At 47.8% G+C, this 144,179-nt stretch overlaps 2 protein-coding genes and 1 long non-coding RNA gene across 3 annotated transcripts; 1 reads left to right on the forward strand and 2 right to left on the reverse strand.

The window, feature by feature from the left end:
• Positions 1-25,500: 25,500 nt before the first annotated feature.
• On the forward strand, positions 25,501-26,307 carry LOC309551397. The gene is made up of 2 exons (XR_014225075.1): positions 25,501-26,051; positions 26,218-26,307. It is a non-coding gene; the product is annotated as an uncharacterized lncRNA (long non-coding RNA).
• A 1,322-nt stretch (positions 26,308-27,629) lies between these two features.
• TRIM54 (tripartite motif containing 54) lies at positions 27,630-75,726 on the reverse strand. Its single transcript, XM_082251768.1, has 9 exons — positions 75,340-75,726; positions 65,117-65,289; positions 60,423-60,597; positions 47,583-47,678; positions 45,105-45,338; positions 41,845-41,867; positions 39,389-39,513; positions 27,988-28,074; positions 27,630-27,838 (listed from the first exon to the last, which is right to left on the reverse strand). Exons 1-9 carry the CDS (start codon positions 75,505-75,507, stop codon positions 27,804-27,806), a joined length of 1,116 nt encoding a protein of 371 aa, XP_082107894.1. The 5' UTR covers positions 75,508-75,726; the 3' UTR covers positions 27,630-27,803.
• A 9,451-nt stretch (positions 75,727-85,177) lies between these two features.
• On the reverse strand, positions 85,178-111,108 carry DNAJC5G (DnaJ heat shock protein family (Hsp40) member C5 gamma). The gene is made up of 5 exons (XM_082249390.1): positions 110,995-111,108; positions 110,592-110,805; positions 90,057-90,207; positions 89,898-89,975; positions 85,178-85,765 (listed from the first exon to the last, which is right to left on the reverse strand). The coding sequence occupies exons 1-4, from the start codon at positions 111,105-111,107 to the stop codon at positions 89,902-89,904; spliced, it is 552 nt and encodes a 183-aa protein (XP_082105516.1). The 5' UTR covers position 111,108; the 3' UTR covers positions 85,178-85,765; positions 89,898-89,901.
• Between the last annotated feature and the right edge of the window lie 33,071 nt (positions 111,109-144,179).

Genomic DNA, 144,179 nt, shown 5'->3' on the forward strand with positions numbered 1-144,179 from the left:
TCCTATAGGAGAGATCAGTGTCTGTAGAAGAGGTCCTTTCCTATATGAGGAGATGGTTCCTGTAGAAGAGGTCCTTTCCTATAGGAGGAGATCGGTCCTGTAGAAGAGGTCCTTTCCTATAGGAGGAGATCGGTCCTGTAGAAGAGGTCCTTTCCTATAGAAGGAGATCGGTCTGTAGAAGAGGTCCTTTCCTATAGGAGGAGATCGGTCCTGTAGAAGAGGTCTTTCCTATAGGAGGAGATCGGTTCCTGTAGAGGAGGTCCTTTCCTATAGAAGGAGATCGGTCCTGTAGAAGAGGTCCTTTCCTATAGGAGGAGATTGGTCCTGTAGAAGAGGTCCTTTCCTATAGGAGGAGATCGGTCCTGTAGAAGAGGTCCTTTCCTATAGGAGGAGATCGGTCCTGTAGAAGAGGTCCCTTTCCTATAGCAGGAGATCGGTCCTGTAGAAGAGGTCCTTTCCTATAGAAGGAGATCGGTCCTGTAGAAGAGGTCCTTTCCTATAGAGGAGATTGGTCCTGTAGAAGAGGTCCTTTCCTATAGAAGGAGATCGGTCCTGTAGAAGAGGTCCTTTCCTATAGGGAGGAGATCGGTGCTGTAGAAGAGGTCCTTTCCTATAGGGAGGAGATCTGTCCTGTAGAAGAGGTCCTTTCCTATAGAAGGAGATCGGTCCTGTAGAAGAGGTCCTTTCCTATAGGAGGAGATCGGTGCCTGTAGAAGAGGTCCTTTCCTATAGGAGGAGATCGGTCCTGTAGAAGAGGTCCTTTCCTATAGGAGGAGATTGGTCCTGTAGAAGAGGTCCTTTCCTATAGGAGGAGATCAGTGTTGTAGAAGAGGTCCTTTCCTATAGGAGGAGATCGGTCCTGTAGAAGAGGTCCTTTCCTATAGGAGGAGATCGGTCCTGTAGAAGAGGTCCTTTCCTATAGGAGGAGATCGGTCCTGTAGAAGAGGTCCTTTCCTATAGAAGGAGATCGGTCCTGTAGAAGAGGTCCTTTCCTATAGGAGGAGATCGGTCCTGTAGAAGAGGTCTTTTCCTATAGGAGGAGATCGGTCCTGTAGAGGAGGTCCTTTCCTATAGAAGGAGATCGGTCCTGTAGAAGAGGTCCTTTCCTATAGGAGGAGATTGGTCCTGTAGAAGAGGTCCTTTCCTATAGGAGGAGATCGGTCCTGTAGAAGAGGTCCTTTCCTATAGGAGGAGATCGGTCCTGTAGAAGAGGTCCTTTCCTATAGGGGAGATCGGTCCTGTAGAAGAGGTCCTTTCCTATAGAAGGAGATCGGTCCTGTAGAAGAGGTCCTTTCCTATAGGAGGAGATTGGTCCTGTAGAAGAGGTCCTTTCCTATAGAAGGAGATCGGTCCTGTAGAAGAGGTCCTTTCCTATAGGAGGAGATCGGTGCTGTAGAAGAGGTCCTTTCCTATAGGAGGAGATCTGTCCTGTAGAAGAGGTCCTTTCCTATAGAAGGAGATCGGTCCTGTAGAAGAGGTCCTTTCCTATAGGAAGGAGATCGGTGCTGTAGAAGAGGTCCTTTCCTATAGGAGGAGATCGGTCCTGTAGAAGAGGTCCTTTCCTATAGGAGGAGATTGGTCCTGTAGAAGAGGTCCTTTCCTATAGGAGGAGATCAGTGTTGTAGAAGAGGTCCTTTCCTATAGGAGGAGATCGGTCCTGTAGAAGAGGTCCTTTCCTATAGGAGGAGATCGGTCCTGTAGAAGAGGTCCTTTCCTATAGGAGGAGATCGGTCCTGTAGAAGAGGTCCTTTCCTATAGAAGGAGATCGGTCCTGTAGAAGAGGTCCTTTCCTATAGGAGGAGATCGGTCCTGTAGAAGAGGTCTTTCCTATAGGAGGAGATCGGTCCTGTAGAGGAGGTCCTTTCCTATAGAGGAGATCGGTCCTGTAGAAGAGGTCCTTTCCTATAGGAGGAGATTGGTCCTGTAGAAGAGGTCCTTTCCTATAGGAGGAGATCGGTCCTGTAGAAGAGGTTCCTTTCCTATAGGAGGAGATCGGTCCTGTAGAAGAGGTCCTTTCCTATAGGAGGAGATCGGTCCTGTAGAAGAGGTCTTTTCCTATAGGAGGAGATCGGTCCTGTAGAGGAGGTCCTTTCCTATAGAAGGAGATCGGTCCTGTAGAAGAGGTCCTTTCCTATAGGAGGAGATTGGTCCTGTAGAAGAGGTCCTTTCCTATAGGAGGAGATCGGTCTGTAGAAGAGGTCCTTTCCTATAGGAGGAGATCGGTCCTGTAGAAGAGGTCCCTTTCCTATAGGAGGAGATCGGTCCTGTAGAAGAGGTCCTTTCCTATAGAAGGAGATCGGTCCTGTAGAAGAGGTCCTTTCCTATAGGAGGAGATCGGTCCTGTAGAAGAGGTCCTTCCTATAGGAGGAGATTGGTCCTGTAGAAGAGGTCCTTTCCTATAGGAGGAGATCGGTCCCTGTAGAAGAGGTCCTTTCCTATAGGAGGAGATCGGTCCTGTAGAAGAGGTCCTTTCCTATAGGAGGAGATTGGTCCTGTAGAAGAGGTCCTTTCCTATAGGAGGAGATCAGTGTTGTAGAAGAGGTCCTTTCCTATAGGAGGAGATCGGTCCTGTAGAAGAGGTCCTTTCCTATAGGAGGAGATCGGTCCTGTAGAAGAGGTCCTTTCCTATAGGAGGAGATCGGTCCTGTAGAAGAGGTCCTTTCCTATAGGAAGGAGATCGGTCCTGTAGAAGAGGTCCCTTTCCTATAGGAGGAGATCGGTCCTGTAGAAGAGGTCTTTTCCTATAGGAGGAGATCGGTCCTGTAGAGGGAGGTCCTTTCCTATAGAAGGAGATCGGTCCTGTAGAAGAGGTCCTTTCCTATAGGAGGAGATTGGTCCTGTAGAAGAGGTCCTTTCCTATAGGAGGAGATCGGTCCTGTAGAAGAGGTCCTTTCCTATAGGAGGAGATCGGTCCTGTAGAAGAGGTCCTTTCCTATAGGAGGAGATCGGTCCTGTAGAAGAGGTCCTTTCCTATAGGAGGAGATCGGTCCTGTAGAAGAGGTCCTTTCCTATAGGAGGAGATTGGTCCTGTAGAAGAGGTCCTTTCCTATAGGAAGGAGATCGGTCCTGTAGAAGAGGTCCTTTCCTATAGGAGGAGATCGGTGCTGTAGAAGAGGTCCCTTTCCTATAGGAGGAGATCTGTCCTGTAGAAGAGGTCCTTTCCTATAGAAGGAGATCGGTCCTGTAGAAGAGGTCCTTTCCTATAGGAGGAGATCGGTGCTGTAGAAGAGGTCCTTTCCTATAGGAGGAGATCGGTCCTGTAGAAGAGGTCCTTTCCTATAGGGAGGAGATTGGTCCTGTAGAAGAGGTCCTTTCCTATAGGAGGAGATCAGTGTTGTAGAAGAGGTCCTTTCCTATAGGAGGAGATCGGTCCTGTAGAAGAGGTCCTTTCCTATAGGAGGAGATCGGTCCTGTAGAAGAGGTCCTTTCCTATAGGAGGAGATCGGTCCTGTAGAAGAGGTCCTTTCCTATAGAAGGAGATCGGTCCTGTAGAAGAGGTCCTTTCCTATAGGAGGAGATCGGTCCTGTAGAAGAGGTCTTTTCCTATAGGAGGAGATCGGTCCTGTAGAGGAGGTCCTTCCTATAGAAGGAGATCGGTCCTGTAGAAGAGGTCCTTTCCTATAGGAGGAGATTGGTCCTGTAGAAGAGGTCCTTTCCTATAGGAGGAGATCGGTCCTGTAGAAGAGGTCCTTTCCTATAGGAGGAGATCGGTCCTGTAGAAGAGGTCCTTTCCTATAGGAGGAGATCGGTCCTGTAGAAGAGGTCCTTTCCTATAGAAGGAGATCGGTCCTGTAGAAGAGGGTCCTTTCCTATAGGAGGAGATTGGTCCTGTAGAAGAGGTCCTTTCCTATAGAAGGAGATCGGTCCTGTAGAAGAGGTCCTTTCCTATAGGAGGAGATCGGTGCTGTAGAAGAGGTCCTTTCCTATAGGAGGAGATCTGTCCTGTAGAAGAGGTCCTTTCCTATAGAAGGAGATCGGTCCTGTAGAAGAGGTCCTTTCCTATAGGAGGAGATCGGTGCTGTAGAAGAGGTCCTTTCCTATAGGAGGAGATCGGTCCTGTAGAAGAGGTCCTTTCCTATAGGAGGAGATTGGTCCTGTAGAAGAGGTCCTTTCCTATAGGAGGAGATCAGTGTTGTAGAAGAGGTCCTTTCCTATAGGAGGAGATCGGTCCTGTAGAAGAGGTCCTTTCCTATAGGAGGAGATCGGTCCTGTAGAAGAGGTCCTTTCCTATAGGAGGAGATCGGTCCTGTAGAAGAGGTCCTTTCCTATAGAAGGAGATCGGTCCTGTAGAAGAGGTCCTTTCCTATAGGAGGAGATCGGTCCTGTAGAAGAGGTCTTTTCCTATAGGAGGAGATCGGTCCTGTAGAGGAGGTCCTTTCCTATAGAAGGAGATCGGTCCTGTAGAAGAGGTCCCTTTCCTATAGGAGGAGATTGGTCCCTGTAGAAGAGGTCCTTTCCTATAGGAGGAGATCGGTCCTGTAGAAGAGGTCCTTTCCTATAGGAGGAGATCGGTCCTGTAGAAGAGGTCCTTTCCTATAGGAGGAGATCGGTCCTGTAGAAGAGGTCTTTCCTATAGGAGGAGATCGGTCCTGTAGAGGAGGTCCTTTCCTATAGAAGGAGATCGGTCCTGTAGAAGAGGTCCTTTCCTATAGGAGGAGATTGGTCCTGTAGAAGAGGTCCTTTCCTATAGGAGGAGATCGGTCCTGTAGAAGAGGTCCTTTCCTATAGGAGGAGATCGGTCCTGTAGAAGAGGTCCTTTCCTATAGGAGGAGATCGGTCCTGTAGAAGAGGTCCTTTCCTATAGAAGGAGATCGGTCCTGTAGAAGAGGTCCTTTCCTATAGGAGGAGATCGGTCCTGTAGAAGAGGTCCTTTCCTATAGGAGGAGATCTGTCCTGTAGAAGAGGTCTTTTCCTATAGGAGGAGATCGGTCCTGTAGAAGAGGTCCTTTCCTATAGAAGGAGATCGGTCCTGTAGAAGAGGTCCTTTCCTATAGGAGGAGATCGGTCCTGTAGAAGAGGTCCTTTCCTATAGGGGAAGATCTGTCCTGTAGAAGAGGTCCTTTCCTATAGGAGGAGATCGGTCCTGTAGAAGAGGTCCTTTCCTATAGGAGGAGATCGGTCCTGTAAAAGAGGTCTTTTCCTATAGGAGGAGATCGGTCCTGTAGAAGAGGTCCTTTCCTATAGGAGGAGATCGGTCCTGTAGAAGAGGTCCTTTCCTATAGGAGGAGATCGGTCCTGTAGAAGAGGTCCTTTCCTATAGGAGGAGATCGGTCCTGTAGAAGAGGTCCTTTCCTATAGGAGGAGATCGGTCCTGTAGAAGAGGTCCTTTCCTATAGGAGGAGATCGGTCCTGTAGAAGAGGTCCTTTCCTATAGGAGGAGATCGGTCCTGTAGAAGAGGTCCTTTCCTATAGGAGGAGATTGGTCCTGTAGAAGAGGTCCTTTCCTATAGGAGGAGATCAGTGTTGTAGAAGAGGTCCTTTCCTATAGGAGGAGATCGGTCCTGTAGAAGAGGTCCTTTCCTATAGGAGGAGATCGGTCCTGTAGAAGAGGTCCTTTCCTATAGGAGGAGATCGGTCCTGTAGAAGAGGTCCTTTCCTATAGAAGGAGATCGGTCCTGTAGAAGAGGTCCTTTCCTATAGGAGGAGATCGGTCCTGTAGAAGAGGTCTTTTCCTATAGGAGGAGATTGGTCCTGTAGAGGAGGTCCTTTCCTATAGAAGGAGATCGGTCCTGTAGAAGAGGTCCTTTCCTATAGGAGGAGATTGGTCCTGTAGAAGAGGTCCTTTCCTATAGGAGGAGATCGGTCCTGTAGAAGAGGTCCTTTCCTATAGGAGGAGATCAGTGTTGTAGAAGAGGTCCTTTCCTATAGGAGGAGATCGGTCCTGTAGAAGAGGTCCTTTCCTATAGGAGGAGATCAGTGTTGTAGAAGAGGTCCTTTCCTATAGGAGGAGATCGGTCCTGTAGAAGAGGTCCTTTCCTATAGGAGGAGATCGGTCCTGTAGAAGAGGTCCTTTCCTATAGAAGGAGATCGGTCCTGTAGAAGAGGTCCTTTCCTATAGGAGGAGATCGGTCCTGTAGAAGAGGTCCTTTCCTATAGGAGGAGATCTGTCCTGTAGAAGAGGTCTTTTCCTATAGGAGGAGATCGGTCCTGTAGAAGAGGTCCTTTCCTATAGAAGGAGATCGGTCCTGTAGAAGAGCTCCTTTCCTATAGGAGGAGATCGGTCCTGTAGAAGAGGTCCTTTCCTATAGGGGAAGATCTGTGCTGTAGAAGAGGTCCTTTCCTATAGGAGGAGATCGGTCCTGTAGAAGAGGTCCTTTCCTATAGGAGGAGATCGGTCCTGTAGAAGAGGTCTTTTCCTATAGGAGGAGATCGGTCCTGTAGAAGAGGTCCTTTCCTATAGGAGGAGATCGGTCCTGTAGAAGAGGTCCTTTCCTATAGGAGGAGATCGGTCCTGTAGAAGAGGTCCTTTCCTATAGGAGGAGATCGGTCCTGTAGAAGAGGTCCTTTCCTATAGGAGGAGATTGGTCCTGTAGAAGAGGTCCTTTCCTATAGGAGGAGATCGGTCCTGTAGAAGAGGTCCTTTCCTATAGGAGGAGATCGGTCCTGTAGAAGAGGTCCTTTCCTATAGGAGGAGATTGGTCCTGTAGAAGAGGTCCTTTCCTATAGGAGGAGATCAGTGTTGTAGAAGAGGTCCTTTCCTATAGGAGGAGATCGGTCCTGTAGAAGAGGTCCTTTCCTATAGGAGGAGATCGGTCCTGTAGAAGAGGTCCTTTCCTATAGGAGGAGATCGGTCCTGTAGAAGAGGTCCTTTCCTATAGAAGGAGATCGGTCCTGTAGAAGAGGTCCTTTCCTATAGGAGGAGATCGGTCCTGTAGAAGAGGTCCTTTCCTATAGGAGGAGATCGGTCCTGTAGAAGAGGTCCTTTCCTATAGGAGGAGATCGGTCCTGTAGAAGAGGTCCTTTCCTATAGAAGGAGATCGGTCCTGTAGAAGAGGTCCTTTCCTATAGGAGGAGATCGGTCCTGTAGAAGAGGTCTTTTCCTATAGGAGGAGATCGGTCCTGTAGAGGAGGTCCTTTCCTATAGAAGGAGATCGGTCCTGTAGAAGAGGTCCTTTCCTATAGGAGGAGATTGGTCCTGTAGAAGAGGTCCTTTCCTATAGGAGGAGATCGGTCCTGTAGAAGAGGTCCTTTCCTATAGGAGGAGATCAGTGTTGTAGAAGAGGTCCTTTCCTATAGGAGGAGATCGGTCCTGTAGAAGAGGTCCTTTCCTATAGGAGGAGATCGGTCCTGTAGAAGAGGTCCTTTCCTATAGAAGGAGATCGGTCCTGTAGAAGAGGTCCTTTCCTATAGGAGGAGATCGGTCCTGTAGAAGAGGTCCTTTCCTATAGGAGGAGATCTGTCCTGTAGAAGAGGTCTTTTCCTATAGGAGGAGATCGGTCCTGTAGAAGAGGTCCTTTCCTATAGAAGGAGATCGGTCCTGTAGAAGAGGTCCTTTCCTATAGGAGGAGATCGGTCCTGTAGAAGAGGTCTTTTCCTATAGGAGGAGATCGGTCCTGTAGAAGAGGTCCTTTCCTATAGGAGGAGATCGGTCCTGTAGAGGAGGTCCTTTCCTATAGAAGGAGATCGGTCCTGTAGAAGAGGTCCTTTCCTATAGGAGGAGATTGGTCCTGTAGAAGAGGTCCTTTCCTATAGGAGGAGATCGGTCCTGTAGAAGAGGTCCTTTCCTATAGGAGGAGATCAGTGTTGTAGAAGAGGTCCTTTCCTATAGGAGGAGATCGGTCCTGTAGAAGAGGTCCTTTCCTATAGGAGGAGATCGGTCCTGTAGAAGAGGTCCTTTCCTATAGGAGGAGATCTGTCCTGTAGAAGAGGTCTTTTCCTATAGGAGGAGATTGGTCCTGTAGAAGAGGTCCTTTCCTATAGGAGGAGATCGGTCCTGTAGAAGAGGTCCTTTCCTATAGAAGGAGATCGGTCCTGTAGAAGAGGTCCTTTCCTATAGGAGGAGATTGGTCCTGTAGAAGAGGTCCTTTCCTATAGGAGGAGATCGGTCCTGTAGAAGAGGTCCTTTCCTATTGGAAGGAGTTCGGTCCTGTAGAAGAGGTCCTTTCCTATAGAAGGAGATCGGTCCTGTAGAAGAGGTCCTTTCCTATAGGAGGAGATCGGTCCTGTTGAAGAGGTCCTTTCCTATAGGAGGAGATCAGTGTTGTAGAAGAGGTCCTTTCCTATAGGAGGAGATCGGTCCTGTAGAAGAGGTCCTTTCCTATAGGAGGAGATCTGTCCTGTAGAAGAGGTCCTTTCCTATAGGAGGAGATCGGTCCTGTAGAAGAGGTCCTTTCCTATAGAAGGAGATCGGTCCTGTAGAAGAGGTCCTTTCCTATAGGAGGAGATCGGTCCTGTAGAAGAGGTCCTTTCCTATAGGAGGAGATCAGTGTTGTAGAAGAGGTCCTTTCCTATAGGAGGAGATCGGTCCTGTAGAAGAGGTCCTTTCCTATAGGAGGAGATCGGTCCTGTAGAAGAGGTCCTTTCCTATAGAAGGAGATCGGTCCTGTAGAAGAGGTCCTTTCCTATAGGAGGAGATCGGTCCTGTAGAAGAGGTCCTTTCCTATAGGAGGAGATCTGTCCTGTAGAAGAGGTCTTTTCCTATAGGAGGAGATCGGTCCTGTAGAAGAGGTCCTTTCCTATAGAAGGAGATCGGTCCTGTAGAAGAGGTCCTTTCCTATAGGAGGAGATTGGTCCTGTAGAAGAGGTCCTTTCCTATAGGAGGAGATCGGTCCTGTAGAAGAGGTCCTTTCCTATAGGAGGAGATCTGTCCTGTAGAAGAGGTCCTTTCCTATAGAAGGAGATCGGTCCTGTAGAAGAGGTCCTTTCCTATAGGAGGAGATCGGTCCTGTAGAAGAGGTCCTTTCCTATAGGAGGAGATCGGTCCTGTAGAAGAGGTCCTTTCCTATAGGAGGAGATCGGTCCTGTAGAAGAGGTCCTTTCCTATAGGAGGAGATCTGTCCTGTAGAAGAGGTCTTTTCCTATAGGAGGAGATTGGTCCTGTAGAAGAGGTCCTTTCCTATAGAAGGAGATCGGTCCTGTAGAAGAGGTCCTTTCCTATAGGAGGAGATTGGTCCTGTAGAAGAGGTCCTTTCCTATAGGAGGAGATCGGTCCTGTAGAAGAGGTCCTTTCCTATAGGAGGAGATCGGTCCTGTAGAAGAGGTCCTTTCCTATAGGAGGAGATCTGTCCTGTAGAAGAGGATCTTTCCTATAGGAGGAAAAGTTTGATTCATGTGGGGTGATCCCCTGAGTGCCACATCCCAAATTGAAATTCAAGAACAATAGGGTTCCCCTTGGGGCGGGACTTTTAAGGCACTATGTAATTCAAGATACACAATTTATTTAGAAGCTTTATTGAAAAAATATAAATACAAAGAAAATAGTTAAAATGATTGGCAAGTTATACAAACATTACATACACAGTGAAAATGCACCACATGTAACCCACGGGTATTCACCCGACGCGTTTCGGAGAGGAACCCCGAACTCCTTCTTCAGGGGTGCCCGCAGGGGGTGGTCTAAAGATAATTAGTGTGTAAATAATATGTCATCCAACAAAATGTCAAAAACATGTACATTATAATAATTTAACAAAATTACAACAGAGCACTTACATGTTCACTGTAATGAATGGAGGAACTTGCCTGCCTGTGAAGGCTAAAAACAGGAGATCAGTGTGCCGATAGGCACCAAACTGGAATGCCGTGTAAAAATGCTAGATGTTGGGCCCAAAAGAGAAAGTTCTCTGGATGTCACAGATGGTTGAAACTGCTTGCAACCCGAATTCCCAAAGGGAAAAAGGGGTAGGAATAGCTGGAACCCCCAGAAGGCAGTCCTGCTGAGCAAAGGCCAAATAATTAAAGTTGAAAATCCCAGAATTAGCCAAAAAAAAAAAATTAACAATAGTAACAATTATTTGTCTAGAAGAGATCCAGACAAGAGTATTGTTTTGATTTCTTTTGCCTGGAAAGAAAAAACTGTCCATTGACAAAACAATATGAAGAAGCAGGTTATTTGGCTTGGGGACTTATAAGTCCCAAAATCAATGGTTAAAAATACAAGAGGAAAACATAATAGATATCCTCTTAGAAAAAATGCCAAATTCAAAAGAGAGAGGAAAAAAAAAAATCAAAACTTGCTATTGTAATTGGATGAACAGGCTATTCGACAGAATTTCTCAAAAAATAGTAAAATTAAATACCTTAAAATCACTTGTTTCGGGCAGACAGATCCAGCTTAGCAGGGTAGGTGTTATCTCATGCTCGGCAAAGGAACATATGAGTCCGATGCCGGGCATGTAGGATATAAAGGAGCTTTGTCAATCAGCTGGGACTAGTCTCAGCTGAAAGGCAATTGCAGTCAGCTGGTTGCCAATAGGGTTCCCCGGGTCACGTACGCTGGGCCCGCCCCCCGCCGGAAGTATCCAGCGGAAGCTGGACCGGCCTATGCGTCCCACCGACATGGTAATGGACTTCCGACTGCGTGGAACGCAAGGCGGAGTCCACTGGGCATGCGCCTGAAAGCTCGAGTCATGAGCTAGATGGAATAGGCTATTGCCGATATTGCGGGCGCCATCTAGTGGCGTCCGCTTTACCGTGCCGGGCTATTCCAGAGCCGAGATGGAGATGTGTATCTCCCCATCACACAGATTCGATCCATCGCGACATCAGAGACAGTTTGGGTCCTATAGAAAAAAGCAAAGCAGTAAAGACCATAAGCCTAAATATTAATAATTATTATCATTACAATATCAAAAAATGATTTTGAAAAAAAAAAAAAAAAGTAATTTTTAACATACAGTTGGCACCATAGGCAAACTGACATACCTGTGTACAAAAGTTTTATTCATACATATGCATAGTTACAAAGTATTGTACATTCACTCAATACTGATAGTTGCATGGGATAGAATTCAGAAATTAAGAGAAAACTGTGCAACCTTTTTATTGAACTCATATCATCATTTGATGCGTTTGACAACAGTAAAGGTTATAAAGGAAAAAGACAAAAAATATGAAAAAAACAAAAAGAAAAAGAAAAGAAGCTGCTACATGACAGTAGACTAGGTTGCTAAATTTCCATGCCACCAGATGTGAAGCCCTCCAGGAAGGGTTTGTATGAAACCATCTCATTAAGTCCTGGTGGTTCTGTCGCTCTAAGGCGATAGATCCAACGCAGCTCAAGTTGGAGGAGGGTCTTGTTCCAATCCCCTCCTCTTGAGCTGGGGTGGACTCTATCTAGAATCAAAAACTTTATTTTAGGAAACCTACCTGCGTGGACCAAACTGGTATGGCGACCGAGAGGAAGGTCTGGGTCGCAGGTTCTCATACTTTTTATGTGCCTGCAGGCACGTTTTGTGAAATCCAGTTTGGTTTTGCCAACATAAAAACAGCCGCACCCACAGAGGAGTAAATATACTACCCCGTGGGTGCGGCAGTTGGCAAAGTGCATGGGCCTAAAGATCTGTCCATTCGGAAGAATGGGATTCTTAGTGGTATGCATGAACTTGCAATACTTGCATGCCCCACACATGTAGGTTCCCCTGACTTAACAACAGTAACAATTATTTGTGTAGAAGAGATCCAGACAAGAATCCCATTCTTCCGAATGGACAAATCTTTAGGCCCATGCACTTTGCCAACTGCCGCACCCACGGGGTAGTATATTTACTCCTCTGTGGGTGCGGCTGTTTTTATGTTGGCAAAACCAAACTGGATTTCACAAAACGTGCCTGCAGGCACATAAAAAGTATGAGAACCTGCGACCCAGACCTTCCTCTCGGTCGCCATACCAGTTTGGTCCACGCAGGTAGGTTTCCTAAAATAAAGTTTTTGATTCTAGATAGAGTCCACCCCAGCTCAAGAGGAGGGGATTGGAACAAGACCCTCCTCCAACTTGAGCTGCGTTGGATCTATCGCCTTAGAGCGACAGAACCACCAGGACTTAATGAGATGGTTTCATACAAACCCTTCCTGGAGGGCTTCACATCTGGTGGCATGGAAATTTAGCAACCTAGTCTACTGTCATGTAGCAGCTTCTTTTCTTTTTCTTTTTGTTTTTTTCATATTTTTTGTCTTTTTCCTTTATAACCTTTACTGTTGTCAAACGCATCAAATGATGATATGAGTTCAATAAAAAGGTTGCACAGTTTTCTCTTAATTTCTGAATTCTATCCCATGCAACTATCAGTATTGAGTGAATGTACAATACTTTGTAACTATGCATATGTATGAATAAAACTTTTGTACACAGGTATGTCAGTTTGCCTATGGTGCCAACTGTATGTTAAAAATTACTTTTTTTTTTTTTTTTCAAAATCATTTTTTGATATTGTAATGATAATAATTATTAATATTTAGGCTTATGGTCTTTACTGCTTTGCTTTTTTCTATAGGACCCAAACTGTCTCTGATGTCGCGATGGATCGAATCTGTGTGATGGGGAGATACACATCTCCATCTCGGCTCTGGAATAGCCCGGCACGGTAAAGCGGACGCCACTAGATGGCGCCCGCAATATCGGCAATAGCCTATTCCATCTAGCTCATGACTCGAGCTTTCAGGCGCATGCCCAGTGGACTCCGCCTTGCGTTCCACGCAGTCGGAAGTCCATTACCGTGTCGGTGGGACGCATAGGCCGGTCCAGCTTCCGCTGGATACTTCCGGCGGGGGGCGGGCCCGGCGTACGTGACCCGGGGAACCCTATTGGCAACCAGCTGACTGCAATTGCCTTTCAGCTGAGACTAGTCCCAGCTGATTGACAAAGCTCCTTTATATCCTACATGCCCGGCATCGGACTCATATGTTCCTTTGCCGAGCATGAGATAACACCTACCCTGCTAAGCTGGATCTGTCTGCCCGAAACAAGTGATTTTAAGGTATTTAATTTTACTATTTTTTGAGAAATTCTGTCGAATAGCCTGTTCATCCAATTACAATAGCAAGTTTTGATTTTTTTTTTCCTCTCTCTTTTGAATTTGGCATTTTTTCTAAGAGGATATCTATTATGTTTTCCTCTTGTATTTTTAACCATTGATTTTGGGACTTATAAGTCCCCAAGCCAAATAACCTGCTTCTTCATATTGTTTTGTCAATGGACAGTTTTTTCTTTCCAGGCAAAAGAAATCAAAACAATACTCTTGTCTGGATCTCTTCTAGACAAATAATTGTTACTATTGTTAATTTTTTTTTTTTGGCTAATTCTGGGATTTTCAACTTTAATTATTTGGCCTTTGCTCAGCAGGACTGCCTTCTGGGGGTTCCAGCTATTCCTACCCCTTTTTCCCTTTGGGAATTCGGGTTGCAAGCAGTTTCAACCATCTGTGACATCCAGAGAACTTTCTCTTTTGGGCCCAACATCTAGCATTTTTACACGGCATTCCAGTTTGGTGCCTATCGGCACACTGATCTCCTGTTTTTAGCCTTCACAGGCAGGCAAGTTCCTCCATTCATTACAGTGAACATGTAAGTGCTCTGTTGTAATTTTGTTAAATTATTATAATGTACATGTTTTTGACATTTTGTTGGATGACATATTATTTACACACTAATTATCTTTAGACCACCCCCTGCGGGCACCCCTGAAGAAGGAGTTCGGGGTTCCTCTCCGAAACGCGTCGGGTGAATACCCGTGGGTTACATGTGGTGCATTTTCACTGTGTATGTAATGTTTGTATAACTTGCCAATCATTTTAACTATTTTCTTTGTATTTATATTTTTCAATAAAGCTTCTAAATAAATTGTGTATCTTGAATTACATAGTGCCTTAAAAGTCCCGCCCCAAGGGGAACCCTATTGTTCTTGAATTTCCTATAGGAGGAGATCGGTCCTGTAGAGGAGGTCCTTTCCTATAGGAGGAGATCGATCCTGTAGAAGAGGTCCTTTCCTATAGGAGGAGATCGGTCCTGTAGAAGAGGTCCTTTCTTATAGGAGGAGATCGGTCCTGTAGAAGAGGTCCTTTCCTATAGGAGGAGATCAGTCCTGTAGAAGAGGTCCTTTCCTATAGGAGGAGATCGGTCCTGTAGAAGAGGTCCTTTCCTATAGGAGGAGATCGGTCCTGTAGAAGAGGTCCTTTCTTATAGGAGGAGATTGGTCCTGTAGAAGAGTTCCTTTCCTATAGGAGGAGATCGGTCCTGTAGAAGAGGTCCTTTCCTATAGGAGGAGATCCGTCCTGTAGAAGAGGTCCTTTCCTATAGGAGGAGATCTGTCCTGTAGAAGAGGTCCTTTCCTATAGGAGGAGATCCGTCCTGTAGAAGAGGTCCTTTCTTATAGGAGGAGATCGGTCCTGTAGAGTAGGTCCTTTCCTATAGGAGGAGATCCGTCCTGTAGAAGAGGTCCTTTCTTATAGGAGGAGATCGGTCCTGTAGAAGAGGTCCTTTCCTATAGGAGGAGATTGGTCCTGTAGAAGAGGTCCTTTCCTATAGGAGGAGATCGGTCCTGTAGAAGAGGTCCTTTCCTATAGGGGAAGATCTGTGCTGTAGAAGAGGTCCTTTCCTATAGGGGAAGATCATCCTGTAGAAGAGGTCCTTTCCTATAGGAGGAGATTGGTCCTGTAGAAGAGGTCCTTTCCTATAGGAGGAGATCGGTCCTGTAGAAGAGGTCTTTTCCTATAGGAGGAGATTGGTCCTGTAGAAGAGGTCCTTTCCTATAGGAGGAGATCGGTCCTGTAGAAGAGGTCTTTTCCTATAGGAGGAGATCGGTCCTGTAGAAGAGGTCCTTTCCTATAGGGGAAGATCTGTGCTGTAGAAGAGTTCCTTTCCTATAGGGGAAGATCATCCTGTAGAAGAAACCGTAGAGGAGGATCTGTCCTATAAAATAGGTCCTGTCCTGTAGTAGAGGATCTGTCCCATAAAAGAGGTCCTATCCCGTAAAAGATGATCTGTTGCGTAAAAGAGATCCTGTCCTGTAGGAGAGGTCATGTCCTATAGAAGAGGTAATTTACCATAGAAAAGGGCCTGTACCGTAGAGGAGGTCCTGCCCCATAGAAGAGGTCATGTCCCGTAGAAGAGGTCCTGTCCCATAGAAGAGGTCATGTCCCGTAGAAGAGGTCCTGTCCCATAGAAGAGGTCATGTCCCGTAGAAGAGGTCCTGTCCCATAGAAGAGGTCATGTCCCGTAGAAGAGGTCCTGTCCCACAGAAGAGGATCTGTCTCACAGAAGACGACCTGTCCCATAGAAGAGGATCTGTCCCGTAGAAGAGCTCTTGTCCTGTAGAAGAGATCCTGTCCCATAGAAGAAGTCCTGTTCCGTACAATAGGTTCTGTCCCATAGAAGAGGTCCCTGTTGTGGAAATTTTATTAGGATTATTGTGGACATTTTTCTGCATTTGTTTTATTTAGATTAGCATTATGGCTCCTGTTGTCGGTTTGCTCTTTTGAGCGTATTTGGGTGAACTGGCATTATGGAAAGACTATTGGCGGTGAAAACCTTCCCTTAGATGTGTAGACTCGTTTGCTCTACATAGACATCTCCGCCGGCGAACACTCCATGCGCAGGTCTGTTTTGCCGGTATAGATCTATGTGTATTGCGGTGCAGAGTCAATATTGTTTTGATATCTACCTATCTTTATGAAGGGATTCACGCTCATGTCTTTCTACTATGCCTGATCACCATAGAGGAAACAGCATCATGGCTCTTTCTCTGCAGATAGCCTCACTTCCAGAGCTTTTTTTCAGCCTGGAACTTGGTTCCACCACCTCTGGCTCAGGTCTCACTTGTAAAGACAGAGGCTTCTGTGTTTACAAGAGACAGCTTGTCTCTTAACAGCTCCCACAGATCTGATCTCCTCATCGTCTCCCCTGGGTTCAGGATGGGGACAAGGGAGATGCAGGTGCCCAGGGTGGAGTGTGAATGCCAACACTCCCATTGAATGATCCCCCTGCAAGTGAAAGAGGCAAAACCACCTATATTGTGTGGGGAGGTAATACTGTAGCCAGCTGGAAGCTTAATCTTAATACAGCAACAAAAGTAAGACATGTGGTAGATGGTGGAGTTTTTAAGGAGTGGGGAGATGGGGGCAGTGGAGGAGGGGGTTGCATGCAGAGGTCTGAGCTGAAGAGGGGTGAACGCGAGATGCAGGTGGGGGAATGCAGAAGTAGGCAGCTGTGAAAGAGCACCCTGAACTCTGCACTTTGTATGCAGCACACCCCTAAACTCTGTACTCTGTGTGTAACACACACCAACCCACACAATCTCTGCACATTATGCACTCCTATCATTTAATGCCCCTGTATGACCATCTCACTGTTATTAAAATGTGACCACACCCACTATTTGACACAGTTTGGAGGGTGTATATGTATTGGGGCAGGGGGGTCATGGTTGAGTTTGTGCACCTATTTTCTGAGAAAGAAAGCCCTGCTCACATCTATGGGAACAGTAATATAATTGTAGCACTCTCCTAGGTAGGTGCTAGGCAAAGCATAATTTGGCCCTGTTCTGCTTATCAGAAGGGCCTGATCTATTAATTACCCTGCCACATGCTTCCAGGTGTGACCTGTTAAGTCTGGGGAGTCCCCCCACTGTATCCAATGAGGGACCTTGTTGGACAGTGGAGGAAACCTAGCCAATAGCACACCAGGGTTTATGACTGTCCCAGTGGGTGGGCATTGCTGCAATGCATCCTGGGATTAGGAATAAATCCTGAGGGAGCATGTGACAGGGTGTCTTTTGGCGGGAGCAAAGTCCCAGGAGGGGGTGACGGCTGTCTCTCCTCCTGCTGAAGTGAGCAAGGTGGTCCAGGCAGTCGGCCTAGGGACCAGGGGTTGAGCTGTGTTGCAGAAGATCCAGTGTGTGCTGACCGAGTGGAGCTGCTGGGCAGAGTTCTTCTGGAAAAAACAGTGTCGTGAATACTCAAGATCTGCCCAGGGGTCTGCCTAAGAGAGGGGACCACTCCAGAGAGGTCAAAGGGATCAGAGAGCCAGCTAACCCAGAGTGTTGCAGTAAAGGGGGTGCCAAGTTGTGAAGCCCTGAATATTAGGGAGTAAAGGGGGCGCCAGGAAAGGCCCTGAAGTGTCTCAGCAGTACAGTCTGCACTACAAGTCAGCTACCTTAGGGAGGAGTACCTTAGGGAGCTTAAAGGAATTTTCACAGTCAAAGGTGAAGCTAAAGTAAGCGGCCTAGCTGTGACCATCGTCAGTCAGCATTAACCAGCGTCAGTCAGCGTTAACCAGCGTCATTTAGCAGTTCTATATAGTCCCTGCCTATTTTGTGCATAGTTCAGTTGTTGGAGTTCTCAATAAACCCTAAAAACCGAAGAAACTGGACGGGTTCTTGTCTGAGGCAACCACACTTGGAAACATGCTTAAATGTCCTACTGTTGCTAATGGTAACCCAGGGGAACCCACACTCAGCAGCTCCCATGGGAGTAGTGCTACATAATCCTATTACGCATTGTTCGCTGAAGCTTTGCTAAATGGGATTCACACCAGTAGTAACGGAGGAAGTCCATGCATGGGTTTTATTGGAGCAGCAATGGAGCTCGCTCCATTACCTTATAAAAAAGCTGAGAACTGTGATTTTTATCACAACAGGATTGATTGCGCTTGGCGTAAATTAATATCCAAAAGTGCACTTGTTAGCGCAACAGAGTTATTTGTGCATCAAGCGTATATTCATTTCAACGACACCCTGAAGAAGAGGTCCTGTCCTCTAGAAGAGGATCTGTCCCATAGAAGAGGTCCTGTCCCGTAGAAGAGGATCTGTCCCGTAGATGATCTGTCCCGTAGAAGAGGTCCTGTCCCATAGAAAAGGATCTGTCCTGCAGAAAAGGTCCTGTCCCATAAAAGAGGGTCTGTCCCGTAGAAGAAAGCCTCTCCAGCAGACGAGGATATGTCCCATAAAATAGGTCCTGCCCTGAAGAATTGGATATGTCCTATAGAAGAGGATCTGTCCCATAGAAAAGGATCTGTCCCGTAGAAGTGGTCCATTCCCATAGAAGAGGATCTGTCCCATAGAAGCGGTCCAATCCCGTAGAAGAGGATCTGTCCCATAGAAGAGTTCAAGTCCTTTAGAAGTGGATTTATCCCATAAATGAGGGTCTGTCCAGTTGAAGAGGCCCTCTGGAGTAGAGGAGGATCTGTCCCATAAAAGAGGTTATGTTCTGTAGAAGAGGATCTGTCCCATAATAGAGGTCCTGTCCTATAGAAGAGGTCATGTCCCGAAGAAGAGGTCATGTCCCATAAAAGAGGTCCTGTACCGTAGAAGAGGTCATGTGCCGTACAGAAGGTCTTGCCCAGTAAAAGAGGTCCTGTCTCGTAAAAGAAGTCCTGTCCCGTAGAAGATATCCTGTTTAGACTGTACATCTGGAACTGATTGGCTGATGTGGTGTAGCCATCACTTCCTGTCTTTGTTCTTTTGTTGCCCTATAAATAAACAAAGCCCATTGTTCAAAACAGGACAAACTTGGAAGCATCCAAACTGAAACAGCCTGTGTGTGTCTGTATCTGTGGGGATGGTGAGCGCACTCCATTGCCTTATAAAATAGAGCTGAGAACTGTGCTTTTTAGCACAATTATTATACACTTGTTGCTTTCAAGGTCTTACCTTGCTTTCCTGTTGGCAGCCATCTTGGACACGTGCAGACTGCTGGTTCATATAAACTCTGTTTGCATCATCACTTGTCTGTTGCCTGGGCATCGCTCAGTGATGATGTTGCACACCTGACTATATATATTACCTAATGGCTTTCAGACCTTGCCCTTGCATTTGTGCTCAAAGGTGCATTACATTACTGCTAGCAGTCCCCTGTTTTCTCCATGCATGACTTGGCTTGGCTGACGACCTTCCTGGCTCTGGATTCCGCATCGGCAGACGACCCCGCATCAGACAACGACCCAGCTTCAGCAGACTACCCACTTCTGGGCTCTATCTCGGCTTGGATGACTACCTGTTCCTGGACTCTATCCCGGCTTGGATGACTACCTGCCTCCGAACTTGACCACGGCTGTTCTTGATTTTGCTCCTCTCTCTTGCTGTGCTATTATTATTGTTACATAAAGAAAATCGCTTTATTTTACTTGCATCTTTGTGTGGTCTGGTTTCCTGGCACCCTGACAGTACGTAAAGGCCATGAATCCTGACGATCTGGGTGCTCCTATGCTTCCCATGCTGCTTACCAGGATCAATCAATAAGATCACCTTTTGGGTCAGTTCGCTCAGATGTTGCAGACATTGCTTGCACACACAGCACACCTTGCTCCTGGTGCTGCTAGGCCGGTGGTCCCTCCTGTTGCACCTGCTGCTGCTCCTGTTGCCGCTCCTGCAGCTGAAGTCGCTGTTACCAGAGGGATGACTGGTTCCGTCCCCTCCCGCAGCGCTATGGGGGTGAACCGAGTCAGTGTCGTGGCTTCCTGAACCAAGTGGGCATTTATATTGAGATGGTTCCTCAGGCGTTTCCCTCTGACAGGTCCAAGGTGGGCTTCCTAATCTCATTGCTCTCGGGCAACGCCTTGGCCTGGGCGAATTCTTTATGCGAGAACGATAATTCTGTGATTCTCGAGTACCCGAGTTTTGATGCCTCGTAGGGTATTCGATGTGCCTGCTCGCTCTGCTTCTGCTGCTAAGCTGCTCCTGTCCATTCAACAGGGTATTTGAACCGTTGCCGAGTATGCCATCGAATTTCGTACCCTAGCAGCAGAGGTGGGCTGGACTAATGAGGCTCTGGTGGCAGTCTTCTCTCATGGTCTCTCTGATGCATTGAAGGATGAGATTGCGGCCAAGGTTCTCCCTGATGAGCTCGAGGCTCTCATTTCCTTCCTGATTTTGATTGATACCAGGCTCAGGGAGAGACCATCATTTAAGGAGCGCCTGCGGAGGCCTCCTACCAGATTGGCTCCTACGTTTTCTTTCCCACCCATTCCTCCCTCACCTCCTGGGGATGGTGCGTCTGGCTGTAAACCCATGCAGCTTGGGTTCACTCGCCTTTCTGAGGCTGAGCAGGCCTTAAAATCTTGTCCTACACGTCCGGGAAACGCTCGCACCTAAGATTCTGTCGGGGGAGATCTTAGGTGGAATTTCCTCGTCCCTGGTTTCCCGTAAAGATAAACCGCTAATCACAGTTATCCTCTCCTTGGCAGCAGGCTCAGTGGTTACCCAGGTGTTGGTAGACTCAGGTGCTGGCAGTTACTTTATTGACAGTACGTTTGCTGCTGCGAATTCCATACCCTTGCAGCCCTGTGTTGCTTCACTGGTCATAGAGGCGATTGATGGCAGACCCCTGCAACCGGCACAGGTTACCTACGAGACTGTTACAGTTGACGTGGCGATAGGGGCTGTTCACAGGCAGTCATCCTGTTTCTAGGTTATATCATCCCCACTACTCTGTTGTTTTAGGGTACCCTTGGCTTCAGAAGCATAATCGGACCTTTGATTGGCAGTCGGCTGAGATCTTCTCTTGGTCTCCACAGTGTGGCTCTGTTTGTATCTATGGGCCTGTAAAGGTACTCTGTACCTCCTCAGATTCAGTATTGCCTACTGAATATCATGAGTATCAAGATGTATTTGACAAGATGCATGCTGGTATTCTTCCTCCTCATCGTCCGTACGATTGTGCCATAGACTTGCAACCTGGTGCCATTCCCCCTCGTGGCGGGGTTTATCCTCTCTCGGTTGCTGAGAATAAGACCACGGAGAAGTACGTGGTGGATAACTTCCTTTGATCTCTGCCTGTACAGGGCAGCGCAATGGAGATGAGTAGATGGGGAAGAGTTGTGGAGATGAGGATCAGCTATGGAGACGAGGAGGGGGAGGAGCTGGGGACGGGTTGTGGAGATAAGGAGGGGGTAGGGAGATGGGAAGGAGTTATGTAGATGAAGAAGGGTTACTGTATAGAGATAAGTAAGTAGAGGCGATGAATAGAGGGGTTATGGAAATTAGGAAAAAGAGTAAGGAGATCAGGAGGAGGTATTGAAATGAAGAGAGAGTAGGGAGATGAGAACGGTTATGGAAATGAGAGGAGGCTATGGAAAAATGAAGGAAAGGAAATGAAGAACAGTCATGGAGATCATGAGGGGGATGGGTTTTGGAGATTAGGATTTGGAGGAGATGAAGGGGGGTTATGGAGATTAGGAAGAGTTATGGAAATGAGGGGTAGGGAGATGAGGATGGTTATAGAAATAAGAGGGGGGCTATGGAAATATAGAGGAGGGGAGATAAAGAGGTGTCATGGAGATCATGAGGGGGATGGGTTATGGAGATCGAGACAGGTTATGGAGATGAGGAGTTGGAGGAGATGAAGAGGGATTTTGGAGATGATGAGGGGCTATGAAGCTTGGCAGTGGCGGCCGGTGTGTTGGGGGCACAGGGGCGCCGCTCCCCCTATCAATGCGTCCGGCCCCCTAATCTACATGTGGGGCGCCGGACGCATGGAGTTCAATGGGGCTTTTTTTTTTGCTTCACCTGATTAGAGCCAGAGGCTCTAATAGGCTTCAGCAAAGGATAGACCCAGGGCGTAAAGCCGTGCGCCCCGAGCCCACCCATTGTGTGACAATAGCGAATGAAAATTCGCTATTGTCACACGGATCCTCCTCCTGGCCAATCAGGAAGCGGGTCCGATACGCGCTTCCTGATTGGCCAAAAGGCAAACCCCATGCCATTGTCTGGGGAGGAGGTGGGAGCCGGGAGGACTGAGGAGGACTCGGGAAGGCGCCGCCGCGCCGGGGAACTGAAGCCGTGAGCCGCCGCTGAAACTGGGTACGGTTATGGAAATGAGGAGGGGTTATGGAAATGTGAGGGAGCTATAGAAATATGGAGGAGGAGAGATGAAGAGGGTTTATGGAGATGAGGATTGGTTATGGAGACGAGGAGTTGCAGGAGATGAAGAGGGGTTATGGAGATCAGGAGGAGTTATGGAAATAAAGAGTGGGTAGCGAGATGAGGATGGTTATGGAAATGAGAGGAGGCTATGGGAAAATGGAGGAGGGGAGATGAAGAGGGGTCATGGAGATGATGAGGGGGGATGGGTTATGGAGAAGAGGATGGGCTATGGAATTGAGAGGGGGACTATGGAAATATAGAGATGATGAGGGGGGAAGAGTTATGGAGGTGAGGAAGGGCTCTGGTGATGAGGAGTTGGGGGAAGATGAACAGGGGTTATGTAAATGAGGAGGAGTTGTGGAGATGAGGATGGGTTATAAAAATAAGGAGGGATTTTAGAGATGAGGAGATGGGAAGGGGTTATAGAAAGAGGGAGAGGGATTATGGAGATAAAAAGGGGAGAGGAGATAAGGAGGAAAAGAGAATAAGAGAATAAGGAGAAGCTATGGAGATAAAAAGGAGGGGAGTTGGGGAGGGCTTATTGAGATGAGTAGGGGGTTGGGACTGGTTATGGAAATGAGGAGGAGCTATGGAGATTGGTAGACATTGTAAAGATTAGGAGGGGTTAAGGAGCTAAAGGAGGATGAGGTTTAGAAAGAAGTGAGGAGATAAGTAGAAGTTATGGAGATGAGGGAGATGAGAAAGAGGGGGAGGAGATGAGGAGAGGTCTGTGTAAACCATCAGAAATTAAATAGGCAGGGCTGACACCACATACTTTTGAATTCAGAACATTGTCATCACAAATGGGAAGTTAGGAGCTCACTATATTTCTGACACATCAACAGTTATTTTTCTGTACCTAAAAGGATAAACATAGGAAAATGTGCATATATTCCAGAAATGTTTAGTATGACATTTGTGTTCACTTTAACCACTTAAGCCCCGGAAGACTTCACCCCCATTCCGACCAGGGGTTTTTTTGCGATTTGGCACTGCGTGAATTTAACGGACAATTGCGCGGTTGTGCGACGCTGTACCTAAACTAATTTGACGTCCTTTTTTTTCCCACAAACAGAGCTTTCTTTTGGTTGTATTTGATCACCTGTGCGATTTTTACTTTTTGTGGTATAAACAAAAAAAGAGCGTGAATTTTGCAAAAATAACAATATTTTTCAAATTTATTTATATGAAATTCCCCAAAAAAAAATTTAAAAATCAAAATTTTTTTAACATTTTAGGCCAATTTGTTTTATGCTACATATGTTTGGTAAAAAAAAAAATCGCAAAAAGTGTATTTTGATTGGTTTGCGCAAAAGTTATTGCGTTTACTAACAAAGGGAAAGATTTTTGTCATTTTTGTTGTTTTTTTTTTAACGAGTAATGGCAGCGATCTGCGATTTTTTTGCGGTACTGCGACATTGCGGAGGACAGATCGGACCCTTGACTGAAATTTTTGACACTTTTGGGGTTACCAGTGACATTACTACAGTAATCAGTGCTATATATATGCACTGTTACTGCAAAATGACACTGGCAGGGAAGGGGTTAACTTTATTGGGGAAGGAGGGGTTAAGTGTGTCCCTAGGGGCATGCTTCTAACTGTGATTGGACATGGCTACTGGTGTAAGAACAGTGATCAACGGTGTGATCACTATTCCTACACAGGGGAGAATGACAGGCGGCTTTGTTTACATTAGCCGTCTGCCTTTCTCCCTTCACGGCGGACGATCGCGAGTGACCGGCGGACATCGGGTCCGCCGGTCACACGCACGGACTTCCCCGCGAACGAGCCGGGGAGCGGGCGAGCGCCACGGCGGGCGCGCACTCACCCGCTATTGGCTCACATACAAGTGACAGGCGAGTGACGTACCCATACGTCACTTTGCCGGGCCGAGGCTGACCGCCGCAGTATATGTACTTGTGGCGGTCGGCAACCGGTTAAAAGGCAAACATTAAAGGAGGAAAACCCTGCAAAAAAAAAATAAAATCAGTGTCCAGCTTCCCTCTGCTTCCATCTGGTGTAGCCTAACAACACACAGTCATTGTTGGCATCTGATGAAGGGGGAGTGTTGATCCCCTGAAACGCGTTGTTATTCTCTGCTGACCTCTTGTCAAAATAAACCTTCACTGAACTGTGGATTTGTGGCTTCAGACTGCTCCAAGGACCCCCCCAGGCACCCCCTGTTTAAAGTTTGAGTCTGAGCAAGACTTGATCTCCTTTTTGGTCCTTCAGCCCAGCGATCCAGCTTTTATCAGAAATGGTGGGTTGTCAGTTGTGAACAATCAGCCCCACGGACTCTGCTAAGTCACAGACATAAAGAAGGACGTAGTATTGCACAAACCAGATTTATTTATTTACATTTTTATTACAGAAAATTTCCAACATCTACGTCATCAGACATTCCATCTACACAGCACAACGCACCAACTACAGCAGAGACAGTATTCCCCCCGACACCCCGCCTTGGGCCTCGGGACATGCTGAGCTAATAATAAAGCAGACAACAAAATCCCATATTATATTATATCCCCGGATGTAAAAAAAAAAAAAGATGAACAAGTGAATGGGTTTTGAGAATGAAAATGAAAAGTAGGGACAGAGCACGGGAAATGATAGGTGTCTATTTATTAAATAAAATGCATAGTCTTTCATCCAGGTGCTCTGTATGTACATTTGTTCTAAGTGAATGTGGCAAAAACGAATGTTCTTTAGGCTATTTTCTATTCTGAACAAATGTTCTTTTAGTACAAGCAGCTGTACTATACCATGTCACGTGGCTGCCATTCAGAGCTCCCAGCTGCTGTCACTCAAACTATGTGCGGGGGAGGAGCTCCCAGCTGCTGTCACTCAAACTGTGTGCGGGGGAGGAGCTCCCAGCTGCTGTCACTCAAACTGTGTGCGGGGGGCGTGTCAGCAATACTGTGACCATAGGAGTAACGGCAGGGCTGTGCGGGGGAGCAGCATGTCAGCAGTAGTCTGACTACAGGGCTACAGGCAGGACTGGTTAGAGGAGGGGAATGTCAGCCGTATTCTGACCATAGGAGTAATGACAGGGCTAAGTGTGGGGAGCGGCATGTCAGCAGTAGTCTGAGTAAAGGGGTACAGGCAGGACTAGGAAGAGGAGAAGCGTTTTAGCAGTAGTCTAAACACAGGGGTACAGGCAGGACTGGGCAGAGGAGAAGCGTGTTAGCAGTAGTCTAAACACAGGGGTACAGGCAGGACTGGGCAGAGGAGGGGTATGTTAGCAGTAGTCTGAACACAGGGGTACAGGCAGGACTAGGAAGAGGAGAAGCGTGTTAGCAGTAGTCTGATCACAGGGGTACAGGCAGGACTGGGCAGAGGAGGAGTATGTTAGCAGTAGTCTGAACACAGGGGTACAGGCAGGACTAGGAAGAGGAGAAGCGTGTTAGCAGTAGTCTGAACACAGGGGTACAAGCAGGACTGGGCAGAAGAGGAGCATGTAAGTAGTAGTCTGGCTACAGGGGTACAGGCAGGACTAGGCAGAGGAGGTGTATGTCAGCAGTAGTCTGATCACAGGGGTACAGGCAGGACTGGGCAGAAGAGGAGCATGTAATTAGTAGTCTGACTACAGGGGAACAGGCAGGACTGGGCAGAGGCAGAGTGTGTCAGCAGAAGTCTGATTACAAGGGTAAAGGCAGAACTGGGCACAAGGGGTGTGTGTCAGCATAAGTCTGACTACAAGGGTAAAGGCAGAACTGGGCACAGGGGGTGTGTGTCAGCATAAGTCTGACTACAAGGGTACAGGCAGGACTGGGCAGAGGAGGGGTATGTCAGCAGTAGTCTGATCATGGAGGTACAGGTAGGACTGGGCAGAGGAGGGGTATGTCAGCAGAAGTCTGATCACAGGGGTACAGGCAGGACTGGGCAGAGGAGGGGTATGTCAGCAGTAGTCTGATCATGGAGGTACAGGTAGGACTGGGCAGAGGAGGGGTATGTCAGCAGAAGTCTGATCACAGGGGTACAGGTAGGACTGGGCAGAGGAGGGGTATGTCAGCAGTAGTCTGGTCACAGGGGTACAGGCAGGACTGGGCAGAAGAGGAACATGTAAATAGTAGTCTGACAACAGGGGAACAGGCAGGACTGGGCAGAGGGGGTGTGTGTCAGCAGAAGTCTGACTACAGGGGTAAAGGCAGGACTGGGCAGAGGAGAGGTATGTCAGCAGTAGTCTGGTCACAGGGGTACAGGCAGGACTGGGCAAAAGAGGAGCACGTAAGTAGTAGTCTGACTACAGGGGTAAAGGCAGGACTGGGAGGAGAGGGGTGTGTGTCAGCAGAAGTCTAACCACAAGGGTACAGGCAGGACTGGGCAGAGGAGGGGTATGTCAGCAGTAGTCTGATCACAGGTGTACAGGCAGGATTGGGCAGAGGAGGGGTATGTCAGCAGTAGTCTGATCACAGGGGTAAAGGCAGGACTGGGCACAGGGGGTGTGTGTCAGCAGAAGTCTGACTACAGGGGTACAGGCAGGACTGGGCAGAGGAGGGGTATGTAAGCAGTAGTCTGATAACAGGGGTACAGGCAGGACTAGGCAGAGGAGGGGTATGTCAGCAGTAGTCTGATCACAGGGGTACAGGCAGGACTGGGCAGAGGAGGGGGTATGTCAGCAGTAGTCTGATCACAGGGGTACAGGCAGGACTGGGCAGAGGGAGAGTGTGTCAGCAGAAGTCTGATTACAAGGGTAAAGGCAGGACTGGGCACAGGGGGTGTGTGTCAGCAGAAGTCTGACTACAAGGGTACAGGCAGGACTGGGCAGAGGAGGGGTATGTCAGCAGTAGTCTGATCACAGGGGTACAGGCAGGACTGGGCAGAGGAGAGGTATGTCAGCAGTAGTCTGATCACAGGGGTACAGGCAGGATAGGGCGGAGGAGGGGTATGTCAGCAGTAGCCTGATCACAGGGGTACAGGCAGGATTGGGCAGAGGAGGGGTATGTCAGCTGTAGTCTGATCACAGGGGTACAGGCAGGATTGGGCAGGGGAGGGGTATGTCAGCAGTAGTCTGATCACAGGGGTACAGGCAGGACTGGGCAGAGGAGGGGAATGTCAGCAGTAGCCTGATCACAGGGGTACAGGCAGGATTGGGCAGAGGAGGGGTATGTCAGCTGTAGTCTGATCACAGGGGTACAGGCAGGATTGGGCAGGGGAGGGGTATGTCAGCAGTAGTCTGATCACAGGGGTACAGGCAGGACTGGGCAGAGGAGTAGTGTGTCAGCAGCAGTCTGACCATAGGTTGGGTGGGGGGGACATGTCAACGATACTCTGACTACTAGGGTCCACAGGAGTATGACCAGGGATTGGCACGGGGGTATAGGCACACCATGTGTAGGTACAACATCCTTTACCTCTAAAGTAGAAGGCTGAAATGCAAATAAACCAGCGAGCTAGTATGTTTACCTGGTCTTTTTCAGCATAAGTATAAATGAAAAGCGAACAGGCTACATTTAGATACGCCTACATGGAACATCAGACACATACTGTATATGAAATATTCAATTTAGGGGTAACATACACTATTGGGGTATACAGACATCTGTAGGCAAATATCCTCCAGCATAAAATACCCGGCATTTTCCCACACTCAGGGGAGCAACAAGTGGATGTACGTGTCACCTGCCACTCCCTGGGCATTGGAAGGGTCTTTGGGGTTGATTTACTAAAAGCGGAGAGTGCAAAATCTGGTGCAGTTCTGCGTAGAAACCAATCAGCTTTCAGGTTTTATTGTCAAAGCTTAATTGAACAAGCTGAAGTTAGAAGCTGAATAACTACTATGCACAGCTACACCGGATTTTGCACTCTCCAGTTTTAGTAAATCTACCCCTTTATGTCTGCAAACATCCCCGTGCATGTACCCTAAATTAGCTTTGGCTTTTTATAAATAGTAGAAAGCAGTGAAATAAAAAAAGGGACTAAAAAGGAACTTCTCATTTTCTCCCCTTTATAAATAGATCCTTGGGGGTCCCCACAAAAACCCCCATAGACTGCATCAAAGTCACCATGTTAAGGGGTGGCCGTTCTCTGCCTGGCAGCAGAATCTGGAAGAGAAAGAAAATGCAAGAATTATCTGTGTGTGTGAGAGACAACTGGGAGAAGAAATTTGCAATATCTGGTTATAAAGATATAGGTTTATATACTGTAGTCAGAGAGACAGACAGACAGATTGTAGGATAGTTTTAGTTCTCACCATCTGTAGGTTCAGCTCTCTCCTCTTCTGCTGGTGCCTCTGACTCTTCTACCTCAAGTGTGTCATCCTCCTCCTCGCCCTGCGTACCTGATATCATGGTAAAGGGTCATGGTTTTAATGCACACTTTTACAGGTTTAATATTGGGGTTAATAATGACTCCCCAAGATTTTCACAGAAAGGCACAAATGTTCACCAGAGCAGTGCCCCTGGAGTGGCATATCCAACCAATAACCCCCATGGGTGCAGACCAGATCCCTTTCAGATCCCAAGGATCAGCACATCCAACCAATAACACCCATAAGTGCAGACTAGAACCCTCTTAGACCCCAGGGAGGGCTGTATACCACCAATAAAACCCATGGGTACAGGCCAGAACCCTCTCAGACCCTGGGGGGACCGTATGCCACCAATACCACCCATAAGTGAAGACCAGAACCCTCTCAGACCCCAGGAAAGACCGTATACTAGCAATGAAACCCATGGGTACAGGCCAGAACCCTCTCAGTCCCTGGGGAGGACTATATACCACCAATAACACCCATAAGTGCAGACTAGAACCCTCTCAGACCCCAGGGAGGGATGTATACCACCAATAAAACCCATCGGTACAGGCCAGAACCCTCTCAGACCCTGTGGGGACCGTATGCCACCAATACCACCCATAAGTGAAGACCAGAACCCTCTCAGACCCCAGAAAAGACCGTATACTAGCAATGAAACCCATGGGTACAGGCCAGAACCCTCTCAGGCCCAAGGAAGAAACACATCCCACCAAAAAAAGCTTTGGGTACAGACCAGCACTATCCTAAATCCCAAGGCTTAGCACATCCCACGAAAAAAAAAAAAAACCCTGGGTACAAGCCAGAACCCTTGAAGGCTCCAGACAGGAGCGCATCCCATCAATAACACCCATGGGTGCAGACTACAAATCTTTTAGACCCTGGGGAAGAGCACATCCACCGAACACCCATGGGTGCAGACCACAACACTCTCAGACCCCAGGGAGGAGCATATTCCACCAGCAAAGATTAATAATATTAATGCACACTATTACAAGTGTAATAATGACCCCCTGAGATCTTCCCTGCTATGCATCCCAGGATATTCTCCATCCCACCCTCAGGGATGTACATATGACCCCTTCTCGATATATTCTCAATCACACCATCACAGATATACATATGACCCCTTCCAAACATCACAGATTATTTCAATATGTTCTCCATTGCACCTTCATGGGTGTACATATGGCCCCATCCCAAGATATTCTCCATCCCTCCCTCATGAATGTAAATATCACCTTATAACAAAATATTCTCCATCCCACCTCACGGATATACTTTTGTAAGATTCTGGTACCTTTGGTACCCTTATTGCCCATTTTCCTTTTCATATTGCGTCCCACCTTTTTAGTTAGGTGGAACGCATATACCTTTAAGCCGGATGACATCATCGCTGAGCGCCGCTCTGAGCGGCTATTTCAATCGCCGAATTTCTCTCTCACATTGTTCGTTCAATGTTACCGCATGCTCACAAGCCTTGTCTTATGCTGCCGGAGCCTCCAGCTATTCTCTTTACCTGGAACAGACCGGAACCTCTCTACTGATCCCGTATCTCGCTACCGGATCACTCCCTCACTACCGGACCCCTCTACTTACTAACCTTACTAGTGATAAGTACCCCACAGGGGATTCCTCCATAACTAACTTACACTATCTACCTCTGCACATTAAGGACTGTTACTATCTATGCATACTAATTCTATCATCTGCGCTGTTACATAGATTGCTAGCTCTTGAGTCTACTACCATCTATCCTTGCACTGGGTTAGTCTATCCTGTATATGTCATCTGCTGTCCTCACCACCTGTTACCATACATGATTACTAACCTATCTGCATTCTACCTATTACCATCTACTACTCTCCTGAACATTACTATCAAGTGCTTATCATTGCTGTCACTGCTCACACCTGTCCCTTCAGCACATCACCTCCATACTGTCATATACATCCCATCACTCCAGGAACATCTTATTGAGTGTGTGTATATCTGTATGCTGAAGCAGACAGGCCCACAGTGATGAGTCTGGAGAGTTGGATCTGGTATTTCAACACATCTCTACATGACTACTGAGTGGAGATTCTGCAGCTGCAAATCCAGCTTACTATAAAAACGCAGGAGCGTTACAGATTGAACGAACCCAAAAAATGGATTCAGCAGAATTACCCACTCAAGTGACACAATTAACACAACAAGTAAATGCATTAATACTTGCTCTTACTGAAGTAAAAGATGAAAATCAGACTCTGAGACAGCAGGTAACCCGTCTTTCACAGCTTACTGCTGCTCAGCCCCCTGAACCTAAAATAAACCCTCCTTTAGTGTTTACAGGTGATCGGAAAAAATTTCGTGAATTCAAAAACGCATGTCAATTGCTTTTTTTGCTAAAACCTCGTACTTACCCTACTGATCAAATTAAAGTTTGTACCGTCATTTCATACTTAACGGTGATCCACGGGCCTGGGCAGACTCTCTCTTTGAGAAAGATGATCAGCTTCTCAACTCCTATCCTTTATTCCTAGCGGAACTCGCTAGCTTATATGAAGACCCCAATAGGCAGAGTACTGCTGATATCCAATTGAGGGCTTTAAAACAAGGAAGGAGACCTGTTGAAGACTTTGTAGCAGAGTTCAAAAGATGGACCCTTGATTCAGGGTGGAATGATACATCTCTGCGAACTCAGTTCAGACTCGGGTTGTCAGAAGCCGTTAAAGACGAGCTCGCCCGAGCGGATTTACCTGGCACTTTGGATGCCTTAATACAACTCAGTATCAACATTGACAGGCGACTGCGAGAAAGAAAGGCTGAGAAAATGGGAATGCCATTGTCTAGTCCTTCTCGGATTTCGGCCGTTGACCCTACTCCTATGGAGGTAGGAACCATACGCCCACCTTTATTAACTACTGAACGAGCCAGGAGAAGATCCAGTAATCTCTGCATGTACTGCGCATCCCCGGATCATTTGATAAGCGTCTGTCCCCTTGTCCGCAAAAAAGAGGGTGAGTGTTCACATTTCTTGCTAGGGGGATTAACGACTTCCTTTCCTAATCCCTATCTCTTTATTCATTTAACATTACAGTGGGACCAGACTAGGATTACCACCAAGGCTATGATCGACACAGGATCTTGTGGGAACTGTATCGATACACGTTTTGTTACTTTAAATAAAATACCTATTATTTCAAAACCTAAACCTGTCTCTGTTAGTTTCATTAACGGTATTCCGTTATCTTCTGGTCCAATCACCAATCAGACACAAGCACTCCTTGTCACTGCTAACGAGTCTCATATGGAGACCACCACTTTTGATGTACTATCTTCACCCCATTTTCCCATTATTTTGGGACTTCCCTGGTTACACACACATCAACCAACCATAGATTGGAAAACACGGACTCTAACTTTCCCTTCTCACTATTGTGAGATTACGTGTAACCTCCCATCTTATGGAAAGATCCTGTCTGTGGTGTCAGATGAGATTGCACCACTATGCTATCAGGATCTGTCCGAAGTTTTCCTTGAGAAAAATGCTCAAGTGTTGCCTCCCCATAGGGATTATGATTGCACTATCGATCTACTCCCTAACAGCAAATTGCCTTTCGGTCATGTTTATCCTCTTTCACAGGATGAACTCTCTCATCTCAAGGAATACTTGGATGAGAATTTGGCGAAAGGGTTCATCAGACCCTCTACTTCTTCCACAGCTGCAGGACTTTTCTTTGTCCGCAATAAGGATTCAAGTCTTAGGCCTATTATCGATTATAGGCAATTAAATACCATTACGATAAAGGTTCGCTATCCTTTACCGCTCATCCCTGAACTCATTGAACAAGTGCGTGGGGCTACCTACTTCTCTAAATTGGACCTAAAAGGGGCATACAACCTAATCCGAATCCGTGACGGAGATGAGTGGAAGACAGCATTCAGAACCAGATACAGATTATTCGAATATCTTGTGATGCCATTCGGGTTGTGTAATGCTCCCGCAGCTTTCCAACGGTTCATAAACGACATCTTTAGAGACTTACTTGATGTCTGTGTTGTGGTATATCTGGACGATATACTTATCTATTCTCGATCTTTGTCTGAACATATAAAACATGTAAGACTTGTGTTATCCAGATTACTCGCACACAATCTATACGTGAAATTAAAAAAATGCCTATTTCATAAAGAAGAAATATTATTCCTAGGATACATCATATCCAAAACCGGAATCAAGATGGATATGAGCAAGATATCCTGTATTCTGGATTGGCCTATACCAACAACTCGTAAGGCATTACAGCGATTCCTTGGATTTTCAAACTTCTATAGGAAGTTCATCAAGAACTTCTCTGCTATTGTGAGACCTCTCACACAACTTACAAGTATAAAGAAACCATTCAAATGGTCAGAAGAAGCAAATGGAGCTTTCCGCTTGTTAAAATCAAGCTTTACTTCTGCTCCCATACTACGCCATCCAGACCCATCCCTCCAATATATTCTGGAGGTAGATGCGTCAAACATGGCAGTAGGAGCAGTTCTCTCCCAACGACCAACAAATACTTCACCACTCCACCCAGTTGCTTTCTTCTCTAAATCACTAAGCAGCCCAGAGGTGAATTACCCAGTGGGTGAAAAGGAGTTGCTTGCCATAAAACTGGCACTGGAGAATTGGCGACATCTACTTGAAGGTACCCGATTACCAATACTCATATATACAGATCATAAAAACCTTCAATACCTCCAGACTAACAAAACTCTTTCCCACCGGCAGGTACGATGGTCATTATTCTTCCTAAGATTCAACTTCCTAGTGACCTACACGCCTGCAGACAAAAATAAAAAAGCGAATGCGCTATCACGATTAACCGAAGATAACTGCGCCGAAATCCCTTCTATTCCTATAATACCCTATGAACGTATTATTGGTGTTGTTCGTTCCCTGAAGGAAGAGATTTTGCACAGTATAGGATTGGATTCACCTCCACCACAACTAAGTACTGATGCAGAAGGCTTCCTCTATTACAACGACAAACTCTACATACCCCCTACTATGCGCACCAAGATTTTGGAATTATCACATGATGTGCCTATGGCAGGACATATGGGTATGACGAAAACCCTTAATTTGCTTACCAGGCAGTTTTGGTGGCCTGATATGAAGACGTCTGTACAAAAATTTGTTTCTTCATGTGACATCTGTGCAAGGTCCAAAATTGACACTACAAAACCATCTGGTCTACTCTGCAGTCTATCAATACCCCAGGTTCCATGGGAAGTTGTGTCCTTAGATTTCATAGTAGAACTACCACCTTCCAAAGGATTTAATACCATCCTAGTGTCAGTGGACCATCTGACAAAGATGGCACATTTCATTGCTATTCGCAGACTACCTTCATCTAAACAAACAGCGGAACTACTAATGAAACATGTGTTCAAGTTACATGGAATTCCAAAGACTCTTATATCCGACCGTGGTTCACAGTTTATCTCCAAGTTTTGGCAAGCTCTATGTCAAATACTACGGATTGAGCGAAAGCTCACTTCTCCTTACCACCCTCAGACCAACGGACAGACTGAAAGAGTCAACCAGTGTATAGAACAATATCTGCGTTGCTACACATCATACCTACAGGATGATTGGGTGGACCTCCTCCCTCTGGCGGAATTTGCTTATAACAACGCAACCCACAGTACTACTAAGCAAAGTCCGTTCTACTTGAACTATGGGTTTCATCCCACACTTCTTCCACCACGCATCCTACCATCAAGTAACCCAGTAGCCTCGGATTATCTTACCCAAATAAAAGACTCTCTGGGTTTACTTAATACCACCATCTCACATGCTCATAGTCAACAAAAAAGGTACTACGACCTTCGTAGAAGACCTTCTCCGCAATATGCTATTGGGGACCTCGTTTGGCTATCGACAAAAAATTTAAGGTTAAAGATCCCTAGCAAAAAGCTTGGACCTTTATTTCTGGGACCCTTCCCAATTAAGAAACTCATTGGAAAAGCTGCAGTGCAACTCACCTTACCGGCAGATCTCAGAATACATCCCATCTTTCATGTGTCGCTACTGAAACCACATGTTCCTAACCAAGGAATAAGGCCTACCATCTTGCCTCCACCTCCAGTACAAGTTGAAGGCGGAGAAGAATATGAGATTAAGGAGATTTTGGATTCTCGTATCCACAGAGGAAGACTCCAATATCTCATAAGATGGAAGAACTATGGACCCCAAGACGACACCTGGTTGGATACTTCTGATGTTCACGCACCTAGGCTTATACGAAGATTTCACTCTAAATACCCGGAGAAACCAGTGCTATAGGCCTTCCGGAGCCGGCCTTAAGGGGGGGTACTGTAAGATTCTGGTACCTTTGGTACCCTTATTGCCCATTTTCCTTTTCATATTGCGTCCCACCTTTTTAGTTAGGTGGAACGCATATACCTTTAAGCCGGATGACATCATCGCTGAGCGCCGCTCTGAGCGGCTATTTCAATCGCCAGCTTTCTCTCTCACATTGTTCGTTCAATGTTACCGCATGCTCACAAGCCTTGTCTTATGCTGCCGGAGCCTCCAGCTATTCTCTTTACCTGGAACAGACCGGAACCTCGCTACTGATCCCGTATCTCGCTACCGGATCACTCCCTCACTACCGGACCCCTCTACTTACTAACCTTACTAGTGATAAGTACCCCACAGGGGATTCCTCCATAACTAACTTACACTATCTACCTCTGCACATTAAGGACTGTTACTATCTATGCATACTAATTCTATCATCTGCACTGTTACATAGATTGCTAGCTCTTGAGTCTACTACCATCTATCCTTGCACTGGGTTAGTCTATCCTGTATATGTCATCTGCTGTCCTCACCACCTGTTACCATACATGATTACTAACCTATCTGCATTCTACCTATTACCATCTACTACTCTCCTGAACATTACTATCAAGTGCTTATCATTGCTGTCACTGCTCACACCTGTCCCTTCAGCACATCACCTCCATACTGTCATATACATCCCATCACTCCAGGAACATCTTATTGAGTGTGTGTATATCTGTATGCTGAAGCAGACAGGCCCACAGTGATGAGTCTGGAGAGTTGGATCTGGTATTTCAACACATCTCTACATGACTACTGAGTGGAGATTCTGCAGCTGCAAATCCAGCTTACTATAAAAACGCAGGAGCGTTACAACTTTACATATGATCCCAATCTCACAGATTATCTCAATATGTTCTCCATTGCTCCCTCATGGATGTACATATGACCCCATCCCAAGATATTCTCCATCTCTCCCACCACATGGACATACATACTGTATGACCACATCCCTAAATGTTCCTCATCCCAACCTCAGGGTTGTTTATATGACCCCAACCCAAGATATTCTCAGTCCCACCATCATTGATCTACATATGACCCATCCTAAATTATTCTCCTTCCCAACCTCACAGTACATACAGTATGACCCCATCCCAAGATATTCTTTGTGACAGTATTCACCGTCACTGGAATTTAAAGACAGATAAGTAATGGTTTGGATTGCTTCATATTTGTCAGCAATATCTTCATATAGATATATTAAGATTTATTCCCATTTGCCATGAAATATGTAATTCCTAAATGCTGTGTATATTACATATCTTTCAATGTCAGAAAGGTTTTCCTTTTGTTTGTGTATTGGGAGGGAATGTGGATTGCCCTGTCTTAAGGCTCCAGACGGCTCCATTGTTCTGTGTCTGGCTATTGTGTACATTGATTACCCCCTGGGGCTTCTGTCTCATTACCCATAACAGTCCTTCTAATCAAGCTATCGGACCAATCCCTGCTGACTCATTTTCAAGTCCTCATTTGTATGGCCAGGAAGACCTGAAGGAGGACTATATGTACTTTTCAATTGACCAATAGGAAAGCGGTTGTTGGGGGCGGGATGTTACAAATTCTGTATAAAAGTGTGTTGTGTACTTCCAATAAAGGTCTTCCTGTTTGAACTTACATACAGCCTGCCTGGTGTTTGTTCTAATGGATTCTGAATGGCATATAGCTGTAGTTTGGATCCCGGAGCCTTGGTTGAGCGCACCATCAGACGTTGTGATCTGCAAGCTGACTCACTAGTAGCAGAGGAGTGTCGGAAGCGAGCGAGCAAGGGTCTCATTACATTCTTCATCTCTCCTACCACACAGATATACATACTGTATGACCACATCCCTAAATGTTCCTCATCCCGACCTTTAGGGAAGGGATATTCATGTGACCCCATCCCAAGATATTCTCAGTCCCACCATCATGGATGTACATATGACCCCATCCTAAATTGTTCTCCTTCCCAACCTCATGGATGTACATATGACCCCATCCCTTGATGTTCTTTATCCCATCCTAAGATGACCACATCCTAAGATGTTTTTACCCATCCCACCCTCACAGATGTACATATAGCTCCATCCCAAGATATTCTCCATCTCACACTTACAGACATACGTATAAGCCCAAATATATTCTCAATCACACCCTCACTGGTGATAAACATAAGATCTCATCCCAAGATGTTCTCCATCCTACTCTAATGGATGACATAGCACTTCATCCCAAGTCATTCTCCATCTCACGCTCACAGATGTATATTTCACCTCATCCCAAGATATTTTCCATCCCACCTTCATAAATATATATATGACCCTATCCCAAAATATACTCCTTCTCACTCTCACAGATGTACATGTAATCCCATCCCAATATATTCTCAATCGCACCCTCACTGATATATATATATATATATATATATCACCTCATTCCGAGATATTCTCCATCCCACCCTCACAGATGTATATTTGACCTCATCCTAAGATTTTCTCCATCCCACCTTCACCTTTGTACATATTACCTCATCCCAAGATATTCTCCATCTCACCCTCACAGAAGTACATATGACCTCATTCCAAGGTATTCTCCGTCCCACACTCTCAGATGTACATATGGCTTCTCCCAAGATATTTTCCATTCCACCCTTACAGATGTACATATGACCTCATCCCAAGATATTCTTCATCCCACCCTCACAGATGTACATATGACCCCATCATAGGGTATTCGCTATACAACCCCTACGGATGTACAGTACATATGACCCCATCCCTTTACGTTCTCCATCGCACCCTAATGGATGTACATATGACCCCATCTCAAGATATTCTCCATGCAACTTTCGAGAATGTATATATGACCCCGCCCCTTTATGTTCTCTATCTCACACTCACAGATGTACATATGGCCTCATACCAAGGTATTCTCCATCCCACCCTCACAGATGTACATATGACCTCATACCAAGGTATTCTCCATCCCACCCTCACAGATGTACATATGACCTCATCCCAAGATATTCTCCATTCAACTCACACAGATGTACATACGTCCCCATTCCTTTATGTTCTCCATCACACCTCAATAGATGTACATATGACCCCATCTCAAGATAATCTCCATTCAACTCTCAAGAATGTATATATGACCCCATTCCAAGATGTTCTCCATCTCAACCTCATAGATGTACATATGGCCTCATACCAAGGTATTCTCGATCCCAAACTCACAGATGTACATATGACCTCATCCCAAGATATTCTGCATTCAACCCACACAGATGTACATACGTCCCCATTCCAAGATGTTCTCCATGACACCTCAATAGATGTACATATGACCCCATCTCAAGATATTCTCCATCCAACTCTCAAGAATGTATATATGACCCCATTCCAAGATGTTCTCCATCTCAACCTCACAGATGTACATATGGCCTCATACCAAGGTATTCTCCATCCCACCCTCACAGATGTACATATGACCTCATCCCAAGATATTCTCCATTCAACCCACGCAGATGTACATACGTCCCCATTCCTTTATGTTCTCCATCACACCTCAATAGATGTACATATGACCCCATCTCAAGATATTCTCCATCCAACTCTCAAGAATGTATATATGACCCCATTCCAAGATGTTCTCCATCTCAACCTCACAGATGTACATATGGCCTCATACCAAGGTATTCTCCATCCCACCCTCACAGATGTACATATGACCTCATCCCAAGATATTCTCCATTCAACCCACACAGATGTACATACGTCCCCATTCCAAGATGTTCTCCATGACACCTCAATAGATGTACATATGACCCCATCTCAAGATATTCTCCATCCAACTCTCAAGAATGTATATATGACCCCATTCCAAGATGTTCTCCATCTCAACCTCACAGATGTACATATGGCCTCATACCAAGGTATTCTCCATCCCACCCTCACAGATGTACATATGACCTCATCCCAAGATATTCTCCATTCAACCCACGCAGATGTACATATGTCCCCATTCCAAGATGTTCTCCATGACACCTCAATAGATGTACATATGATCCCATCTCAAGATAATCTCCATTCAACTCTCAAGAATGTATATATGACCCCATTCCAAGATGTTCTCCATCTCAACCTCACAGATGTACATATGGCCTCATACCAAGGTATTCTCCATCCCACCCTCACAGATGTACTTATGGCCTCTCCCAAGATATTTTCCATTCCACCCTTACAGATGTACTTATGGCTTCTCCAATGATATTTTTCATTCCACCCTTACAGATGTACTTATCTACTCATCCCAAGATATTCTTAATCCCACTCTCACAGTACATATGACCCCATCCTAGGATATTCTCTATTCAACCCCTACGGATGTACATATGACTCCATCCCTTTATGTTCTCCATCCTACCTTCATGGATGTACAAATGACCCCATCCCTTTATGTTCTCCATCCTACCTTCATGGATGTACAAATGACCCCATCCCTTTATGTTCTCCATCTCACCCTCATTGATGTACGTATGACCCCATCTCAAGATATTCTCAATCCAACTCTCAAGGATGTAAATATGATCCCATCCTAAAATGTTCTCCATCCCATCCTCATGGATGCACATATGACACAATCCTAAAATATTCTCCATCCAACTCTTAAGGATTTATATATGACCCCATCCCAAGATATTTTCCATCCCCCCCTTAACAGATGTACATATAATCTCATCCTAAAATATTTTCCATCCCCCCCATCAGAGATGTATTTTCCCATCCTGAGATATTCTCTCTTCCACCATTATGGATGTACAGTAAATAAGCCCCCCACCCCCCCACCCCTTGCCTTGGGGTCAAGCCGTGTCTTTTTTTGGGAAGGGGATCCCAGTGTACACAGCAGTATATTAGCCTCTCCCATCCAACCAAGGAATCCTTTCTTTCTTTTTTTAAGACATGCCCCTATAGATACCTGAACAGAAATCGATGGTCCTCAGCATCTCAGACACGCAGTCCACATTGACGCAGAAGTGGTCCATGTTCTCGTATCCGGGGTCCGGTCGGTCTATTGTGGATACTTTGGACATGTCTGTGATCCTACAGATAAAATAAAGTAATATACAGTATATAGAGAGCAGAGCAAGACAGATAACCAGGGCCGCTGATAGGGGGGGACCACCAGCCCTCTTGTAGGGGGCCCGAGCACACAGGGGGGCCCACATAGAGAGGGGGATTAGTGATGGACAACAAATACAGAAATCTTCCTCCAGCACCTGAATCTGATCTGTCCCTCTCCCTGCTATCAGCTTTTATCTGCTGAGAAAGAGACAGTCATCTCTCACTAATCCCCCTCCCTGTGTGGGCCCCCCTCCTAGCACTGGCTCTAATGTTATCTCTGCTCATGAGTTTATTTGTAACTTTGTTTCTCTCTCTCTCTCTCTCTCTGTCTCTCTGATCCCGGAGCTCCAACTACCCAGCCTGTATATTTTTCTCATCTCATCTTCATTTTTATTTAACATCGTTTTTTTTTTTTTTTTTTTTTTAGATTTAGCAGGAATTATGCGAGTTATGTTATATTTGTGTCTGCTAATAGTGATTTTGTTGTAATTTTAGCTAAATATAGCTTTAATATTTTATTGGGGGGGGGGGGCCTGCCAGGTAGTCTGTATGGGGCCCCGCGATTTCTAACAGCAGCTCTGCAGATAACAACCCACCAAAAGCACTCTGGCACACACAATGTGAATCAGGTTTAGTCTACGTGGGTTGCTTAACATTCTATTCAAGTTCCTAAACCCAAACTGCCCCCTAAGCTTGGGCAGGAACCATCTAAGTGCTTACCCAATGCACAGTAAAAAAAACTGATGATGGCCTGTAGCGATCAGGACACATCAGACACCACCAGCCCATTCTCTAACTCAAGGAGCACATCTAGACACTAGGAACCCATGTGGCTGAAGATTTATCAGTCCAGCACCAAGAAAACAAATGCATGGCTACCGATTGTCCTTCATTTTAAGGGACTGTCCATTTTTTGGAATCAAATCCCTCTGTCCCTCTTTCCTTATATGCTGTCCCTCTTTTTATTCTGATGTAAAGACCCTTAGAAACATGCTTTTGAACTTGCAAATGAATCCAGCTAAATACGAATGCAAAATCTTACTGTTAATTTAGAAAGTAGTCATGGGCCGAGTAGAAAAGCCTGTCCCCTGCCAGCATGCTGTAGAGAAGAACCCTTGTTCTATTTGTGGAAGCAGTGGTTTCTCTGTTGAGGTCTCCCACACTCCCTGATGAGTCAGACCTAGAACTCTGATAGCAGTAAAGTGCTTGCTTCCTACTGATTGGAAAAAACGCTATCTCAGCTGGGGGCACGTTGACCAATCATTTTAATGCGTATTCATTTTTCCTTCTCTGAGCTACTTTGTGCCGATAGGTTTCCTTCTTTAATATCTCAGAATTGTGGGTATGCAAATGCAGCTTCCACCAAATGTATCATTAAGTATTATCTATAGTCAGAGCATTTTTTCAGGGGGAACGTGGGGGAACACAGTTCCGGCACCTCCAGCACTGAATGGTTGTAATGGCAAGGGGTTCTGGGGTAGGGTGGGGTGTGATGGAAGGTCCACTGATGCTGGGTGCTGGGGAATCTATTGTTGCTAGAGAGGATTTCGTTTTGTCTGGTGGCCTATTGTTGCTGGTGGGGTCAATTGTTGTTGCATGGGATCCACTGTTGAGGCAGGGGTCTATTGGTCTATAGAGTATAGAGTCTATTGATGCTGGCTGCTGGGAGATCTGTTCGTGCTGCTGGGGGTCAATTGTTGCTGGGGTGATATTTTGTTGCAGGGGTCCAAAGTTGCTGGGGAGGTCTATTATTACTGAGAGAATCGATTGTTGTTTGGGGTGTATATTGTTGCTGGCTGCAGGGGATCTATTTTACTGCTTTTCTTGTTATCATTACCACATTCCATACGAATTAATTAGCATGACATAATGATACTTGGCTTTGTATTCTCTAATGAGGCAGTGCTGGGAGGTTGGTAGGGGGTGGTACTAAGGGACGGTGCTCTGGGGTGGGTAGGGGGTGGTACTAAGGGACGGTGCTCGGGGGTGGGTAGGGGGTGGTACTAAGGGATGGTGATCGGGGGTGGGTAGGGGGTGGAATCAAGGGACAGTGCTCGTAGGTGGGTAGGGGGCAGAGACAAGAAGTGACTCAGAAGGAGGGAGTTCCTGCACCTATTCTCTGAGAAAAAAAGCACTGTCTATAGTTCTAGAGATATTTCTCCTCTGAAATAGGTGCACAGCAGAGGAGTGGTTGGGGTCATGTTTAAAATTTGTAGTACCACTTCTGACCATTAGGGGGGGGGGGTTCTACAGGCTTCCTACCAATGTGTGACTATGAGTGGTCTTTGGGTGAGTTTTGCTCATACTTACTTTTTGATCAGCTCCTTGGCTTGCTGTAGGAAGGAACAAAACAAAAGTGAGATACTCCGCTCAACTCTATGATTTCTCCTTAAAATTAACTTGTTACATACAATGTATACCTTTGCAGCTAAAGTTAGAATAGTTGGTTTTACCGCCCCCCCTGCTGCTAGTGTGACCGAGCCCTGAGGGTTTCCAGTAGTGGGATCTCCCTGCTATAGGTATTTCCCAAATCTTGCTCTTCTCCTGCCTACCACCTAGGAATTCTAAGAGTTTGGATCCACCTTAGAATGTCTCACTCCTCCTGATGCATTATCCATTATATAAGATAAAGGAAAACCCAATAGGAAGAGTGGAAACCCCTCAGAAAGAGCATAGCAAGTGTGCCGACCTGGGAACTCAGGGATGGTGGAAACCCTTCATAAGGGGCACAGCAGGACTTGCTGTGCCCCTTATTAGGGGTTCCTACTATACATATATTGAAAGGTTTCAACTAACCCTGGGCCTGCACACCTGCTGTGCCCATCATGAGGGGTAACTACCATCCCTATGCCCATTCATTGGAGTTCCCACCAACCCTGTTCTGAGTTCCTAGATCTGGTAATGGGGTCCCAATCCATACTTTACACCATTGAAGCCTAATGTGGATTTCAGACACAACTGTTCCCCAGAGTAGCAGCCCAAACATCCAACCAATAACACCCATAGGTGCAGACCAAATCCCTTTCAGATCCCAAGGATGAGCAAATCCAACCAATAAAACCCAAGTGCAGACCAGAACCCTCTCAGACCCCAGGGAAGAGCACATCCACCCAACAGCACCCATTGGTGCAGACCAGAACCCTCTCAGACCCCGGAGAAGAGCACATCCACCCAACAGCACTGGTGTAGACCAGAACCCTCTCAGACCCTGGGGAAGAGCACATCCACCCAACAGCACCCATTGGTGCAGATCAGAACCTTCTCAGACCCTGGAGAAGAGCACATCCACCCAACAACACCCATTGGTGCAGACCAGAACCCTCTCAGACCCCAGGGAAGAGCACATCCACCCAACAACACCCATTGGTGCAGATCAGAACCTTCTCAGACCCTGGAGAAGAGCACATCCACCCAACAACACCCATTGGTGCAGACCAGAACCTTCTCAGACCCCGGGGAAGAGCACATCCACTCAACAGCACCCATTGGTGCAGACCAGAACCCTCTCAGAGCCCGGGAAAGAGCACATCCACCCAACAGCACCCATTGGTGCAGACCAGAACCTTCTCAGACCCCGGGGAAGAGCACATCCACCCAACAGCACCCATGGGTGCAGACCAGAACCATCTCAGACCCTGGAGAAGAGCACATCCACCCAATAGCACCCATTGGTGCAGACCAGAACCCTCTCAGACCCTGGGGAAGAGCACATCCACCCAACAGCACCCATTGGTGCAGACCAGAAACCTCTCAGACCCTGGGGAAGAGCACATCCACCCAACAGCACCCATTGGTGCAGACCAGAACCCTCTCAGACCCTGGGGAAGAGCACATCCACCCAACAGCACCCATTGGTGCAGACCAGAAACCTCTCAGACCCTGGGGAAGAGCACATCCACCCAACAGCACCCATTGGTGCAGACCAGAACCCTCTCAGACCCTGGGGAAGAGCACATCCACCCAACAGCACCCATTGGTGCAGACCAGAACCCTCTCAGACCCCGTGGGAAGAGCACATCCACCCAACAGCACCCATTGGTGCAGACCAGAACTCTCTCAGACCCCGGGGAAGAGCACATCCACCCAACAGCACCCATTGGTGCAGACCAGAACTCTCTTAGACCCTGGGGAAGAGCACATCCACCCAACAGCACCCGTTGGTGCAGACCAGAACCCTCTCAGATCCCGGGGAAGAGCACATCCACCCAACAGCACCCGTTGGTGCAGACCAGAACCTTCTCAGACCCCTGGAGAGGAGCACATCCACCCAACAACACCCATTGGTGCAGACCAGAACCCTCTCAGACCCCGGGGAAGAGCACATCCACACAACAGCACCCATTGGTGCAGACCAGAACCCTCTCAGATCCTAGGGAAAAGCACATCCACTCAACAGCACTCAATGGTGCAGACCAGAACCCTCTCAGATCCCGGCAAGGAGCACATATAACCAATAACTCCCATAGGTGCAGATCAGAACCTTCTCAGACCCTGGAGAAGAGCACATCCACCCAACAACACCCATTGGTGCAGATCAGAACCTTCTCAGACCCTGGAGAAGAGCACATCCACCCAACAACACCCATTGGTGCAGACCAGAACCTTCTCAGACCCCGGGGAAGAGCACATCCACTCAACAGCACCCATTGGTGCAGACCAGAACCCTCTCAGAGCCCGGGAAAGAGCACATCCACCCAACAGCACCCATTGGTGCAGACCAGAACCTTCTCAGACCCCGGGGAAGAGCACATCCACCCAACAGCACCCATGGGTGCAGACCAGAACCATCTCAGACCCTGGAGAAGAGCACATCCACCCAATAGCACCCATTGGTGCAGACCAGAACTCTCTCAGACCCCGGAGAAGAGCACATCCACCCAACAGCACTGGTGTAGACCAGAACCCTCTCAGACCCTGGGGAAGAGCACATCCACCCAACAGCACCCATTGGTGCAGACCAGAACCCTCTCAGACCCTGGGGAAGAGCACATCCACCCAACAGCACCCATTGGTGCAGACCAGAAACCTCTCAGACCCTGGGGAAGAGCACATCCACCCAACAGCACCCATTGGTGCAGACCAGAACCCTCTCAGACCCTGGGGAAGAGCACATCCACCCAACAGCACCCATTGGTGCAGACCAGAACCCTCTCAGACCCCGTGGGAAGAGCACATCCACCCAACAGCACCCATTGGTGCAGACCAGAACTCTCTCAGACCCCGGGGAAGAGCACATCCACCCAACAGCACCCATTGGTGCAGACCAGAACTCTCTTAGACCCTGGGGAAGAGCACATCCACCCAACAGCACCCGTTGGTGCAGACCAGAACCCTCTCAGACCCCGGGGAGGAGCACATCCACCCAACAGCACCCATTGTTATAGACCAGAACCTTCTCAGACCCCGGGGAAGAGCACATCCACCCAACAGCACCCATTGGTGCCGACCAGAACCCTCTCAGACCCCTGTAAGCACCTCATACCCCCTATATAACCTCCCTTAGACAGGGTATACCCACGCTTCCACCACCCTAATGTCTCCATACTCATAGTGGAATTCGAGGTCCGCACCTGCAGAAAAGCAGCCATTTGTGGCTCATCCATGGACTGTATGGAGGTCTCCACCAGTTTGGAAGTGACTTCGAGGTGGTCGCCATGTTTGCGGATCAGCCCACGCACGTACTGCAGCTTCTCATCCTGCTCCCGGCTGATCATTTGTAACAATTCCTTCTTCCTCTCCTCCAGGATGTTATAGAGAGAGTCAAACCTCTGGCTCAGGTGCTGCTTCTGTCTGCGGCTGTTGTCCTGGACAATAGAGAGGGGTGACATGTTACATTATAACGTCCCATCACATTGACTGACTCTTTATAAATACAATGTAACACTACAACATGGCTGTGATATGATATAAACCCACCACCGGGGGGCGCCAAACCGCTCACTTCAAGAGCCACATTGTAGGTTTTACAAATATTCCCAGGCCAAAAAAAGATCTGTTTTATAAATGACATCAGAGTCCTCCTTACATCGTTACATCAGAATCCCCATCAGAGTCCCCCCCTTACATCAGAGTCCTTCTTACATCATTACATCAGGATCCCCATCAGAGACCCCCCCTTACATCAGAGTCCTCTTTACATAATTACTTTAGGATCCTCATCAGAGTCCCCCCCTTACATCAGAGACCTCCTTACATCATTTCATCAGGATCCCCCATCAGAGCCCCCCCCCTTACATCAGAGTCCTCCTTACATCATTACATCAGAATCCCCATAAAAGTCCCCCCTTACACCAGATTCCTCCTTAAGGGTCCCTATTAGAGTCCATCCTACATCAGAGTCCCCCTTACATCAGAGTCCTCCTTACATTGTTACATAAGAGCCTTCGCCTACAACAGAGTCCCCAGCAGAGTCACCCTTAAGGGTCTCCATTAGAGTCCATCTTAAACCAGAGTCCCCCTTGCATCAGGGTCACCATCAGAGTCCCCATTATGGGTCCCCATCATAGTCCATCCTACATCAGAGTCCCCCTTACACTGGGTCCCCATCAGAGTCCCCCTTACATCAGAGTCTTCCCTTACATCAGGGTCCCCATCAGAGTCCCCCTTATGGGTCCCCTTTAGAGTCCCTCCTACAGCAGAGTTCCCCTTACATCAGGGTCCCCCTGTAGGTCCCCATCAGAGTCCATCCTACATCAGAGTCCCCCTTGTATCATTACATAAGAGTCTTCCCTTACAACAGGGTCCCCATCAGAATCCCCCCTATATCAGAGTCTTCCTTACAGGTCCCCATTAGAGTCCATCTTACATCAGAGTCTTCTTTAACAGCTGGGTCCCCATTAGAGTCATCCTTACATTGTTACATCAGAGCCTTTGCTTACAACAGAGTTCCCCCTAAACGGGTCCCTATTAGTCTCCACCCTACATCAGAGTCCCTCTTACATCAGGGTCCCCATCAGAGTCCCCCTTATGGATCCCTATTAGAGTCCATTCTACATCACAGTCCCCCTTACATTAGGGTCACCATCAGAGTCTCTCTTATGGGTCCCCATCAGATTCCATTCCTCATCAGAGTCCCCCTTACTTCTGGGTCCCCATCTGAGTCCCACTTATGGGTCCCCATCAGAGTCCCCCTTACATTAGAGTCTTCCCTTACATCAGGGTCACGATCACAGTTCCTCTTATGGGTCCCTATTAGAGTCCATCCTACATCAGAGTCCCCCTTACATCAGGGTCCCCATCATGGCCCCCCCTTACATCAGAGTCTTCCCTTACATCAGGGTCCTGATCACAGTCCCTCTTATGGGTCCCTATTGGAGTCCATCCTACATCAGAATCCCCCCTTATATCAGAGTCTCCCTTACAGGTCCCCATTAGAGTCCATCTTACATCAGAGTCTTCCTTTATATCTGGGTCCCCATCAGAGTCCTCCTTACATCGTTACATCAGAGCCTTCGCTAACAACAGAGTCCCCATCAGAGTCCCTCTTATGGGTCCCCATTTGAGTGCACCCTATATCAGAGTCCCCCTTACATCAGGGTCCATCCTACATCAGAGGCCCACTTACATCAGGGTCCCCATCAGAGTCCCTTTACATCAGAGTCCCCCTTACATTGGGGTCCCCATCAGAGTCCCCCTTACATCAGGGTCACCATCAGAGTCCCCCTTAAGGGTCCCTATTAGAGTCCATCCTACATCAGAGTTCCCCCTATACCAGAGCCCCCCTCCTTATCAGGGTCCCCAGAAGATTCCCCATTACATTAGGGTCCCCATCAGAGTTCAAGCTTATATCAAAGTTCCCATTTTGAGGATACACCACTGCAGGTCAAATAAAATCTTCTAGTAGGCTGGATGTGACCCGCAAGTTATATTTTTTGGTTAACCTTCAATATATTCCTAAGGAACATCACAACATCGTACACTCAACTAGAGTCCCCCCTTAACTCAGAATATACTGGTCTCTAAAGGGGACAATATACTGCCCCCCCCTTCATAAAGTCATATTGTCTGTTTGTCTGTCTGTCCGTCTGTCTGATCTCAGTGGCACTCACTTCAACACTTTTGCAGATCTCCTCCATCTGTGTGATAATTGCCTGAACCCGATCGTTGCCAGCGACCAGCATTGCGATCCCATCACTGAGGTCACTCTGTGGAGACAAGAACATCGCTCATTACATTTCTAGTTCAGAAGAAAACAGAGCTAGAATTTATGTTGGTAAGGCACTGGACCCAAATGTGAATAAATCCAAGCTACAACTCCACAAAGAGATAGCTAACGCATTTCGTCAGGGCTTGTATTCTGGTAATGATTGATGATTACAGATAATATGGGCAGGAAAATGAAGAATAGGCAATGGCCTAGGTCAGGGGTCTCCAAACTTTCCAAGCAAAGGGTCAGTTTACTGTCCTTCGAACTTCAGGGGAGCCGGACAGTGACCAGTGGTAGAAGATGTAGAAAATGCCCCGGCACAAGTGGAAGTAAACCATGCCATAGGCTTCATGGTCAGTAAGAGTTAGAAAAAATTACATCATTGGTGTTAGTGGGAGGAATAGCGTCCCATCATTGGTGTCAGTGGGAGGAATAGTGCCCCATCATTGGTGTCAGTGGAAGGAATAGTGCCCCATCATTGGTGTCAGTGGGAGGAATAGTGCCCCATCATTGGTATCAGTGGGAGGAACAGTGCCCCATCATTGGTGTTAGTGGGAGGAATAGTGCCCCATCATTGGTATCAGTGGGAGGAATAGTGCCCCATCATTGGTGTTAGTAGGAGGAATAGCGCCCCATCATTGGTGTCAGTGGGAGGAATAGTGCCCCATCATTGGTGTCAGTGGGAGGAATAGTGCCCCATCATTGGTGTTAGTAGGAGGAATAGCGCCCCATCATTGGTGTCAGTGGGAGGAATAGTGCCCCATCATTGGTGTCAGTGGGAGGAATAGTGCCCCATGATTGGTATCAGTGGGAGAAATAGTGCCCCATCATTGGTGTCAGTGGGAGAAATAGTACCCCATCATTGGTGCCTGTGGGAGGATAGTGCCTCATAATTGGTGTCTGTGGGAGAAATAGTGCCCCATCATTGGTGTCAGTGGAAGGAATAGTGCCCCATCATTGGTGTCTGTGGGAGGAATAGTGCCCCATCATTGGTATCAGTGGGAGGAATAGTACCCCATCATTGGTGTCAGTGGGAGGAATAGTGCCCCATCATTGGTATCAGTGGGATGAATAGTGCCCCATCATTGGTGTCTGTGGGAGGAATAGTGCCCCATCATTGGTGTCAGTGGGAGGAATAGTGCCCCATCATTGGTATAAGTGGGAGGAATAGTGCCCCATCATTGGTGTCAGTGGGAGGAATAGTACCCCATCATTGGTATCAGTGGGAGGAATAGTGCCCCATCATTGGTGTCTGTGGGAGGAATATGTTTGATGTGATATATGGAAGGAGACAGCACAAGCCATTACTGTACAGAAGCCATGCTTTACTGAAGTAAACCAACAGGAAAAGGAAACACAACACAGGAAGTAGTACAACAGAGATGCACCATAGAGTTGCATTTAAAGAAACATATCATCCATAACATCTCCCCCTTTTAGTATTAATAAATGAACATGTGAAATTCGATAGAGACACAGTAATAACACATTCTATAGGTTAAGTCTCATAGGTGGTTTTGAACATCTACCACTACGGGTGAAGACTGGCCCTTGTGCAAGGATTCCTTTAGCCCTCTCTGAATTTACTGGGCTTCTCTCATCAGGTACTGGTATGCTCTGCGCTTGACGGTCGTCAGGCATACTTGCTTGCCCAGAACTGTCATTGCCGCTGGTATGAGGCTGTGCCTCTGTACACTCCTCACTGTCAATGGGTGAGTCTGAACTACCAACGGGATACTGAGATTCAGGCTGCTCTGCCACTCTCAAATCCACTCGATTGCGGCGATAACGAGTACCGTCAACGTCCACAAGATAGGAGCGTGGTGCCACCTTTTGCAGACAAGTACCTATTCTCCAACGGCCTGTACGATCGCCAGGCAATGGCTTCATACGGATTCGTTCCCCCAGATTCAATTCTGGCAAATCTCTGGCCGACGTGTCATATCGTGCCTTAGACACTTGTCTCTTAATCCTTAATTTTTCTGGGACACCTTGTATGACAGCGGGTTCAAGCAGCCTATTTGCTACTGGTAAGGAGGTCTTCAATCTCCTTGACATAAGTCTTTGTGCCGGACTACTATCCATGCCTTCAGTTGGAGTGTTTCTCCAATGTAAAATGGCTTTCCATGGGTCTTTACCATCACTTTGTGCTTTCTTGCATAAATTTTTAACAATCTTTACAGCTGATTCTGCTTTGCCATTAGCCTGTGGATGACGGGGTGAGGAGGTAACATGCTCAAACTCCCATTCAGTAGCAAATTTTCTGAATTGTAGGCTTGCAAATTGAGGGCCATTGTCGGAGATCACTGTATCTGGTTGGCCATGACGTGCAAACTGTGCCTTGCACCTCTTAATTGTAGATTCCGTGGATAAGTCGGGAAGAAGGTCTATTTCCCAGAAGTCTGAATAATGATCAACTAATAGCAGGTATTCCTTGCCTGCGTAGTTGAATAAGTCCATACTGATAATCTGCCACGGACGTGTAGGTATCTCATGAGACATCATGGTTTCTTTTTGTTGTAAGTGGGCATATTCATTGCAGGTGGGACAATTACTGACAAAGTCTTTGATCTCACCATGCATGTTGGGCCAGTAAAGGGTATCACGAGCTTGTCGATAGCATGCTTCACCACCAATATGGCTGGAGTGTATGCGCAATAACATTTCTGCTCTCAGTGACTTTGGCACGATGACTCTTGGACCTTTGTACAAGATACCATTTTGTATGCTGATCTCATCTCTAAAGGACCAATATTCCCTTACAATTCCAGGTACTGCCTCTTTTACATCCGGCCACCCACTCAAAACAATAGACTTCAAAGCTTGTAAAGTTGCATCACTGTCAGTGTGCTGTATGAGTTGATGTAATCGCTGATCTGTGACATTAAGATAGTCCGCTTGATTGATATCAGCAAAGAAATTTTGTTCCCGTTGCAGCAGACAAATTGTACGATGCTCATGCTCACCTCCAGGTGCCACATCATCTGACGTAGCTCTGCTCAGGGTATCGCTGATATACATATCACATCCTGGCTTGTAGACAACATTGAGGTTGTAATGCTGCAATGTAAGCATCATGCTCTGCAAACGCTTGGGAGCACACAAAAGGGGCTTTTTGAATATGGTTATCAGAGGTTTGTGATCAGTTTCAGCTGTAATTGAATCCCTTCCATAAAGATAATGATGGAAACGCTGGCAAGCAAATACAATGCTTAAACATTCCTTCTCAATTTGAGCATAATTTTGCTCAGCTGATGAAAGAGCTCTGGATGCATATGCAACTGGTTGACCTTTCTGCAAAAGGCAACAACCTAGACCATTTTTACTGGAGTCACTTTGTATCGTAACAGGCTTTGTGACATCATAGTATTTTAACACTGGGGCAGAGGTGACCAAGCGTTTTATGTCCTCTACTGCCTGGTCATGCTTGGGAAGCCAGTGCCAAACTGCATCTTTGTCCAGAAGTCGTCGTAATGGCTCACACACCTCAGATAAGTGTGGGAGGAATTTTGCCAGGTATGTAACAAAGCCAATAAATCTCTGTACCGCTTTGGCATCAGCAGGCAGTGGCATGTCCACAATGGCTTTAATCTTATCCGGGTCAGCTTTTAAGCCTTGTGAAGACAGGATATGTCCATGGAAACGAACTTCTCCCACCTTGAACTGCAATTTCTTTACACTAAGCCTCAGCATCACCTGCCGACAACGATCCAGTAGCGCTATTAACTTTTCATCATGGTCATGCTCAGCCTCCTTATCAGTATTACCGCAGCCAACTATAAGAATGTCATCAGCTATTGGCTCAATTCCATGAAGACCACCTAATAGTTCATGCTGCTTTCGCTGGTATACCTCAGGTGCTACAGAGACTCCAAATGGTAGTTTGAGCCATCTCTTTCTGCCCCAAGGAGTCCAGAACGTGGTCATGTAGCTACTCCTTTCATCCAGTTTGCACTGCAAAAAGGCATCTCTAGCATCAACAAGTGTGAAGACACGCGCTTTAGGAAGTTTGTGCAAAATATCATCGAGCGTTGGCATTAAGTAGTGTGACCGTTTCAGGGCCATATTCAGAAACTTGGGATCAATGCATATTCTGATCTTCTCAGGCTTTCTGATAACGACCATGTTACTGATCCAATCTGTAGGCTCTGATACTGAAGTTAGATGTCCTTCAGCTTCATATTTATCTAGTTGAGCTTTAACCTGTGGCTTAATGGCGATAGGCACATTGCGAGGGGCACATTGTACAGGTTGAATGGTAGGATCCAGTTCAAAACGAACCTCTCCTGGAACAGAGACTATCGGGCCCTCAAACACATCACTGTAGGCGTGAAGAATTTGCTGTTTTGTCAGTGGCCTAGTCAGAGATTTTGCAGGCTGCTTATCCACATTATGTAGCTCAGCAGGAATGGTGAACAGCATCAGTCCAAGGCGCTCACATGTTGAACCCGATAATAGAGGTTGCTGATCCGCGTCTACAATCTCAAAGTTCAGTTTGTGTATACAATCACGTATGCTGCATTCTGTTTGGAATAGCCCCAATGATTCCATTAGTTCCCCTGAATACAATTTTAGTTTGGTGCTACTAGGCTGAAGGGGTGTTCTGGGTGCCAGTTTCATTTTGTCCTTTATACTCATGACATCACACGTTGCACCCGAGTCCAGCTGGCATGGTTGGATTATATTGTTTAATCTGAGGTTTACAAACCATTTTTTGCCCTTTGTGTTTACAGCACCAATGCATTCTGAGGAGTAAACCATATCAGTGCTAAGCAGGTGTGCGTCCTCCGGATCGGATATTTGCTCAATTATGTGCAGCTTCCTTGCTTCCATTTTACTGGAGAGACACACCCTTGCAAAGTGATTTGGTTTACCACATGCAGTACAAATTTTCCCATATGCAGGACACTTTTCTTTCTTTTGTACATGCACATTGCCGCAATACTTGCATGATGCAGGCTTCCTCCCAGGTGAGTTGTGTAGGTGACCCTTGTGCTGAAACTTATGCTGGTGGTTTCTGAAGTTTTGCTGTTGTTTAGAGGCTGCATGGATATTGTCAACCAGTTTATCCTGCTCCATAGCTTTCATATGTTTGTCAGTAATTTCTGCAGTGCGACATATCTCAATTGCTGTATGTAGATCTAAATCATGTTTCCTCAGCAGGTGGCGACATGTGCTTTCACTGGTGATACCCAAAACTATTTTATCACGAATAAGTTCATCTCTCAGAGAGCCATACTCACAGCTTGCAGCTTTTTCTCTTAGCCGTGTGACAAACCTGTCTATTGATTCACAGTCTTCTTGCTCACAGCAGCCAAATATATATCTTTCATAAATTACATTTCTAGAGGGTCTGAAGAAAGCTTCCAATGCATTCAGAATGGTTTTGGTGTCACTCTTTTCCTCCTCTGTGAGGTTCAGATTATGCTTGTACACATGGAGGCATTCACTGCCCATCACCCTCCTCAGTGTGGCTGCTTGCACTGCTGCAGGCTTCTCATTCATCCCTGTGGCTAGGGAGTAGTCCTCAAATTCAGCCCTGAAATTGTCCCAGTTACTGCTGACATCTCCACTCACCCTCATTGTCTCAGGCAGTGGAATGCTGTTAGCTGCCATGATGCTGTTCTCCTTGCTGCAAATACTCAGTATCCAGGACAGGACTGCAAGTGTTAGAAAGCACAATCAGGTCTAAGAACACTCACATCAAGGCTAGCAGGCTCTCAGCATCAAATGTGTAGAAGGAGTATGGATCCAGAAATCTTCTGACACCATGTTTGATGTGATATATGGAAGGAGACAGCACAAGCCATTACTGTACAGAAGCCATGCTTTACTGAAGTAAACCAACAGGAAAAGGAAACACAACACAGGAAGTAGTACAACAGAGATGCACCATAGAGTTGCATTTAAAGAAACATATCATCCATAACAGAATAGTGCCCCATCATTGGTATCGGTGGGAGGAATAGTGCCCCATCATTGGTGTCAGTGGAAGAAATAGTGCCCCATCATGGGTGCCCCATAATAATTAGCTTCCCATCTCTGGTATCATTGGGAGGCATAGTACCCCCATTGTTGGTGGCAGTGGAAGAAATCGTGCACCAGGAGCCAGATAGAGGCAAGCAAAGGGCAAATTTGGCCCATGGACCCCTGGCCTAGGTAATAAACCGTTCAGGACTAATTCTAGACTTGTGACATGTGCATCTTTTTATATACTCTTCAGATTCCTCCGGGGAGCTCAGGAGCACCTGGCAGAGAACAAATATCCAACTCAATGTGGGACTCCAAACATTTGCAAAAACCTAGTGTTCTCCATGTACTAAACTAAATGTAGGGTGCTAAATTATAATGGGTGATGGGTGGCTGGAAGTCAACCTAAGCTAGGAGACTGAATATCTATTGAAAGTAAGATTTAGATGGCACTGACAGGTCAGGTCAGAAGTCCCATTCACAGACCAAACATTACTTTAGTCCTTTGCCAACAGTCAAAGCAACTTTCAACCTATGTCTTCTAGGAGAGTGTTTCTCAACTAAGGTGCCATGGCACCACATGGTGCTGTTTGGGTTCCCCCCAGGGTGTCACAAGACCAGACCTTAGTTTGCCCTGGTTCAGCGCCATGAGTTACCATGGCGTGGGTGGGTTGGCCACCAGCCTTATAACAACCATTGACGCTCTAGGATATGTACGGTGTCATTCGTTGCTGTGGTGTTGGTGGCTAATCTGCCCACAGAATAGCAACGCATGACTCTGATCCAGGGCAGATAGCATGTGGGGCCAACCCCAGCATTCAGGAGACGATGGAAGTCTGCTTTCTCTAGACCTGCTCCCCCTCCACCCACTGAGTCAAAGGTAGGGCTCTGCTGGTAATAGGGGACTGTGTGATTGGGTGGCTCTGTGATTGGGGGACTGTGTGATTGGGGGTTCTGTGATTGGGGGACTGTGTGATTGGGGGTTCTGTGATTGGGGGACTGTGTGATTGGGGGGACTGTGTGATTGGGGAATCTGTGATGGGGGTGATTGTGTAATTGAGGGATCTGTGATGGGGTGATTGTGTGATTGGGGGATCTGTGATGGGGTGATTGTGTGATTGGGGGATCTGTGATGGGGTGATGTTGTGATTGGGGGATCTGTGATGGGGTGATGGTGGGATTGGGGGATCTGTGATGGGGTGATTGTGGGATTGGGGGATCTGTGATGGGGTGATGTTGTGATTGGGGGATCTGTGATGGGGTGATTGTGTGATTGGGGGATCTGTGATGGGGTGATGTTGTGATTGGGGGATCTGTAATGGGGTGATGTTGCGATTGGGGGATCTGTGATGGGGTGATTGTGGGATTGGGGGATCTGTGATGGGGTGATTGTGGGATTGGGGGATCTGTGATGGGGTGATGTTGTGATTGGGGGATCTGTGATGGGGTGATTGTGGTATCTGTGATGGGGTGATGTTGTGATTGGGGGATCTGTAATGGGGTGATGTTGCGATTGGGGTGTCTGTGATGGGGTGATTGTGTGATTGGGGGATCTGTGATGGGGTGATCTTGTGATTGGGGGATCTGTGATGGGGTGATGTTGTGATTGGGGGATCTGTGATGGGGTGATTGTGTGATTGGGGGATCTGTGATGGGGTGATGTTGTGATTGGGGGATCTGTGATGGGGTGATTGTGGGATCTGTGATGGGGTGATGTTGTGATTGGGGGATCTGTGATGGGGTGATTGTGTGATTGAGGGATCTGTGGTGGTTTGATTGTGTAATTGGGGGATCTGTGATGGGGTGATTGTGTAATTGGGGGATCTGTGATGGGGTGATTGTGTAATTGGGGGACCTGTGATGGGGTGATGTTGTGATTGGGGGATCTGTGATGGGGTGATTGTGTGATTGGGGGATCTGTGATGGGGTGATTGTGGGATTGGGGGATCTGTGATGGGGTGATTGTGTGATTGGGGGATCTGTGATGGGATGATTGTGTGATTGGGGGATCTGTGATGGGGTGATTGTGTGATTGGGGGATCTGTGATGGGGTGATTGTGTAATTGGGGGATCTGTGATGGGGTGATGTTGTGATTGGGGGATCTGTGATGGGGTGATTGTGTGATTGGGGGATCTGTGATGGGGTGATTGTGGGATTGGGGGATCTGTGATGGGGTGATTGTGTGATTGGGGGATCTGTGATGGGATGATTGTGTGATTGGGGGATCTGTGATGGGGTGATTGTGTGATTGGGGGATCTGTGATGGGGTGATTGTGGGATTGGGGGATCTGTGATGGGGTGATTGTGTGATTGGGGGATCTGTGATGGGGTGATTGTGTGATTGAGGGATCTGTGGTGGTTTGATTGTGTAATTGGGGGATCTGTGATGGGGTGATTGTGTAATTGGGGGATCTGTGATGGGGTGATTGTGTAATTGGGGGATCTGTGATGGGGTGATGTTGTGATTGGGGGATCTGTGATGGGGTGATTGTGTGATTGGGGGATCTGTGATGGGGTGATTGTGGGATTGGGGGATCTGTGATGGGGTGATTGTGTGATTGGGGGATCTGTGATGGGATGATTGTGTGATTGGGGGATCTGTGATGGGATGATTGTGTGATTGGGGGATCTGTGGTGGGGTGATTGTGTGATTGGGGGATCTGTGATGGGGTGATTGTGGGATTGGGGGATCTGTGATGGGGTGATTGTGTGATTGGGGGATCTGTGATGGGATGATTGTGTGATTGGGGGATCTGTGATGGGGTGATTGTGTGATTGGGGGATCTGTGATGGGATGATTGTGTGATTGGGGGATCTGTGATGGGGTGATTGTGTGATTGGGGGATCTGTGATGGGGTGATTGTGTGATTGGGGGATCTGTGATGGGGTGATTGTGTAATTGAGGGATCTGTGATGGGGTGATTGTGTGATTGGGGGATCTGTGATGGGGTGATTGTGTGATTGGGGGATCTGTGATGGGGTGATGTTGTGATTGGGGGATCTGTGATGGGGTGATGGTGGGATTGGGGGATCTGTGATGGGGTGATTGTGGGATTGGGGGATCTGTGATGGGGTGATGTTGTGATTGGGGGATCTGTGATGGGGTGATTGTGTGATTGGGGGATCTGTGATGGGGTGATGTTGTGATTGGGGGATCTGTAATGGGGTGATGTTGCGATTGGGGGATCTGTGATGGGGTGATTGTGGGATTGGGGGATCTGTGATGGGGTGATTGTGGGATTGGGGGATCTGTGATGGGGTGATGTTGTGATTGGGGGATCTGTGATGGGGTGATTGTGGTATCTGTGATGGGGTGATGTTGTGATTGGGGGATCTGTAATGGGGTGATGTTGCGATTGGGGTGTCTGTGATGGGGTGATTGTGTGATTGGGGGATCTGTGATGGGGTGATCTTGTGATTGGGGGATCTGTGATGGGGTGATGTTGTGATTGGGGGATCTGTGATGGGGTGATTGTGTGATTGGGGGATCTGTGATGGGGTGATGTTGTGATTGGGGGATCTGTGATGGGGTGATTGTGGGATCTGTGATGGGGTGATGTTGTGATTGGGGGATCTGTGATGGGGTGATTGTGTGATTGAGGGATCTGTGGTGGTTTGATTGTGTAATTGGGGGATCTGTGATGGGGTGATTGTGTAATTGGGGGATCTGTGATGGGGTGATTGTGTAATTGGGGGACCTGTGATGGGGTGATGTTGTGATTGGGGGATCTGTGATGGGGTGATTGTGTGATTGGGGGATCTGTGATGGGGTGATTGTGGGATTGGGGGATCTGTGATGGGGTGATTGTGTGATTGGGGGATCTGTGATGGGATGATTGTGTGATTGGGGGATCTGTGATGGGGTGATTGTGTGATTGGGGGATCTGTGATGGGGTGATTGTGTAATTGGGGGATCTGTGATGGGGTGATGTTGTGATTGGGGGATCTGTGATGGGGTGATTGTGTGATTGGGGGATCTGTGATGGGGTGATTGTGGGATTGGGGGATCTGTGATGGGGTGATTGTGTGATTGGGGGATCTGTGATGGGATGATTGTGTGATTGGGGGATCTGTGATGGGGTGATTGTGTGATTGGGGGATCTGTGATGGGGTGATTGTGGGATTGGGGGATCTGTGATGGGGTGATTGTGTGATTGGGGGATCTGTGATGGGGTGATTGTGTGATTGAGGGATCTGTGGTGGTTTGATTGTGTAATTGGGGGATCTGTGATGGGGTGATTGTGTAATTGGGGGATCTGTGATGGGGTGATTGTGTAATTGGGGGATCTGTGATGGGGTGATGTTGTGATTGGGGGATCTGTGATGGGGTGATTGTGTGATTGGGGGATCTGTGATGGGGTGATTGTGGGATTGGGGGATCTGTGATGGGGTGATTGTGTGATTGGGGGATCTGTGATGGGATGATTGTGTGATTGGGGGATCTGTGATGGGATGATTGTGTGATTGGGGGATCTGTGGTGGGGTGATTGTGTGATTGGGGGATCTGTGATGGGGTGATTGTGGGATTGGGGGATCTGTGATGGGGTGATTGTGTGATTGGGGGATCTGTGATGGGATGATTGTGTGATTGGGGGATCTGTGATGGGGTGATTGTGTGATTGGGGGATCTGTGATGGGATGATTGTGTGATTGGGGGATCTGTGATGGGGTGATTGTGTGATTGGGGGATCTGTGATGGGGTGATTGTGTGATTGGGGGATCTGTGATGGGGTGATTGTGTGATTGGGGGATCTGTGATGGGATGATTGTGTGATTGGGGAATCTGTGATGGGGTGATTGTGGGATTGAGGGAACTGTGATGGGGAGATGTTGTGATTGGGGTATCTGTGATGGGGTGATTGTGTGATTGGGGGATCTGTGATGGGATGATGTTGTGATTGGGGGATCTGTGATGGGGTGATTGTGGGATTGGGGGATCTGTGATGGGATGATTGTGTGATTGGGGAATCTGTGATGGGATGATTGTGGGATTGGGGGATCTGTGATGGGATGATTGTGTGATTGGGGGATCTGTGATGGGGTGATTGTGGGATTGGGGGATCTGTGATGGGGAGATGTTGTGATTGGGGGATCTGTGATGGGATGATTGTGGGATTGGGGAATCTGTGATGGGATGATTGTGGGATTGGGGGATCTGTGATGGGATGATTGTGTGATTGGGGAATCTGTGATGGGGTGATTGTGGGATTGGGGGATCTGTGATGGGGAGATGTTGTGATTGGGGGATCTGTGATGGGATGATTGTGTCATTGAGGGATCTGTGATGGGATGATTGTGTGATTGGGGGATCTGTGATGGGGTGATGTTGTGAATGGGGTATCTGTGATGGGGTGATTGTGTAATTGGGGGATCTCTGATGGGGTGATTGTGCGATTGGGGTTGTCTGTGATAGGGAGGTCTATGTGATTATGGGGCTCTTTGATGGTGGGACTGTGTGATTGGGGAGCTCTGTGATTGGGGGACTGTGTGATTGGGGGGACTGTGAAGGGAGATGTGGGCTCTCATGTATAGGGGGACTCTGGTGTGATGGGGACCTCTAATATGATAAGAACACTCTGTGATGGGGGATCTGTGGTGATGGGAAAGACTCTAAAGTGATGGGTGTACTCTCTCATTACTTTGATGTGTGTGGGGTGGGGGGACTTGTGTGTATAGGGGGAACTCTGATGTGACGGGGGCCTCTCATGTGACAAGAGGACCATGTGAAGGGGTGACACTGAGGTGATGGATCGACCCTGTTGTGAGGTTACTCTGATGTGATGGGGGGCTCTCATATATAGAAGGGACTTTAACACGTGATGGGGAACTTCTGATTTTAAAGTGGAGTTCCAGTCTGGGCAAAAAAATTAAACGTCAGTAGCTACAAATACTGCAGCTGCTAACTTTTAATATAAGGACACTTACCTGTCCAGGGATCCCGCAATGTCGGCACCCCAAGCCAATTTGTCCATCGGCTTCGGGTGCGGGTGTCGGCATTGCAAGTAAGGGAAACCGGCAGTGAAGCCTTCACAGGCTTCACCGTTGGTTTCCTACTGCGCATGCGCGAGTCGCGCTGTGCTTTCTGAATGGTCCCAGAAGGTAGCTGGGGGAAGGAGGAGGGGCTGGACATGACGTAGATCACTTTGCGGCGATCTTACCAGAAAGTGGGGTGGGTAACTGTCAAAACAAGGTACCAGCTCCCCCCAAAAAGTGCCAAATGTGGCAGTGGAGAGGATGAGGGTGCGAAAAAGTGGAAATTCCCCTTTTGGGTGGAGCTCCGCTTTAGAGAGGGACCTCTGACGTGATGGGGGAGGGGGTTGACATAATGGGAGGCTTCTAAGTTGAAGTTATTTTCATCAAGGAGGTTGTGTGCATCGTCAAGAGCTCAGATTTCCCATTGATTAGTACTTTTTATTTTTAGACTGCTGTGCCTTGGAATTTTGCATATTTTTAAAAGGGTTCTGTAACTTAAAAGGGTTTAAAAAATACTGTTTGCTAGGATAATGATTAAAAAAATAATTGCATTTCCAACCTCTACAATCAGGTGAAGAATGTGTGGACAGGTTTTCTCATTACTATACCCAAGCACCTTGTAAACCTAATAGCCACAGAGCATCACTGGTTTAATGACCCAATAGCAATGACTCCACATCTACGTATTTCCAGCCCTGTCCAACCCTTGTAGATGTATGTACTTGTCTGACCTCTTCCACCAACCATAGGTATGATATGGGTCTCCAGCAAATATCCCCATATATCCCCAGGAAGTACCTTCTGTCTTTTGTAGATGCTGGACAAAGGGGCCACTTCACAGTCCTTGTGTGCCCCAAACACCTTACACATGGAACAGGTAGGGACCTCACAGGTTAAGCAATAAATATTGATTTTCTCGTCCTCGTGTTCCTCACACATGAAGTGCTGCTCCGTCGTCTTTGTGTTCAGAGGCCTGGATAAAATTAAAACAAATATGAAGTAGAAAGACAATGATGCCAAACTGTTCTCTTACTCTTCGAAGGTTCTAAATTCTTCAAGCTCATGGTATAGCTGGTAGAACTTGGTCACATTCAGCAAGCTTTGTTCTGTAATGTTGAAGATGTTTTGTAGCTTCTCCAAGCCATTTATTGAGTTCCAATCATTAGAAATGATGAAGAGACTTGGAGAAGCTATGAAAGGTCTTCAACATTACAGAACACGTCCTGTTTCAGTATTGAGTTCCAATCATTAGAACTTGCATGGAGAAGCTACGAAAGGTCTTCAACATTACAGAACAAGTCCTGTTTCAGTATTGAGTTCCAATCATTAGAACTGATGAAGAGACTTGGAGAAGCTATGAAAGGTCTTCAACATTACAGAACACGTCCTGTTTCAGTATTGAGTTCCAATCATTAGAACTTGCTTGGAGAAGCTACGAAAGGTCTTCAACATTTCAGAACACGTCCTGTTTCAGTATTGAGTTCCAATCATTAGAACTTGCTTGGAGAAACTACGAAAGGTCTTCAACATTACAGAACACGTCCTGTTTCAGTATTGAGTTCCAATCATTAGAACTTGCTTGGAGAAACTACGAAAGGTCTTCAACATTACAGAACACGTCCTGTTTCAGTATTGAGTTCCAATAATTAGAACTTGCATGGAGAAGCTACGAAAGGTCTTCAACATTACAGAACACGTCCTGTTTCAGTATTGAGTTCCAATCATTAGAACTTGCTTGGAGAAGCTACGAAAGGTCTTCAACATTACAGAACACGTCCTGTTTCAGTATTGAGTTCCAATCATTAGAACTGATAAAGAGACTTGGAGAAGCTACGAAAGGTCTTCAACATTACAGAACAAGTCCTGTTTCAGTATTGAGTTCCAATCATTAGAACTGATGAAGAGACTTGGAGAAGCTATGAAAGGTCTTCAACATTACAGAACACGTCCTGTTTCAGTATTGAGTTCCAATCATTAGAACTTGCTTGGAGAAACTACGAAAGGTCTTCAACATTACAGAACACGTCCTGTTTCAGTATTGAGTTCCAATAATTAGAACTTGCATGGAGAAGCTACGAAAGGTCTTCAACATTACAGAACACGTCCTGTTTCAGTATTGAGTTCCAATCATTAGAACTTGCTTGGAGAAGCTACGAAAGGTCTTCAACATTACAGAACACGTCCTGTTTCAGTATTGAGTTCCAATCATTAGAACTTGCTTGGAGAAGCTACGAAAGGTCTTCAACATTACAGAACATGTCCTGTTTCAGTATTGAGTTCCAATTATTAGAACTTGCTTGGAGAAGCTACGAAAGGTCTTCAACATTACAGAACACGTCCTGTTTCAGTATTGAGTTCCAATCATTAGAACTTGCTTGGAGAAGCTACGCAAGGTCTTCAACATTACAGAACACGTCCTGTTTCAGTATTGAGTTCCAATCATTAGAACTGATAAAGAGACTTGGAGAAGCTACGAAAGGTCTTCAACATTACAGAACACGTCCTGTTTCAGTATTGAGTTCCAATCATTAGAACTTGCTTGGAGAAGCTACAAAACATCTTCAACATTACAGAACACGTCCAGCTGAATGTGACCAACTGCTACTAACCTTCCCCCTACTCCAATATGTATTATTGTATATAGAACACTGATCAGCTTTAGGTGTTGTTCAAGACCAAGATTTACCTGGATGGATCCCACAGTTTGGGCTACCAAGGGGATTAAGTATCTCAGCCACATCTGCAAAAATAACCCTAAAAACATTTGATACTTTGAAGCAGCAGATCTCTTTTCCTATTTCCCATCTTTTCAGATATTTACAGTTACACCATGTGTTTCAGGCTCAGTTTGGTTCATCCAGGTTGGCTCTTGCCTCATTTGGGCTAAAAACTTTCCTTAGGATTGATTCTCTTCTACCATTTACAAAGCCCTATTTCCTTCTATACATGATGGTTTCGATGGTCTTTTCACCAAATGGCGGGCAGAGGCTCTGGGGCTAGACAGTAAGGATTGGGAAGATACAGTGCCTTGCGAAAGTATTCGGCCCCTTGAACTTTCCGACCTTTTGCCACATTTCAGGCTTCAAACATAAAGATATAAAACTGTAATTTTTTGTGAAGAATCAACAACAAGTGGGACACAATCATGAAGTGGAACGAAATTTATTGGATATTTCAAACTTTTTTAACAAATAAAAAACTGAAAAATTGGGCGTGCAAACTTATTCAGCCCCTTTACATTCAGTGCAGCAAACTCTCTCCAGAAGTTCAGTGAGGATCTCTGAATGATCCAATGTTGACCTAAATGACTAATGATGATAAATAGAATCCACCTCTGTGTAATCAAGTCGCCGTATAAATGCACCTGCACTGTGATAGTCTCAGAGGTCCGTTTAAAGCGCAGAGAGCATCATGAAGAACAAGGAACACACCAGGCAGGTCCGAGATACTGTTGTGGAGAAGTTTAAAGCCGGATTTAGATACAAAAAGATTTCCCAAGCTTTAAACATCCCAAGGAGCACTGTGCAAGCGATAATATTGAAATGGAAGGAGTATCAGACCACTGCAAATCTACGAAGACCTGGCCGTCCCTCTAAACTTTCAGCTCATACAAGGAGAAGACTGATCAGAGATGCAGCCAAGAGGCCCATGATCACTCTGGATGAACTGCAGAGATCTACAGCTGAGGTGGGAGACTCTGTCCATAGGACAACAATCAGTCGTATACTGCGCAAATCTGGCCTTTATGGAAGAGTGGCAAGAAGAAAGCCATTTCTTAAAGATATCCATAAAAAGTGTCGTTTAAAGTTTGCCACAAGCCACCTGGGAGACACCAAACATGTGGAAGAAGGTGCTCTGGTCAGATGAAACCAAAAACAAACTTTTTGGCAACAATGCAAAACGTTATGTTTGGTGTAAAAGCAACACAGCTCATCACCCTGAACACACCATCCCCACTGTCAAACATGGTGGTGGCAGCATCATGGTTTGGGCCTTGCTTTTCTTCAGCAGGGACAGGGAAGATGGTAAAATTGATGGGAAGATGGATGGAGCCAAATACAGGACCATTCTGGAAGAAAACCTGATGGAGTCTGCAAAAGACCTGAGACTGGGATGAGGATTTGTCTTCCAACAAGATAATGATCCAAAACATAAAGCAAAATCTACAATGGAATGGTTCACAAATAAACATATCCAGGTGTTAGAATGGCCAAGTCAAAGTCCAGACCTGAATCCAATCGAGAATCTGTGGAAAGAACTGAAAACTGCTGTTCACAAACGCTCTCCATCCAACCTCACTGAGCTTGAGCTGTTTTGCAAGGAGGAATGGGCAAAAATTTCAGTCTCTCGATGTGCAAAACTGATAGAGACATACCCCAAGTGACTTACAGCTGTAATCACAGCAAAAGAAGGCGCTACAAAGTATTAACTTAAGGGGGCTGAATAAGTTTGTACGCCCAATTTTTCAGTTTTTTATTTATTAAAAAAGTTTGAAATATCCAATAAATTTTGTTCCACTTCATGATTGTGTCCCACTTGTTGTTGATTCTTCACAAAAAATTACAGTTTTATATCTTTATGTTTGAAGCCTGAAATGTGGCAAGAGGTCTAAAAATTCAAGGGGGCCGAATACTTTCGCAAGGCACTGTATTTGGGAGTATCTTATGCAACAGTTAGTGTCCACTAGAGTCAGACTGATACAATGTAAACTTTTGTACGGGATTTATTTTACCCCTCAGCGTTTGCATGGGATCTACCCTCTACCCCCTTGAGGTGCTTGAGATGCACGGCAGATCAGGGAGACTTCTATCATGTTTTTTTGGCCTTGCCCAGCAAAAAGTGCCTTTTGAGGTGAGGTGTCAAGATTTATATGTACATTGACAACCAGTCCCACTGAAAGTAGATATACAGTATGCATTCAGGGTTTAATCCACTCCTTGGTCCCCACTAGGTTACTCCGCACTTTTCTGGGTCTTCTTTTATTTTATGTGAGGAAAGCTGTTATTCTTAAATGGAAGGCCCCTCAAGCTCCCACCCTAGACTACAGGAAATCTCTGGTTAGTTCTGCCATCCAATTGTATAAAATCACATATGAATCTAGGGGCTGCTCCAAAAAATTCTCCAAAGTCTGGGATATTTGAATGAATTCCCCTTTCACTACTTCCTCCCAATAATTCAATCGAGTTGTATGCTCTGTGAATGCTACTACTGAGCCCTTCAATTGCAGATTTTTTTGGTTTTGTGCGTTCTGTTTATTCTGGTGGTCTGGGGCGATGTGGAGGGCTATGCCTTGAGGGATGTAATTGCATATGGGTATGATTGCCTAGGTATTTCTTTTTCCTTAAGGGCTAAGGTTTTTGAGTGCCTTGGTTGTTTTCTTATTGTGTTTTATTTGTACCTTGTTGTATTGAGCCAGGGTATGGCCAATTGGCTCTGTTTTGTACCTCTCTAAGTTTTAAATTGAATAAAAAGTTGCAAAAAAATAAAATTACCTGGATGACTCCTGCTTATAAATGTCGATGATATTTTCCACCAGCAGGTTCCGTTGTAGTCCGTAGACTCCATGTCGGTCAAGGACCACTTCGTGACGACAGGATGGACAGCGGAAACGTCCCCCTGATGACACTGTGCTAGAGCCCCGGGACTGCCACAATGGGTTGGAGGCCTAAAGATAAAGAAAATTTTACCGTATCGTAAAATATGAATCAGTGTGGGGCAAGGTGGACTCTGAAACTCCATGATTTGATATCCAAGAATGTTAAATGTATATGTGTATATGTATGATTAATGTTCTTATTGGTTTTTAAAAATTGAATATGGGTCACTGACGATGATTTTTACAGTTACCATTGTGCTTATGTTACCGCTCAACTGAACTGTCAAGGCATCAAATGGCTGGTGTCATAGCACCATGTCAACTGCAGATCAAACAGAGGCCAAGATAGCACCTTAGATGACTGTAAAGCAGGGGTCCTCAAACTACAGCTCGCGGGCCAGGTACGGGCCGCCAGGGTTATTTACCTGGCCTGCTCGTTTGGGCCCGCCCTACCATGCAAGCCTCCACAAGCCTTCTCCGCCGCTGTCAACAATGAACAGTGGGGAGCAGGAGGCAGCTTAGCTCAGGATGGAGGGCAGGAGGAGGAGCTGCCCAAAATACCTTTTGAAGTTAAACCACAGGGTGGTCCTAAGCAACCAATCAACAGCTTGCTAATATGGAAAGACACTCTGCTGGCTCCTGCTCCCGGCCTCTGTTCAGAACTGTGCCAACTTCTACTCTCAGCTATGAGGTAGGACACTGCTATGGGAGGGAAAGGGGGGCAGAGGTCACTGCTATAAGGGAAAGGGGGGCAGAGGACACCACTGTGTGTGTGTGGGGGGGGGGGGCGGGAGGTGATGTGAAGGGGACAGAAGACACTGTCATGGACAGGGCCACACCCATAGCAGTGTCCTCTACCACCCTTCACATTACCCCCCACCCCCCTGATCCCCTTATTCTGAGCCTAACACAATCCTGATACCTTCGTTCTACGCCTAACTCACTCCTGATCTCTGTGTTCTGAGCCTAACGCACTCCTGGTCCCTGCATTCTAAAGCCTAATGCACTCCTGATCCCTATTTTCTGAGCCTAACGCACTCCTGATCCCTGAGTTCTGAGCCTAACGTACTCCTGATCACTGCGTTCTGAGCCTAACACACTCCTGATCCCTGCATTCTGAGCCTAACGCACTCCTGATCCCTGCATTCTAAAGCCTAATGTACTCCTGATCCCTGCATTCTGAACCTAACACACTCCTGATCCCTGAGTTCTGAGCCTAACGTACTCCTGATCCCTGCATTCTGTGCCTAATGCACTGCTGATCCCTGCATTCTGAGCCTAACACACTCCTGATCCCTGCGTTCTGAGCCTAATGCACTTCTAATCCCTGCTTTATGAGCCTAACGCACTCCTGATCCCTGCGTTCTGAGCCTAACGCACCCCTGATCCCTGCGTTCTGAGCCTAACACACTCCTAATCCCTGCGTTCAGAGCCTAACGTACTCCTGATTCCTGAGTTCTGAGCCTAACGTACTCCTGATCCCTGCATTCTGTGCCTAATGCACTTCTAATCCCTGCGTTTTGAGCCTAATGCACTCCTGATCCCTGCTTTTGAGCCTAACGCACTCCTGATCACTGCGTTCTGAGCCTAACGTACTCCTGATCACTGCGTTCTGAGCCTAACGCACTCCTAATCCCTGCATTCTGAGCCTAACACACTCCTGATCCCTGCATTCTGAGCCTAACGCACTCCTGATCCCTGCATTCTAAAGCCTAATGTACTCCTGATCCCTGCATTCTGAACCTAACACACTCCTGATCCCTGAGTTCTGAGCCTAACGTACTCCTGATCCCTGCATTCTGTGCCTAATGCACTGCTGATCCCTGCATTCTGAGCCTAACACACTCCTGATCCCTGCGTTCTGAGCCTAATGCACTTCTAATCCCTGCTTTATGAGCCTAACGCACTCCTGATCCCTGCGTTCTGAGCCTAACGCACCCCTGATCCCTGCGTTCTGAGCCTAACACACTCCTAATCCCTGCGTTCAGAGCCTAACGTACTCCTGATTCCTGAGTTCTGAGCCTAACGTACTCCTGATCCCTGCATTCTGTGCCTAATGCACTTCTAATCTCTGCGTTTTGAGCCTAATGCACTCCTGATCCCTGCTTTTGAGTCTAACGCACTCCTGATTCCTGAGTTCTGAGTCTAACATACTCCTGATCCCTGCATTCTGTGCCTAATGCACTTCTAATCCCTGCGTTTTGAGCCTAATGCACTCCTGATCCCTGCTTTTGAGTCTAACGCACTCCTGATTCCTGAGTTCTGAGTCTAACATACTCCTGATCCCTGCATTCTGAGCCTAATGCACCGCTGATCCCTGCATGCTGAGCCTATCACACTCCTGATCCCTGCATTCTGAGCCTAACACACTCCCGATCCCTGCGTTCTGAGCCTAATGCACTTCTAATCCCTGCGTTCTGAGCCTAATGCACTTCTAATCCCTGCGTTCTGAGCCTAATGCACTGCTGATCCCTGCATTCTGAGCCTAATGCACTCCTGATCCCTGCATTCTGTGCCTAATGCACTTCTAATCCCTGCGTTTTGAGCCTAATGCACTCCTGATCCCTGCTTTTGAGTCTAACGCACTCCTGATTCCTGAGTTCTGAGTCTAACATACTCCTGATCCCTGCATTCTGAGCCTAATGCACCGCTGATCCCTGCATGCTGAGCCTATCACACTCCTGATCCCTGCATTCTGAGCCTAATGTACTCCTGATTCCTGAGTTCTGAGCCTAATGTACTCCTGATTCCTGAGTTCTGAGCCTAACGTACTCCTGATCCCTGCGTTCTGAGCCTAATGCACTGCTGATCCCTGCATTCTGAGCCTATTACACTCCTAATCCCTGCATTCTGAGCCTAACGCACTCCTGATCCCTGCGTTCTGAGCCTAACGCACTCCTAATCTCTGCATTCTTAGCCTAAAGCATTCCTGATCCCTGCCTTTTTAGCCTAAAACACGCCCGAACCCTGAATTCTGAGCGTAACGCACTCCTGCACCCTGTATTCTGAACCTAATGCACTCCTGACCCCTGCGTTCTGAGCCTAACATACTCCTAATCCCTGAATTCTTAGCCTAAAGCACTCCTGATCCCTGCATTTTTAGCCTAACACACTCCCGAACCCTGAATTCTGAGCGTAACGCACTCCTAATCCCTGCATTCTGTGTTTAACGCACTCCTGATCCCTGTGTTCTGAGCCTAACACACTCCTAATCCCTGCATTCTGTGCCTGAAGCACTCCTGATCCCTGCATTTTTAGCCTAACATACTCCCGAACCCTGAATTCTGAGAGTAAAGCACTCCTGAACCCTGCATTCTGAGCGTAACGCACTCCTGTACCCTGCATTCTGAGTGTAACGCACTCCCGAACCATGCATTCTGTGTGCAACACTCTCCTGAACCCTGCATTCTTAATGTAACGCACTCCTGATCCCTGCATTCTGAGTGCAACGCACTCCTGATCCCTGCATTCTGAGCCTAACGCACTCCTTATCCCTGGGTTCTGAGCCTAATGCACTCCTTATCCCTGCGTTCTGAGCCTAACGCATTCCTAATCCCTGCGTTCTGAACCTAAAGCCCTCCTGATCCCTGCGTTCTGAGCCTAACGCACTCCTGATCCATGTGTTCTGAGCCTAACTCACTCCTGATCCCTACGTTCTGAGCTTAATGCACTCCTGATCCCTACGTTCTGAGCCTAATGCTCTCCTTATACCTGCGTTCTGAGCCTAAAGCACTCCTGATCTATGTGTTCTGAGCCTAATGCACTCCTGATCCCTGCATTCTGAGCCTAACACACTCCTGATCCCTGCGTTCTGAGCCTAATGCACTCCTGATCCCTGCGTTCTGAGCCTAATGCACTCCTGATCCCTGCATTCAGAGCCTGACGCACTCCTGATCCCTGAGTTCTAAGCCTAACCCACTCCTGATCTCTGCGTTCAGAGCCTAACACACTCCTAATCCCTGCATTCTGAGCCTAAAGCACTCCTGATCCCTGTGTTTTTACCCTAACACACTCCTGAACCCTGAATTCTGAACATAGCACACTCCTGAACCCTGCATTCTGAGTGCAACTCGCTCCTGAATCCTGCATTCTGAACACAACGCACTACTGAACCCTGCATTCTGTATAATAAGATACTGTACGTGCAGTGTGCATAGGAATTAGTTCATATTTTTTTCAAACTATATCCTATATCTATTCCGGCCCCCAACAGTCTAAGGGGACAGTGGATTTGGAGGAGCCATTTCTTTTCTGGTGGAATTGGAACCTGGTAGAACCTAGTGGAAGTAGCCAAGACATTTTGCATTATGTCACCACCAGCAGGCATTGAGAGCAGTTGTTCCACAACAGACACAACAGAATAGAGTTGTGTCCTTCAAAAGACACTGCGTAATTAGCTGAAGACTACAGACCATGAATACCAACAAAGACACCCTGTATGATCTTCCATGTTTGCACTGTGGTTGGTCCCTTCCCATAGTCCTCAGATGCCTACGGTCACAAGACGCCATTATACGGCTAATGTTTTTTGCATTTTGAGTCTTTAACTCAAAATCTGTTGGTCTACCCTATAAAATAAGAGGGGTGTGGGCTTTCCAGAGCAGCAAAGGGGTGTCTTTACGGCCTTGTGGCTCGTGGTCCTGTACTTGCAGGTCTCTTGGCCTAGCCCTGTCCTGGTGCTCATGGTGGAGATGTCCCCTGTGGATATCCCCAAGTGATTGACACTGTAGGCACTGGGCAGAGCTTCTTTGAATCCGTTCAATCATGCTCAACTAAGTCACCAAAGTTTGGGAACAGGCAGACATGGAAGTGACCTAGATGGATGATCAGGGACATGGACATATAATATAATAGCAAAGTACAATGACCTATATGGGCTTAGTGACACTACCACTATGGAGGAGGCATTGCCAGGGTGCAAACGCCTTGTTCAGCCCTTTGCCAAACGGCATTGCACTGACCCAACAAATGCCACCCCCATAGGATCCCCTTAAAGTTAAGCTTGTCGAGAGACTGCCATGTTGTTGAATAAGCTGGTCACCTGCTTGTCATGCTCATCCACTGGCTGCAGTATCAGGCAACTAGCATTTTCAGAAAAATACTTCAAAACTGGCAGTCCCCATGTTTCTCTCTAAGGATAGCTCTGCCAAGCCATACGGCACTACCGATCACCATAGACATATTAAGAAGTCATCAACAGAAGAAATGATTTATCACATCAGAAATCCGGCCAATATCTAATCCACTGACACACGTCAACAACTCCACACCTTAGGTGGGCCGATACCGGCCAAGTCACGACTGCCTGGAACAACACAGCACTTCCCAGAGCACTCCTTCCTTCCGAACATCTCCTAAAGTATGCCTGCAGTCTCTGACCATCTCCTAAACTATATATGCATCCTCTGACCATCTCCTATAGTATGTCTGCATCCTTTGACCATCTCCTATAGTATGTCTGCAGTCTCTGACCATCTCCTATAGTGTGTCTGCAGTCTCTGACCATCTCCTATAGTGTGTCTGCAGTCTCTGACCATCTCCTATAGTGTGTCTGCAGTCTCTGAGCATCTCCTGTATCATGTCTGCAGTCTCTGACCATCTCCTAAAGTATGTCTGCAGTCTCTGACCATCTCCTATAAAATATCTGCATCCTCTGACCATCTCCTATAGTATGCCTGCAGTCTCTGACCATCTCCTATAGTATGTCTGCAGTCTCTGACCATCTCCTATAGTGTGTCTGCAGTCTCTGACCATCTCCTATAGTGTGTCTGCAGTCTCTGACCATCTCCTATAGTGTGTCTGCAGTCTCTGAGCATCTCCTGTATCATGTCTGCAGTCTCTGACCATCTCCTAAAGTATGTCTGCAGTCTCTGACCATCTCCTATAAAATATCTGCATCCTCTGACCATCTCCTATAGTATGCCTGCAGTCTCTGACCATCTCCTATAGTATGTCTGCAGTCTCTGACCATCTCCTATAGTATGTCTGCAGTCTCTGACCATCTCCTAAAGTATGTCTGCAGTCTCTGACCATCTCCTATAAAATATCTGCATCCTCTGACCATCTCCTATAGTATGCCTGCAGTCTCTGACCATCTCCTATAGTATGCCTGCAGTCTCTGACCATCTCCTAAAGTATGTCTGCAGTCTCTGACCATCTCCTAAAGTATGTCTGCAGTCTCTGACCATCTCCTATAGTATATCTGCATCCTCTGACCATCTCCTATAGTATGTCTGCATCCTTTGACCATCTCCTATAGTATGTCTGCATCCTTTGACCATCTCCTATAGTATGCCTGCAGTTTCTGAGCATCTCCTGTATCATGTCTGTAGTCTCTGACCATCTCCTGTATCATGTCCAGAGATGTATAGTAACGAAGTAGAACTACTTAAGTACTGTACTTAAGTACCGAAATGCGGTATCTGTACTTTCCTAGAGTAGAATTTTTTTCTCCTACTTCTACTTTTACTTCACTACATTTTTTCGATGATTTCGATACTTCTACTCAAGTATTTTTTTTTTTGTGCTGCATAGTTACTCGTTACTTTTAAAAAAATTACCACTGCCAGAACAGTAGATGGCAGGTTGCATAAAGCTCAAAAAAATGTGTATAATGTCATTTGTAAATCAGCGCATACGAAAATAAAGGCTGTGTATAATAAAAGCTGCTATACCAAATCTTTCCAATAAAAAGAAAATATGAAACAAACAAATAAATGGTGCTACAGCGCTTAAAGTGCATCAAGAAACTACTAACAAACACAGGTTAATCATTTGAATAAATCATTTGAAATAATAAAAACCAATATGATGTTCAAACTTTTGACTTCTTTCTTTAATAACTACATAACACAGTACTTGTACTTTTACTTTCAGTACTTGAGTAGAATTTTTTTTTCAAAACTACTGGTACTTTTTACTTTTAGTACTTAAGTAGCAAATTTTTTGAAAAAACTACTTGCAATACTTAAGTAAAAAAAATGTTGAATACTTTAGTACTTCTACTTAAGTAACTTTTTCTGCGAGCACTTCCACTTCTACTCAAGTCACTTTTTGATCGAGCACTTTTACTTTTACTCAAGTAGAAATTTCGAGTACTTTATACAAGTCTGATCATGTCTGCAGTCTCTGACCATCTACTGTACCATGTCTGCAGTCTCTGACCATCTCTTGTATCATGTCTGTAGTCTCTGACCATCTCCTGTATTATGCCTGCAGTCTCTGATCATCTCCTGTATCATGCCTACAGTCTCTGATCATCTCCTGTATCATGTCTGGAGTCTCTGGCCATCTCCTGTAATATATCTGCAGCCTCTGACCATCTTCTGTCTGCAGCCTCTGATCATCTCCTATAATATATCTCTGCTCTCTAATCATCTCCTGTATTCTGTCTGCATCATTATATTTAATATTATTATATTTTATTAAAATAAAAAATAAAAAAAAAAATTATATCATCTCATATATATATTTTTTATAATATAATTATATTTATTTTTATTATGTTTTCTTCTTCTTCTTCAAAAAAAGTAATAATTGCATCTATATTATTAATATATATACTGTATATAATCCAGTGGTTGCCGTTGCACACATATCAGAAAGAAAACGGGCCTAGGTGCTCTGCAATGCCTGTAGAACATATAGTCCAAAAGAGAAAGCGGCACTCACAGGTCTCGAGAGGTGAAGATTTTATTTTGATGAGTCCTGAGGAAGATAAGCTTGTGCCTCATCATCAACATGTCAAAATAACGCAGTGGACTATAATTTATATATATATATATATATATATATATATATATAACTAATTATTACATTTAATTTTATGAAATGTTATGACATTTTAAATCATACTAAAAATTATGATATTTTAGTTTTTCATATTTTCTTAAAAAAAAGAAAAGAAAAAGTAGTTATTATTTTCTATATAATTGATAATTTTTTTTAAAAATAGAATAATTATATTTAATGGTTTTATATATATATATATATATATATATATATATATATATATATATATATTTAGTAATTATTATATCCCACATAATATTTGTTTAATAATATAAATAATTCTATTTACTTTTTTAAATATTTTCTTTAAAAAAAATTTATATTTTTGGTAATATAATTATTATATTTACTGTTAATATGTTATATTTTTATATTTTTTAAAACAAGGGAATTATTATATCTAAAATAATTTATAATTCATGTTATAATATAATCATTTTATTTGTAAAATATTATATTTTCTTTTAACAAAAGTCATTTTTTATTTAATATAATAAATATTTAATTGATTTCTGTAATATAATTAGTTATTATATACAATTTTAATATTTTTTTTTTTTTTTATGGAATGATTCTAAGTATATTACATATAACGTTAGAAGTACACTGTGTTCACTGTCCTCTCCGTAAATTCTGGGTATACGATGTTGACGAGGAGTCAAGAGTTATTTTAGGAATTAATTACGGAATCGTCCAGGAACGGATGTGGATAAGTTGCAGCTCACCAGTTGTCAGTCCGGCTCCTCCGTCCCAGAACTTAATTGTTGTTTTTTTTTTTTTTTTGGCACTCTTAGGGTCGCCATATGCATTACCATCCGACTGCACAATCTTTATACAGCCAACAATAGATTTACCAAAACTACGAAGACCTACCTAGACCATCCAATGAGCCAGACCCCTGATAATAATCCTGGAAGAGGTTGTATGGTGTATGGTCCAGTCTTAGATGGAGAAGATTTAGGGTTATCATGACCCCTGATGATGACCCTAGAAGAGGTTGTATAGTGTATGCTCCAGCCTTAGATCGAGAATGATATTTAGGGTTATCATGACCCCTGATGATAACCCTAGAAGAGGTTGTATAGTGTATGGTCCAGCCTTAGATGGAGAAGGATATACAGGGATATCATGACCCCTGATGATAACCCTAGAAGAGGTTGTATAGTGTATGATCCAGCCTTAGATGGAGGAGATTTAGGGTTATCATGACCCATGATAATAACCCTAGAAGAGGTTGTATAGTGTATGCTCCAGCCTTAGATCGAGAATGATATTTAGGGTTATCATGACCCCTGATGATAACCCTAGAAGAGGTTGTATAGTGTATGGTCCAGTCTTAGATGGAGAAGATTTAGGGTTATCATGACCCCTGATGATGACCCTAGAAGAGGTTGTATAGTGTATGATCCACCCTTAGATGGAGAAGGAGATTTAGGATTATCATGACCTCTGATGATAACCCTAGAAGAGGTTGTATAGTGTATGATCTAGTCTTAGATGGAGAAGGAGATTTAGGGTTATCATGACCCCTGATGATGACCCTAGAAGAGGTTGTATAGTGTATGGTCCAGCCTTAGATGGAGAAGGAGATTTAGGGTTATCATGACCCCTGATGATAACCCTAGAAGAGGTTGTATAGTGTATGGTCTAGTCTTAGATGGAGAAGGAGATTTACGGTTATTATGACCCCTGATGATAACCCTAGAAGAGGTTGTATAGTGTATGGTCCAGCCTTAGATGGAGAAGGAGATTTAGGGTTATCATGACCCCTGATGATAACCCTAGAAGAGGCTGTATAGTGTATGGTCCAGCCTTAGATGGAGAAGGATATATAGGGATATCATGACCCCTGATGATGACCCTAGAAGAGGTTGTATAGTGTATGGTCCAGCCTTAGATGTAGAAGGAGATTTAGGATTATCATGACCCGGCCCCTGATGATGACCCTAGAAGAGGTTGTATAGTGTATGATCCACCCTTAGATGGAGAAGGAGATTTAGGGTTATCATCAGGGGCCTAGCTGATTGGATGGTCTAGGTAGGTCCTCATAGTTTTGGTAAATCTATGGTTGGCTGTATAAAGATTGTGCGGTCAGATTGTAATACGTATGGTGACCCTAAGAGCGCCGATGTGGGACTTTGCTATAGTCAGTGTTGTCACCCTGCTACAGGAAGTGGAAAAATGATGGATCAACAGGTAATAAAACCACGCTACATGGGAAGTTGCTGCATTGGTGGCACCTTGCGCCCTATACGCCATTTATCATTTTGCCCCCTGACCCCTTCTAGACACACTTCTAGGAGAGCATTGTGTACATAGGACCGGTACCTGGAAGATGTCGTTGGCACACTTGCGGCACAGGTTATGCTGGCAGGGCAGGATGACCACGGGTTTGGTGAACATCTCCAGGCAGATGGGACAGATCAGCTGCTTCTCCAGGTTGTCCATGGTCTGGGTGTCCCCCCCTAGGGACTTGAAGCCCACGGCGAAATTCATCCCCTCCGTAGGACAAGAGCGACAAAGCGAGAGCGACGGGCCGGTCTTGTGTGACTTCAGCGGTCTCTGAGCCTATGCCGGGCATACAGTCCCTTGCCTAACTATAGAGGGTCTTATCATCGGGGGAGGGGAGAGATGGCCTTAACCCCTTTCTTGCCAAGGGGGTAGTGTGGCCACCCAGTCGCCGCCCCTGGTGAGCCAGCCTGCTGCAGGGACAGTGTTAAAGGCGGACGTCGGAGAAGGGGGGGTCTAGAAAGGGGGGAATTCCTTGGGGGGGTATTTTTAGCTTTTGGATAAGATGGACCCCGATGGGAGGAGGAGGACGCAGCTGTCACACATGGCAGCAGGTGACACTGACTCACACAATGACTCGCAGAAATGACAAAGATGCAAATACACTTCCACGTACCGGCAGAGGAACACAAAACATCCACACCTTGCATGCGCTGAGCGCAAGGGCACTTAAAGAGGGACTCCGCAGCATGAAAAATACCTACCCCTCTTTACACCAGGGCGTGGGGGCTCTGGGGAGGAGCACTGAGGCAAAGTGCTTGGATGTTTTCAGGAAGCTATCTACAGCTCCCACCAGCCATAATCTGCCTGAATTGCATAGAGAAGCACAGGGACCCAGTGATCACGTTACTGGGTGTAAAATAGGCTGGAAAGCACTACAGTGGTTGCGAACTGGTGGGTTCCCTATGGTGTCTAATGGGGGGTAGTGCAAATGGCCATCAGTTGGGCGAGGTTGGGGCTACCCCATGGCATCTGCTGGGAGACCATCATTAGCGTGCGGAGGAGGCTACTACATGACTTTCCTATGGTGTCTGACGGAGGGGTAGTGTGTCTGGTCATCAGTCAAATAGGAAAGGGGCTACCAGATGGCTTCCCTATGGTGTCAAAAGAAAGGGGCAGTGCGACTGGCCATCCGTCAGGGGAGCCTGGGGCTATCAGGTGGCTTCGCTATAGTGTCCAATGAAAGAGATAGTGAGATTGGCCATCAGTTAGATGAGGTTGGGGCTACCCAGTGAGTTCCCAATGGTGTCCAATGGAGGGGTAGTGCTATTGACCATCAGTTGGGTAAGGTTGGGGTTACCAGGTGGCTTCCCTATGGTGTTTGATAGAGGGTTTGGGTCATCAGTTAGGTAGAAAGGGGGCTACCAGAGGCAGGGGCGTAACTACAGGGGTTGCAGGGGTTGCAATCGCTACCGGGCCCCATGCTCCAGGGGGCCCGGTAGCAAAATAGTGGGTGAACCTCTAGGATCTCAAAGGTCACACTTGCGACCGGGCCCTGGCATTTCACCACTGTGGGGAGGCCCCAAGATTGCAGGAAGGGGGCCCACTGCAGAACTTGTGAAAGGATCCTGATGCGGGACCATAATAAAAGGCCATGCAATGAGAGTAAAGAGCCTCAGGATTAGTGGGAAGAGCCCCGGGCTTGAAGGGAAGGGCCCCGGCCAGGGGTCTGGGGGGCCCTTCATGGTTTCTTGCATCGGGGCCTTGAAGGTTCTAGTTACGCCTCTGACCAGAGGGCTTCCTTATGGTGTCTGATAAAGGTGTTGTGTGACTGGCCATCAGTTAGGTAGGGAGGGGGCTTCCTTACGGTGTCTGATAAAGGGGTTGTGTGACTGGCCATCAGTTGGTAGAAAAGGGGCTACCAGGTGGCATCCCCATGGCGTCTGATGGGATAGGTAGTGTGATTGACCATCATTTGAGTGCATAGGGGGTCACTACATGACTTATCCATGGTATCTGATGGAGGGGTAGTGTGACTGGCCATCAGTCAAATAGGAAAGGGACTACCCATGGAATCTATTGGAGGGGTAGTACAAATGACCATCAGTCATATAGGAATAGGGCTACCAGATGGCTTCCCTATGGTGTCCAATGAAAGGGCGCAGTGCAACTAGCCATCAGTTAGGTGAGGTTGGGGCTACCTAGTGGCTTCCCCATGGAGTCTAATAGAGGGGCAGTGCAAATGACCATCAGTCATATAGGAATAGGCCTACCAAGTGGCTTCCCTATGGTGTCCAATGAAAGGGGCAGTGCGAATCGCCATCAGTTAGGTGAAGTTGCGGTTACCAAGTGGCTTTCCTATGGTGTCCAATGAGAAGGGCAGTGCGACTGACCATCAGTTAGGTGAGGTTGGGGCTAATAGGTGGGTTCCCAATGGTGTCTAATGGAGAGGCAGTGCGACTGGCCATCAGTTCGGTGGGGTTGGGGCTACCAAGTGACTTCCCAATGGTGTCCAATGAGCGAGGCAGTGTGATTGGCCATCAGTTTGGGGGGGGGGGGGGGTTGGGGCTACCTGGTGGCTTGCCAATGGTGTCCAATGAGAGAGGCAATGCGACTGGCAATAAGTTAGGTGAGGTTGGGGCTACCAAGTGGCTTCCCAATGGTGTCCAATGAGAGAGGCAGTGTGATTTGCCATCAGTTAGGTGGGGTTAGGGCTACCCGGTGGGTTCCCAATGGTGTCCAATGAGAGAGGCAGTGTAACTGGCCGTCAGTTAGGCGGGGTTGGAGCTACCAAGTGGGTTCCCATAGGTGTCCAATGAGAGAGGCAGTGTGATTGGCCATCAGTTTGGGGGAGTTGGGGGCTACCCAGTGATTTCCCAATGGTGTCCAATGAGAGAGGCAATGCGACTGGCAATAAGTTAGGTGGGGTTGGGGCTACCAAGTGGCTTCCCAATGGTATCCAATGAGAGAGGCAGTGTGATTGTCCATCAGTTAGTTGGGGTTGGGGCTACCCGGTGGGTTCCCAATGGTGTCCAGTGAGAGAGGCAGTGTGATTGGCCATCAGTTTGGGGGGGTTGGGGCTACCCGGTGGGTTGCCAATGGAGTCCAATGAGAGAGACAGTGTGATTGGCCATCAGTTTGGGGGGGTCCGGGATACCCAGTGGGTTCCCAATGGTGTCCAATGAGAGAGGCAGTGTAACTGGCCGTCAGTTAGGTGGGGTTGGGGCTACCAAGTGGGTTCCCATAGGTGTCCAATGAGAGAGGCAGTGTGATTGGCCATCAGTTCGGGGGGGTTGGGGCTACCAAGTGGCTTCCCAATGGTGTCCAATATGAGAGGCAGTGTGATTGGCGAAAAAAAAAAAGAAAGCAACAGTAAAAATCTGACAGACCCGGCTACTAGAGGCTTTGGCTGGAGAGGAGGGACTGTTTTGTAGTCCTGTCCTAGGGGTGACAACACCGCTCCTCAATATAGTACAGGAAGTGAGCATTGTTATGCTAGCACAGGACTACTGAACACCTCCTTCCTAAGTTATGGAGGAGGAGGAGGACCCTAGTCCTGTCCTACGGTGACAACACTGTTTCTCTGTATAGTACAGTGAGTGTTGTCACTAGTGCTGGACTAGAGGGACCCTCCCCCTCTCTATGTTATGGAGAAGAGGAGACACCTAGTCCTGTCCTAGGGTGACCATGCTGCTCCTCCATAACAGTGGACTACAGAACCCCTCCCTCCTATGTTATGGAAAATATGAGTACCCTAGTTTGGTCCTAGAGTGACAAAGCTGCCCCTCCGTAATACTGAACTACAGAACCCCCTCCCTCCAATGTAATGAAAATGATGAGCACCCTAGTCCTGGCCTAGGGTGACAAAGTTGCTCCTCCATAACACTGGACTACAGAACCCCTCCCTCCTATGTTATGGGAAAGATGAGCACCCTAGTCTTGTCCTAGGGTGACAACACTGCTCCTCTATAGACACAGTATGGTAAGCACTGGACTACAGAACACTAGGTTACTAGTCCTAGGGTGACAATGCTGCTCCTCCATAACCCTGGACTACAGAACCCCTCCCTTCTATGTTATGCAAATAATGAGCACCCTAGTCCTGTATTAGGGTGACAACACTGCTCCTCCATAAACACAGTAGGGGAAGTGATTTCACCCTAGCATTGTACTACAGAACCCCTCCCTGTATGTTATTTGTCTTGTTACTCCTGTTTAATAGAGGCAAAGACAATACCTGCTGATCCCATCAGAAGTCATGAGAGCTGGAAACTACCTGTGTGATGAAGACTGGGGGGAGGGGGGTGTTATGTAGTCCTTTAGTAGGTTGACAATGATGCTCCACTATATATTTATTCCAAGTACTTCTATAGCGCCACCAATTTACATGTAAGGAGCAGCAAGTCCTTTGTAGTGTGGGAGGAAACCAGCGTACCCGGAGGAAACCCACACAGGGAGAACATGCAAGCTGCAGGCAGGTAGTGCAGTGGGTGGGATTTGAACCAGCACCCCGTCCCTAGTGCTGCCAGGCAGAAGTGTAAGCCACTGTCCTGCCCCATAGGTACACCACCATGAGTGTCCTGCCATTAGACTACAAAATCCCCCTATATTATGGAGAATAGGAGGACCTGAGAGCTGTCCCACAATGACAAAACTGCTCCTCCATAGACACAGTACAGGGCTGTAATCCCAGCACTGGACTACAGAACCCATCCCGCCTATGTTAACAAGAAGAGGCAGTCCTTTGGCTTGGACTAGGGTGACAACACTGGTGCTCCATAGATACAGTGGGAGGATTGAGGGGGGGGGGGGGGGGGAGACCCTAGTTTTGTCCTTAGGGTGACACCACTGCTTCTTAACAGACACAAAAAGGGTGAGTGAGAGTTTTTACCCTAGCACAAGACTATAGAACCCCTCCTCCCTATGTTATGAAAAGGTGGAGAACTCTAGTCGTGTCCTAGGGTGACAACATTGCTCCTCCATGGACACAGTGCAGTGGGTGTTGTCACCCTAGGACAGGAAGTGTGTTTATAAATGCCAAGCTTATAACAGCCCCACCTAGTGGTCAGACCACCAGCATTACCTTACCCTATGCCATGGAGAAGAGGAGATCCTCATGCGATGGAGAAGAGAAGAGGAGGTCCCCATGCGATGGAGAAGAGGAGGTCCCCATGCGATGGAGAAGAGGAGGTCCCCATGCGATGGAGAAGAGGGGGTCCCCATAGCTCCATAGATACAGGAGGAGGAGTGAGGGTTGTCACCTAAGTACTAGACTACAGAACCTTTACATCATATGTTCCTGCTCCTTCAGACACAAAAAAGGGAGTGAGAGTCATCATCCTAGCACTGGACTACAGAATCTCTCCCTCCTATATAATGGAGAGGAGGAGAACTCTAGTGCTGTCCTAGGGTGACAACATTTCTCCTCCATAGACACAGTGCAGTGGGTGTTGTCACCTTGGGACAGGAAGTGTGTTTTGAATGTGGACCTACAAAGTGGTCAGACCACCAGGACAACCCTGGAGAAAAGGAGGACTCGAGTCCGTTTCTAGGGTGACAATGGTGCTCCTCCATAACGCTGGACTACAGAACCCCTCCCTCCTATGTTATGGAAAAGAGGAGCACCCTAGTCTTGTCCTAGGGTAGGGGTATTGAATTAAAATTCAACGAGGTCCGGTCGCTAAGACTTTCTTTGGGCTGAGGTCCGAATCTCAAGTCTGTGCCCATCACAGTACTCCTTTACATCGGGTGTCCCCATCACAGTGCCACCTTACATCAGGTGTCCCCATCACAGTGCCACCTTACATCAGGTGTCCCCATCACAGTGCCACCTTACATCAGGCATTCTCATCAGAGTGCCCCCTTACATCAAGTGTCCCCATCACAGTGCTCCTTTACATCAGGTGTCCCTATGACAGTGCCACCTTACATCAGGCATTCCCGTCACAGTGCCCCCTTACATCAGTTGTCCCCATCAGTGTGCCCCCTTAACATAAGGGTCACGCTGATGGGCAAATTTTATGCTAAGGGTCACGCTGATGGGCATATTTATGCTATGAGACACACTGATGGCCATACTTTATGTTAAGGGACACTCTGATGGGCATATTTATGCTATGGGGCACACTGATGGGCATATTGTATGTTAAGGGGCACAATTTAACATAAAATATGCCCATCAGTGTGTCCCACAGCATAAACATGCCCATCAGAGTGTCCCTTAACTAAGTATGCCAATCAGTGTGTCCCATAGCATAAATGTGCCCATCAGCATTGCCCCTTAGAATAAAATTTGCCCATCAGCATGACCCTTAACATAAAATAAGGGGCACATTTTATGTTCGAGGCACGCTGATGGGCACATTTTATGTTAGGGGCACGCTGATGGGCACATTTTATGTTAGGGGGCACTCTGATGGGCACATTTCATGTTAGGGGGCACTCTGATGGGCACATTTTATGTTAGGGGCACTCTGAGGGGCACATTTTATGTTAGGGGCACTCTGATGGGCAAATGTTAATGTTAGGGGGCACGCTAATGGGCACATTTAATGTTAAGGGGCACACTGATGGGCAAAACAAAATGTGTCCATCAGAATGCCCCTAACATAAAATGTGTCCATCAGTGTGCCCCTTATTTAATGTTAAGGGTCACGCTGATGGGCAATTATTTTGCTAAGGGGCACTGTGATGGGCACAACAAAATGTACCCATCAGTGTGCCCCTTAACAAAATATGCCCATCAGTGTGCACTTTTTAAAATATTCTCCTCAGCAATCCCCTTTAAAATTTGCCCCACATACCTTTGGGGCAGGAGTCAGGAGGCTGCAGGGGGCAGAAAATGCGAGATATAGCTCAATGTGTGAGAGCTAGGAGCAGAAGAGGGGGCTGGGCGCACACACGGGACGTCACTGGTTGCTGGGACACCTGCGGTCCCAGCAAACCAATGACTGCTCCTAGGTAGCGGCCTGATGGAAGCATCAAGCGGCCCGTTCTCGGACCGCAGGCCACCATTTAATGACGGTTGTCCTAGGGTGACAATGCTGCTCCTCCATTAACACTAGACTACAGAACCCCTCCCATGTTATGGAAAAGAGGAGCACCCTAATCTTGTCCTAGGGTGACAATGCTGCTCCTCCATAACACTGGACTATAGAACCCCCTCCTAGGTTATGGAAATAATGATCACATTAGCCTTGTCCTAGAGTGACAACACTGCTCTTCCACTTGTACAGTATGAGTGAGGGTTGTCACCATAGCATTGGACTACAGAGCACTTCCTCTCTAGGTTTCGGAGAAGAGGAGGATCCTAGTTCTGTCCAAGGGTGACAACACTGCTCCTCCATAGACACAGTACAGTGAGTGTTGTTATCCTAGTGCTGGACTACAGAACCCCCCCCCCCCATCTTATGGAGAAGTAGAGGACCTTAGTCCAGTCCTTGGGGGGCAACGCTGCTCCTCCATAGACACAGTGCAGAGAGTGTTGTCACCCTAGGAAAAGAAGTGTGTTGTGAATGAAGACCACCAGCACCACCCTTACCCCCATGTACTGTGTTCCTATTTTAGGGTGACACTGCTGCCTCTCCGTATAGTACAGTGAGCATTGTCACCATAGTGCTGGACTACAGTTCCCCTCCCATGTCATGGAGAAGTGGAGGACCTTAGTCCTGTCCTAGGGTGAAAATGCTGCTCCTCCATAGCACTGGACTACAGAACCCCTCCCTCCTAGGTTATGAATAAGATGAGCACCCTAGTCCTGTCCTAGGGTGACAATGCTGCTCATTCATAGCACTGGACTACAGAAACCTTTCCTCATATCTTATGGACAAGTGGTGGACCTTAGTCTTGTCCTAGGGTGACAACACTGCTCCTCCATAGACACAGTATGGTGAGTGTTGTCACCCTAGCACTGGACTACAGAATCCCTCTGTCCTAGGTTATGAATAAGATGAGCACCCAAGTCCTGCCCTAGGGTGACAATGCTGCTCATTCATAGCACTGGACTACAGAAACCCTTCCTCATATCTTATGGACAAGTGGTGGACCTTAGTCTTGTCCTAGGGTGACAACACTGCTCCTCCATAGACACAGTATGGTGAGTGTTGTCACCCTAGCACTGGACTACAGAACCCCTCTGTCCTAAGTTATGAATAAGATGAGCACCCTAGTCCTGTCCTAGGGTGACAATACTGCTCATTCATAGCACTGGACTACAGAACCCCTCCCTCCTAGGTTATTGAGAAGAAGATGACCATAGTCCTGTCCTAGGGCGTCAACACTGTTCCTCCATAGACACAGTACGGTGAGTGTTGTTACTCTAGAACTAAGCTACAGAACCCCTCCCTCCTATGTTATTGAGAAGAGGACCATAGTCCTGCCTTAGGGCGACAACGCTGCTCCTCCATAGACACAGTACGGTGAGTGTTGGTACTCTAACCTAGGAGGGAGGGGTTCTGTAGCTCAGTTATATTGAGAAGAAGACGACCATAGTCCTGCCTTAGGGTGACAACACTGCTCCTCCATAGACACAGTACGGTGAGTGTTGTTACTCTAGAACTGAGCTACAGAACCCCTCCCTCCAATGTTACTTAGAAAAGGACCCTAGTCCTGCCTTATGGTGACAACACTGCTCCTCCATAGACACAGTACGGTGAGTGTTACCCTAGAACTGATCTACAGAACCCCTCCCTCCTATGTTATTGGGAAGAGCACCCTAGTCCTGCCTTAGGGTGACAACGCTGCTCCTCCATAGATACGGTGCAGTGGGTGTTGTCACCCTAGGACAGGAAGTGTGTAGTGAATGCCCCACCTAGTGGTCAGCCCACCAGCACCGCCCATCCGTTCCCTCTCGCGGTCTGTATGAAGACAAGGAGCCGAGCTTTGTGTGGGTGATTTTATTAAAGCTCCAGGACACTCAGAGGTAGTGATCTCCTTCCACCCAGAGCTCTCAGACACCATTGTATGGTGGTAAACATGCCAGTCCACAGCGCCCCCCCCCCCCCATCCTACGTTGGCACTACGCGTGCTGGTGAGAAAACCGGTACATTTGGCAAAAACCGATACCAACTTGAGTATTCAGGTGTCCAGAAAAAAGCGTAAAAAAAAAAGCTAAAATGAGGTACAGTCTGTGCACACAGGATGCAGAAATACACGGGGGGGGGTGCAACTTTTGCAGAGGACAATAATCCAGATCATGCCACGGTTCCATCAAACTCTCTGGACGTGTGTGCGCCGTACAGTTTACACTTGACTCGGGTACAAGGAAATATAGATCACAGGAAGTACGGGACTGGCTGTAAATTATCACCGAAGCTTCACCCAACAGTAGAAAGAATTGAAATGATACAGTGAATATTCTCCAACAAGTACCGTGAGGCCACCAAAATACAGCTCAGGTTCCATTTTAATTTACAGGCTGGGGGTGGGCAAAAGGGGGGCGCTTCAACAGGACGTGGAAGGATGGGGGGGCGGTGGTGTAAAAAGGGGGGCGCTTCAACAGGACGTGGAAGGATGGGGGGGGGTGGTGTAAAAAGGGGGGCGCTCCAACAGGACGTGGGGGGGGGGGGGGGGTGGTGGTGTAAAAAGGACAGGACCTGCAACCTATGTTGCATTTTGGGTGAAAAGAACCTTGTCCCGTCATGGTCTACAGGTTTCCATGGATGAAAGTTTTTGGTTGGCCATTAGGTACGGCCTTGGATTAAAAATAGTCAAAGCTTGTCCGTTAATTGGTTACAGTAAGAAGTCAGTGCAGAGTGGTGTTAATGGAGCCCGCGTTAGCGGAAAAGGGAATTCAACGAGCGCCGCCCAGACATTTCTGAAAGTGCAATCATCTGCCCCGGCCAATGGTCACCAGTCATTGGCATTGAGCTTTGAAGGATCAAATACAAACATTGAGGAGGTTGCTTCCAGTAACGCTTCAGTCTGATTGGGGGAAAAAACAAATAGTCTTTGGAGAGCAGGAACTTCTACACAGTGAGATTGTCTGGCGGTAGTCTCTGGGTTTAGCCTCCTAGTTTGGTACATTAGCCCTTTTTAACCAACAGACAGAAAATAGCAAGACAGCCGGGGGCCAACCGGTTTAGAACTACTTAATCCAAGCTTTTACAGGACGGAAAGGGTTTCTAGAGGCAACTTGCTGGCTATTGTGAGGGTTCATTTAGGATCCCGTTCACGTTCTCTGCTCTTCAGGGGCCAAGGATGGTCAAGGCTAGTCTTAATTTGGGGATGTAGAGAGTTTGGTGTCCTCTGCTTCTTGTTGCCGGTGAGAAGCAGCTCCTCAAGCCTCATTGTAAGGACTGAGAGACTTAACAGACAAGTACGAGGCAGATTTCGTTGCCCCTCTGCCATGAAGTCCAAAAAGAAGATGGAGAAGGATTTGAAGATCGGTGGTAGGTGCCATGAGCTCTTCAGAACAATTTATTTTTCTCCTTCTCCTCAAGAGCTCTGAATCCGGGTCTTCAAAAATGACGAGAAAGGGATCCCGTCCAATACAGCTGCTATCCGGGTAGTCGCGGGGTCCGAGGACCTGGGAGTAGAGAGAGACAGAGGTGAAGAAACACACTTGACATCAGGAAGAAGGGTAATGATAGGGAGCAGGACAGACAGACAATGGGAAGCAGGTTTATCAATGTCAGGAGGAGATAGGTAAAGGACAGACGAGAAGAAGGTCCATCAATGTTAGAAGGATATGGGAACAGGACAGACAGACAATGGGAAGCAGGTTTATCAATGTCAGGAGGAGATAGGTAAAGGACAGATAACGAGAAGAAGGTCCATCAATGCTAGAAGGATATGGGAACAGGACAGACAGACAATGGGAAGCAGGTTTATCAATGTCAGGAGGAGATAGGAAAAGGACAGACGAGAAGAAGGTCCATCAATGTTAGAAGGATATGGGAACAGGACAGACAGACAATGGGAAACAGGTTTATCAATGTCAGGAGGAGATAGGAAAAGGACAGACGAGAAGAAGGTTCATCAATGTTAGAAGGATATGGGAACAGGACAGACAGACAATTAGAAAGAAGGTTCATCAATATCAAGAGAAGATGGGAAAAGGGCAGACAGAAAACAGGATGAAGGTTTATGAATGTCAGGAGGAGATGGAAACAGGGCAGACAGGCAATAGGAATCAATTTGTTTATGTGAGGAATAGATGGGAGCAGGACAGGCAGACAATAGGAAGGAGTGGAAGGGTAAGATGACAGCAGGACAAACTGACAACTGTAATTCAGGAAGCTTATCTCAATGAACTTAAAACAGGAGAAGGACAAAGGGACACAGGGATTGGGAAATGGGAACTGGAAAGATGGACAATGGAAAATAGGTTTTATCAGTTTGAAGAGGTGATGACAGATGGACAGATGGAAAAAGCGAAGGGGGTTTATCACTGAAGGGGAGATGGACAGATGATGAACACTAGGAAGCAGAGATGAGAGATGGACAGCTGTAAGGAGGTTTAACAGTGTGAAGAGTTGGACAACTGGAGGTAGATTTATAGGAGACAAGCGAGACGGACACCGGCAAGGAGAGAGGAGAGAGATGGACACTGGGAAGGAGAGAGGAGAGAGATGGACACTGGGAAGGAGAGAGGAGAGAGATGGACACTGGGAAGGAGAGAGGAGAGAGATGGACACTGGGAAGGAGAGAGGAGAGAGATGGACACTGGGAAGGAGAGAGGAGAGAGATGGACACTGGGAAGGAGAGAGGAGAGAGATGGACACTGGGAAGGAGAGAGGAGAGAGATGGACACTGGGAAGGAGAGATGGACACTGGGAAGGAGAGATGGACACTGGGAAGGAGAGATGGACACTGGGAAGGAGAGATGGACACTGGGAAGGAGAGATGGACACTGGGAAGGAGAGATGGACACTGGGAAGGAGAGATGGACACTGGGAAGGAGAGATGGACACTGGGAAGGAGAGATGGACACTGGGAAGGAGAGATGGACACTGGGAAGGAGAGAAGAGAGAGATGGACACTGGGAAGGAGAGAAGAGAGAGTTGGACACTGGGAAGGAGAGAAGAGAGAGACGGACACTGGGAAGGAGAGATGAGAGAGACGGACACTGGGAAGGAGAGATGAGAGAGACGGACACTGGGAAGGAGAGATGGACACTGGGAAGGAGAGATGGACACTGGGAAGGAGAGATGGACACTGGGAAGGAGAGATGGACACTGGGAAGGAGAGATGGACACTGGGAAGGAGAGATGGACACTGGGAAGGAGAGATGGACACTGGGAAGGAGAGATGAGAGAGATGGACACTGGGAAGGAGAGATGAGAGAGATGGACACTGGGAAGGAGAGATGAGAGAGATGGACACTGGGAAGGAGAGATGAGAGAGATGGACACTGGGAAGGAGAGATGAGAGAGATGGACACTGGGAAGGAGAGATGAGAGAGACGGACACTGGGAAGGAGAGAGGAGAGAGATGGACACTGGGAAGGAGAGATGAGAGAGATGGACACTGGGAAGGAGAGATGAGAGAGACGGACACTGGGAAGGAGAGATGAGAGAGATGGACACTGGGAAGGAGAGATGAGAGATGGACACTGGGAAGGAGAGAAGAGAGACGGACACTGGGAAGGAGAGATGAGAGAGACGGACACTGGGAAGGAGAGAAGAGAGAGATGGACACTGGGAAGGAGAGAAGAGAGATGGACACTGGGAAGGAGAGATGAGAGATGGACACTGGGAAGGAGAGATGAGAGAGATGGACACTGGGAAGGAGAGATGAGAGAGACAGACACTGGGAAGGAGAGATGAGAGACGGACACTGGGAAGGAGAGAAGAGAGAGACGGACACTGGGAAGGAGAGAAGAGAGAGACGGACACTGGGAAGGAGAGAAGCGAGAGACGGACACTGGGAAGGAGAGAAGAGAGAGACGGACACTGGGAAGGAGAGAAGAGAGAGACGGACACTGGGAAGGAGAGATGGACACTGGGAAGGAGAGATGAGAGAGATGGACACTGGGAAGGAGAGAAGAGAGAGACGGACACTGGGAAGGAGAGAAGAGAGAGACGGACACTGGGAAGGAGAGATGGACACTGGGAAGGAGAGATGAGAGACGGACACTGGGAAGGAGAGAAGAGAGAGACGGACACTGGGAAGGAGAGAAGAGAGAGACGGACACTGGGAAGGAGAGAAGAGAGAGACGGACACTGGGAAGGAGAGAAGCGAGAGACGGACACTGGGAAGGAGAGAAGCGAGAGACGGACACTGGGAAGGAGAGAAGAGAGAGACGGACACTGGGAAGGAGAGAAGAGAGAGACGGACACTGGGAAGGAGAGATGGACACTGGGAAGGAGAGATGAGAGAGATGGACACTGGGAAGGAGAGAAGAGAGAGACGGACACTGGGAAGGAGAGAAGAGAGAGACGGACACTGGGAAGGAGAGAAGAGAGAGACGGACACTGGGAAGGAGAGATGGACACTGGGAAGGAGAGATGAGAGACGGACACTGGGAAGGAGAGATGAGAGACGGACACTGGGAAGGAGAGATGAGAGAGATGGACACTGGGAAGGAGAGATGAGAGACGGACACTGGGAAGGAGAGATGAGAGACGGACACTGGGAAGGAGAGATGAGAGACGGACACTGGGAAGGAGAGATGAGAGACGGACACTGGGAAGGAGAGATGAGAGACGGACACTGGGAAGGAGAGATGAGAGACGGACACTGGGAAGGAGAGATGAGAGACGGACACTGGGAAGGAGAGATGAGAGACGGACACTGGGAAGGAGAGATGAGAGAGACGGACACTGGGAAGGAGAGAAGAGAGAGATGGACACTGGGAAGGAGAGAAGAGAGATGGACACTGGGAAGGAGAGATGAGAGACGGACACTGGGAAGGAGAGATGAGAGAGATGGACACTGGGAAGGAGAGATGAGAGAGACAGACACTGGGAAGGAGAGATGAGAGACGGACACTGGGAAGGAGAGAAGAGAGAGACGGACACTGGGAAGGAGAGAAGAGAGAGACGGACACTGGGAAGGAGAGAAGAGAGAGACGGACACTGGGAAGGAGAGAAGAGAGAGACGGACACTGGGAAGGAGAGAAGAGAGAGACGGACACTGGGAAGGAGAGAAGAGAGAGACGGACACTGGGAAGGAGAGATGGACACTGGGAAGGAGAGATGAGAGAGATGGACACTGGGAAGGAGAGAAGAGAGAGACGGACACTGGGAAGGAGAGAAGAGAGAGACGGACACTGGGAAGGAGAGATGGACACTGGGAAGGAGAGATGAGAGACGGACACTGGGAAGGAGAGATGAGAGACGGACACTGGGAAGGAGAGATGAGAGAGATGGACACTGGGAAGGAGAGATGAGAGACGGACACTGGGAAGGAGAGATGAGAGACGGACACTGGGAAGGAGAGATGAGAGACGGACACTGGGAAGGAGAGATGAGAGACGGACACTGGGAAGGAGAGATGAGAGACGGACACTGGGAAGGAGAGATGAGAGACGGACACTGGGAAGGAGAGATGAGAGACAGAACAGACTGTTGCTATCATTACTGTGTGGTACCACTGGACACAGGAAATTTTACCAAATTGACAATGAACTATAACAGAGATATGGGCAGTAGGGTGACCTGGAAAGGACACAATAGTTCTTCTCGCACCATGTAACGCACTGTAATAAGACTCACAGTATTAGGAGTTCTGCTTCTGTGGCTCGGGGTGGACAGCAGCTCCAGCAGACGGCTGCTTGTTGATGACCTCCTCCCCTGCAGAGAAACAGAAGAAAATAAATAGGACAGAACCCAGACCTCATCCTCCAACACTAACCACACCATCACCAGACTCACCATCCTCCGCTCTGATCTGAGCCTCCAGGTCTTCTGGGTTCACACACTTATATGACTCGTCTTCCTCCGGAGGTTTACAGCGGCCACAGCAAAACGCACAACAGCAGCAACAGCAGCAGCATGTCACCAAGGTGCAGCAAATCACCAGAGACTGGAAAAGAAATATCAACACAGTGGGTCAAAACCAGCAGAGATAGACCTCCAGAACATTCTACACACATTACACGCCGGTGTTAAATCTGACCTCCGGGCTTTCCCTTCAGTCTGCACAGTTGTACCGGTTCCTCTACTGGACTCACACTGCTTACTCTGATTTCACTGCACACTGTGAGCTTCTCACAATGTGCATTAGAAGATGCAGCAAGTCAAATAGAGCCCACCGCATTTCCTGACTGCAGGACATCCAACATCCAGCCGCCTTGTCCCTGGTCTGCCCCTTTCTTTCAATTACGGAGAATCAGCATCACATGTGAGCAAACTTATCCACCCATCAAGGCATTTTGATATTTGTAGAACTCCTCCCAGGTGCCAGTCCACTGCTTGCATTAGGGCTGTTGAGAGGAGTACTAATGCAGGGTGCTGTGATGTTTTTAGGAAGCTATGTACAGCACCCTGGTGGCCTCTCCCACCGGCCATGACCTGCCTGCACTGCATATAGAAGCACAGAGACCCAGTGATGAGGTCACAATTCTAAAACAAGGTATGCAATGTAAAAAAAAAAGTTTTACCTAAAATTACATTAGCATATTGATGAATGGGGGGATGGGAGGCACCAGAGAAGGCAAAATATAAGCTGCCTGTGTGTGTTTCCACTAGGGAAGACTTCCTTTACTTCCTGTCCCTGTATGTCCCACCTGATAGGGGGGAATTCCCTTCTTATTTCTGTATGTCCCAACTGGGGAGGTCTTCCTTTACTTCCTGTCCCTGTGTCCCATCTGAGGGGGGTCTTCCCTTATTCCCTTCACTTCCTGTGTGTCTAAACTGGGGAGAACTTCCCTTGCTTCCTGTCTCTGTGTGTCCCAACTGAAGAGTTTGTCTGGAACTTCCTGTTTTTTTTGTCCCAACTAAAGAGTTATTCCTTTAGGTCAAGTCTTTGTGTTTCTTAACTGCGGAGGAATTCCCTTACCTCTTGTCTCTGTGCCCCAACTAAGAAGTTCTTCCTTTGCTTCCTGTCTGTCTATCCCAACTGGGGAGGACTTTCCTTACTTCCTGTCTCTGTGTGTCCTAACTAAAGAATTCTCCCTTTACTTCCTGTCTCTGTGTGTCCTAACTAAAGAATTCTCCCTTTACTTCCTGTCTCTGTGTGTCCTAACTAAAGAATTCTCCCTTTACTTCCTGTCTCTGCATGTCCCAACTGGGGAGGACTTTCCTTACTTCCTGTCTCTGTGTGTCCTAATTAAAGAATTCTCCCTTTACTTCCTGTCTCTGTGTGTCCTAACTAAAGAATTCTTCCTTTACTTCCAGTCTCTGCATGTCCCAACTGGGGAGGACTTTCCTTACTTCCTGACTCTGTGTGTCCTAACTAAAGAATTCTTCCTTTACTTCCTGTCTCTGCATGTCCCAACTGGGGGAGGGCTTTCCTTACTTCCGGTCTCTGTGTGTCCTAACTAAAGAATTCTTCCTTTACTTCCTGTCTCTGCATGTCCCAACTGGGGAGGACTTTCCTTACTTCCTGTCTCTGTGTGTCCTAACTAAAGAATTCTTCCTTTACTTCCTGTCTGTGTGTCCCAACTGGGGAGGACTTCCCTTTATTCCAGTTTCTGTGTGTCCCAACTGAAAAGTTCTTCCCAAACTTCCTGTTTTTTTTTTTTTTGTCCCAACCAAAGAGTTCTTCCTTTACGTCAAGTCTTTGTGTTTCCCAACTGCAGAGGAATTCCCTTACTTCTGGTCTCTGTGCCCCAACTAAGGAATTCCTCCTTTACTTCCTGTTTCTGTGTGTCCCAACTTGTTTCTTCCATTGCTTCCTGTCTGTCTATCCCAACTTGGGAGGAATTCCCTTACTTCCTGTCTCTGTCTCTCCCAACTTGGGAGGAATTCCTGTCTCTATGTCTAAGAATTTAAGAGGTCTTCCTTTACTTCCTGTCCCTGTGTCCCAGCTGAGGGGGTCTTCCCTTATTTTCTGTCTGTGTATCACAACTTTGGAAGATTTCCCTTACTTTCTGTCTCAGTGTGTTCCAACTGAGGGGTTTTTCCTTCACTTCCTGTCTGTGTGTCCCAACTGAAGAGTCCTTCCAGTACTTCCTGTATTTTGTCCCAACTGAAGAGTTCTTCCTTTACGTCAAGTCTTTTTGGTTCCCAACTGCAGAGGAATTCCCTTACTTCTGGACTCTGCCCCAACTAAGGAATTTTTCCTTTACTTCCCGTCTCTGTGTGTCCCAACTAAGAAGTTCTTCCTTTGCTTCCCGTCTGTCTATCCCAACTGGGGAGGACTTTCCTTACTTCCTCCTGTCCGTGTCCCCCAACTAAGGAGTTCTTCCTTTATTTCCTGTCTCTGTGTGTCCCAACTGGGGAAGACGTCCCCTCCTCCTTGACCCTGCGTGTCCCAACTGAGGAGGACTTAGCTTATTTCTTGTCTGTGTGTGTGTCTCAGCTGATGGAAACTTCCCTTCCCATCTCTGTGTCTTCCACTTGGGGAGGACTTCCATTACTTTCTGTTTTTCAGAGTCCCAACTAAGGAGTTCTTCTTTTACTTCCTGCCTCTGTGACTCAACCAGGGAGTTCTTCCGTTATTCACCGTCTGCATGTCCCAACTGATGAGGACTTCCCCTACTTCCTGTATGTGTATCTCAACTAAGGAGTTCTTCCTTTGCTTCCTGTCTCTGTCTATCCCACCTGGGGAGGACTGCCCTTACTTCCTGTCTCTGTGTGTCACAATTGAGCAGTTCTTCCTTTACTTCCTGTCTCTGTGATGTTGGTCATGAAAGATGAAGAAATCTCTCCAGTGCTAACATAGCATTAAAAACAACGGTTACACTTACCGGTAACGGTCTTTCCAGGACGGATACATGAGAGATACTGACTCCCCACTCAACAGGAAACAAAATACAGAAACAGTTTGAAAAGCCCCCCTCCCCCTCAGTTGTTCGATAAAGACGACCGGTGTTCTAATATTTAGTCGGACCCGTGAAAATTCCAGACCCTCGTGTAACGTGAGAAAAGCATACCTCGTAAAAATTCTATACCCACGTCACTTCCTGTCAGAAACGTAATGGAACAGCTGAGCAGCGTAGCAGTGCGCATGCTCGGAGGGTATGGAATTTTCACGGTAGTGTGTGTAACGTTACACCGACTCAGCGGTTACATTAAAACAGCTTGGCTGCAACATGAATCATCCCCGCTCCTACCCCTGTCACTTCCCTGACAGGGGTAGGAGCGGGGATTTCATACACCCGCCGCCGCTAAATGTAAAAGCGGCGGCGGGTGTATGAAATCTAAATCACGGAGATCTCGGCTTCCGTGATCCGCTTTTACATTTAGAAGCCGACATCAGGGTTAGGAGCGGAGATGATTGATGTTGCAGCGGAGATGTTTCAATGTAACCGCCGCAACAGCTGATGCGGTGTAACGTTATAACACACATTCCATACAATATATCCAAAAAGTGCAGCGCTAAAAACCAGTGAAAAATTAGAAATGATAAAAAACTCCAAAAATTATGTAGAGAAAAAGATAGTGTCCAAATGAAGAAGTACAGTCCCAACAGCAGGTGCAGAAATATGAGTCCACGTGCAAAGTATTTAAGATTCCTTCCAGTGACACCAAGGGTTAGTGTAAGAAAGGGACACCTCTGTGCTCAGGTATAGCAAGCAGCTTACCGGAATTCCGTGGCTGCTCAATTGAATGAGACAGCCTCTCCCAGCTAGTAATTAAACCAGTAAATCAGCGGATGTCAAACTCAAGTGCTTCAAAACTCCTCAGAAAGACAGCCTTTCCCGGTGGGTTGTTGTTATACCAATAACGTTAATATATGTCAGGCTTGGAACTCCTCATTTACTCCATCAAGCATAGATGCATATGTGGAAAGAAATAGAGGCCCATAGCGTGATCCCGTAAACAATAGGCAATATTTATTAAAAAACTACTTCCAATATGAAGAGACAAAACAGGCATGTAATTGGGCTGGTCATGGATCTAACCGCGGCGTCCCGCAGGTCTCCAAATCAGCATTTGAAAGGTCGAAAACAGCCGGCTCCGTTGGGGGGCGTGTGGACGTTGCGTCTGGAGTCGCCAACGTTTCGTCATCAAAAAGACGTCGTCTGGGTAAATGGAACAGCTGAACCGGTGTTCCGTGAAAAAAACCATACCCATAAAAATTCCATACCCTCGACACTTCCGGTGCTCCTACGTCAGCGAACAGCTGAGGAGCTTACTAGTGCGCATGCTCGGAGGGTATGGAATGTGTGTTATAATGTTACACCGCATCTGCTGTTGCGGCGGTTACATTAAAATATCTCCGCTGCAACATCAATCATCTCCGCTCCTACCTCCGTCACTTCCCTCATCTTGGCTACTAAATGTAAAAGCGGATCACGGAAGCCGAGATCTCCGTGATTTAGATTTCATACACCCGCCGCCGCTTTTACATTTAGTAGCCAATATCAGGGAAGTGACAGAGGTAGGAGCGGGGATGATTCATGTTGCAGCCGAGCTGTTTTAATGTCAGAGCTGAGGCGGTGTAACGTTACACACACTACCGTGAAAATTCCATACCCTCCATGAACATTCCATACCCTCCAAGCATGCGCACTGCTACGCTGCTCAGCTGTTCCATTTAGTTTCTGACAGGAAGTGACATGGGTATGCAATTTTACACGAGGTATGCTTTTCTCACACCACACCACCACCAGTGTGCACGAGGGGAAAACCAAGAACTCCAAAAAAGGTAAAAAAAAACAAAAATTCCAAGTGGGAAAAAAAAATAAGCCATCCTGGAAAGACCGTTACCAGTAAGTGTAACCGTGGTTTTCCAAAAGAGTCTTCCAGGACGGCTACATTAGAGGATAAACAAGTAATACTCCTACGTTAGGGAGGGACCACTGCCTGTAGAACTTTCCTTCCAAAATGCTGACTAGGCTAGAAAGAAGCTCCAGACGGTAGTGTTTTGCAAATGCGTGATTGGATCAAACCGCCACTGACTTTCGGAAGATACATACGACCAGGCCTAAGTATCACCCTATCTTCCAAAACTGATAAGTAGGGATCCTTGCAAGAAAAGGACTGCAAGTCCTCCACCCTCTTGGCTGAGGTGATAGCCAGCAAAAAGGACATTCTCAAAGAAGTGTCAAGGAAAAATCAGATAAAGGCTCAAAAGGATCCCTCATTCGGACTCCCAGAAATAGAGATAAGTCCCAAGGAGGAAACGTCTTAAAAGAATCTTGGGCGCGTGTCTGTGCCTAGCTACAATAAATCTCCTAACTAGGATGTCTTCTGCTAACCTGGAGGCCAAAAATACTGACAACGCAGCCACCTGCACCTTTAAAGTGCTTGTCACTAGACCCAGCCTGTAAAAAATCCAGGACCGTGGGAATGGAAACATCCAACCTTCCAGATCTACTGCTCCAGGAGTGGAAGGTTCTCCAAACTTCAGAGTAAATCTTTCCAGAGCAGAATTTCCTATTGCCCAAGAGAGTATCAATTACTTCTCGGAAAAACCGTAAGATCTGAGGAATCCTCCTCTCAGTCTCCAAGCCTGTCAAGCAGAAAAGACAAAGACTGGGATAGAGAACCGGTCACTGATGGGAGCAGATACGGCCACTGATGGGAGCAGATACGGCCACTGATGGGAGCAGATACGGCCACTGATGGAGCAGATATGGCCACTGATGGAGCAGATACGGCCGATCTGGAAGCATCCATGGAGGGGAAGCCGATAGCTTCATCAGGATTAACCACTTTACCACCGGAGGATTTTCCTGCTTTACGTCCAAGCCACTTTTTGCAACTTGGCACTGTGCGAATTTAACTGACAATTGCGCGGTCATGCAACGCCATACCCAAACGAAATTTTACGTCCTGTTTTTCCCACAAACAGAGCTCTCTTTTGGTGGTATTTGATCACCTCTGCGCTTTTCATTTTTTGCGATATTAATAAAAAAAGGGTGACAATTTTGAAAAAATAACAATATTTTTCTACTTTTACAGTTAAAAAATATCCAATATATTCAATTTTTGTCATATATTTAGGCCAAAATGTATTTAGCTACAGGTCTTAGACAAAAAAATTCTCAATGAGCGTATTTTTAACCGCTTTAAGACCGGAAGATTTTACCCCATTCCTGACCAGGCCATATTTTGCGATTCGGCACTGCGTTAATTTAACGGACAATTGCGCGGTCGTGCGACGCTGTACCCAAACTAAATTTATGTCATTTTCTTTCCCACAAATTGAGCTCTCTTTTGGTGGTATTTGATCACCTGTGCGATTTTTACTTTTTGCGCTATAAACAAAAAAATTGCAACAATTTTGAAAAAATAATATTTTTCACATTTTTTTTATATGAAATTCCCCCCCCAAAAAAATGTAAAAATATTTTTTTTTTAACATTTTAGGCCAGTTTGTTTTCTGCTACATATGTTTGGTAAAAAAATAAATAAATCGCAATAAGCGTATTTTGATTGGTTTGTGCAAAAGTTATCGCAGCTACTAACTACAGGAAATTTATGTCATTTTTATTGTTTTTTTTTTTTTTAACTAGTAACGGCGGCGATCTGTGATTTTTTTTTGCGGGACTGCGACATTGCGGCGGACAGATCGGACCCCTAACTGACATTTTTGACACTTTTGGGGGTACCAGTGACATTACTACAGTAATCAGTGCTATACATATGCACTGTTACTGTAATAATGACACTGGCAGGGAAGGGGTTAACTTTATTGTTGATCAAGGGGTTAATGTATGCCTGGTGCTTACTGACATGTGTGGGGGGAGGGGATTGAGTGACACAGACGCAGGTTCAGCTATGCTGAATCCTGTAATCTGTCCCAGAGGAGATCCGCCCACTTTGTTTACACAAGCGGGCGGATCTCCACACTCGATCCCCGACGATCGGGGAAGAGCAGCGGTGATCACCTCCTCTCCTCCCCTGGCCCGACTCCCGCTCTGTCTGAATACAGCGGGAGCGAGCCTCCGGCGGCGCGTGCGCGCCGCCCACAAGGGGAGGAGTCCAGCGACGTAGGTCTACGTCACTGGACGATAACGAGCCACTTTGCCGCAGTACGCTCCATGTGAGCGATCGGCAAGTGGTTAAAAAAAAAAAACAACTCCTTTTGGGCCAGTACGGAGCTATGAGGATGACTTGACATCATTCCGACATAATGTTCTGGACTACCTGGGGAAGAATCGCCACCAGAGAAAAGGCATAAGGCAGGTTGAAGTTTCAATTTAGAGTCAATGCACCTGATCCCTGAGCCAGCAATTGCCTCTCCAGGGCAAAAAAACTCTGAACTTTTCTGTTCCTGATGAAGGTGAACGGGTCCTGTCCCGGAAGACCCCATTGGGCTGCAATCTGCGCAAACGACTCCACATTCGATTCCCACTCTCCTTTAATTACAGGATTCTGACTCAGGTAATCTGCGAGTAGATTGTCCAAACCTCGGAGATGAACGGCTCTCTCTGAACTGCCCTCTGAGATTTCAGCCAATTCTCTGCCCAATCCAAAATTTCCTAAGCCAGTGTCAATAACCTCGGAGACTATGTGCCTCCGTGTTTGTTTAACCACTTCAATACCGGGCACTTTCACCCCCTCCCTGCCCAGGCTAATTTTCAGCGCTGTCACACTTTTGAGACAGATAGAGCTTTCTTTTGGTGGTATTTAATCACCACTTGGGGGTTTTATTTATTTTTTGCTTAATAAAAAAGACCGAAAATTTTAAAAACAAAACTATTTTCTGTTGTAAAATGTAGCAAATAACTGGATTTTTGTCTTACAGTAAAATCCTTTTCTCTGATGTTCATTGACAGACGCAGCTTCATATCTTCTTTGACCAATGGGTTATGCTGCTCTCCTTAGGAGTAGGACACTAGGCGGAAAATAATTGACTACGCCTATAGGGCAGTCCCAGGGGGGTATACTCCCACTTCCGGCTATAGGATCTAAGTTCTGTAACAAGCAGTGTCAGAAGAATACATAACCCAACCCCACAGCTTGGCGGGTGCTGTGTCCGTCAATGAACATCAGAGAAAAGGATTTTACGGTAAGACAAAAATCCAGTTTTCTTTCGTTCATTGAAGGACACAGCGCTTCATCTTTTTAAATGTAGGGACCTCCCAAAGCAGTGTCAGCATGAGGGATGGGAAAAAACATAGCAATAAACATATTTCCCAAAAGGGCTAAACTTAGCCAATCAGGTAAACCAGAAGCTCAACCAGGAACAACTGGAGCTCACCTACCAAGAAAATGACACCTCAAGAGGCAGAAGCCTCTGCCACAGCGGCCTGCAAAACTTTGCCACCAAACGCAGCATCAGCAGATGCGAAAACATCCACCTTGGAAAATTTGGTGAATGTGTGTACAGACAACCAGATGGCCTCTTTGCAAACCTGGACAATTGACGCCTGATGACAGAAGGCCCAGGAGCAACTAGGCCTCCTCGTAGAATGCACCTTAACGGGGAAAGGTGGAACCTGACCCCTGATGGAAGAAAGTCACGTTTAAAAACGGACAAGAAAATTGCTAGGACCAAAGACCCCAGCAAGGAGCTAGATCCTTACTCCTGACTAGGCAGAAAAAACTGAGATCCTATAGCAGGAAGTGGGAGTATACCCCCTGGGACTGCCCCATAGGGGTAGTCAAGCTTTTTAAACTCTTTTCCGCCTAGTGTCCTACTCCTAAGGAGAGCAGCATAACCCATCAGTCAAAGAAGATATGAAGCTGTGTCCGTCAATGAACGAAAGAAAACTGGATTTTTGTCTTACCGTAAAATCCTTTTCTCTGATGTTCATTGACGGACACAGCACCCGCCAAGCTGTGGGGTTGGGTTATGTATTCTTCTGACACTGCTTGTTACAGAACTTAGATCCTATAGCCGGAAGTGGGAGTATACCCCCCCCTGGGACTGCCCTATAGGCGTAGTCAATTATTTTCCGCCTAGTGTCCTACTCCTAAGGAGAGCAGCATAACCCATCAGTCAAAGAAGATATGAAGCTGTGTCCGTCAATGAACGAAAGAGAAAGGTAATTTTTCTTCTTCACTGATGGACGCTGATAAGGCTGCGCTGATGGGCGCTGATAAGGCTGCGCTGATAAGGCTGATAAAGCTGCACTGACGCTGATAAGGCTGATAACGCTGATAAGGCTGCGCTGATGGACGCTGATAACGCTGATAAGGCTGCGCTGATGGGCTCCGATAAGGCTGCGCTGATGGGCTCCGATAAGGCTGCGCTGATGGGCGCCGATAAGGATGCGCTGATGGGCGCCGATAAGGCTGCGCTGATGGGCGCCGCTAAGGCTGCGCTGATGGGCGCCGCTAAGGCTGCGCTGATGGGCGCCGCTAAGGCTGCGCTGATGGGCGCCGCTAAGGCTGCGCTGATGGGCGCCGCTAAGGCTGCGCTGATGGGCGCCGATAAGGCTGCGCTGATGGGCTCCGATAAGGCTGCGCTGATGGGCGCCGATAAGGCTGCGCTGATGGGCGCCGATAAGGCTGCGCTGATGGGCGCCGATAAGGCTGCCCATCAGTGCAAAAACATTATATATATATATATATATATATATATATATATATTATATACATACACATTATATTATATATATATATACATATATACATACGTACATACATACAGGGCTTTTTTTCAGCTGGAACTTGATGGAACTCAGTTCCACCACCTCTGGCTCAGGCCCTCTGCTCACCACTATCACTTGTAAACCCAGAAATCCAGCTTCTGGGTTTACATGTGCCAGCTTGTCTACCAATGGCTCCCACAGATCTGATCTCCCGAGCTGCTCCCACAGGATGTGCAGGATGGGTACAAGGTAGATTCAGGTGCCTGGGGTGCAGTGCAGATGCCAACATACCCACTGGATGATCTCCCTGCAAGTGAAGGAGTCGGAGCCACCTACAATGTGGTGGTGGTTGAGTTCCTGCACCTATTTTCTGAGAAAAAAAGCCCTGTATATTATATATATGTTTGAGGGTTCTAAGTAAAACTGATTTTAACAAGTGTCAGAATTAGGCCTGGTCCAAAAGTGGTTAAAACATGAATTTTGGACAATTATTAAAAACACGGAGCATAAAAAAGAACAGATACTTCTGGAGATGACAGTTGAATATACATTCTAAAATAGTTGAACATCATGTGAAGGTATGGTCTCCATATCACCCAAACCCGTACCCGTAGGGAAACCATACCTACACAAGATGTTCAACTACTTTATCTAATAATAATTGTCCAACATTCATGTTTTAATATGGTTCAATAAAATTATATAATTTTTACTTTCCTGGTGCCTTGCCTGCACTTAAAGTCCAAATTCCCACAGGGGATTTTTTGTTTGGGCTGCTCCTATAGGTGATCAAAGAGTAGATACTCTTCGATCGTCTCTATGGCTTTGGAGGACTGTGGCAACATGAAGTCACTTCCAGTCCAGGCTGAGTGCCGGTTCACACTGGTGCGATACGGGAACCCTGCGAACCCACTCCGGGTTCCCACATCACACCTGACTAGCAGGCAGTTCCACACTGCTGGGAGTGTCAATACAAAGTTAATGACACCCCCAGATCAGTTAGCACTGTCAATTCGGACCGGAATCGTATCGCAAAGGGGTGAACACCCATGCGATCCGATTCTTTTGCATAGCAAAAAAAAAAAAAAAAAAAAAGTCCTGCATGACTTTGGCCGAATGCGATGCAAATTGATGAATTTGCATCGCACAGACATCGCATGTGATTTGCAGAGCAGTGCACTCTGAATCACATACGATGTCTGACATCACTATATAGTGTGAACCGCCACTGAAAATACAGTTTTTTTTTAAAGCAAAAGATCAAAAAAACAATTTTTTTATTTTTTTTTGCTTTAAAGATAAAGAAAATATTTGGGGTCCTTTTGACCCCAGACCTCTCCATAAAGAGGACCTGTCATTCTTAATTCTATTACAAGGGATGTTTGCATTTCTTGCAATTGGCCTAAAAGTGATAAAAAAAACAAACAAATAAATAAAAAGGGACAGTGTAAAAATAAATGTAAAATAAATAAGGTGGTAGGTGGCTGGCTGCCTGGCACCCTGTGGTGGGTGGGTGGCTGGCACAGGGGCTGTGGGTGGCTGGCTGGTACAGTGCCTGAGGCTGGCTGGCTCGCTCGCTGGTACAGTGCCTGTGGCTGGCTGGTACAGGGCCTGTGGATGTGGGTGGCTGGCTGGCTGGTACAGTGCCTGAGGCTGGCTGGTACAGGGCCTGTGGATGTGGGTGGCTGGCTGGCTGGTACAGTGCCTGAGGCTGGCTGGTACAGTGCCTGAGGCTGGCTGGTACAGGGCCTGTGGATGTGGGTGGCTGGCTGGCTGGTACAGTGCCTGAGGCTGGCTGGTACAGGGCCTGTGGATGTGGGTGGCTAGCTGGCTGGCTGGTACAGTGCCTGAGGCTGGCTGGTACAGGGCCTGTGGCTGGCTGGTACAGGGCCTGTGGATGTGGGTGGCTGGCTGGCTGGTACAGTGCCTGAGGCTGGCTGGCACAGGGCCTGTGGGTGGCTGGCACAGGGCCTGTGGATGTGGGTGGCTGGCTGGTACAGTGCCTGAGGCTGGCTGGTACAGGGCCTGTGGATGTGGGTAGCTGGCTGGCTGGTACAGTGCCTGAGGCTGGCTGGTACAGGGCCTGTGGATGTGGGTGGCTGGCTGGCTGGTACAGTGCCTGAGGCTGGCTGGTACAGGGCCTGTGGGTGGCTGGTACAGGGCCTGTGGATGTGGGTGGCTGGCTTGTACAGTGCCTAAGCCTGGCTGGTACAGGGCCTGTGGATGTGGGTGGCTGGCTGGCTTGTACAGTGCCTGAGGCTGGTTCGCTGGTACAGTGCCTGTGGCTGGCTGGTACATGGCCTGTGGGTGGCTGGCTGGCTCGCTGGTACAGTGCCTATGGCTGGCTGGCACAGGGCCTGTGGATGTGGGTGGCTGGCTGGTACAGGGCCTGTGGATGTGGGTGGCTGGCTGGCTGGCTGGTACAGTGCCTGAGGCTGGCTGGTACAGGGCCTGTAGATGTGGGTGGCTGGCTGGTACAGTGCCTGAGGCTGGCTGGTACAGGGCCTGTGGATGTGGGTGGCTGGCTGGCTGGTACAGTGCCTGAGGCTGGCTGGTACAGGGCCTGTAGATGTGGGTGGCTGGCTTGTACAGTGCCTGAGGCTGGCTGGTACAGGGCCTGTGGATGTGGGTGGCTGGCTGGCTGGTACAGTGCCTGAGGCTGGCTGGTACAGGGCCTGTGGGTGGCTGGCACAGGGCCTGTGGATGTGGGTGGCTGGCTGGTACAGTGCCTGAGGCTGGCTGGTACAGGGCCTGTGGATGTGGGTGGCTGGCTGGCTTGTACAGTGCCTAAGGCTGGCTAGTACAGGGCCTGTGGATGTGGGTGGCTGGCTGGCTGGTACAGTGCCTGTGGCTGGCTGGTACAGGGCCTGTGGGTGGCTGGCTGGCTCGCTGGTACAGGGCCTGTGGCTGGCTGGCACAGGGCCTGTGGATGTGGGTGGCTGGATGGCTGGTACAGTGCCTGTGGCTGGCTGGTACAGGGCCTGTGGCTGGCTGGCTGGCTCGCTGGTACAGTGCCTGTGGCTGGCTGGCACAGGGCCTGTGGATGTGGGTGGCTGGCTGGTACAGTGCCTGAGGCTGGCTGGTACACGGCCTGTGGATGTGGGTGGCTGGCTGGCTTGTACAGTGCCTAAGGCTGGCTAGTACAGGGCCTGTGGATGTGGGTGGCTGGCTGGCTGATACAGTGCCTGTGGCTGGCTGGTACAGGGCCTGTGGGTGGCTGGCTGGCTCGCTGGTACAGTGCCTGTGGCTGGCTGGCACAGGGCCTGTGGATGTGGGTGGCTGGCTGTCACCGGGCTGTTGTGGGTGGGTGTATGGTTGTTGTACACTCCCGTGAGACTAGTCCCGACTCCAGACGAGGCTGTCCAAGGTGAGGGAAGCGGCCTAAGAAGGCAGAATGACATCACAAAAATATCGGCCAGTTCCAGGGCCGATACCGATATATCAGGGAAAGTGCATATCGGCCCTCAATACATTGGTCTTGCCGACAATCAGTCTATCCCTAATATATATCCCCATTTTTCCCCAAAATTGTGTATGGAAAAACTGCTGGGCAACTACCGAGTGACATAAAAAAATTGACACAATCACCATTTTAGTTGCTAGGATCTCTGCTAAAAATATATATAATGTTTGGGGGTTCTAAGTAATTTTCTAGCAAAAAATACTGTAAACAAAAATTGATAAGAAAAAGCTTGGTCGGGAAGTGGTTAAGGGTCATATCCTTAAGTGACTTCTGCTTTTCTTTTCCTACAGACCCCTGTACATAATGTGCGCGACAGACGGGGGAGGAGTTTCCCCTACAATCTGGTCAGACGTTTAAATGGCCTTCAATAGCGGAAGTGTCTCTTTAACCACTTTGCCGCTGCTCACTAGAGCTCTACTGCAGCAAAGTGGCTCTTGTAGGTCTGACGACATAGACCTACGTCGCCAGACACTCCCCCTTCTCGGCACCGCGCGCGCGCCGCCGGAGGCTCGCTCCCGCTGTATTTAGTCACAGCGGGAGTCGGGCCATGGGAGGAGCAGTGGCGTTCCCCGATCGTCGAGGAATCGAGTCTGGAGATCCGCCCGCTTGTGTAAACAAAGTGGGCGGATCTCCTAAGTGACAGACAGGGTCAGATTGCAGGGTTCAGCATAGCTGAACCTGCGATCTGTCCCTGTGTCACATAGTCACCTCCCCCCACACGTCAGTAAGCACCAGACATACATTAACCCCTCCCTCTCCAATAAAATTAACCCCTTCCTTGCCAGTGTAATTTTTACAGTAACAGTGCATATTTATAGCACTGATTACTTCAGTAATGTCACTGGTACCCCCAAAAGTGTCAAAAATGTCAGTCAAGGGTCTGATCTGTCCGCCGCAATGTCGCAGTCCCGCAAAAAAAAAAAAAAAAAAAATATCGCAGATCGCCGCCATTACTCGTTAAAAAAAAAAACCTCCAAAAATGACATAAATCTTTCCCTTTGTTAGTAAACGCAATAACTTTTGTGCAAACCAATCAAAATACGCTTTTTCCGATTTTTTTTTACCAAACATAGGTAGCAGAAAACAAATTGGCCTAAAATGTTAAAAAAATTTAGATTTTTACATTTTTTTTGTGGGGGTGGGGGGAATTTCATATAAAAAAATGTGAAAAATATTGTTATTTTTTCAAAATTGTCGCTCTTTTTTTGTTTATAGCGCAAAAAGTACAAATCGCACAGGTGATCAAATACCACCAAAAGAAAGCTCTGTTTGTGGGAAAAAAGGACGTCAATTTCATTTGGGTACAGCGTCGCACGACCGCGCAATTGTCTGTTAAAGTCACGCAGTGCCGAATCGCAAAAAGTGGCCTGGACGTAAGACAGCAAAATCCTCCGGTGGTAAAGTGGTTAACAGAAAAGAGAAATCCGCTAACATAACCTTACCGAACATCTTTTTCCTCTTGCTCTGAACTCCCCTCCCCAGGTGAATGAGGAAGACTTTCCCAGATTCTTCAGATTCAGAATCAACCTGAGCGCCCTGAGAAGAACTACAGGAGCGCGTTTACTAGAAAGAGGAACCTGTGAAGTGGTAAGCCCATCTAAAACCGCAGATCTACACTGAGCCAAATGTAGAAATCATTTCCTCAAGTAAGCAGCACATGAAAAACTCTAAAAATGTTTCTAGTGTAGGAGTCCCAAGAGCTTGCAGCCACAGCTCACACCTCTCCTCCTAGGCTTGCAAGACCTAAGTAGAAAAAGGAGAAAATCTGAGGAAACCACAAAGCATGAGCTACAATCAAATGCCATGTTTTCCTCTCCCCCCACTCCTTTCCTCCTGGTACCAGGACTCCTTTACCTCGGCTGCTGGAAGTTTGGACCCCTCAGAGGAAATGCGTTGCTTAGGATTAGGGGTATTTGATTTTGGCTCCACAGCAACCCCTTCTTCCATGCGGAGATGCTCAAATCTTTGCACTGGCTGCAGAAAGAGGATTTAGGCCACTACATCGCCTCTCCAATCCTCCCTCTGTGAAATACAGCACCCCACTGCGTTCAACTGGCCACCAGAAGCAACGGCGGGCCACCTTGGAACTCCCTTTAGGCAGCTTCAATGAGCAGTGGAAGTGAGGTCACCGCCATCATAGTTACATGGTAGGTAAGGTTGAATGAAGATTGTAAGGTGTGTGTTTCAGTGACAATAATCATTTCACATATCCCTGTATATTGTGTTCTTTGAGATGCATATCCAACAGTCTTTTAAAAATATCAATACTCCTTGCTGATAACACCAATTGTGGAAGAAAGATCCACATTCTTACCGCCCTGACAGTGAAAAACCCCCAACACAGCTTAGGGTTAAACTGCTTCTCCTCCAATCTCATTGTATGGCCACGTGTCCCCTTACACTCCCTGAGACTGAATAGTTTTTTCTTATGCTGGTATCACCATTGAGCTACCGTATTTTCCGGCGTATAAGACGACCCCCTCATTTTCAAGTTAAAACATAGGTTTTGGGCTACACTCGCCGTATAAGACTAGCCCCCTTCCGAAGCAAGGCAACACCATTGAAAAACATCAGATTTCTCATAGATCTCCAAGGTACCCCAAGTACTGTAATACATGTAATCTCTCATAATATCTCCAAGGTACCCTAAGTATTACCAGTAGATGTAATCTCAAGACGCTGGCTGTGTGGGAATCCTTTACCGGTATACCGTATGTACAGTAGCTTCGGCTACATACAGTATACCGCGCTGAGCCAATCGCAGTGAGCGATGTATTCTATTATTGAATGCAAAGCCTGCTCGGATTGGCAGAGTCAGAGAGGCGGGCTGATGTTACTCTGCCAATCCAAGCAGGCTTTGCATTCAATAATAGAATACATCGCTCTCCCTGATTGGCTCAGCGCGGTACACTGTATGTAGCCAAAACTACGGTACATATGGTATACCGGTACAGGATTCCCACACAGCCAGCGTCTTGAGAGATTACATCAACCGTTAATACTTATACTTATGTTACCTTGGAGATATTATACTCGGCGTAAAAGACGACCCCCCATTTTTGGGGGATTTTTTTGAGGTTCAAAAGTCTAATGCCTCGTACACACGCATCGATTATTGGCCGGGAATTTTCGGCCAACGTCCGATCGGCCGATTTTCGGCTTGTTAGTATGATGCTTCCGACAACCGACTGAAAAAACGGCCGAAAAATATCTGGTGTGCAGGCTATAAAATTTTTGTTGGCCGTCAACACAGCGGCCGATTTTCCGTCAGTCAGTACAGATTTAGGCAGACAAAAATCAGATGAACAAGACTGGGCATGCTCAGAGAAGAAAGAACACATGGAAAGTAAACCAGCACATGACATCACTTCTGAAGTTGGTTTTTGTTGGCCGAGAAAATGTGTGTGCAGTCTAGGCACATTCCAACCAACAAAACACCACTCTGGACAAAAGTTGGACGATCGGTCGGCCAATAATCGATGCGTGTGTACGAGGCATAAGAGTCCATTCAGGCTAGCGCAACTTGTCAGGCGACTTGGTCGCCTGACAAGTCGCGGTCGGTCGCTCGCCATTGAGTAGTACAGGACCCGTTCTAATAGGAGCGACACAAGTTGCTCCGACTTAGAAAAAGGGTCCTGTACTACTTTGGGGCAACCTGGAGGCGACTTTCATTGACTTCCATTATATGAAGTCCGTGCAAGTCGCGCCGAAGTCGCGGTTCACTGCGCCTTCACATGTCGCCCCACAAAGTCGTGTCGCGCCAGTCTGAATGGGCTGTAAATACAGTATTTGTAAATTGATATCATGTCCCCTCTCAGGCGTCTTCTCCAAAACCAAAATCCTATAATTATTTTGGAGGAGCCCCAGGAAGAAACACCATCTGGACTGCCCCCTCCCCAGTAGGACAGCAGAGGACCCGGGCGAGAAGCTCAACCGAAACCCGTCAGAGAGCAGCAGGAGACCAACGCAATCAGCCCAGGTCTAGCCACCCCCCAAGCAAGCCATTCCATGGGACATGGGACACAAGAGAAGCTTCTGGAGTTGATCCACCACATACTGGAAAAGCGAGGTCCAGTTAAAACCTCTCTCAGGTTGCCGCAAGGCCTCAGGGCCATACCTACAAAGAGGATTGAGAAAGAAATGGCAAGAAACCACAATCACCCACAATGTGTTCATCTGGAGGGTCAGAAACCCAATACCAACTGAGGACGAGAGGGAGAGAGGGGCTTTTTAAACGGTTTCTGTACTGGGTTTCCCATTAGGGCAGAGCCAGTATCGCTCTCATGTAGCCATCCTGGAATTGTTTTAGTAGATGGTGGAAGGCTAAACTTTGCTCAGGGCTTTTTTTCCCAATCTTTGTACTGATTGAAGAGATTTTGCCACACATCCTGTTCCTGTGACAGCATTTAAAAATTAAAAAAAAAAAAAAACCCTGATAATTTTGACTAGATTTGGGTTTTAACACCACAACACAAGAAAAACCTGCAACAGTGAGCTCTGAGGTATCGAGTATAATATAAGAACTATTATACAATTTAAATATACATAATTAACGGAGCAGAACGTGTCACCGAAATATTATAATGGATGCTAGATGTTAGACTTTCCATTCCTATACTCCCATTCCTTACCGCTGACTCTGCGCCATCTCTCGCCCAATATTTACCTCTTGTTAAGTTATATTTAAGTGCCTTGGCTATAGATGTGTCTAGACTGAGGAGAACCTTGGTCAAATCATAATTTTCTAGACTTCGTCAATCAAAATTCAACTTGGGTTTTGGTGCTCCAAGACTTTATGAAGATATATCGCATGGCATATCAAATTTCTTGGGACATAATATATCAAGTCCAGAATCATCAGATCCCTAACTAATATGACAGGAACAAGCCCCCAATCTCTACCAATACCAAGAACAAGTCCCCAATCCTCTGATTTCTAACATAATCAAGACCAAGCCATCAATCCTCTGATCTCCAACATCACCAAGAACAGATTCCCAATCCCCTGATCTGTATCATCACCAAGAACAAGTCCCCAATTTCCTAATCGCTATCACCACGAGGAACAAGTCCCCAATTCCCTGATCTCCTACATCACCAGGAACAAGTCGCCAATCCCCGATCTCTTACATCACCAAAAACAGATCCCCAATTCCCTGATCTGTATCCCCTCCAAGAACAAGTCCCCAATCCCCTGATCTGTAACATCACCAAGAACAAGTCCCCAATTTCCGAATCGCTATCACCACGAGGAACAAGTCCCCAATTCCCTGATCTCCTACATCACCAGGAACAAGTCGCCAATCCCCGATCTCTTACATCACCAAAAACAGATCCCCAATTCCCTGATCTGTATCCCCTCCAAGAACAAGTCCCCAATCCCCTGATCTGTAACATCACCAAGAACAAGTCCCCAATTTCCTAATCGCCATCACCACGAGGAACAAGTCCCCAATTCCCTGATCTCTTACATCACCAAAAACAGATCCCCAATCCCCTGATCTGTATCATCACCAAGAACAAGTCCCCAATCCTCTGATTTCTCACATAATCAAGACCAAGCCCTCAATCCTCTGATCTCCAACATCACCAAGAACAGATTCCCAATCCCCTGATCTGTAACATCACCAAGAACAATTCCCCAATTTCCTAATCGCTATCACAACGAGGAACAAGTCCCCAATTCCCTGATCTCTTACATCGCCAAAAACAGATCCCCAATCCCCTAATCGCTATTACCACCTAGAACAAGTCCCCAATCCCCTGATCTCTTACATCACCAAAAACAGATCCCCAATCCCCTGATCTGTATCACCACCAAGAACAAGTCCCCAATCCTCTGATCTGTAACATCACCAGGAACAAGTCCCCAATCCCCTGATCTGTAACATCACCAGGAACAAGTCCCCAATCCCCTGATCTGTAACATCACCAGGAACAAGTCCCCAATCCCCATATCTCTTACATCACCAAAAACAGATCCCCAATCCCCTGATCTGTATCACCACCAAGAACAAGTCCCCAATCCTCTGATCTGTAACATCACCAGGAACAAGTCCCCAATCCCCTGATCTGTAACATCACCAGGAACAAGTCCCCAATCCCCTGATCTGTAACATCACCAGGAACAAGTCCCCAATCCCCATATCTCTTACATCACCAAAAACAGATCCCCAATCCCCTGATCTGTATCACCACCAAGAACAAGTCCCCAATCCCCTGATCTGTAACATCACCAGGAACAAGTCCCCAATGCCCTAATCGCTATTACCACCTAGAACAAGTCCCCAATCCTTTGATTTCTAACATAATCAAGACCAAGCCCTCAATCCTCTGATCTCCAACATCACCAAGAACAGATTCCCAATCCCCTGATCTGTAACATCACCAGGAACAAGTCCCCAATCCCCTAATCACTATTACCACCTAGAACAAGTCCCCAATCCCCTGATCTGTAACATCACCAGGAACAAGTCCCTAATTCCCTGATCTCTTACATCACCAAAAACAGATCCCCAATCCCCTGATCTGTATCACCACCAAGAACAAGTCCCCAATCACTATTACCACCTAGAACAAGTCCCCAATCCCCTGATCTATAACATTACCAGGAACAAGTCCCCAATCCCCTAATCACTATTACCACCTAGAACAAGTCCCCAATCCCCTGATCTGTATCACCACCAAGAACAAGTCCCCAATCCCCTGATCTGTATCACCACCAAGAACAAGTCCCCAATCCCCTGAATTGTAACATCACCAGGAACAAGTCCCCAATTCCCTGATCTCTTACATCACCAAAAACAGATCCCCAATCCCCTGATCTGTATCACCACCTAGAACAAGTCCCCAATCCCCTAATCACTATTACCACCTAGAACAAGTCCCCAATCCCCTAATCACTATTACCACCTAGAACAAGTCCCCAATTCCCTGATCTCCTACAACACCAGGAACAAGTCCCCAATACCCTGAACTCTCACATTACCAAAAACAAGTCCCCAATCCCTTGATCTCTTACATCACCAAGAACATGACCACAAACCTTGATCTCTTACATCACGAGGAACAAGTCTCCATTTCCCTGATCTCTTACATCACCAGGAACTAATCCCTCTGATCTCAAATATGGCCAGGAACAACATTCCAATCTTCTGATCATTAACCAACGTGACAAGAAACAAGTCTGCAACCCCTTGATCCTTAACCAGCGCGACCAGAAACATTTCCTCAATCCCCTCATTTCTAACCAACATGACCTGGTTAAATCCCCAATCCCAGGAGCCATAACTAAGATGAACAAGAAGTCAAACCCCTGATCTCGAACATCTCTTGGCTTCCAGGACTCACCTTGAACCAGCACTTGGACATGAGGAAGTAGTACTTGACGCTCTCCTCTCCAAACTGCTCAGCCACATATAGGCCCATAGAGCCATACTCATCGTAAATCTTCCTCTTGTTTTCATCGCTCAGAATTGTGTTGGCGTTGTTGATTTCTTTGAATTTCTCAGACGCTTCTGGGTTATCAGGGTTTTTGTCCGGATGGTAGCGCAGGGCTAGCTTCCTGAAATGGAAGCAAACAACAGGCTTTATTGCAAGCAATGAGCAATGGTGTGACCTAGATCACCCAATCTGATCTCATCCTTCATTTTTCTGACCTCTCTGATGAAAGGTGAGATGGGATTGGCTGGCCATGTAAATTGCTGTAGCAAGGAATCTCCAAGTGAAACATGTGAAAGAATTTCAGTATTACCGATATGCTTTCTTGATCTCATCTGGTGAGGCGCCTTTCTCCAGCCCTAACACTTCATACAACGAAGCTCCTGTCCGCGACATCCTCCTCTGAGGTTTGTTGGGATCTGCCATGGTGCCCTGAAAGGAGCAAAGGTCACAACGTCAAACGGGCAGGTCAAAACACGACTTACCTCAAGAATAAAACACCTATGACTATGCCTTACATCAGGGGTCCCCAAACATTCTAAACAAAGAATCCGTTTACTATGCTTTAGACTTTAGGGGGGCCGGACAGTGGCCATTGGGAATAGAAAAAATCCTGATGTCTGTGGGAAAAACAATGCCCCATATTTGATGTCAGTGGGAGGAATTGGTGTCCTTGAACCCCATTGTTGGCATCATGGGGAGAAATTGTGCCCCATCATTGGTGTCATTGGGAGGAATTGTGCCCCTTCTCTGGTTTCATTAGGAGGAATTGTGCCCCTTCACTGGTGTCATTGGGTAAAAATGTGCCCCATCATTGGTGTCATTGGGAGTAACTGTGCCCCATCATTGGTGTCATTGGGAGTAACTGTGCCCCATCATTGGCGTCACTGGGAGTAACTGTGCCCCATCATTGGTTTCACTGGGAGGAATTGTGCCCCATCATTGGTGTCATTGGGAGTAACTGTGCCCCATCATTGGGAGTAACTGTGCCCCCATCATTGGCGTCATTGGGAGTAACTGTGCCCCATCATTGGGAGTAACTGTGCCCCCATCATTGGCGTCACTGGGAGTAACTGTGCCCCATCATTGGTTTCACTGGGAGGAATTGTGCCCCATCATTGGTTTCACTGGGAGGAATTGTGCCCCATCATTGGCGTCACTGGGAGTAACTGTGCCCCATCATTGGTGTCATTGGGTGGAATTGTACCCCTTCACTAGTGTCAGTGGGACCCCATGTTCGGTGTCATTGGGAAAAATTATGACCCATCGCTGGAGTCATAAAGAGGAACTGTGTCCCATCATTGGTGTCATTGGGAGGAATTGTGCCCCTTCACTGGCGTCAGTGGGGCCTTATAGTATCTAAGCTCAGATACGAAGGCATTCCATTTTCTCTGAAGGTTTGTCCATGGCATAAAACAGAAAAACCACAATTGGCAGGCCTGTCCTCAATACAAGTTTCATTTAATATCACCTAGGATTTAACTTGTGTCAGAGAACAGATGGATGGATCACCAATATACCATTTATATTTTATGTTACATAGTTACATAGTTACATAGTAGGTGAGGTTGAATAAAGACAATAGTCCATCCAGTTCAACCTGTGTAGGTGTGTGTGGCTGTAATCATCTCTCATACCCCTGAATGTTCTGATCCTTGAGATGTACGTCTAAGAGTCTTTAGAAGGCCACCATACTTAACGCAGAAACCACCTCTTGTGGTAGAGAATTCCACAATCTTGTAGCCCTAACAGTAAAGAACCCCCACGTTGCCTGAGGTTAAAACGCTTCTCCTCTAAATCGCATTGTATGCCCTCGAGTCCTCATGCAATCCCTTCGACTGAATAGCTGTTTTTCTATGCCGAGATCACCATTGAGATATTTATAAATTGCTTAATGTCCCCTCTCAGGCATCTCTTTTCCAGGGATAATAAATCAAGCGATTGCAGACGCTCTTCATAATTAAGGTCCTCCAATCCCCTAATCAGTTTAGTTGCCCTTCTCTGGACTCTCTCCAGCTCCAACACATCCCTCCTGAGGACCGGCGACCAGAACTGGACAGAATACTCCAGATGCGGTCGGACCAGAGTTTTATAAAGTGGAAGGATTATAGTCTTATCTCTGGAATACATCCCCTTCCTTATGTGTGCTAATATTCTGCTGGCTTTGGCAGCTGCAGCTTGACATTGCATGCTATTACCTAATCTATCATCAACCAAGACTCCCAGATCTTTCTCCATTTTTGATTCCCCCAGAGGTTCCCCTCCTAAAGTGTATTGTGCTTTTCTGTTTTTAGTCCCAAGTGCAAAACCTTACACTTCTCCACATTAAACCTCATTTGCCATGTCGTTGCCCACTCTATTATTTTCTCCAGGTCATTCCGTAGGATATCTGCTTCATGCTGTGCAGTTATTGCCCTGCCCAATTTTGTGTCATCTGCAAAAACTGATAACGAACTACTGATCCCTTCCTCAATGCTGTTTATGAATAAATTGAACAAGGTTGGTCCTAGGACTGAGCTTTGGGGGACCCCGCTTACCACCTCAGACCAGTCTGATTTATTGCATTGGAAAAGTCACAACATTTTCCAACATTTTGAGGTGGACAAACCAAAAAGTTTTCCTTTAACGCGAAGCAGCAAGCTCTTGAGTTTTACCAAAATTTGTAGCTTGAGATTCTTATCCTTGCAAGCTGCCTCACGGGCTCCCAAGTCATGGCTGGAGGGGTTCCAGCAGTGTTTGCATATCATTTCCCTGTGGTGACGTGCATGTTCCTGCACAAACGACTGCTCTCATGACCACATGATAATCAGGAGAAGTGTCTGTAGGTGTTTGTTTAGGTGGAGAATAGATGTGTCTAGCAACCAACTGACAATCTAAAGAGACAATGGTGCAGATAACCACATTCCCTGTGATATCAGTACATTCCCTTGTAGGTGGACACAGAGGACAGAAAAGGTGACAACATTGCCCTAAAATGAAAGGTAATCGCATCACATGGCATTGTCATGATATGTAAGGAAGTGGAAGTGCAACAGTTTTTCTGGCAGGATCAACATGAACTTTTGGCACATTGCCGGTAGATTAACCACTTAAGCCCCGGAAGATTTTATCCCCATTCCGACCAGGGGGTATTTTGCGATTCGGCACTGCGTGACTTTAACGGACAATTGCGCGGTCGTGCGACGCTGTACCTAAACGAATTTGGCGTCCTTTTTTTCCCACAAACAGAGCTTTCTTTTGGTGGTATTTGATCACCTGTGCGATTTTTTGATCACGCGCTATAAACAAAAAAAGAGCGTCAATTTTGCAAAAATAACAATATTTTTCACATTTTTTTATATGCAATTCCCCCCAAAAAAAATGTAAAAATCAAAATTTTTTAACATTTTCGGCCAATTTGTTTTATGCTACCTATGTTTGGTAAAAAAAAAAAAAAAAAAAAATCGCAAAAAGCGTATTTTGATTGGTTTGCGCAAAAGTTATCGCGTTTACTAACAAAGGGAAAGATTTTTGTCATTTTTGTTGTTTGTCATTTTTGTCATTTTTTTTTGTCATTTTTTTAACGCGTAATGGCGGCGATCTGCGATTTTTTTTGCGGTACTGCGACATTGCGGCGGACAGATCGGACCCTTGACTGACATTTTTGACACTTTTGGGGTTACCAGTGACATTTCTACAGTAATCAGTGCTATATATATGCACTGTTACTGTAAAAATACACTGGTAGTGAAGGGGTTAACTTTATTTGGGAGGGAGGGGCTGTGTGTGTCCCTAGGGGCGTGCTTTCTACTGTGATTGGCTGTGGCTTCAGCTGTAAGGACACTGATCAACGGATCTACATAGTAGATCCATGTGATCGGTGTCTTAACAGCGAGGAGAATGACAGGTGGCTTGTTTACACAAGCTGCCTGACATTCTCCCTCTCCCCCGCCGATCGCCGAGTGGCCGGCGGACATTGGGTCCGCTGGTCACACGCGCGGGGGGGGGGTCCGTGACCACGCGGGAGCGCGCCTCCGGGGCTTTTTATTTAAAGGTAAACTTTAAATAAAAAGCATGTTGAAAGAACTGAAGCCCCAACAGGTGCATCCCAAGGTCCTTCCTACCCCACACTTCCAGAACATCTCCCGAAAACAGGTGACCCACTAGAGCAGCCTTTCTCAACCAGGGTTCTATGGGACTACAGGGTTCCTCCAGAGGCTGCTAGGGGTTCCTTGAACAGGGACCACTGCCTGACTTTCAGGTAAGTAACCACTGACACCAATGAACATTTTAGGTATCTGTAAGTGGGACATTCTTCCGATTGGCGGCAAATGCCCCCTTTTTGGAAAGTAGACATCCCAAGATATTTAGTAAAAGGGAAGGTGAGTTTTTTGAGTTTGTCATTTTTTTTTCACAATTCTTTGCAAAATGAAGATTTTTTCCCCCCCCACACAAAACTGTCATATTAACAGGTTATTTCTCACACACTGTATAGGCATACTTGCAACGACACCCCAAAATCATGTCATTTTTTTTTCTCAAGTTTTTCAAAATGTGGAAAGAAAATGAAAATGTATTTTCTTTTTTTTTTTTATACACAAAGTTGTCCATTTATAAAATATTTCTAACACATAGCATGTACGTAGCAAAAAGGACACTCCAAAATACATTCTGCTACTCCTCCTGAGTTTGGGGATACCACGTATGTGAGACTTTTACACAGCCTGGCCACATACAGAGGCCCAACATGAAGGGAACACCGTCAGGAGTTCTAGGGACTTAAATTGCACATCTAATTTTCTGGCTACCTATTACACACTTGTGGCACGGATGAGCACTGATGTGGTACAAATGTTGTACAGATGAGGCATGGATAAGCACTGATGTGACATGGATGTGGTACAGATGAGCAATGATGTGGCATGGAGATGAGCACTGATGTGGTACAGATGAGGCACGAATGTGGCACCAATCAGACACAAATGTGGCACAAATCAGGCACAAATGTGGCACCAATCAGGCACGAATGTGGCACCAATCAGGCACGAAAGTGGCACAAATGTGGCACGAATGTGGCACCAATCAGGCACGAATGTGGCACCAATCAGGCACGAATGTGGCACCAATCAGGCACGAATGTGGCACCAATCAGGCACGAATGTGGCACCAATCAGGCACGAATGTGGCACGAATGTGGCACCAATCAGGCACGAATGTGGCACCAATCAGGCACAAACGTGGCACCAATCAGGCACGAATGTGGCACGAATGTGGCACCAATCAGGCACGAATGTGGCACCAATCAGGCACAAACGTGGCACCAATCAGGCACAAACGTGGCACCAATCAGGCACAAACGTGGCACCAATCAGGCACGAATGTGGCACCAATCAGGCACAAACGTGGCACCAATCAGGCACAAACGTGGCACCAATCAGGCACAAACGTGGCACCAATCAGGCACAAATGGGCATGAACTGGGCATGAATGAGGCATGGATGGGCATGAATGGGCATGAATGGGGCAAGGATGAGGCAAAGATGGACATGAATGAAGCACAGAGGGGCGTAGATGAGGCACAGGTGAGCACAGCTGCAGTCTCCCTCCTCTTCTCGCATGCTGTACCGATCAGTGTGTACAGCGTGCGAGGAGAGCGCTGAACCAAACATGCGTGGTTTGTTGACAAATGATCGCTCCATCATTGGATGGAGCGATCACTTAGCAAGGGGCCGCTGTCATTGGCCCTTTACCCTGATCCGTGATGCGCCAGGTCCGGAGGACCCAACAATCACAGACATTACCGGCTGCACGGGGGAAGTCATTGTACTCCCTTCCCAGAACTAGCCGATCGCGCTGTAGCCGTCTTTCAGCTATGGCCTGGTCGGCAAGCAGTTAATAACAATACATTTTGCTAAATAAAACAGGATTAACTGGCATAGAGAAGTTCCTATAGAGAGGGTTGCAAAAACCATGAGCAAAAAAAGTACACGTTCCAGCTTTACTTCTCATCCAGCAGACTACAAAAAAAATCTGCGTATTTTCATTACACCAACACCGGAGCTCTCAAGATTTAACCCTATCAATTCCAGGAGAACAGGTAAGATTCTTTAGTGCTCAAAGTATGACTCACAAGGAAAAAATCAAATAATCACCTTATATATCTCTTCAAAATGATCAAGTGGGAAGAAAATCACCTAAATGCCCTCTTCAGAGTCGCAAGCGAGAATGCAAAGAAAAAAAACCTTCTGCTGCCATACCTGGGGGCTTCCCTCCTCTCTTCTCCGCACTCCTGACACAGGGAGCCCTAGGAGGAAGTTACATTATTTATCAGAACTTCCTCCAAAGGATGCCAGGAGAATAGACGGAGCATTAGGCTGCTAAGACCTACAGCCAGTGCAACACTTACTAGTATTGGCGGCCGCCGGTCTGTCCTAATTTCAGGCCAGTCGCAGGCAGCAGTGTGGCTGCTTTATGGGGGCGCCAGACCGATTTGCCTCCCAGACCCTGCCCCCCTGGCCTAGTTGGCCCCATAAGACTGGTACTAAAAGTGTAGCACAAGCTTGCGGGACTCTCTTAGTTTGGGAGGAAGCCGTTTTCTTTTCGTGCAGCTTTGCCGCCCCCATGCAAAGTGCCCACCTAGGCCAAGATAAAGCGTTGTCTCCAATGCAAGAAACATTGTTCCCACTGATCACCAATGTAAAGACATTCTTCCCACTGATCACCAATATAAGGGACATTCTTCCCACTGATCCCCAATGTAAGGGACATTCTTCTCACTGATCACCAATGTAAGGAACATTCTTCCCACTGATCACCAATGTAAGGGACATTCTTCCCACTGACCTTCAATGTAAGGAACATTCTTCCCACTGACCACCAATGTAAGGAACATTCTTCCCACTGATCACCAATGTAAGGAACATTCTTCCCACTGATCACCAATGTAAGGAACATTCTTCCCACTGATCACCAATGTAAGGAGCATTCTTCCCACTGACCACCAATGTAAGGACCATTCTTCCCACTGATCACCAATGTAAGGGACATTCTTCCCACTGATCACCAATATAAGGGACATTCTTCCCACTGATCCCCAATGTAAGGGACATTCTTCTCACTGATCACCAATGTAAGGAACATTCTTCCCACTGATCACCAATGTAAGGGACATTCTTCCCACTGATCACCAATGTAAGGGACATTCTTCTCACTGATCACCAATGTAAGGAACATTCTTCCCACTGATCACCAATGTAAGGGACATTCTTCCCACTGATCACCAATGTAAGGGACATTCTTCCCACTGATCACCAATGTAAGGGACATTCTTCCCACTGATCACCAATGTAAGGGACATTCTTCTCACTGATCACCAATGTAAGGAACATTCTTCCCACTGATCACCAATGTAAGGGACATTCTTCCCACTGACCTTCAATGTAAGGAACATTATTCCCACTGACCACCAATGTAAGGAACATTCTTCCCACTGACCACCAATGTAAGGGACATTCTTCCCACTGATCCCCAATGTAAGGGACATTCTTCCCACTGATCACCAATGTAAGGAACATTCTTCCCACTGACCACCAATGTAAGGGACATTCTTCCCACTGACCACCAATGTAAGGACCATTCTTCCCACTGATGACCAATGTAAGGGACATTCTTCCCACTGATCACCAATGTAAGGGACATTCTTCCCACTGACCACCAATGTAAGGACCATTCTTCCCACTGATGACCAATGTAAGGGACATTCTTCCCACTGATCACCAATGTAAGGGACATTCTTCCCACTGATCACCAATGTAAGGAACATTCTTCCCACTGATCACCAATGTAAGGGACATTCTTCCCACTGATCACCAATGTAAGGAGAATTCTTCCCACTGATCACCAATGTAAGGGACATTCTTCCCACTGATCACCAATGTAAGGAGAATTCTTCATACTGATCACCAATGTAAGGGACATTCTTCCCACTGATGACCAATGTAAGGGACATTCTTCCCACTGATCACCAATGTAAGGAACATTCTTCCCACTGATCACCAATGTAAGGGACATTCTTCCCACTGATCACCAATGTAAGGAGAATTCTTCCCACTGATCACCAATGTAAGGGACATTCTTCCCACTGATCACCAATGTAAGGAGAATTCTTCATACTGATCACCAATGTAAGGGGCATTCTTCCCACTGACCACCAATGTAAGGGACATTCTTCCCACTGACCACGAACGTAAGGGTCCTGTATTGTGGCGCAGGGGACAGTGACGTGTTTCAAAGCTCTGAAAACATTTTTAGCAGCAGGTATAAAATGATTGAACATTTTAGAGGGGTAAACATCTAGTTACGTGCAGCAGAATGGACTCAGTGTGAAATTAAGGTAAACTACAAGAGCGCGCTTACCAATTAAGTCCTCCGGACAAGGGCGAAACAAGGAACACCCTCCTACCTCGTGCTGTGTGCTCAGGATTCGATCGCTGTTTGCTAACATAGCAAAGTCCATTTTTACGTATGAAGCAGAAGTACCATTCAGTGCCGTATACTATATTACCAAAGCTTTTTCCTTGTTTGGTGCTGCTATGGGTCTCTGGAAGGAAGTGGAAGACGGGGCAAAGGGCTCCTCTGGAATTTATAACAATGTCCTTTATCTCTGACCCATAGATAACGAGGTATCATTACAAAAGGAAGAGGCTGAGATCTGAAGAGGCACTGGCTGGTAGTAGTCACCAGCATCTATGAATAGGGGTGGAGGCCTTCAACAACATCTGTCTTCCACACATTAGAACGTGTCTACTCCGACAATTAGACAAAAAAAGGAAATTCACAGATTCAGCCATATACACCGAGAATCAACACCTATGCAGACTTCCTAACACCCAGAGTGGGACAATGTATTTAGAACAGGGGGGGTTCTGCAACCTTCAATCCTCTCATCCTCTTCTTGGACCATCAACATTTACACAATCCATTGGTGGTTGGATGAAGGGGTTGGTGCTCCCGGTGTGGATATAAATGTTGGGGGATCTTCTTCTAGATACTCGTTTGACCTTACGAAAGTGGCAAGAAGAAGTTACGGAACATTATCAACATTAAAGGGACAGATCCAGCTGAGTGTGACCACCTACCACTGCTAGATACACCATGACCTGCTGAGTGTGACCACCTACTACTAGATACACCACAACCTACTGAGACAACCTACCATTCGATACACCATGACCTGCTGAGTGTGACCACCTACCACTGCTAGATACACCATGACCTGCTGAGTGTGATCACCTACCACTACTAGATACACCACAACCTACTGAGACAACCTACCATTCGATACACCATGACCTGCTGAGTGTGACCATCTACCACTGCTAGATACACCATGACCTGCTGAGTGTGACCACCTACCACTACTAGATACACCACAACCTACTGAGACAACCTACCATTCGATACACCATGACCCGCTGAGTGTGACCACCTACTACTAGATACACCATGACCTGCTGAGTGTGATCACCTACCACTGCTAGATACACCATGACCTGCTGAGTGTGACCACCTACCACTACTAGATACACCATGACCTGCTGAGTGTGACCACCTACCACTGCTAGATACACCATGACCTGCTGAGTGTGACCACCTACCACTGCTAGATACACCATGACCTGCTGAGTGACCACCTACCACTGCTAGATACACCATGACCTGCTGAGTGTGACCACCTACCACTGCTAGATACACCATGACCTGCTGAGTGTGACCACCTACCACTACTAGATACACCATGACCTGCTGTGTGGGATCATCTACCACTGCTAGATACACCATGACCTGCTGTGTGTGACCACCTACCACTACTAGATACACCATGACCTGCTGAGTGTGACCACCTACCACTACTAGATACACCATGACCTGCTGAGTGTGACCACCTACCACTACTAGATACACCATGACCTGCTGTGTGGGATCATCTACCACTGCTAGATACACCATGACCTGCTGAGTGTGACCTCCTACCACTGCTAGATACACCATGACCTGCTGAGTGTGATCACCTACCACTGCTAGATACACCATGACCTGCTGAGTGTGACCACCTACCACTGCTAGATACACCATGACCTGCTGAGTGTGACCTCCTACCACTGCTAGATACACCATGACCTGCTGTGTGGGATCATCTACCACTGCTAGATACACCATGACCTGCTGCGTGTGACCACCTACCACTACTAGATACACCACAACCTACTGAGACAACCTACCATTAGATACACCATGACCTGCTGAGTGTGATCACCTACCATTACTAGATACACCATGACCTGTTGAGTGTAACCACCTACTACTAGATACACCATGACCTACTGAGTGTAACCACCTACTACTAGATACACCATGACCTACTGAGTGTGACCACCTACTACGACTAGATACACCATGACCTGTTGAGTGTGACCACCTCCTACTACTACATACACCACAACCTACTGTGACCACCTACCACTAGATACACCATGACCTGCTGAATGTGACCAACTACTACTACTAGATACACCATGACCTGCTGAGTGTGACCACGTACCAGTGCTAGATACACCATGACCTGCTGAGTGTGACCTCCAACCACTAGACCATGACCTGGAGACACGAGAACCTTCCCAGATACTACCTGCTCCAGGAATAGACAACTAATGACTGTGAGCCATTGGGTGGGTTTCTGGAGGAGAAGCCTCTGAGATTGTATAGGTCTCCAAACTCTCTAATCTACATTTTAATTCCCGGGACCTTTGAGGGGATGCAAAATCTTGAGGAACCCAAGTCTAAATCAGGGTCACCTATCAGAAGCCCCCTCTTCACATCAGAGTCCTCAGTGTGCCCCCCCTCCACATCAGGACCCTCACTCAACCCACCCCACCCCCCTCACTTTCATATCACAGCCCTCAGTTTCATGACTCTTTATTTTACCTCAGAGTCCCCAGTCCCAAACTTTCACATCAGAGTCCTTAGTCCACCCTCACTTTTAGATCAGAGCCCTCAGTTCCCCTCCCCCTTTTACATCAGAGTCTACCCTCCTCCCCAACAGCCCTCAGTCCCCCACCTCTTTCACATTAGAGTCCTCCTTTACCCTCTCCCCCTGCCTCATTTCACATCAGAGTCCTCTGTCCCACCCTCCCTTCACATCAGAGTCCTCAGTTCCCCCCTTTCCACATCAGAGTCCTCAGTTCCCCCCTTTCCACATCAGAGTCCTCAGTTCCCCCCTTTCCACATCAGAGTCCTCAGTTACCTCCTTTCAAATCAGTCTACTCCCTTTCACATCAGAGTCGTTAGTCTCCACATCAGACTCCTCAGTTCCCCTTTTTCACATGAGACTCCTCAGTTCTTTCCCTTCCTTCACATCAGATTCCGCAGACCAATCCCTTTCATATCAATCTTCAGTCTACCCATACTCAACATTTTCACATTAGACTCCTCAGTTCCCCACCTTCCATCAGAGTTATTAGTATTCACATCAGAGTCCTCAGTTCCCCCCTTTCACATCAGACTCCTCAGTTCCCCCTTTCACATCAGACTCCTCCGTCCTCCTCTACCCCCTTTCACATCAGACTCCTCAGTTCTTTCCCTTCCTTCACATCAGAGTCCTCAAACCCTTTCATTTCAGTCTAGTGTCAACCCATACTCCCCTCTTTCACATCAGAGTCATTCGCCTCCCCCTTTACATCAGAGTGCAAAGTATACCCCCCCTACCGTCTTCCTTTTCCAAAGAAGAGTCCTACCTCCCAATCTTCACCACAGCATGGCAGTTGGCGGAAGGCAGAGCAGGATAAATACAACTTCTATCACCTTCTGAAGGCTGGGGCTACCAGGAATGCTGCCCGTCCTAGCTTAGCATCATTGAAGGCTGGAGCTACCAGGAATGCTGCCCGTCCTAGCTTAGCATCATTGAAGGCTGGGGCTACCAGGAATGCTGCCCGTCCTAGCTTAGCATCATTGAAGGCTGGAGCTACCAGGAATGCTGCCCGTCCTAGCTTAGCATCATTGAAGGCTGGGGCTACCAGGAATGCTGCCCGTCCTAGCTTAGCATCATTGAAGGCTGGGGCTACCAGGAATGCTGCCCATCCTAGCATAGCATCATTGAAGGCTGGGGCTACCAGGAATGCTGCCCGTCCTAGCTTAGCATCATTGAAGGCTGGGGCTACCAGGAATGCTGCCCGTCCTAGCTTAGCATCATTGAAGGCTGGGGCTACCAGGAATGCTGCCCGTCCTAGCTTAGCATCATTGAAGGCTGGGGCTACCAGGAATGCTGCCCGTCCTAGCATAGCATCATTGAAGGCTGGGGCTACCAGGAATGCTGCCCGTCCTAGCATAGCATCATTGAAGGCTGGGGCTACCAGGAATGCTGCCCGTCCTAGCATAGCATCATTGAAGGCTGGGGCTACCAGGAATGCTGCCCGTCCTAGCATAGCATCATTGAAGGCTGGGGCTACCAGGAATGCTGCCCGTCCTAGCTTAGCATCATTGAAGGCTGGGGCTACCAGGAATGCTGCCCGTCCTAGCTTAGCATCATTGAAGGCTGGGGCTACCAGGAATGCTGCCCGTCCTAGCATAGCATCATTGAAGGCTGGGGCTACCAGGAATGCTGCCCGTCCTAGCATAGCATCATTGAAGGCTGGGGCTACCAGGAATGCTGCCCGTCCTAGCATAGCATCATTGAAGGCTGGGGCTACCAGGAATGCTGCCCGTCCTAGCATAGCATCATTGAAGGCTGGGGCTACCAGGAATGCTGCCCGTCCTAGCATAGCATCATTGAAGGCTGGGGCTACCAGGAATGCTGCCCGTCCTAGCATAGCATCATTGAAGGCTGGGGCTACCAGGAATGCTGCCCGTCCTAGCATAGCATCATTGAAGGCTGGGGCTACCAGGAATGCTGCCCGTCCTAGCTTAGCATCATTGAAGGCTGGGACTACCAGGAATGCTGCCCGTCCTAGCATAGCATCATTGAAGGCTGGGGCTACCAGGAATGCTGCCTGTCCTAGCTTAGTTTTATTAATTTCCATAAGTACTGATGGCCAGCCAACCTGCACCACTGACACTTTATGAAGATACCAGACGCAATACGGCCCCCTGGACAAGCCGAGACACCACCCTGGTTGAGAAACACTGCTCTACAAAGCTTTTTAAAGTGGACCTGTCAGGGTTCACAATAATTGAACAGCAACTGTACTGTGCGGACAGCATAAATTACCTGCAGATACCTTTGGTAGACTCCAGAATTTCATTGTGTGCGTTGGAGGAACCAGCCCTCCGCCTCTTTCCAATCCCCATCTAAAGCCCCGTACACACGCAACGATTATCGGCCTACCGATCGTCCGTCTTTTGTCCAGAGTGGTGTTTTGTTGGTTGGAATGTGCCTAGACTGCACACGAATTTTCTCGCCCGACAAAATTATACTTCAGAAGTGATGTCATGTGTTGGGTTGCTTTCTTTGTGTTCTTTCTTCTCTGAGCATGCCCAGACTTTCTCATTAGATTTTTCCCTGTCGAAATCTGTACTGACTGCACGAAAATCGGCCGTGTTTTGACGGTGGACAAAAATGTTATAGCCTGCACACCAGAATTTTTTCGGCCGAAAAGTCGGAGTCGGTTGTCGGAAGCATCATACTAACAAGCCGAAAATCGGCAGATCGGTTGTCGGATGAAAAATCCCTGCCGATTTTCGACGTGTGTGTACGAGGCTTAAGCCTCCACGATTTGAAACTCTGCTCCCATCCCTACCTGTTGCCCATAAACCAAGGACACCTCATTGGTGTGTCAGTAGTAGAGAAACATGGGGGCAAGAGAAGCATTGGGGCAACCAAACCCAAGAGGACACCTCACTGGCCCGGTTGGGAAAGAGGTGCCCACATTGGTTTGAGGGTAGCAGGTAAGAATGGGAACAGCGTTCCAAGTCACAGACACAAATCATGAAATTCTAGGGGGCCACCTCACTGGGCGGGATTGGCGGAGGGGGGGAATTTCTCCTGTGGGCATCAGACAAGTCATAAAGAACCTTAAATCAGACCCCACTTCCCATTTGAGACAACAGGAAAAGAAGTATATCTCCTCTAAGGAGATACAGCCAAGAAATATCAATCAATACAAAATGAAATCTACAATTCTGACTGAAGACGGGCAAAAAGTAAAAGACGGGCAAAAAGTAAAAGACGGGCAAAAAGTAAAAGACGGGCAAAAAGTAAAAGACGGGCAAAAAGTAAAAGACGGGCAAAAAGTAAAAGACGGGCAAAAAGTAAAAGACGGGCAAAAAGTAAGAGAGGGGCAAAAAGTAGAAGAGGGGCAAAAAGTAGAAGAGGGGCAAAAAGTAGAAGAGGGGCAAAAAGTAGAAGAGGGGCAAAAAGTAGAAGAGGGGCAAAAAGTAGAAGAGGGGCAAAAAGTAGAAGAGGGGCAAAAAGTAGAAGAGGGGCAAAAAGTAGAAGAGGGGCAAAAAGTAGAAGAGGGGCAAAAAGTAGAAGAGGGGCAAAAAGTAGAAGACGGGCAAAAAGTAGAAGACGGGCAAAAAGTAGAAGACGGGCAAAAAGTAGAAGACGGGCAAAAAGTAGAAGACGGGCAAAAAGTAGAAGACGGGCAAAAAGTAGAAGACGGGCAAAAAGTAGAAGACGGGCAAAAAGTAAAAGACGGGCAAAAAGTAAAAGACGGGCAAAAAGTAAAAGACGGGCAAAAAGTAAGAGAGGGGCAAAAAGTAAGAGAGGGGCAAAAAGTAGAAGAGGGGCAAAAAGTAGAAGAGGGGCAAAAAGTAGAAGAGGGGCAAAAAGTAGAAGAGGGGCAAAAAGTAGAAGAGGGGCAAAAAGTAGAAGAGGGGCAAAAAGTAGAAGAGGGGCAAAAAGTAGAAGAGGGGCAAAAAGTAGAAGAGGGGCAAAAAGTAGAAGAGGGGCAAAAAGTAGAAGACGGGCAAAAAGTAGAAGACGGGCAAAAAGTAGAAGACGGGCAAAAAGTAGAAGACGGGCAAAAAGTAGAAGACGGGCAAAAAGTAGAAGACGGGCAAAAAGTAGAAGACGGGCAAAAAGTAAAAGACGGGCAAAAAGTAAAAGACGGGCAAAAAGTAAAAGACGGGCAAAAAGTAAAAGACGGGCAAAAAGTAGAAGACGGGCAAAAAGTAGAAGACGGGCAAAAAGTAGAAGATGGGCAAAAAGTAGAAGACGGGCAAAAAATAGAAGACGGGCAAAAAATAAAAGAAGGGCAAAAAGTAAAAGAAGGGCAAAAAGTAAAACTAGCCTCTAAGAAAAAAAAAGGAAAAGAATGTTGACCTGGTCCACCAGTTGTGACTCCCAAAGTTCTGGCAGACAAAGCTGGCCAAGAATCTTCACCATTGGAGTGTCACTGTATCGCCACTACATCACCGAGGGACACTAGTGATATCATAGGGAGTCACATAGGCCTGCGGGAGGAACACGAGCAACCAACACAACTGGAAGTACTGGATGCAGAAGATTCTTGGCCTGTGTAGCTCTGCAGGGGAGCAAAGCTGGGAGTCACTAGCAGTGATTGGACAATCGTCTAGAAAAAGCATCTCATGCCATGTGGCCCGCACACACAGTTTTGCAGCCAGAACTCCATTCTGCCACCTCCGGCTCCCAACCAGGTAGGAGAGAGAGAGATGCGAGGAAGCTATGGGGACTTTTAATGCACTCCAGAACCCTGCACTCTGTATGTAGCGCACTGCTGAACCCCACACTCTTTATCTACAGTTCCTTGAAAAAGTATTTATATCCTTTGAAATTTTACACATTTTGTCATGTTAATGTATTTTATTGGGATTTTATGTGATAGACCGACACAAAGTGGCACATAATTGTGAAGTGGAAGGAAAATGATAAATGGTTTTCAACAGTTTTTACAAATAAATATCTGAAAAGTGTGGCGTGCATTTGTATTCAGCCCCTTTACTCCGATACCCCTAACTAAAATATAGTGGAACCAATTGCCTTCAAATCAATTAGTAAATAGTGTCCACCTCTGTGTAATGTAATCTCAATATAAATACAGCTGTTCTGTGAAGCCCTCAGAGGTTAGAGAACCTTAGCAAACAAACAGCATCATGAAGGCCAAGGAACACACCACACAGGTCAGGGATAAAGTTGTAGAGAAGTTTAAAGCAGAATTAGGTTATAAAAATATATCCCAAGCTTTGTACATCTCAGGGAGCGCTGTTCAATCCATCATCCAAAAAATGGAAAGAGTATGGCACAACTGCAAACCTTCCAAGACATGGCCGTCCACCTAAACTGAAAGGCCAGGCAAGCAGAGCATTCATCAGAGAAGCAGCCAAGAGGCCCATGGTAACTCTGAAAGAGCTACAGAGATCCACAGCTCAGGTGGGAGAATCTGTCCACAGGACAACTATTAGTCCTGCACTCCACAAATCTGCCCTTTATGGAAGAGTGACAAGAAGAAAGCCATTGGTGAAAGCCATAAGAAGTCCCGTTTGCAGTTTGTGAGAAACCATGTGGAGGACACAGCAAACATGTGGAAGAAGGTGCTCTGCTCAGATGAGACCAACATTGAACTTTTTGGTCTAAACGAAAAAAACGCTATGTGTGGGAAAAAAAAACTAACACTGCACATCACCCTAAACACACCATCCCAACCGTGAAACATGGTGGTGGCAGCTTCATGTTGTGGGGATGCTTTTCTCCAGCAGGGACAGGGAAGCTGGTCAGAGTTGATGGGAAGATGGATGGAGCCAAATACAGGGAAATCTTAGAAGAAAACCTGTCAGATTCTGCAAAAGACTTAAGACTGGGACGGAGGTTCACCTCCCAGCAGGACAATGACCCGAAACATACAGCCAGAGCTACAATGTAATGGTTTAGATCAGGGATCCTCAAACTATGGTCCTCCAGCTGTTGCAGAACTACACATCCCATGAGGCATTGTAAAACTCTTTCACAGACATGACTAGGCATGATGGGAATTGTAGTTCCTGAACAACTGGAGGGCCATAGTTTGAAGACCCCTGGTTTAGATCAAAGCGGGGTTCAGCGTACTCCTGTGTGTGGTTCAAGCCCTGATGTAGCGCACTCCTGAACCCTGCACGCAGCGCACTCCTGAACTCTTCACCGTAAACGCAGCGCACTCCTGAACCCCGCGCCCTGTACGCGGCGCACTCCTGAACCCCGCGCCCTGTACGCGGCGCACTCCTGAACCCCGCGCCCTGGTACGCGGCGCACTCCTGAACCCCGCGCCCTGGTACGCGGCGCACTCCTGAACCCCGCGCCCTGGTACGCGGCGCACTCCTGAACCCCGCACCCTGTGCGCGGCGCACTCCTGAACCCCGCACCCTGTGCGCGGCGCTCTCCTGAACCCCGCACCCTGTGCGCGGCGCACTCCTGAACCCCGCACCCTGTGCGCGGCGCACTCCTGAACCCCGCACCCTGTGCGCGGCGCACTCCTGAGCCCCGCACCCTGTGCGCGGCGCACTCCTGAGCCCCACACCCTGTGCGCGGCGCACTCCTGAGCCCCGCAACCTGTACGCAGCGCACTCCTGAGCCCGGCAACCTGTACGCAGCGCAATCCTGAACCCCCCCGCACCCTGTATGCAGCGCACGGCTCGATAAACCCCAGGCATCAGGTCACCATGACAACCAGGCAAAAACCACTCCCTGGCGCCTGGGCTTTCGCCAGCCCACTCCCTGTGGGCAGGGATGGGAAATTCGTACCACCGGGTACAGATATAGGCTATGGAAGTGCTGGGGACTTGCTGGGACTTTATGTACTGCTCATGAAACAAGGGAACCTGTAATGAGAGGAATGTATTGGCTGACAATACTTCTGGAAATGCTAATTGCCTGTCTGTTGCTGTGGTCCCTAATCCAGCAGGCCATGTAGATCAGGAATAGCAGAACTAACTTGATGGCTCAAACTGCTGACGTCTCTAATTGACAACAGCCAGGTGAACAGCATTTTCAGGAGAGGTCAGCAGCACCCATACTTCCTGTACAGGAATGGTCAGTAAAAGTTTTCTTTTTTTTTTTTTTTTTTTTTTAGGTGCAATTTTAATGCATTTTGTGTTTTTGTTGTTTTGGCTGATGACAAGCTGTCATGGAGAAAAACATGTAAAAAATGCATGAATATTTGTATGATGTAATTCCATTAAAGTCTATAAAGCCAAAAAACACAATATACGGCCAATAAAAACAAAAGTCCCAGCATCTTTCCAAAAAACACAATGCAGGAACATGCATAGATGTGAACAGAACCCCAAAGGAAATAAGGTTAAATGGACCGTAGTGCGTTTCTGCAGATCTGCACAAACTAAAAAGCACATAGATGTACGTAGAGCGTCTCCGTACTCCGCACCCTGTACGGAGGGCGACCCCGTACTCCGCACCCTGTACGGAGGGCGACCCCGTACTCCGCACCCTGTACGGAGGGCGACCCCGTACTCCGCACCCTGTACGGAGGGCGACCCCGTACTCCGCACCCTGTACGGAGGGCGACCCCGTACCCTGTACGTAGGGCGACCCCGTACTCCGCACCCTGTATGGAGGGCGACCCCGTACTCCGCACCCTGTACGGAGGGCGACCCCGTACTCCGCACCCTGTACGGAGGGCGACCCCGTACTCCGCACCCTGTACGGAGGGCGACCCCGTACTCCGCACCCTGTACGGAGGGCGACCCCGTACTCCGCACCCTGTACGGAGGGCGACCCCGTACTCCGCACCCTGTACGGAGGGCGACCCCGTACTCCGCTCACTCCTGAACTCCGCACCCCGTACGTAGCTCACTCCTAAACTCCGCACCCCGTACGTAGCTCACTCCTAAACTCCGCACCCCGTACGTAGCTCACTCCTAAACTCCGCACCCCGTACGTAGCTCACTCCTAAACTCCGCACCCCGTACGTAGCTCACTCCTAAACTCCGCACCCCGTACGTAGCTCACTCCTAAACTCCGCACCCCGTACGTAGCTCACTCCTAAACTCCGCACCCCGTACGTAGCTCACTCCTGAACTCCGCACCCCGTACGTAGCTCACTCCTGAACTCCGCACCCCGTACGTAGCTCACTCCTGAACTCCGCACCCCGTACGTAGCTCACTCCTAAACTCCGCACCCCGTACGTAGCTCACTCCTAAACTCCGCACCCCGTACGTAGCTCACTCCTGAACTCCGCACCCCGTACGTAGCTCACTCCTGAACTCCGCACCCCGTACGTAGCTCACTCCTGAACTCCGCACCCCGTACGTAGCTCACTCCTGAACTCCGCACCCCGTACGTAGCTCACTCCTGAACTCCGCACCCCGTACGTAGCTCACTCCTGAACTCCGCACCCCGTACGTAGCTCACTCCTGAACTCCGCACCCCCTACGTAGCTCACTCCTGAACTCCGCACCCCCTACGTAGCTCACTCCTGAACACCGCACCCCCTACGTAGCTCACTCCTGAACACCGCACCCCCTACTTAGCTCACTCCTGAACTCCGCACCCCCTACTTCGCTCACTCCTGAACTCCGCACCCCCTACTTCGCTCACTCCTGAACTCCGCACCCCCTACTTCGCTCACTCCTGAACTCCGCACCCCCTACTTAGCTCACTCCTGAACTCCGCACCCCCTACGTAGCTCACTCCTGAACTCCGCACCCCCTACGTAGCTCACTCCTGAACTCCGCACCCCCTACGTAGCTGACTCCTGAACACCGCACCCCCTACGTAGCTGACTCCTGAACACCGCACCCCCTATGTAGCTCACTCCTGAACTCAACACCCCCTACGTAGCTCACTCCTGAACTCCGCACCCTGTACGTAGCTCACTCCTGAACTCCGCACCCCGTACGTAGCTCACTCCTGAACTCCGCACCCCGTACGTAGCTCACTCCTGAACTCCGCACCCCGTACGTAGCTCACTCCTGAACTCCGCACCCCGTACGTAGCTCACTCCTGAACTCCGCACCCCGTACGTAGCTCACTCCTAAACTCCGCACCCCGTACGTAGCTCACTCCTAAACTCCGCACCCCGTACGTAGCTCACTCCTGAACTCCGCACCCCGTACGTAGCTCACTCCTGAACTCCGCACCCCGTACGTAGCTCACTCCTGAACTCCGCACCCCGTACGTAGCTCACTCCTGAACTCCGCACCCCGTACGTAGCTCACTCCTGAACTCCGCACCCCGTACGTAGCTCACTCCTGAACTCCGCACCCCGTACGTAGCTCACTCCTGAACTCCGCACCCCCTACGTAGCTCACTCCTGAACTCCGCACCCCCTACGTAGCTCACTCCTGAACACCGCACCCCCTACGTAGCTCACTCCTGAACACCGCACCCCCTACTTAGCTCACTCCTGAACTCCGCACCCCCTACTTCGCTCACTCCTGAACTCCGCACCCCCTACTTCGCTCACTCCTGAACTCCGCACCCCCTACTTCGCTCACTCCTGAACTCCGCACCCCCTACTTAGCTCACTCCTGAACTCCGCACCCCCTACGTAGCTCACTCCTGAACTCCGCACCCCCTACGTAGCTCACTCCTGAACTCCGCACCCCCTACGTAGCTGACTCCTGAACACCGCACCCCCTACGTAGCTGACTCCTGAACACCGCACCCCCTATGTAGCTCACTCCTGAACTCAACACCCCCTACGTAGCTCACTCCTGAACTCCGCACCCTGTACGTAGCTCACTCCTGAACTCCGCACCCTGTACGTAGCTCACTCCTGAACTCCGCACCCCCTACGTAGCTCACTCCTGAACTCCACACGCTGTACGTAACGCACTCCCGTCTACCAAGTCCCCTCCTGCGTTGTCACCCTGTCACATGGGACAAGCAAGCCTTTCAACACAGTGTCATCATTAGGAAGCGAAGAAATGCCACACAGCCCTCTTTGGAGGGCATGTAGACAGGTCCACATAATGTGGATACACCCATCCCAAAATATTAAGGAAACCCACCAGTAGCCTGACATGAAGGAGCCACCACTCAGATAATGAAGACCGATTAAATATTTCTAGCCGTCTTGTGATGTCACCTCACCGGGGAGGAACACAACCGTTATTGATCGATAGAAGAGGCGGTGAATTCCCAGCTGGTCACTCCGGGAGGGGGAGCTGGGCCATTACCTGACGTCTGTCCTGAGATGAGAACTGTCTGGCAGATAAAGGCGGCTGTAATCCGGTACACAGGAGGGAGCGCCCTCTGAACTCGGCCTACAGTAATCTGATTATCTGATACATAACACCACACAAAGTACGCAGCACTGTGCACCCTGAATGACCCTCACACTGTCCTTCCAGGGGACAGACCTACCTGTACATAGGCACCATGAATGACCCCCACACTGTCCTTCCCAGAGACATACCCACCCGTCAATGAATATTCTGTGCCCTGTCCCTTGCTGTGAAGGCACACAGTCCTGAACTCATAATAAAGTGCAGGACTGAACTGCTCCTGAATTCTGTGTTTAGTTGCTTATCTCCAATTTCCTCCTAGCGTTACCCCCACCAAACTGAACAGCAATAGGAAATATCGAATTAAATGGGTTCAATATATATCTCATTCGTTTATGGCACTTTTCCACTGCAAGTACCGGCTCGGCTCCACTCGGCCATGCTTGGCTCGGTTTTTCACTGCATGGTACCGCATGGTACGGTGTTGGAACGGTTCGGTATGGTTTGCTTTTCCACTAAAGTAGTACTAAAGTAAGTGGGTGGGATAACAACGATTCTCTGACCAATCAGTGGCTAGTAGTGATAAACAGTCAAGGCTGCATGCAAAGGATTGTGGGATATGGTACCGATACGGCTCTCACTTTTCCACTGCAAGTACCGTCTCGGCTCTACTCGGCCCTGCTTGCTTTTCCACTGCATGGTACCGCATGGTACGGTGTTGGAACGGTTCGGTATGGTTTGCTTTTCCACTAAAGTAGTACTAAAGTAAGTGGGTGGGATAACAACGATTCTCTGACCAATCAGTGGCTAGTAGTGATAAACAGTCAAGGCTGCATGCAAAGGATTGTGGGATATGGTACCGATACGGCTCTCACTTTTCCACTGCAAGTACCGTCTCGGCTCTACTCGGCCCTGCTTGCTTTTCCACTGCATGGTACCGCATGGTACGGTGTTGGAACGGTTCGGTATGGTTTGCTTTTCCACTAAAGTAGTACTAAAGTAAGTGGGTGGGATAACAACGATTCTCTGACCAATCAGTGGCTAGTAGTGATAAACAGTCAAGGCTGCATGCAAAGGATTGTGGGATATGGTACCGATACGGCTCTCACTTTTCCACTGCAAGTACTGTCTCGGCTCTACTCGGCCCTGCTTGCTTTTCCACTGCATGGTACTGCATGGTACGGTGTTGGAACGGTTCGGTATGGTTTGCTTTTCCACTAAAGTAGTACTAAAGTAAGTGGGTGGGATAACAACGATTCTCTGACCGATCAGTGGCTAGTAGCGACTGCATGCAAAGGATTGTGGGGTATGGTACCTCTTGGAACCACAATCGAGGTGGTACTGTTTAGAGAGCCGTACCGTTCGGTTCCATGCAGTGGAAAAGCGCTGCCGTACCGTACCGAACCGTTCCTACATCATACCATGCGGTACCAGCAGTGGAAAAGCACAAAAGCAAGCCGAACCGTTCGGTACCATGCAGTGGGAAAGCACCTATAATAGGCTACTTAACAAGTCTGAGAAATGGGAGGCCTTCATCACACCCCAACCACCTACCTCCTACACCTCAACATCTTACTTTCTCCATCTTAACCACTTACTATCTTAACCTCAACCCCTACCTCTTACATCTCAAAAACCGACTCTTCCTCAACCACCTACCTCCTCCACCTCAACTACTACTACTACTACGACTTTCCCCACCTCAACCCTCTACAACTCAAGCCCTTACTTCCTCCACCTCAACCACCTACCTCCTCCACCTAAACCCCAACTATCCTAACCTCAACCAACTACAACTCAACCCCTTACTTCCTCCACCTGAACCACCTACCTCCTTCACCTCAACCACCTACACTTTAACAATCTACCTCCTACATCTCAACACCCTAATATCTCCACCTCAACCCCCTACCTCCTCCATCTCAACCCCCTACCTCCTCCATCTCAACCCCCTATCTCCACCTCAACTCCCTACTTCCTCCATCTCAACCACCTATCTCCACCTCAACCCCCTATCTCCACCTCCTACACCTCAACCCCCTACTTCCTCCATCTCAACCACCTATCTCCACCTCAACCCCCTATCTCCTCCATCTCAACCACCTATCTCCACCTCCTACACCTCAACCCCCTACTTCCTCCATCTCAACCACCTATCTCCACCTCCTACACCTCAACCCCCTACTTCCTCCATCTCAAACACCTATCTCCACCTCAACCCCCTACTTCCTCCATCTCAACCACCTATCTCCACCTCCTACACCTCAACCCCCTACTTCCTCCATCTCAACCACCTATCTCCACCTCCTACACCTCAACCCCCTACTTCCTCCATCTCAACCCCCTATCTCCACCTCCTACACCTCAACCCCCTACTTCCTCCATCTCAACCACCTATCTCCACCTCCTACACCTCAACCCCCTACTTCCTCCATCTCAACCACCTATCTCCACCTCCTACACCTCAACCACCTATCTCCACCTCAACCCCCTACTTCCTCCACCTCAACCACCTATCTCCACCTCAACCACCTATCTCCACCTCCTACACCTCAACCCCCTACTTCCTCCATCTCAACCACCTATCTCCACCTCAACCCCCTACTTCCTCCACCTCAACCCCCTACTTCCTCCATCTCAACCACCTATCTCCTCCATCTCAACCCCCTATCTCCACCTCCTACACCTCAACCCCCTACTTCCTCCATCTCAATCACCTATCTCCACCTCCTACACCTCAACCCCCTACTTCCTCCATCTCAACCACCTATCTCCACCTCAACCCCCTATCTCCTCCATCTCAACCACCTATCTCCACCTCCTACACCTCAACCCCCTACTTCCTCCATCTCAACCACCTATCTCCACCTCAACCCCCTATCTCCACCTCCTACACCTCAACCCCCTACTTCCTCCATCTCAAACACCTATCTCCACCTCAACCCCCTACTTCCTCCATCTCAACCACCTATCTCCACCTCCTACACCTCAACCCCCTTCTTCCTCCATCTCAACCACCTATCTCCACCTCAACCCCCTATCTCCACCTCCTACACCTCAACCCCCTACTTCCTCCATCTCAACCACCTATCTCCACCTCAACCCCCTACTTCCTCCATCTCAACCACCTATCTCCACCTCCTACACCTCAACCCCCTACTTCCTCCATCTCAACCACCTATCTCCACCTCCTACACCTCAACCCCCTACTTCCTCCATCTCAACCACCTATCTCCACCTCCTACACCTCAACCACCTATCTCCACCTCAACCCCCTACTTCCTCCACCTCAACCACCTATCTCCACCTCCTACACCTCAACCCCCTACTTCCTCCATCTCAACCACCTATCTCCACCTCAACCCCCTACTTCCTCCACCTCAACCCCCTACTTCCTCCATCTCAACCCCCTATCTCCACCTCCTACACCTCAACCCCCTACTTCCTCCATCTCAATCACCTATCTCCACCTCAACCCCCTACTTCCTCCACCTCAACCCCCTACTTCCTCCATCTCAACCCCCTATCTCCACCTCCTACACCTCAACCCCCTACTTCCTCCATCTCAACCACCTATCTCCACCTCCTACACCTCAACCCCCTACTTCCTCCATCTCAACCACCTATCTCCACCTCCTACACCTCAACCCCCTACTTCCTCCATCTCAACCCCCTATCTCCACCTCCTACACCTCAACCCCCTACTTCCTCCATCTCAACCCCCTATCTCCACCTCCTACACCTCAACCCCCTACTTCCTCCATCTCAACCACCTATCTCCACCTCCTACACCTCAACCCCCTACTTCCTCCATCTCAACCCCCTATCTCCACCTCCTACACCTCAACCCCCTACTTCCTCCATCTCAACCACCTATCTCCACCTCCTACACCTCAACCCCCTACTTCCTCCATCTCAACCACCTATCTCCACCTCCTACACCTCAACCACCTACTTCCTCCATCTCAACCACCTATCTCCACCTCCTACACCTCAACCACCTACTTCCTCCACCTCAACCACCTATCTCCACCTCAACCACCTATCTCCACCTCCTACACCTCAACCCCCTACTTCCTCCATCTCAACCACCTATCTCCACCTCAACCCCCTACTTCCTCCACCTCAACCCCCTACTTCCTCCATCTCAACCCCCTATCTCCACCTCCTACACCTCAACCCCCTACTTCCTCCATCTCAACCACCTATCTCCACCTCCTACACCTCAACCCCCTACTTCCTCCATCTCAACCACCTATCTCCACCTCCTACACCTCAACCCCCTACTTCCTCCATCTCAACCACCTATCTCCACCTCCTACACCTCAACCCCCTACTTCCTCCATCTCAACCCCCTATCTCCACCTCCTACACCTCAACCCCCTACTTCCTCCATCTCAACCACCTATCTCCACCTCCTACACCTCAACCCCCTACTTCCTCCATCTCAACCCCCTATCTCCACCTCCTACACCTCAACCCCCTACTTCCTCCATCTCAACCACCTATCTCCACCTCCTACACCTCAACCCCCTACTTCCTCCATCTCAACCACCTATCTCCACCTCCTACACCTCAACCACCTACTTCCTCCATCTCAACCACCTATCTCCACCTCCTACACCTCAACCACCTACTTCCTCCACCTCAACCACCTATCTCCACCTCAACCACCTATCTCCACCTCCTACACCTCAACCCCCTACTTCCTCCATCTCAACCCCCTATCTCCACCTCCTACACCTCAACCCCCTACTTCCTCCATCTCAACCACCTATCTCCACCTCAACCCCCTACTTCCTCCATCTCAACCACCTATCTCCACCTCCTACACCTCAACCACCTACTTCCTCCATCTCAACCACCTATCTCCACCTCCTACACCTCAACCCCCTACTTCCTCCATCTCAACCACCTATCTCCACCTCAACCCCCTACTTCCTCCACCTCAACCCCCTATCTCCACCTCCTACACCTCAACCCCCTACTTCCTCCATCTCAATCACCTATCTCCACCTCAACCCCCTACTTCCTCCATCTCAATCACCTATCTCCACCTCAGCCCCCTACTTCCTCCATCTCAACCACCTATCTCCACCTCAACCCCCTACCTCCTACACTTCAACCCCCTATCTCCACCTCAACCACCAACCTCCTACACTTCAACCACCCATCCCCACCTCAACCCCCTATTTCCTCCATCTCAACAACCTACACCACCACCTATCTATCTCCACCTCAACCACCTAACCATCCACTCAACCCACCTCTTACTATTCAACCACCCACTTCCTCCACTCAACCACCCACAACTAATTTCCCAACCCCCTACACTTCATCCTCCCCACCACTCAACAATCCCTCACTACCACCACCTACCTCCTGGTAACAAACCACTCCACCAAAAAGAACTCTAGAAATTCCTCATTTAGGCCATCCAGTGAACACAGCTACAACAACAACAAGTGCCGGCACTATGGAAAGCACCTCCTCTAGGTAAGTGGCCGGGATAGATGGAGGACCTCACCTCCTCCTCCTCCGTACAAAACAAACAGATTCATCCAATCACATTCCAATACATGAGCTCTGATTGGATGAGAGTTACTTTCTCACAAGATTACCAGAACATGAACATGGCAAAGGTAGGTGACCTCAGAGGAGGGGAGGAGGGGGTGATAGGAAACTCTCATCTCACTTCTCCCTGCCACAGGGCCATAACTTCTTCCCACCTACCTCCTCTGTCCTCCACATCACTGTCACAGCTGGAGGCAGGGAGGTGAGAACGGGAAGACAGGTAAGTGTGCAGAAAAATGTAGGAAGGTGGATATGGTAGAGAGATTTGGGGTGGGTGGGGCTCTGCAGTCAGACAGATAGGTAGGTGGGTGGGTGGGGGAGAGGGCTCTGCTGCCAGGTAGGTGGGGGCCATGCACCAACTTAGGTAGGTTGGGGAGGGGGCTCTGCTGCCAGGTAGGTAAATTGGTGGAGGGGACTATGCAGCAACATAGGTAGGTTGGGGAGAGGGTTCTGTTGCCAGATAGGTAGGTTGGGGGAGGTGATTTTGCAGCAAGGTGGGGTGGGGCTCTGCAGGTAGGTAGGTGGGTGGGAAAGGAAACTCTGCAGCCAGGTAGGTAGGTGGGGTTGGGGGCTCTGCAGCCAGGTGGGTGGGTGGGGGAGGAGTTTCTGCGGGTAGGTGGGGAACGGGCTCTGCAGGTAGGTAGGTGGGTGGAGAATATCTATAGATGAGAAAGCGGCGGTCCGGTAGGTGTCATTAGAGGTCGGTACTCACACAGCCGGTAGGTAATCCTCCTCCTCCTCCCTGGACCGCTCTGTGTCGGTGGATCCCGGAAGTGCAGCAGTTCCCAGCCCCGCCCCCTCAATTCAACCACCCACCCACTAGGCCAGAATTGACTCTCTACACACGTGATTATTGCAGAGCTCCTGGGCGGCCATATTTGGTGTGGGCATACAGCCCTGACATGCGGAGAGCGTCCATTAGAGGGCGCACACCGTGTGATCACCTCCCACTCACTGTGTGTGAAGGGGCCCCATCCCCCCCCCCCCCCCAGTGCCTGGCCTAGGATACCCCTATAGGGCCCTATTCCTACCCAGTGTCTGGCCTAGGATACCCCTATAGGGCCCCATTCCTCCCCAGTGCCTGGCCTAGGATACCCCTATAGGGCCCCATTCTTCCCCAGTGCCTGGCCTAGGATACCCCTATAGGGCCCCATTCCTCCCCAGTGCCTGGCCTAGGATACCCCTATAGGGCCCCATTCCCCCCCAGTGCCTGGCCTAGGATACCCCTATAGGGCCCCATTCCTACCCAGTGCCTGGCCTAGGATACCCCTATAGGGCCCCATTCCTCCCCAGTGCCTGGCCTAGGATACCCCTATAGGGCCCCATTACCCAGTACCTGGCTTAGGATACCCCTATAGGGCCCCATTACCCAGTGCCTGGCTTAGGATACCCCTATAGGGCCCCATTACCCAGTGCCTGGCCTAGGATACCCCTATAGGGCCCCATTACCCAATGCCTGGCCTAGGATACCCCTATAGGGCCCCATTCCTCCCCAGTGCCTGGCCTAGGATACCCCTGTAGGACCCCATTCCTCCCCAGTGCCTGGCCTAGGATACCCCTATAGGGCCCCATTCCTCCCCAGTGCCTGGCCTAGGATACCCCTATAGGGCCCCATTCCTCCCCAGTGCCTGGCCTAGGATACCCCTATAGGGCCCCATTCCTCCCCAGTGCCTGGCCTAGGATATCCCTATAGAGGGCCCCATTCCCCCCCAGTGCCTGGCCTAGGATACCCCTATAGGGCCCCATTCCTACCCAGTGCCTGGCCTAGGATACCCCTGTAGGACCCCATTCCTCCCCAGTGCCTGGCCTAGGATACCCCTATAGGGCCCCATTACCCAGTACCTGGCTTAGGATACCCCTATAGGGCCCCATTACCCAGTGCCTGGCTTAGGATACCCCTATAGGGCCCCATTACCCAGTGCCTGGCCTAGGATACCCCTATAGGGCCCCATTACCCAATGCCTGGCCTAGGATACCCCTATAGGGCCCCATTCCTCCCCAGTGCCTGGCCTAGGATATCCCTATAGAGGGCCCCATTCCCCCCCCAGTGCCTGGCCTAGGATACCCCTATAGGGCCCCATTCCTCCCCAGTGCCTGGCCTAGGATACCCCTGTAGGACCCCATTCCTCCCCAGTGCCTGGCCTAGGATACCCCTATAGGGCCCCATTACCCAGTACCTGGCTTAGGATACCCCTATAGGGCCCCATTCCTCCCCAGTGCCTGGCCTAGGATACACCTATAGGGCCCCATTACCCAGTGCCTGGCTTAGCATACCCCTATAGGGCCCCATTACCCAGTGCCTGGCTTAGGATACCCCTATAGGGCCCCATTACCCAGTGCCTGGCCTAGGATACCCCTATAGGGCCCCATTACCCAGTGCCTGGCTTAGGATACCCCTATAGGGCCCCATTCCTCCCCAGTGCCTGGCCTAGGATACCCCTATAGGGCCCCATTCCTACCCAGTGTCTGGCCTAGGATACCCCTATAGGGCCCCATTACCCAGTGCCTGGCCTAGGATACCCCTATAGGGCCCCATTACCCAGTGCCTGGCCTAGGATACCCCTATAGGGCCCCATTACCCAGTGCCTGGCTTAGGATACCCCTATAGGGCCCCATTCCTCCCCAGTGCCTGGCCTAGGATACCCCTATAGGGCCCCATTCCTACCCAGTGTCTGGCCTAGGATACCCCTATAGGGCCCCATTACCCAGTGCCTGGCCTAGGATACCCCTATAGGGCCCCATTACCCAGTGCCTGGCCTAGGATACCCCTATAGGGCCCCGTTACCCAGTACCTGGCTTAGGATACCCCTATAGGGCCACATTCCTACCCAGTGCCTGTCCTAGGATACACCTATAGGGCCCCATTACCCAGTGCCTGGCTTAGGATACCCCTATAGGGCCCCATTCCTCCCCAGTGCCTGGCCTAGGATACCCCTATAGGGCCCCATTCCTCCCCAGTGCCTGGCTTAGGATACCCCTGTAGGGCCCCATTCCTCCCCAGTGCCTGGCCTAGGATACCCCTATAGGGCCCCATTCCTCCCCAGTGCCTGGCCCCTGGGCCCCTCATACAGTTTAGGGCCCCATTCCTGCCTGGTGTCCTAGTAGTGACATATCTGGGTGTTTCTTGGCTCCTTATGCATGGTGCTCTCATTTCTCTCCTGATATAAATCCGGCTCGGCTGGTGAGAGGTGAGGAATGGAGGACATTCCGGGATCACATTGCATGCCAGATCCCACTTCAGCTCTTTGGCACCGTTTCTGCCTCCCTGGAGGGCGGCCCGGATTATTCTAGCTGGAGGGACACGGATAGATTGGAATAAAGAGAACCTGTCACAGGGGGACTGATACAGGAATGCACGTGTGTCCCCTTCCTTCTGCTGTCCGGGTCCCCCCTGTGTCCCACTTGCTGCAGGCACACTAAGGATGTCATTTACTGGCCCCCTTCCTTTCCTAAATGAACACAGTGTGTGATTGGCTCCAATCACTCCTGTGTCTATTCATCACCAAAGCATAGTAAACTGTTTACTATGCTTCAGTTTGTGAATGAGCAGGGAGCCTCAGAGGGCTTCCTATTCATTCATCTGTGCAGCGGAGGGACTGATAAATCTACTTGTATGTTCTCAGTTACTTTCGGCTGTCAGGTAGGCTGTATGGGGCCCCATGGTTGGGGGGGGGGGGGCTGTCAGGTAGGCTGTATGGGGCCCCATGGTTGGGGGGGGGGCTGTCAGGTAGGCTGTATGGGGCCCCATGGTTGGGGGGGGCTGTCAGGTAGGCTGTATGGGGCCCCATGGTTTCTAACAGCAGCCCTGATGGTCACTTTATAATGCAGGTGCTATTCCGATGCAAGGGTTGGCTAGGCCTTGGTGAAGGGTTAGAGCCCCTGTCTGGTTTTATTTGCTCTCCATGACATCTATGGGAGAGATTTCTCCTCACCAATAACATTTCACCAGACAGGAAGTCAGGGAAGATCTGCAGTAAACACCTGACAGGGGCTCTCCCTTCCTGTCTGTGTCATGGTGGGAGAGTTTCCCATTTCCTGTCTGGTAACACCATTGGCTCAGGGAATCCGTCTAACAGATGGAGATAAAATCCTGACTGGGGGTCTAACCCTGAAAGTAGTCTGTTAAGCTCAGGTAAAAAGACATCCTTGGAGTTGTAGTCCCTCTAGAGGGCAGTGACGGGATATGCTGGGAGCTATAGTCCCTCTAGGAGCAGTGACAGGACATGCTATGAATTATAGTCCCTTTAGGGAACAGTGACAGGATATGCTAGGAATTATAGTCCATCTAGGGAGAAGTGACAGAACATGGTAGGAGTTGTAGTCCCTCTAGGAGCAGTGACAGGACATGCTAGAAGTTATAGTCCCTCTAGGAGCAGTGACAGGATATGCTGGGAGTTGTAGTCCCTCTAGGAGCAGTGACAGGATATGCTAGGAATTATAGTCCCTCTAGGGAACAGTGACAGGATATGCTAGGAGTTATAGTCCCTCTAGGAGCAGTGACAGGATATGCTAGGAATTATAGTCCCTCTAGGGAACAGTGACAGGATATGCTAGGAGTTATAGTCCCTCTAGGAGCAGTGACAGGATATGCTAGGAACTATGGTCCCTCTAGGGAGCAGTGGCAGGATATGCTAGGAATTATAGTCCATCTAGGGAGAAGTGACAGGACATGCTAGGAGTTGTAGTCCCTCTAGGAGCAGTGAAAGGACATACTATGAGTTATAGTCCCTCTAGGAGCAGTGACAGGATATGCTAGGAGTTATAGTCCCTCTAGGAGCAGTGACAGGATATGCTAGGAGTTATAGTCCCTCTAGGAGCAGTGGCAGGATATGCTAGGAGTTATAGTCCTTCTAGGAGCAGTGACAGGACATGCGAGGAGTTATAGTCCCTCTAGGAGCAGTGGCAGGACATGCTAGGAGTTATAGTCCCTCTAGGAGCAGTGACAGGACATGCTAGGAGTTATAGTCCCTCTAGGAGCAGTGACAGGATATGCTAGGAGTTATAGTCCCTCTAGGAGCAGTGGCAGGATATGCTAGGAGTTATAGTCCTTCTAGGAGCAGTGGCAGGATATGCTAGGAGTTATAGTCCTTCTAGGAGCAGTGACAGGACATGCGAGGAGTTATAGTCCCTCTAGGAGCAGTGGCAGGATATGCTAGGAGTTGTAGTCCTTCTAGGAGCAGTGACAGGACATGCGAGGAGTTATAGTCCATCTAGGGAGCAGTGACAGGACATACTAGGAGTTATAGTCCCTCTAGGAGCAGTGACAGGACATGCTATGAATTATAGTCCCTCTAGGGAACAGTGACAGGACATACTAGGAGTTATAGTCCCTCTAGGAGCAGTGACAGGACATGCTAGGAAGTATAGTCCCTCTAGGAGCAGTGACAGGACATGCTAGGAGTTATAGTCCCTCTAGGAGCAGTGACAGGACATACTAGGAGTTATAATCCCTCTAGGGGGCATTGACAGTTATAGTCCCTCTAGGAGCAGTGACAGGATATGCCAAGAGTTATAGTCCCTCTAGGGAACAGTGACAGGACATACTAGGAGTTATAGTCCCTCTAGGAGCAGTGACAGGACATGCTAGGAAGTATAGTCCCTCTAGGAGCAGTGACAGGACATGCTAGGAGTTATAGTCCCTCTAGGAGCAGTGACAGGACATACTAGGAGTTATAGTCCCTCTAGGAGCAGTGACAGGACATGCTAGGAAGTATAGTCCCTCTAGGAGCAGTGACAGGACATGCTAGGAGTTATAGTCCCTCTAGGAGCAGTGACAGGACATACTAGGAGTTATAATCCCTCTAGGGGGCATTGACAGTTATAGTCCCTCTAGGAGCAGTGACAGGATATGCTAGGAATTATAGTCCCTCTAGGGAACAGTGACAGGACATACTAGGAGTTGTAGTCCCTCTAGGAGCAGTGACAGGACATGCTAGAAGTTATAGTCCCTCTAGGAGCAGTGACAGGATATGCTAGGAGTTATAGTCCCTATAGGAGCAGTGACAGGACATGCTAGGAAGTATAGTCCCTCTAGGAGCAGTGACAGGACATGCTAGGAGTTATAGTCCCTCTAGGAGCAGTGACAGGACATACTAGGAGTTTTAATCCCTCTAGGGGGCATTGACAGTTATAGTCCCTCTAGGAGCAGTTATAGTCCCTCTAGGAGCAGTGACAGGATATGCTAGGAGTTATAGTCCCTCTAGGAGCAGTGACAGGACATGCTAGGAAGTATAGTCCCTCTAGGAGCAGTGACAGGACATGCTAGGAGTTATAGTCCCTCTAGGAGCAGTGACAGGACATACTAGGAGTTATAGTCCCTCTAGGGGGCATTGACAGTTATAATCCCTCTAGGAGCAGTGACAGGACATACTAGCAGTTATAGTCCCTCTAGGAGCACTAACAGGACACACTAGGAGTTATAGTCCCTCTAGGAGCAGTGACAGGAAATGCTAGGAGTTAGAGTCCCTCTAGGAGCAGTGACAGGGCATGCTAGGAGTTATAATCCCTCTAGGAACAGTGACAGGATATGCTAGGAGTTGTAGTCCCTCTAGGAGCAGTGACAGGATATGCTAGGAATTATAGTCCATCTAGGGAGCAGTGACAGGATATGCTAGGAGTTGTAGTCCCTCTAGGAGCAGTGACAGGACATGCTAGAAGTTATAGTCCCTCTAGGAGCAGTGACAGGACATGCTAGAAGTTATAGTCCCTCTAGGAGCAGTGACAGGACATACTAGGAGTTGTAGTCCCTCTAGGAGCAGTAGCAGGACATACTA

The sequence above is a fragment of the Pelophylax lessonae genome (genome assembly GCF_965119305.1).
Source record: "Pelophylax lessonae genome assembly, chromosome: 3".
NCBI lineage: Eukaryota > Metazoa > Chordata > Amphibia > Anura > Ranidae > Pelophylax > Pelophylax lessonae.

What these genes read in the sequence shown, in the direction of transcription:
- DNAJC5G (XM_082249390.1), bottom strand. Translation starts at nt 111,107, where the DNA reads ATGGCAGATCCCAACAAACCTCAGAGGAGGATGTCGCGGACAGGAGCT. An exon ending in GAGATCAAGAAAGCATATCG is followed by an intron (nt 110,806 to 110,994) that starts GTAATACTGAAA and finishes CTTCCATTTCAG; the next exon opens with GAAGCTAGCCCTGCGCTACC. An exon ending in TCAGATCAGAGCGGAGGATG is followed by an intron (nt 89,976 to 90,056) that starts GTGAGTCTGGTG and finishes GTTTCTCTGCAG; the next exon opens with GGGAGGAGGTCATCAACAAG.
- TRIM54 (XM_082251768.1), bottom strand. Translation starts at nt 75,507, where the DNA reads ATGAATTTCGCCGTGGGCTTCAAGTCCCTAGGGGGGGACACCCAGACC. An exon ending in TATAAGCAGGAGTCATCCAG is followed by an intron (nt 60,598 to 65,116) that starts GTAATTTTATTT and finishes AATTTTATCCAG; the next exon opens with GCCTCTGAACACAAAGACGA. An exon ending in GAGAGCTGAACCTACAGATG is followed by an intron (nt 27,839 to 27,987) that starts GTGAGAACTAAA and finishes TTTCTCTTCCAG; the next exon opens with ATTCTGCTGCCAGGCAGAGA.